This window comes from Gambusia affinis, linkage group LG18, assembly GCF_019740435.1.
Source record: "Gambusia affinis linkage group LG18, SWU_Gaff_1.0, whole genome shotgun sequence".
Taxonomy (NCBI): domain Eukaryota; kingdom Metazoa; phylum Chordata; class Actinopteri; order Cyprinodontiformes; family Poeciliidae; genus Gambusia; species Gambusia affinis.
In genome coordinates, this window is record NC_057885.1 from 6,151,333 (window position 1) to 6,288,163 (window position 136,831).

At 39.9% G+C, this 136,831-nt stretch overlaps 7 protein-coding genes across 17 annotated transcripts; all 7 read right to left on the reverse strand.

Annotated features, from left to right (window-relative positions):
• Positions 1-4,296: 4,296 nt before the first annotated feature.
• On the reverse strand, positions 4,297-14,589 carry LOC122820771 (E3 ubiquitin-protein ligase TRIM21-like). The gene is made up of 14 exons (XM_044098363.1): positions 14,255-14,589; positions 12,004-12,044; positions 11,690-11,929; positions 10,640-10,821; positions 10,346-10,528; positions 10,188-10,269; positions 10,029-10,117; positions 9,527-9,616; positions 8,665-8,760; positions 8,475-8,578; positions 7,900-8,008; positions 7,638-7,782; positions 7,011-7,037; positions 4,297-6,298 (listed from the first exon to the last, which is right to left on the reverse strand). Exons 3-14 carry the CDS (start codon positions 11,898-11,900, stop codon positions 5,763-5,765), a joined length of 1,854 nt encoding a protein of 617 aa, XP_043954298.1. The 5' UTR covers positions 11,901-11,929; positions 12,004-12,044; positions 14,255-14,589; the 3' UTR covers positions 4,297-5,762.
• A 707-nt stretch (positions 14,590-15,296) lies between these two features.
• Positions 15,297-40,970, reverse strand: LOC122820770 (titin-like). 9 transcript variants are annotated; one of them, XM_044098356.1, is made up of 23 exons: positions 27,553-28,785; positions 25,897-26,112; positions 25,580-25,803; positions 25,411-25,489; positions 25,244-25,311; positions 24,200-24,281; positions 24,017-24,099; positions 23,606-23,833; positions 23,413-23,485; positions 23,260-23,324; positions 22,572-22,733; positions 21,658-21,709; positions 21,522-21,577; positions 21,147-21,266; positions 20,969-21,061; positions 20,352-20,435; positions 19,184-19,256; positions 19,070-19,110; positions 18,899-18,985; positions 18,608-18,703; positions 17,490-17,574; positions 17,356-17,402; positions 15,297-17,228 (listed from the first exon to the last, which is right to left on the reverse strand). In XM_044098356.1, exons 2-23 carry the CDS (start codon positions 26,096-26,098, stop codon positions 17,187-17,189), a joined length of 2,142 nt encoding a protein of 713 aa, XP_043954291.1. In that variant the 5' UTR covers positions 26,099-26,112; positions 27,553-28,785; the 3' UTR covers positions 15,297-17,186. The 9 variants fall into 9 exon arrangements, with proteins under 9 accessions (XP_043954291.1, XP_043954290.1, XP_043954296.1 ...); XM_044098355.1 differs by having other exon boundaries at positions 25,897-26,133; XM_044098361.1 differs by having other exon boundaries at positions 22,578-22,733; positions 25,897-28,785.
• Positions 40,971-42,259: 1,289 nt separating this feature from the next.
• On the reverse strand, positions 42,260-49,049 carry LOC122820772 (E3 ubiquitin-protein ligase TRIM21-like). Of its 3 annotated transcripts, XM_044098365.1 has the most exons (8): positions 48,794-49,049; positions 46,225-46,793; positions 45,962-46,057; positions 44,975-45,208; positions 44,700-44,847; positions 44,591-44,617; positions 44,142-44,408; positions 42,260-43,870 (listed from the first exon to the last, which is right to left on the reverse strand). In XM_044098365.1, exons 2-8 carry the CDS (start codon positions 46,789-46,791, stop codon positions 43,578-43,580), a joined length of 1,632 nt encoding a protein of 543 aa, XP_043954300.1. In that variant the 5' UTR covers positions 46,792-46,793; positions 48,794-49,049; the 3' UTR covers positions 42,260-43,577. The 3 variants fall into 3 exon arrangements, with proteins under 3 accessions (XP_043954300.1, XP_043954299.1, XP_043954301.1); XM_044098364.1 differs by having other exon boundaries at positions 42,261-44,408; XM_044098366.1 differs by having other exon boundaries at positions 43,712-44,408; positions 46,225-46,672.
• Positions 49,050-50,462: 1,413 nt separating this feature from the next.
• LOC122820651 (E3 ubiquitin-protein ligase TRIM38-like) lies at positions 50,463-60,529 on the reverse strand. The gene is made up of 12 exons (XM_044098223.1): positions 60,441-60,529; positions 58,243-58,784; positions 56,960-57,175; positions 56,851-56,866; positions 56,353-56,441; positions 56,163-56,214; positions 54,036-54,610; positions 53,765-53,860; positions 52,132-52,365; positions 51,830-51,977; positions 51,729-51,755; positions 50,463-51,637 (listed from the first exon to the last, which is right to left on the reverse strand). Exons 2-12 carry the CDS (start codon positions 58,747-58,749, stop codon positions 51,078-51,080), a joined length of 2,520 nt encoding a protein of 839 aa, XP_043954158.1. The 5' UTR covers positions 58,750-58,784; positions 60,441-60,529; the 3' UTR covers positions 50,463-51,077.
• A 4,124-nt stretch (positions 60,530-64,653) lies between these two features.
• Positions 64,654-68,051, reverse strand: LOC122820652 (E3 ubiquitin-protein ligase TRIM41-like). The gene is made up of 6 exons (XM_044098224.1): positions 67,316-68,051; positions 66,195-66,290; positions 65,880-66,113; positions 65,431-65,578; positions 65,310-65,336; positions 64,654-65,207 (listed from the first exon to the last, which is right to left on the reverse strand). The coding sequence occupies exons 1-6, from the start codon at positions 67,892-67,894 to the stop codon at positions 64,654-64,656; spliced, it is 1,638 nt and encodes a 545-aa protein (XP_043954159.1). The 5' UTR covers positions 67,895-68,051.
• A 3,253-nt stretch (positions 68,052-71,304) lies between these two features.
• LOC122820653 (E3 ubiquitin-protein ligase TRIM41-like) lies at positions 71,305-75,059 on the reverse strand. Its single transcript, XM_044098225.1, has 8 exons — positions 74,903-75,059; positions 73,775-74,361; positions 73,586-73,681; positions 73,286-73,513; positions 72,111-72,258; positions 71,997-72,023; positions 71,511-71,894; positions 71,305-71,372 (listed from the first exon to the last, which is right to left on the reverse strand). Exons 2-8 carry the CDS (start codon positions 74,351-74,353, stop codon positions 71,305-71,307), a joined length of 1,530 nt encoding a protein of 509 aa, XP_043954160.1. The 5' UTR covers positions 74,354-74,361; positions 74,903-75,059.
• Positions 75,060-77,181: 2,122 nt separating this feature from the next.
• Positions 77,182-97,521, reverse strand: LOC122820654. The gene is made up of 15 exons (XM_044098226.1): positions 97,309-97,521; positions 94,625-95,079; positions 94,344-94,535; positions 94,015-94,110; positions 90,915-91,148; positions 89,449-89,596; positions 88,351-88,377; positions 86,428-86,963; positions 84,253-84,335; positions 81,542-82,517; positions 80,562-80,657; positions 80,121-80,351; positions 78,752-78,899; positions 78,622-78,648; positions 77,182-78,228 (listed from the first exon to the last, which is right to left on the reverse strand). The coding sequence occupies exons 1-15, from the start codon at positions 97,310-97,312 to the stop codon at positions 77,684-77,686; spliced, it is 3,798 nt and encodes a 1,265-aa protein (XP_043954161.1). The 5' UTR covers positions 97,313-97,521; the 3' UTR covers positions 77,182-77,683.
• Positions 97,522-136,831: the final 39,310 nt, after the last annotated feature.

Consider the following 136,831-nt stretch of genomic DNA (forward strand, 5'->3'; position numbering starts at 1 on the left):
AGCTTGGGGGACTTTAACAGTCCCTTACACCAGTTAGTTTTTGGTGTACATTGTGAAACTTTTATGTTACAAAAAATTCAGTAAACCATGTTACAAGTTTGCTGACCCTCTAAAATACACTAAGTTAAAACACACCTTCTACTTGGTGTAAAAACTCTTAACATTTGTTCGGTGTGACCAGGTGTTGCTCACCTTCTCTGTGAATGAATCTGTGTCGTCTGAAAGTGGAGTCGTCTACAAGACACGTGGAAACATTGCTGCTCCTTAAAACTTCAGCTTGGGCGGAACCAACAGCCAGTTGAATAATTCATGCATCACCTCTTTCCTGTGTGCGTGTTGGTGTGCGTGGCTGTGTGTGTGTGACACAGGAAATGCTGAAAGTGCTAAAAATGCTTCCTAATGGTGCTACTTCTGTAAATTGGTTCTCTGCCATGTGTGTGTACGTGGTGTTGGGAAATAATGTGGCAAAAAGCATCAGTTGTGTGAGAAAAAAGTTCCTTTACTGGCTGTTAAAGTTTGGGAAACATGTTACAAAGTATATTTGAGCTGCTAATATCTGGCTTTACTGCTGTTCTTTATGTGCCTGCATTGATGTAACTCTGCAGCAGCTGCACATTGTAGTCAAAGCATTAACAGCCAGGTGATGCTTTGAATAATGCTGTAAAATATAAATGTCGAGTCTGCTCAGAGATCCAGTGGATTGGACTTCATATTGTGCGCTGCATGAGCCGTTGTTTTACATTGAGTCAGGAATATCTGTGGTCGAGGAAATGACACAATCAAGCAAAGAGTCTGAGAAGAGGATGCAAAGTTTTGATATTAATTGTCAATACTACTATAGCAGAACAAAGTCCAAAGGAATCACATTTCACAGGTCGGTAAAAAGCTTTAATTAAAAAATATAGAACGTGGAGAGTAGGTTAGTTATGCTAGCTTAACTTTTATCACCTTAGCTTGTACTCTTGCTGTGCAGTTCGGCTCCTACTGTAGAGTTTAGATCAGGCCTAAAACATTCAACCTGACCAATCCTATAGGCATTTTGTCCAAGCCCAACTAAATAACTTGAATTTTAGGCCCAAGCCCAAAATAAACCTATCATTATTTTAATTACAATTTTACTGCTTTCAGTTTTTGACCACCATTTATATAAGCAATGTAGCTTCTATTATTAGCTTTTGTATAGCATCTTCCAGCTCCATCTTGCCTCTTGTTGTAACTGCAGGGTTCCTCAACCTCCTACTCAAGCTCTACTCTTTTTCATGCTACCACTGCTCCAAAACCACTATATAGTTTCATTAATAAAAATCCTAAACTGTTTAAGTATGAATATCAATTCTCAGGTGTTGGAGGTCAAGTCCAGCAATTGAAAACATGACACAAACCCCAGTACACTGGCAAAGTCCATCTTCTGATAAAAACTTAAATGGACTTTCCTCGATTCTTCTATTGAGGTCAGTTTACATTTGTCATAAACAATAATCCTGACAAGACAAACAGATCCAGGTCATAGTTAATATAATATCTTGTGGCTCATTGTAGCTGATAAACTCAATAATTCAGAGATGACGTTGTGTCTGCATCTCTGTTTCCTCTTTTGACTGTAGAACAACAAATGTACAACTGTAACTTCACATATGTTGGCACGCCAGATATTACATCCCTCTACCAAGAGCTACTGAGTTTTTCTTGCCTTGATATTCCAGTCTTATAACTCTAGATCTAGAGGTTTAACATCAAACTATCATATAGATTTAACCCCTTTGAGCTTTTTTTTATCTATAAATCAGTCTGCAGCCAAGTTGTTCTAGAGGTTAAATAAATATTATTAGGACTTAATTAGTAAAATGGCAGCAAATATGCTTATTTCATAACTTCATAACCTTTGACCTTCTCTCCTCTGGTCTGTTTAACAGCTACAGTCTCAGATCAACTCAGCCCTCCAGGACTGTCAGCAGCAGAAACAGAAACTTTTTATCTGTTGGGGAAAATATAAACTAGATTTGCTTTGCATTTCCCCCCATGATGACAATGAAATAATAGGAACCAATTAAATTCTTGATTAATATGGGTTGTTAAAATGTTGTTGTACGGAGTTTTAAGATCTTGTTCAATGTGCCCTTTTATAACTTTGAGCCCCTGCCCCTCCAAAGGTCTCTGGACGGCCCTGTGAGTAATACTGTTGGTGCTTGACCTCAGTTTTTTTAAATGCCTAGGACTAGTGATGGGTCTTATTGGGTGTGTGGCACATTTCCCAAGCTGTCTCCACTTTGTGTTGAAACTGCACTGACATCTTCTGGATTTAAAAAGTCATTGCAGGTTTATTTATCTCTGTAGAAACCAAACACAAACTCGCATGTTTTCCCCCACTGGCACTGAGATATTTGTACGGAGAAACATCAGTGCCTAATTATCAACAGTGACATAAATGTCATTGCCAGTTAAAGACAGAGATTATTGGTAACTAATGACACCAACGTGGGAAGAACCTGATATGGATCTAAAGGTTCACCTATTGATATCGTAGTTGGTTCAGGTTTGCTTGATAAAGTTTTTCCATCAATAAATAAAAATCACATGAAAAGTAAATTTTTTTTGGACTATGTTTGTGATTTCTGTTCAGATCAATTCAAGCTTTATTGACAGGCTTAAATTCATTTACACACAGATTAAAACACATCATGGAAATCATAATGTCCCCTCAGAGATTTATATTTATAATTGTAAAATTCTGAAAAATCTGAAATTGCATCAATTCAAACATCATCAATTATGCTTTTTCTCTGAATGACTTGTTGCATGAACATACATTTTCTTTTCTACTTTTTACACCACTGATGCTTTTTGTTAGTAAAACAATATGTCCTTGGAATTCATGCGACATAATTGAATAGTGTTAGCCTTTCTTACGGTGCACATGGTGCTTTCTGCTATAACGTAAGGCCTTCGCAAGGTTTTTCTACGTATAGCCTACTATATCTTGTGAAATATCTGCAGTGTTACATATTTTTCTTTAGGACAGAAAAGCACCATGGACCTATGATATACAGTGAACCTTCGCTATAACTATTGCGGTTCACCTTTAAAGGCCTCGCTGCTTCGCTGAGTTTTGGCGCAGTTTTGTTTTTGGGGTTTTTTCACAGTGCATTGTGTTCTGCGTCCTGATTGGCTAGACAGTCTTCGCGCTTCTTCTCTACCTGTGTGCCAGTAACATTACGGTATTTAGATATACGTAATACAGCTTGGCAAATATTTTTGCCCAGAAGAAAAAAGAGCGACAACAACTACTGCTAACTCTGTTCTTCTCTCAAAAAACCACACCTGCACCACAGGCTTCAGGAGAAAAAGCCACTAGAGAGCGGAGTGAGGCCGCGGCGTCACAGTCAGAGCAACAGTGAAATACATGAGTCATAATTTGTCCTACTGTACTTCGTATTGATGATTAAAATGATTATTTTACTGTAGATATTTGTAAGAAAGAATTAAAAAAATACTTAGGCCTGGAAACAGTTTTTATGCTTTGGTTTCAGTGTAGAGTATTTAATTATGCTGTATAAAATAAAGGTAACTACTTCACGGATTTTGCCTACCACGGGTTCTTTTCGGTACCTGTAAACAGTAAACAGAAGCTTTCCGTTAGTAGGAAAGAAAAAAAACCGGCCTCCAAATTATTTGGACTCTTTCTGAGTTATTATGGCGCAGCTTTGATTGTGTCTCTTTTGTGTTGGTTTTCTGAATGGTGTAGGATTGTTTTCATGTGCAGTTTCATCTCAGCCTTACACAGACAGGCATAAACATGCAGTGTCATCCATTTCCTGGTCACCCTTGTCCCTAATGGGGTCAGGAGGGTTGCTGGTTCCTCTCCAGCTATGTTCCAGGCGAGAGGCGGGGTTCACCCTGGACAGGTCGCCAGTCTGTCGCAGGGCAACACAGAGACATACAGGACAAACAACCATTCACACACACACTCACACCTAGGGAGAATTTAGAGAAACCAATTAACCTGACAGTCATGTTTTTGGACTGTGGGAGGAAGCCGGAGAACCCGGAGAGAACCCACCATGCACAGGGAGAACATGCAAACTCCATGCAGAAAGAAACCGGACCGGGAATCGAACCCAGGACCTTCTTGCTGCAAGGCAACAGCTCTATTACAAAATTAATGTGCTTAATTCACAGATTATTCTGCGCTCTCAGTTTAAAACATGGGTTGTTTGTCAGTTCTTTGTTGTTTTTTTAGCGTGTGTGTCTTGTTTTTTTGTGATTTATATTTATTAGACCCAAATAATAGTCAATGAAAGTTTCACTAAACAGATTTATTACATTATTTATTTAAGTAATGAAAAATATTGTCCAAAATATACCTTCCTTTTTATTGTAACAATTTTACAGTTGAAGAAAAACTTTTTTTTTTTTTTTTTTTTTAGCTCAGTTTGCATTTCTTTGAACAATGACGTTTCATTTCCACTTCCACCATCACATCTGATCGACAGAAAGCAAAAAAAACCCAACACGTTATCAACGAATGGGTGACCAAAATTGTACAGAGGAAAAACAAGGAAAAAGTGAATTGGGTTATATTCTGCAACATAGGCAATCAAAAAAAAGTAACAAAACAGAACATTTTTAATTGACTCCAAAATAAAACAGTGCAGTTATATTATGTTTTCCCTTTTTATCTACATCACAATCACATTCCACAACCCAGAATAGGATTACAAGAAGAAATTCCCAATTACAATACTCATCTTTAAAGAAAAATATACAGATTAAGACATTCTTATGTTGATATTGTTTCAAGTATTCCAGTTAAGATGTTGCATGTTTTTTTTAAGTTGCTGTTTAAATGTTTTTGACAATAGTGAAGCGCCAGTATTAATAAAAAAAAAAAAAGTTTGTTAAAATAAGTAGCCAGTGGTGCCTCTCATAGTTGTGTTTCTTTATGCAAAATGCCTTTTTGCTGTTCTGCTTTTTCTAAAGTTAGAGTATAACAGGGGAATATTGGCTGGCTAATTACCTTAGCTCTCTGCTTAGGCCTGCAGCTGGGTGTTTTATTTTTGGACAATGTTTCCAACTTTAACTTTTAAAAGATGCTACTTTACCTTCCACACCTTGACTATAACTCTTTTTCATAACTGGACATATTTGAATCCGGAAAAACGGGTCTTGATTGTATCTTGTGAATGAGAGAAATGTTTAGTAGCCTTCTATTAGTTGTGTATGTTGTTCAGTTGGTGCTTTAAGCAACCAGAGAAAACGTTAAGTCAGTCTGACACTTTCAAAGGAAACCGATCGAACATTTTTGCCTTATGTTAAGAGTTGCATAAGGGGAAATGTTGCCTAGTTGCCAGTAATCGGCCTTCACCTAGTCTTTCTTGAACCTTGTTTGCCACATTTGGGGTTTGAAAATTGTTCCAGCTGTTAGGTCAGTAGTTAAGCTCTTGTAGCCGTTTCCTGACGTATAAAGATCAACGCTTGTCTGCCTTACATGAATTGCATGTTTCAAATTTTGAAGAATGTCTGAGCCACTGAGCTTAGCATGATTCTTACCTGGTGAAACAGAATGCCATGGATGTTTATTTGAAAAAATCGACATATAGATCAACTTAAAAAAATAAAGAATACAATATATTAAGATACATTGGTTCAATTTATTGCCTACAAATTGTTACCACACGTGTGACACCAGTGATTATTACATGGTATTTTTTCCAAAGGTTTTTATGGTGAGAATATCCTACAACTCCAGATAATGACATCTGCTTTTATACAGCAGATATAATCAGTGGATCAACATTTTTATCATTCATTTTTGGGTGCGGACTGAAATAAGGGAAAATGTCGTCATTGAACAGACACTCGGTGAACGAGAAAATGTGCGACTTGTTCGTCACGTCGTAAAACGACACGACGGCTTCCTCATAGTCGACGAACACTCCGACTTTTTGGGGTTTCTCGTTCAACGGGAGGCTTGTGGGGGGTACCGTCAGGGCTGCGTACTTCCTGCCTTCAAAATGCACGGCCACCCAGTAACCGTTGTCCGTGTTGACCTTGAGCACCCCCTTGCGGTTTGCGCTCCGCCGTGCCACACCCAGATCCCAACCGCTTTTGTTTTTCACCTCTACTTCCCAGTATGACCTGCCGCGGTTCAGGCGATTGATCCCGAGGACGCTGCCGAACGTGTCGAACCTCTCCGGACTGTCAGGAGCTTTCGGCTTCTCTCCTCCGTCTCTCACTCTCTTCCCGTCGTTGGACAGGACGAGGCACTGGTGGGCCGTGGCTGAGTCCAGCTTTACGTCCGCTGTGGTCAGACAGAAAACAGCGGAAGAGGTAAGGGTTTGACAAGACTCACGATGTGGTTAAGAACCAAAATAAGACAAGGACAGGAGAAGCATGATGAACAGCATGTAAAGGTAAAATGTGGTCAATAAACAACAAGATTGGCAACAAGAAGAATAATGGGCACAGACTGAGAAATAACAGAATTATTTATGCTTAGTACTTGAATGCTTTACAGTTGAGCCAATTAGCTCAATGCACCAGAGACGTGAAGGGAATATGACTGAGAAACTGATTGGGTCTGAGTAACAGATACAGAACGAAGAAAACACAATGAGGCCTGAATTTGGTTTTCACTTTTCTCTGATTTTCTCTCCACCAAAGGGCTGTGGTTAATCACATGTAACTTATGATATGGCCATTAAATCTCCACTCTGTGTCAGGTTGCCTTACATAATCCTTTTTTTTTCTGTGTATGCTTCTGAACAAGTAGCACAGTGCAAAGTTAGCACGTGAGAAAAACGTGATTTAGCATTTTTCTAATTGTAATACTGTAATACAGCAGCATGTTGAGTCATTGATAGATGGTTGATATCAACATGGCTAAAGTTAGTTCTTTAGCATTAGCCTCTGCTACATCCCATATTAGCATAGGATGTTAGTGGAGCTAACAAAAGCACATTATCGAAGCAGCATATGTTACAATTTACATATAGTTTTTTGGGTATACACACCTGCAAAGGTTGCAATCCTTTTGAGCTCTGTGGAAAAAGAACAGAATGTGGGTAAAACACAGATCCTTAGTAAAGAAAATTATATTTTGGGTTTATTCACAGCAGCTCTGTTTAGTGAGCTATAATCGAACTCCCGTTGTTTGCCTAGACAGTCCTGTTTGTTTAGAGAGCTGTAAATGTTTAATCAAACTCTGATGCTAACCAATAAAACAAAGTCTGATGTGGTTCCAGTACAAATGTGAATGCTAAGCGGACTATAGCACAAGGCATCCTAGTTACAGCCAAATGAAATGCAGCAGTATGGCCCCGGTGGTTTTTTCCAAACGACAAAAGAGAAATCCTACAACGGCTAAAATCTATTCCATTTTGTTTGCGTTTCCTGAAAAAGAAAATTGTGCTCAGTGTCTTTTTCAGAGGTTTTCATATAATTTCCTTCAGTACTTCTTGGTGCAGCGCCACCACAGGCGAGGAGGTAACAGGTTTTTCAAAGGGTTTGATACAATTCAGTGTGAAAGAGAACCGCACCAGTTGGAAACGTAAGAAATGCTGTTTTTACACCTGATACTCTGGTAGACTTGCTTAGACGGACGACCAAAATTGCGTCATTTGTGAAAAACAAAGATTTACCGAGGGAAGAGAGGTTTTCCAGATGCCCCTGGATGTCTTTCATCATGGTTGTTGTTGTTGCTTTCAGGGTACCAAAGGAGAAGGAAGTGTCAACTTTTAGATTTTTAATCTCTTTGGAGTCATCCAGGTTTGAAAGTGGAACCGCCTGTGTGTTTCAAAGGAAGGAGCAAAGAAGGACAAGAGTTATAGAAACTGAAACTCTTTTATTGTTTTGCTAAAATAATACTAAAAGAAAGGCAGTGAAGGCAGAGAGACTCCTTACCTGCAAGTCTTGGCTTCTGTCCAGTTCATCGATGGAGTCTCTGAATCTATCAATTTCTCCTTGCAGCTTCTGCAGGAGATTCTGTTCATCCCTTTTTACCTTTCGTCTCCTAAGAGCAGAACACACAAGGCTTTTAGTTTGAGCAGAACATAGTGTGCTCCATCAACTCAATAAAATTGGTCTGCTGTCATCTCCAGTATGCACAACGTTTGATCAAATCCCCATTAAGTTTGTTTGTATGCATTTCAGTGGCAAAGGAAGATACAATGGCTTAGGAAAATAAAGCTCCAGCATCGATGCACATGTTGTTAGATATGTCCATGCACTCGTCTCAATGGGAAACTTTGAAAAGCCTCTCTAAGGATGTTTTAAAACCAATGGTTCCCAAAGTGTGGGGCGCGCCCCCTAGATAGGGCGCAGTGCGATTGCAGGGGGGGCGCAGGAAGCAGTATGGATGAATAAAGAAATTAAAAAAAACAGTTACACAAAAGTATTTTATTGTAATCCATAGGGGGGCCCAGAAAACCTTTGGAAACCACTGGTTGAAAACTGTTACTGAGATAAACATGGCGAACCTCTTCTCGATTGGCTCCAGAGCTTTCTTCCGAGCATCTTCCACAACTTTCATCACCTCTGAGAAGACACTGTAGATCTGCAGCCATTCAGCATCCAAACTACCCTGAAAACAGGGATGGGGATTAACACTGGGTACAGCTGAGAAAATCCAAAATCATGTCCAACACGGCAGCAGCGTCTGCAGCCTACCTTGCAGCTTTTCACAGCTGATCTGACTTCAGTCATCTTCTTCTCTCGGATGTGAATTTTCTGCTGCAACAGAACCTTCATCTTGTCTTGCTGCGCCTTGAAAGAAGGTGAAAGTAGATGTAGAAATTTCTTAAGGGGTTATGATGATAGAAACGGGGGGGATTCACAAAGCAGAGCAAATTACTTTACTACGTGAACTGGGTTTGCTCCTGCTTTACAAAGCAGTTTGCACTGAACACACACAAGTGGGAAATTTCCTGCAGTCAAAATAACTGCCAATTGTGGCCAAAATAAGTACAAATATTCCCAAATATTCATCTACAATTTGCATGCTGAATATGAATTCCAGCTTTTAATGAAAATTTACAGTTTTAGGAAAACCATATTCTGGCCCCTCTGGTTACCGTGGACACGTTGTCTTATTTAGAGGGACTTGATGCGTCTCATTGAGAGCTGATCTTACTGTGACCAAAATTGTTTTAAAATTCCAACTAAGTAAAGTCTGGCAACTGGAGCTTGGGCCATTTTTTTACACCATTAGTCCACTGACTTGCATGTGTCATTGAGGTACATCCCATTCACTAAAGTCAGTTTTGCAGCATAACTTATTTTATCACTCGGTGATAAACAGAAGTATTACGCTGACAACATGCTGCTACAAAGGCTTAGGAAACGGGAACAAAGGAGTGAATTTCCAAAGTTAAACCACTGGCCACTATTAAAACAACAACATAAAGGAAGGTAACCATGACAACCAGTTACCCACCAATATCTTGTTAGGCTAACAAATCACATCAAAATGTTTTCAAAAACTTGTGATAATTCAGGTCTGGTCATAGATAGCATATTAAAAATGTTCTACCTGCAGCAGCCTTTCAGCCTCTCTTTCTTTCTTCTTTTCACTAACAGCATCCTTATGTGGGTTTGTCACAATCTGCAAGTCTTCATCAGCCTATAAAAGGGTTGTTATTAATAAAAATAATCAGTATAATAACTTTAACATTATTTTTCAATGTGTGGATCACTTGGGCTTTTAAACTTAAAGCTTAATCACTCTCATTTGGGTCAATGTGTGTTATAGTCATGTTAAAAATAAAACCAAAACAGCACCATCTAGTGGTGGTAATATGACGTAGATTTTGGGTCATTCTGTGTTATGACCCAACATAAGGGCCATTACCTCAGGTTATTTCATGGTTAAAAGGCATCGTGTCAAAGAAACAGCTTTAAGATTTAAATGTAAATGCATTCTTTTGTTTTGATGGGTTTTTTTTTTGGTCAATATATTTTAGGAGTAGTACACCACATTCAGAACCAATGAGACTTCAAACAATACTCTTAACTTCATAAGAACGTTACCGTACCATAAGAATAACAGTAGAGAAGTCAAGCCCTCTGCGGGCGTTGTCCGAGGATAGAGAACCACGACGGGACGGTTGTGGAGTCTGAAAAACTACAGAGGGCAAACCTTACTCACACTAAATGTCGCTACACATATTAAATGTGTTGTTTATAAAACTTACGCGAGGAGTCGGACTCGGTTAGCAGGACCCGTGACGGTGGAGTGCTCACCAGATCTGTTGACGGGGATGATGCATCTCTCTGCTGGAAAAAAGTATTCAGGATACATTGTTCAGGACACAGTTTCATCCACAAAACTCAAACTGAAAACTTGTCGTACCTCGGAACCAAATGAATTTGCGGTAGTATTCAAGGTTGGAACCATTTGCTGAGAATTTTTTCCATCTGGTGACATGTTATGATCGTGCCAGTCCTCCATACTTCGTTGGTTCATGGCCTGTGTTAGTGTTTGAGTCAGCCCATAACTCAGTTGAGTGGGGAAGTTTGGAGACATGAACAGTTTCTGTCAGAGAGAAGTAAAAGATGCTTTGGCTTCTTAACTCACATTTACCAGTCAGTGATTGGTAGAACTCAATTTACATGTTTGTGTATCAATATCTGGAATTAGCTCTACCTCCTCCTTTACTGGAGTGTTCACATTTGACCAGTTGTTCATTTGATTAGGTTGCTCCAAAATGTTGCTCCGGAAGTTCTGGATACTCTCTGGGACCCTTACATCTTTTGGCGTGGGTCCCATCATCCCCTGATGAGTTCCCAGGTCATGGAAAGCTTCCAGGTTCCCAAATTTTGAAGGTTCTTATTGAGACACAGCAAAAAAAAAAAACAACAAACCATAATTTATTTTAATCAACAAATAATTAGTCGACCAGATCCTTTCAGAAACAGACTTTTAGAAGATGCAGCAGAGAATTATTTGGTGATTAGTTGACAACAGAGAAAATTTGTAAACATCAAGAGTTATTGTAAGCATCCATGATAGGACAACCTAAACGTCTGATGCGTTACAGGAAGTTATGGAAACAGTTTGTCCACCATTTTCTGCTAGCAAGCTAAAAATACTGACTGTTGTGCATTGACATGATAACTGGGTGAAAACTATGAGCTGGTAAGTTTCTCTAGGATTAAACACTTTAGGATCACAGTGATATGATGGGTTATTTTTATCTTGACACATGTTCAACATGTTGGCACTTTAGCCATTGGGGTTTTCTTGACACCCTCGCATGATTTTTCTTTAAACTTTAGAGGGCTGAGTTAGGTCGTTGCGTTGCCAAGCGACATAATGGTCAGACGAGGTACAAAATGACGGTTGCTAAAGTATTAGCAACAGAAAACAACTAAATAAGATGACTCTGAAATAGTAATTTGATTTAAACACCTAAGTAAAGGTTTTGTCTTTAATTATTCCCACTTAAAATGTGAAATACCAAAATCATAAAAAAAAAAAAACTGGACTGAATTTTTCTATGCTAAACATACCGCCTTTGGTTTTTGCCAAACATAAAGTGAGAAAATACATTTTTGAATAAATGCATCTTGGCTACAACTAAACCCACAAACACTCACTCCAGGAATCAAGCTGAGGCAGACAAAATGATCATTGCCTATTTAAAATAATAATAGATAATTAAACAGCTAAACAATTAATGTGTGACACACTTACCAAACCTGAAAGGAGTCTTTAAAATATCCAAAGAGAGGTCAAATGAACTGATTATTCTTGGTTGGTTGTAACTTCGGGGAAAGAAAGCTAACTGGTTGCTCTCTGGGATGTGCATTCCTTTGGGTGTGCATCCCTTCTTCCCCTGGTGAGTTCTCAGGCCCTGGTAAGTGGTAACTTTGGACCAACCGCAGTGGCAAACCTGGAGACTCATGTCAGACAGGGTGGGATCTGAGATCCAGCCTGAGGGAAACACAGGAACAACATCAGCTCTTTTCAGTCACTCGTGAGACCAGCTGCTCTGAACCATTATTTACCTTCTCTGTTTTGCCCTTTGATCAAGTCTCTCCTGAAGTTCCTGTTAAAGTGGAATCAGTAAATGCATCATTAAACAGAATTTTCTATAAAAATAGAAATGATCTGTGAGAGAACTTAATTATTTCATGGAACATTTAATTATTTAATTGCATATTTTATAATTCCAAAACATTTAACTATTTATTGATGTATTTAATAATTTTATAATGCACTTCACTAATTAATGGGAGATTTACACATATGTATTTTATGGTATATTTATGTAATTTTGCTACCTCTCACCCTCCATACTCCAGAGTTGAGTTTACTATATAAAAACGTGGAAGTGTGTGATTTGTCTCCCTCTAGTGGTACTGATTGAGTTGCACAGCTCAAAACTTGTTGCAGATAGTATTCATTTAAACACAAACTGTAAGAATAAAAAAAACTACTTTAAAGAGCTACTGATAAAAACAAAGTGTAAGAAGACTAAACCTTATTAGGATCATTGAGGTGAATTAGAAAGTAACATCAGACAAATCTGTTTCCCTTTGAAATTTGCTTATCAAATGTAAATGTTTATTTACATTTAGAAATAAAATTTTGCATCCAAGCTGAAATTCTTTGTATGCCGGGTAACCCAGATTACAACTTTACAAAACATTTTGAAGGAGCACATGTAGAATGTTTTCTCATGGCCAATATTTGAGCTTGCACAATGAACTGGATCATCGTTACGAAAAGACAAACCGCTTACAGCTGCTTCATGTTTGTCAAGGGACTGGACCACACAAGTGTTTGCATATCTAGGCAAATAAATAGGCCAACCAACTGCTGGATACGTTTCAATAAATATTCCGGCTCTGACCAGATGAGGGCGCTGTGTTTGGATGTTTTCATTTCATGTGGGCTGTGACTGGCGGCCCATTTCCTTCAAAAGTCGTCGTGATACAGTTTGTTATTGAACAGTAGCAGGGGGATGCATGCATATGCACGCCAGACTTTTCATATTTTAGTGCATGAAATGTATTGAAAGTGATGTACCACTTTCCTTGCACGGAAAGTTCTGCAAAATTATAACTTGAGGGAATAAAACATACGTTAAATCAGTGGTTCCCAAAGTGTGGGGCGCGCCCCCTATGGGGGGCGCCGTGCCATTGAAGAGAGGGGGGGGGGGGGGGGCGCAGGAAGCGGTATGGATGAAAGAAAATAATAATAATAAAAAAAAACAGTTACACAAAATGCTTTACTGTAAAGATGGTTTGTAGTGAGTTTTGTTGCAACCTGAAGTGTGAAATAAACTTCAGTGGAGTTTGAAAACAAAATATGTGTGTATAGGTTTACATCTGGTTGAACGATGTGTGTGACCAGTGGATTTTTTTATCTTTATTTTTTGGGGGGAATTTTCTTGTAATCCATAAAATGGGGGGCCCAGAACATCTTTGGGAACCACTGCGTTAAGTAAACAGAGACTCAATAGCCGAAACGCACCTGTAGGTTCTGATTTTATTTTGGTCAAGACAGATGAACGAGTTCTGAAATATGTTTTATGTAGTGTAAAATTTAGCTGATCAGCAAATCAGATGATTTGTGAGAACGGACTCACACAAACTCCTAAAAAAAAGTTATTCACAGTTTGTTCCCTGGAAAAATGCGCTTTTTAACTGATTTCTGTGTATAAAATAATGTTCATTGTCTTTAGGGGGGCGCGTGGTTAAAACAAATGTCCATCACGTCTCGTCCTAATACCACAATGTTTAAATTATAACTCATTTTCTCTTCTATTTGTTGTTTTTAAAGCGCTAAATGTTAAATGTTAACACGAAGCACATAAACACTCCCTGACCGGACTTTGAAACGGCCACAGAGAGATTTATTGTTTCTGCTCTCTGCATCTGATTTGTTTAAGTCGGAAAGCAGAAACTGTGCGACTGACGTTTCCCAACCTGCAGACACGCCTCATGCGCTAAATTGGAGTTTTGTTTTCCACCTAAGCACAGACGCGTTTTACCCCGCTTTTTTTTTTACAGTCATATTTCTTTTCTCCCCCCTGATAACATGAGAACACCACTGACACTTTCCCTTTGCTATTACGCAGGATGTTATCATCATTTAAATACTTGCCATTATTTGTTGTTGTCGATATTTTTACTCTTCGCTGCCTGTAAATCAATCTTACAGTTCAACAAGCGTAATGCTAAACGACTAACTTACATTTTGTTCACTCTGACAGACTTTCAGTGAAAGTCAATTGAAAGCGCAGACACTCACCTGACGCTGCTTCACGTCGCTGCGCCTCCGTCTGATCTGATGCTCATTCCTCCTGTCTCTGCCTCTCCTCCCCTGATTTGACTGCTGAAACCTTTCGGTTTCATTTCAGCCAACAGAAAGCAGGAAGTATCAGAAAGGGAGTGAGCAGCATCTGTTGTTTTTACAAGGCTGTCGGGATTTTAAGAGTTTTATCCGCCAGACTGAATGCATTCCAATACTTTTGCTAAAAATGTGGCGCTGGTATTGTAGGGGGGAAAAGGGCTGTCAATCGATTAAAAAATGTAAGTAGATTAATCACATCCTAGCGCAGTGTTTAATCACGATTAATCACTAAGTTTCAACCATAAACATGCAAGCACGTTTCTGAGAAAAAAAAATAAGGAAATGTTTTATCTCAAACCAAACATTGTCGGAAAGACTGTACTGTACTGTAGTTGGGAAGACTGTACTTCATGTGAGGCAAACCTCACATTAAGAAAGAATTGCACCAAAGCATTGATTGTCAGTGGGTTTATTGTTCTGTTGCACAACCCAGGCGTTCTTGAGTTTAACGCCAGAAACAAGAACCTGCTAGAGAGCAAAAGTTATGTTTTTATCAGCTACAGTAACTCATCCAGTTACTGCAGGATTTATGACCTTCATTTCCAAACCAAATGCAGTTTTGCTATAATGTCAAACAAGGAGGTCGGACCAAAAGGCAGTCCTAGCCTGTCTGGCGCCCTGGGCGAACCACTTTCACAACACTAATTTGTCTGGTTGTGCATCTTAGATATTTATTGAGATGCACCTGTATTAATCATTTGTTGTTTTAAAAAAATAAAATAAAATTTAGTGGCCCCTTCTTGGGAAAAATGTTTTCAGTAATAATATCAAATTTTTCTGGAATTGCCACTGGAAGGATACAAAGAAGCCATTTAAACATTGAGCACAAATATATTTTCAAGCCCATATGAGGTAAAAACAACAACAACCAAAAAACAACAAAACAAAACAAATAAACTAAAGATACATCAACTACTAAAATAAAAACACTGGACAAGAGTTAGTTTTACAAATTTAAATATAAAACAAAATTTTTAATCTGTCATATATAAAAGCATACATGTGATTTTAAAGCCTTCAAATGTGCAACAACAGGAAGTCAGGTTATGTTTGGGAAAACTGCAAAGAAACAAGGGGAAGCAAACAAGCAACATTTCTATAGGAGCAAATAAGTAACATTTTAATAATGTGACAAAACGAGGAGCAGGTCATGGAATAGGAATACCTTTCATAAGACATACAACCTTCAGCACAGTAATGAAAAAAAGTTTCAACAATCAAAATGTTCCAAACATTCATACAATAATGTTCTTCAGCTTTCACCCTAAAGACAGCTTAACTCAAAAGACACATTAAGTTGTAACGATTATTAAATTGTATCTTATTAGCAGCCCCCTTGATAGACAGAAGGTGTTTATGATGTAAATAATTTCATGTTTTAAACATTGCGTGACTTAAAACGGCATTTTTTAACTGTGTGATAAACTAAAGGTATTTGAAGTCGTAAAACGTGATTTTAATTGAAGATGTTATCTCCAATATACTTAGAACCGCCATATTTAGAAACACAGTCGAACCGTAACAATGCCTTGATGGATAATTATAAAACCGATAAAGGTGCAGGTGACCATGATAATGTAGGACTTGAAAGCCAAGACGAATCAGTGGTATTTTCATACAGGCAGACTCTAGAAAAAAAACTGACACAAAAATGACAGAACACGGACAAAACTCATTGGTTTCTAATCGGCGTGACCGCTGACTGAACAGATAACGAGTCAGGATTAGCTAAGCCCGGCTGTTAGCCTGGCTAAGCAGGCTAGCTCCACAAGATACATCACCATGGTAACTGACACGCTACAACTTTCGTGAAACTGAATCGAGGCTTAATTCAGCCAGGACGTCCAGAAAATTTCAACTTCCTTCGTCTTCCTGGTTTTGTGAAGCAGGCCTCTGATATTTGTCCAGAAATGTTGTGTTTCTGTGCAGAGAGTGAAACTCTTCTGTAACACCAAGAAAACCAGTAGACATAAGAAAGAAAAGAAACCACACCACTCCCGCTGTCTGTGGTTTCACTTTCAAGGGAAATGGAAACCTAAGAACTCAGGCTGGTGCAGGTTTGCGCTGACGAATGACGAATTACACGGAAAGCTGCTTTTGTTGTTGTTTCCTAAGCATTCCCTTTGCGGTCTGATACGCTCAGACAACAACCCGTCTGGTTGCTAGCAACTCCCACTCTCACTTGGAACAGGAAGCAGCTCAACCTGAGTGTCGGTGTTTCGGTTCAACTCCTAAAGTCAGACCATTCCTGCATGTGTGTACACGCTGACGCCTCTCAACTCCTGATCTCTGCTGAGCCGCTGTATAAAGACCTAAAACCCACACAACCCATTTGTTTGCTTATTTTATTGAATCAAAAACATCAGAAGTTGCACGAACCTCCATTCAAACCTGGGAAGCTGTCAAATACCTACACAGTGATGATCTCTGCACTGTTTTCACACAGGGTGTACCTTGATCACAGAAAGCAGCTGAAACACTCTTCATTCAATTTTACGATGTTCAAAGGAGTCTTTTAAATGTACAAGACAGAACATTTTCAGTAACCTTTGTTACTGAAAACCAACCGCAGGCTGTTAGCTTTGAGCTAACATCAGTATAGAAACATGACCAGAACGCTTTGATGTAATTTTCTTGATGTGTCTTTTTACATTTGGATATGGATTTTTAAAAATAATGATTTGATTCTTATGTTCATTTTAAAAATAGCTGATATTGGATGCATACATGGAGCGATACTCTTGGAAATGCTTACTTCTCTACTTCAAAACTTTTTACAGCAATGACTTTTATTTTAATTTCTCTCTTTTAGTTGGACTAAAATTTCTCCCTACATGGTCCTAGTTGAAAACATCCGAGCCAGGTCCTTCACCTGAAACACATAAAACAATAACTCAACCTTCTGATGGCACCATAAACCTAGCCATACGCAGGACAGGTGGAAAAGTATGGCACCAGAGTCTAAAGTGTGGTTAAAGTAGGCTGAAGTTATGTCTTACCTTTGACCTAGAGGACAAACCTGCGACCTGAGTCGCTTCATCTGCTGCTGCCAGAAATCAGAAGGTTATCGTGATAAACCTGAGAGTAACAGCATTTTTGAAAATCTGGGATTATTTAGCAAAGGTTTTCATACAGGGCTTGTGTTCCTGATGCATGGTGGGCTTTTGTGCTGCAGTTTTCATTTTGGACGAGTTACATGTTGCGTCTGGTAACTTCTGCTGGAAAACACAGATTTGACCACATTAAGCCTTGGAATAAAACATTATTCATGTAACAAATATGAAAAAAAGTTCTCCCATTAAAAATTAAACTACTGATAATCAGATGACCTGTATGGAACCACCGTATTTAAGATGCACCCAATCAGAGGGCGAGTAGAAAAACGTTTCTCTTTCAAGGAAACTTAAACACTCCGGGAGCTGCATGTTGTTTCCAGGAAAAGTCGTTGTTTTTTTGACTCAATCTTTCCTGTTGTGGTTTAACACACCCAGACACCAGCTGGGTCAGATGTAAGACTTCAATATTATCATATTCACTATTACATTTTTCAAAGCGGCACATGGACTGAAAAACCATGTTTCTGCAACGTTGGACCTCAGCATGTTTGTACACTCCTTGTCTTAACTTAGTAAAGGCCTTTAAGGCCACAAGACAATATGTTCATGAAAATGTTTCAACTCTACATTAATATTTAGTGAACCTGAGTTAGTAGAAGTAATTTTTGGTGTGTATGTAATATGTTTATAGCTTGGTATGTTGTTTTATAATGTAATTGTTCTTTAAACTTCTTAACAGCTTTCTCCCTGACCTGTCTAATGAATTATTAATTCAGCTAATGCTAAAGCACTAATCAAACATGACTTTATATTTATGTTTATATCTTGTACTCTCCGGCTGTTTTTATTTTTGTTCCAGTATGTTTCTTGTTTAAATTTGACTGTAAAAATTAATTTAGGGAAGCTAAATGTGTTAAACGTTTTCAAAGATGGCAAAAGCACTTTATCATAAAAATTTGCTCAGCAATTAACACATAAGTGCCCATCACACACCAAGTGCTTTCTTCTTATCTATAAGCATCTTAATTGTTTGCAAAGTCAGTAATTTAAATCAGGAGGCTGATAACAAAGACTCACCCCTGGGCCACAGATGTAATAAATTTATATAAAAAATTACACAGAAGCAAAGTTAATGCATCTTACTATTAAGTTTATAGACTGAGGTCATAAAATACGAAAAGTACAGGTGGCGTACCTGTGGTCGTGGTACGCTGTCATGATCCTTCTTCTTTAGCTGACCTGCTGCATCCGTGGATGTGGGTTGTAAAAATCTTTGAGCCATCAGTTTTACCTGTAAGATATGAAACCTCTCAGTAGATACAGCAACAAAAAAAAAAATGGAGAAAGAGGTACCAAATCTACATCGTAAACAATGCAAACTACAATGCAGTAACACGTATAAGCACAAAAATCCTTATTCAAATAAAAGAGCAAACTAACAAATCTCTGTCTCATCTGGCAGTGGATACAGCTTTAAATGAAACACCTGTGAGGATCTGTGTCCTGGGCCACGTTTCTCCTTCGGCCCGGCCGCCGTTTCCTGCGTCGAAAACATCTGAGCCAGTTCCTTCACCTGGAATGTGTTCCACGTTAAGCAAAATATCAACGTGGAAGTTTGTTTCCCTTTACAAAGCATTCAGCAAGGAACCCGCCGTACCGTCATGTTGGTGGGAACGTCAGGATTTGCTGCCTCACACACTGCAGAGAACAGCAAAAAAACGCTAGCTAGCTTCTAGAACAATCAGAAACCATTCTGAGGAAAGATACTTACACGACGATGGAGCCTCCTTCTGTGGCACTTCTGCCGCTGTTGGAGTTATCTCAGGTTTTATGTCTGTTGCACGCTGCGATACATAAAACGAAACATTTATTGTGGTAAATTATTTTTAACATCTAGCCTACAGGTGGGTATTATGTAGAGGACTTAAATCAGGGCTAATTGTTCCTTTAGAAGACACATTTGTGTCAAACTTTAACTTTAAAGATGTTGCTTTAGTATTCTCAAATACTGTTCTTTCATAATGATGTTTATCTCATGTAGTGCACCAGTTCCTCCTAAAGCAAAACAACTCCACAAGCAACTTCCTCATATGTTAAAGTTGTATTGTAAAACAGTTAGAATTTTTTTAGCCATTATTCTAGAAGCTTTGTTTTTAAAAAGACTTTCTTACTTCCACATAAAAAACTTTTAGACTACTATTTAAATACAAAATTGATCATATGTATTTTTGTAAAACCAAAATGAATAGGATTAGATAACTGACATTCTTATTATTGCTTGTTTAGTTGAAAGACAGCTGCTTACTTTGGAAAACATGTTCAGAAAAATAAAAAGGTACAAATTTAAATTGATTTATTGATCCATGCTAACCATTTAGTCAGTGATCAAGCTAACTTGGAATAGCAACCCACTGTTATGCATTCAGTTATGCATGTAGTCAGTTTTACACTATGTAGCCACTTATCTTGTATGTGTGTACTGTGGTTATCACACTGTCTCTCTTTATCTTTTTATAATGTGTATTTATGATATGTGTGACAACTATAGATGCCACGGGAAACCTTAAATTCCCATGGAAATAGTGCGGTACTATCTTATCGTGCCTAGTCATAAACATGTTTAGTAATTGAACATGAAGAGTAAAACTTTTGGCAGCCATGTTGGATTGAGTCCAAGTCAGGCGTGTCCTAATATTTTTTATTTTTTTAAGGCTCGGAATTGAGAATGTTATTGAGAACTGAGAACTTATGAGCTCTTGCTTTATCAAGCACATTCCATCAAATCAACATTTGAAACAGAAAAAAGAAAGTCAAAGTACAGCTGATATTCAAAATCGGCACCTGCCATTAAAATTAAAATCCTCCCCAAAGGGACATTGATATGGATAATAACATAATGCCATAACTCATTCCAGCTCACAGAAGCCTGGTGTATTCACCTTCTCCTGCTTCTCTTCCACCTCTGGTTGGATTCTAGATTCCTGGGCTGGCATGGCAGAATGTCTTTGAGCGAGAAGCTTCACCTGAAAGATTCAATGCCGCCAAGTACAATCCATTACAAATGGGCACAAATGTTCAGCAAACGTCAGAAAAAACACAATCTCACAACTGCGGCATTTCCATTAAATAATGAAATTAAGATCACACATGAACAGGCTTGTTCACACAATAAAGTTGTACGTAATTCAAGAATTATGTATTCATAATTCAGCCATCAGAGGAGACGTCGACATCTTATTCAGGCATTGGAGCAACAAGCCCCGCCTACTTGGGATAAGCTATGTATTCAGCGTTTTGAGGAAATTGCAGTCAGTGATTTTTACAGATTAGAAAAGCTGTGGAGTCAACACTTTTGAACTGAGCGATGCAGAGAGAGGTCTGGTGGGGAAATGAAATTATCCTCTACCACTTCCTGTCGTCTTCTTTGTCATTTCCACCAGTAGTAACATCTGGCTGTTGATTATGTGACGTTTCCATTGCAGTTTTGTGAAATACACTAATTATAATACCACTTAAAGGACCCACACTCAAATGGTAATGAATAAAATAAAAGTACTACTCGTGGCTGTTCTGATCCGAGTTTCTCCTCCGTTCCTACTGCGTTCTCCTGGGCTGCCGAGACGGAAAACATCCGCACCAGTTCTTTCACCTGAAATAAGTAGAACGTTTAGATCCGGGGCAACTTTAACTCAAGAAACCCAACAGGTTTCCAGTAGAAGTTTAAAGGTCTGTACCTTCATTTCCCTGTTGGCTCTTTCCAAGTCGTTAGTAAAGTCTCTCCCACTCAGCTGCCTCACTTGGAATGAACGCAACTTCCTTTTTGGTGGCACCACAGGGGGCGCTGCTCGGCTCACCTGAAAACATGTCAAATCAGTCACTAAAAATAGATACTGTGACAACACCTGGCATGGAAGTAGTGGTATGGATTTTGTGAATTAATTCAACTTTTGGTTGAAAATGGGTTGAAATTGGATCAGTTATTAATTAAATATGTAATTTTATTTTTGAGCAGTATGACCCACCCTTAGGTAAATATAAAAAACAAACACAGATATGAAGGGTTGAAAAAATTTAGAAAAGATAAGACTTTATAGAAGGTTGTTGCTGACCTGCTCAGGAGACGTTACTTTTGTGTCTGTGAGGTTTCGTAATGAGGAGGGAGGGGCTGTGAAACAGGAGAGTCACAATGAATTTGATTTTCTAAGCCGCTGACTTTGTTCTGATGCCTGATCATTTTCTACATACGTGAGTTTTTCTCCTCTAGAGATGAGCTGAGTTTTGTTGTTTGTCTCACATTCTGCCACATGCAAGATACACAGAAGATGCTAAATGTTGTGGGAAAAACAGTGATGAAGACACATAAAAACTGTATGAAGTAGAAAATCCAACCTACTCGGCAATAGAGTGAAGGAGTGAGACTTTCTGCTGTCTTATTATGTAAGGTAATATTCAAAAACTTTGCATGACATGACTTCACTTAAGTGTATTTGGTTGCCAGCCCAGTTTGGCATTTTGCAGTGAATTTATTTTACGAGCTTCAACGTTCTGGTTGGGATTTTATGTGACTGACCAACACAACGGGGCACATAATTAAAAAAAAAACAAAACAAATCAAACTCTGACAAGTGTAGCATGTGCTATAGGTACAGAATACTCTGTTATCGCAACATCAGTGTGCGCAATATTTATACCACAAGGATTTTTTTAGAGTGCAATAATTGCTTGTTAGCATATTTCAAATGTTATGAACTAGCATTTTGCATGCTAATGCTATCTTTAGCCAACTGGTTGATAAATGCTAACAACAGAATGATAAGAGGCACAGATGCTTTCATAGCCTAGTTCTGCCTCGACGTTTTCTACGTCTTTAGTCTCGATGTATCTACAGTGTTCCTAGTTATTCTTTATGCTGTTTGTTTTCTTTAAAAGCTATAAAGTCTTTGAGATTTGAGTTATTTTAACATGGAAAATGTTCACTTTCCTCCTTGGCTGTTACATGAGAGCAAAGACAGAGAGTTTTAACTTCTACAGGTGGAATGGAACAGCATTACAAAAAAATCCTAACTATCCTTTGGAGTTTTGCAAACCTTATTGCACAGTAATCTAGCAAAGGTTGTTTAGTTTGCTTATGATGTTACGTCAATCATCAAATACTGAACCTGCACCGGTTCTTCTTTCTTGTTATCGTTCTTCATTTCTCCATTGGCGCTGGCTGAAGATCCTTCAGCTTTCTCTGGTGTCCCAGTGAGTAAGACTAAACTCTTCCTCTTAGCTGGAACCGGAGGTTTATTTGCTGAGCATTTGCTGACAGATTCATTTCTCTAAAAAAAATAGACGGATCAATGCAGTTTCATTGTAAATGATTCAGCCATGGATCACTCAAAAAATATTGCTCCATTTCTCTTTCAGTCAAATGCGTTTGTTTTTTTCTTTTTCTTCTATTTTGGGGAGAAGGAGAACGGGGGAATGCAACCTCATCATATGATTCTTTTTTTCATGATGTGATTTTTTTTTGAGGGGTTCTTACTTCATTTTCTAAATTCCCAATCAGCTCTCCAGTCATCTTTACACTGAATTATGTCATTATTCTGAATACAATTAACAGCATTCTAGACTAAAAACTTCAAGAAGCCATGTTTTTTTCACAGAATGCTTCACGTAACTTATTCAAACTTGCCCCTTTAATTATGTTCTGGTATCTGGGTAATGTTGGGTTTTCTGTTGCTTTACTAAACCCACTAGTAAATCACCTGTCATGTAGATGTATAACTACACCTGGTTAGTGAAAACCTGTGTATAACACAAACCTGTAAGAAGAGATGAATTGGTAAGGAGGTCATTGTTTACCTGCTCAGCAGCTGCTGTTTTTGTTTCAGTGGGTTTCTTGACTGGGTGTTGTTGGGTTGCAACACCTGGAGGTAAAAATGTCAGGTAGTTAGTTTCAACTTCGTTTGGTTCGTTTGGTTCTCTCTGCTGTTGTACAAATCATTTTATACACACATGATTGGTTCTTCTCCAAAGATTCAGCTTTTATTACTGAGTTGGTTGAGATCCTTGGTGATTCATCCACAGTCTGACTCAGACATACAAGCACAGTTAGATAATACATACAGCGTTTGCGGTTGTACCTATTTGCTGTTGGTTTTGGGTTAAATTATTGCAACACATAAAAAAATTTAAAAAGTGGTTTCACCTCGTGAGCAGAGTTCATCGTTTTTTCATCCCTCCTCTTTTCATATTTCTCCAAGCAGTTGTGAATTTCTTTCAGCAGCTGAGATCTTGGCGTTTCTTGTCCCGATGTCGGTAGCAGTGAATCCTTCTTTCCGTGGAGGACTTCAGTTGGAGCGCTTGGCAGTTCGCTAAAAAATCTGTACATGTCCTCTGGTTCGACGGCTGGAATTTCGCCCGGCCAATGGTTCATCTAGAAGGTTGGAAATTATTTAAATGTTAAAAGGTATTACCAAAGTAAGAACAGTGCATTTTAGGAATTTGCTAAATGTAACAGAAATACAGGAAGAATTTGTCTTAAATATAAAAAAAGAGAGAGAAAAAAATGTAACTGAATAAATTGTGTCAAAGTGGATAACAGATTTTCCAGCTCTACCTTCAAATGAAGCGAGGACTGGTTCCTCTCTGCTGAGGTTGTACTGCGGCCTTCTGGGTATCTTGGAATACAAACTTCCAGAGCTGCAAAGAAAACGATAAAAGAAGAGTTTGATTTTACTTTCAAGCTTAATTTGGTTTTCTATTCTCCAAAATCATGGAGCAGAATGCTCTTGAGGCGTACGTGACACGGGCTCCGCCTTGATTCTAGATGCTGCTGTTGCGTGGTTGTTGGAGCTGCCGGCGCTCCAGTACTCCTCAGTACTCTGAAGAAAGAAAACATACAAAACGTGGTTAAAATAATAGTGACCTTAATTGTAATGACAACTTTCACCACCTCCTCCTTGACTTAAAATGTATGTAATACGTGTTTTCTTTGGCTAACAGCAAACACAGTTTGGAAGTATTTTACGTGTCCGCGCTCACTGAATCTCGTTAACTCCAGGTATGGGGTAAACCCATTAAAAAACCTGAATATATGTACGCATACATGCGTTATAAATTTGGTGTGCTTGTCTGGTCGACACCGTATGTGTTTTGCTTAGTTTTTTTGTCCCAGTACGCCACTGGGTAGTAACTCAGCACCCTGAACAATTCAAAGAATAAAGCACAAAACTTCACGGTATTGTTTAGTTGTAATTAGATGCAATACTGGTGGTGAAATAAATCAATAAATTAGATGATTACCCTTTTAAACACACAAGGCAGTTTGTTTAAAAGGTCTCTTTAAAAGTGCACAAGCATCCAGCTAATGTTTACATACTTAGCTTTAGCTATGTATGTAAACTTAGCTACATACTTAGCTAAGTAGTACTTACCTACATACTTAGAGCCACCCTACGTAGTGGTGACAAAATATCTTCAAAAAGACTTACTTGTGCAGTTATAAGTTATAATCAGTCAGCTTTATTCAACAAGTGTCTGTCTTTAATCATATAAATGTCCTTCTGCTCACTTTTCATCACGTCTGATACGGTTTATTTCACTGACAATTCAAAAACTTTTCTCCTAAAAGCCTGGTGATTAAATAATAGTTAATAATAAGTTTATTTTCAACTTGCTACGACAATACTTTATTACAACCCAGATACTTACTAAAACCAGCAACTATTTCATCCCAGATAAATAAAAGTTAAGCAACAAGGTTGGTACAACATTGATCAATTGTCTTTAATAATTGAAGTATCTTTGACAGCCAAATAATCAAAGCTTAGTGCTTCGTCTTTACCTTTAAAGGTGTGAAGCGTTCCTCCAACTGATGGCGTGACTTTGACCTTGTTGCTTTTTGAGAAGAGGCTACAGGAAATGCAGGAGTTACGAGGAAAAAGTTAACGCTGAGGTTAAACAGGAATTTGGCTAATTGCTGTGTGAGCCAGATTTGACCATCTCGTATACCTGACTTGTTCTCTTTTTTGACCTTTCCTGCTGATGTGGGGTTACTGAAGTCGCTCATCCTTGGTATTTCTGGGGAATTCTGCCAATTCAACAGGAGAAGCTTCATTTAGGAGGTAGAGATTTTTCTCACTAAACTGACACTATTACTGTTCAATTTTCATTTGTATACCTCCTCCTTCGTATTAACTTTCTTTGCGACCGGAAGCGTTTTGTTATCTAGTTGTGGTTTCCAGTGGTCCCTCCAGGCACTCTGCTCTTCCTTGGGAATCCTCAGCCCCTTCGCTGTGCAGCCCATCATTCCTTGGTGGGTCCTCAAGCCGTGGTAATTGGTAATTTTCTTCCAGCCGCAGTGACACGTCTGGAGGCTCATGTCTGAGTAATAATTTGAACTTTCTGCCCATGACATAATTTCAAGAGTCATTTATCAGTTTTTGAGTCACCTCTCTGTTCAAAAAATAATCTTGAGACACAATTTGGACAGCCCACCGATTTTGACAGTGTTCTGGATATCCAGCTTGTAACTGAAGTTAATGTTTGTCTGTCCGCCGTGATTCCAGGCGTACTGCTGCTGAGGCTCTGCGACCCTCGTACCCTTTGGTGTGCAGCCCATCCTGCCCTGGTGGACCCTCAGGCCGTGATGGGTCGTCACTTTGGTCCAACCACAGCAGTGGCAAACCTGAAGGCTCATTTCTGCAATCTCGGCTATTGACAAACAATTTCTTCCTGGATGGATGGACCAATCGTTAACATTTACCCTTGATGTATATCAAGGGTAAATGATATACCCTTGATGATATAATGATATAATGCTCCAGTTGCTATGAAGCTTACCGAAAATCGACTGCACAATAAAAAACAAACAAACAAAAAAACAGTCCTCCACTACAAGAAGAGACATCTGCTGAGCTGAGCGAGGCAGCTGTTGATGATAGTTCGATATTTGGAGACGTGGCCAACACAGAACGAGAGGGCTTCGTTCACTTCCTCCGCTATCATTGCTAAAACTAGGACAGGCAGGCTACAAAATCTAAAACATCGCAGAAAATCAACGTCATCATTCACTGCTTGTCTTTCTGTTGGCCCACTAGAAAATCTACCAGAGAAATCCATCTCAATAGGAGAAAATCAAGACGGAGCAGGGAAGGGAGATGAAGATCTAGCGGCGTTGATTAGGAAAGCAAGAAGAGACAGGAATGGTCAAATGTTGCCATAAATTAATGTAGCTTTGATTCCTTTGACAAACCTTTTTAACTATTAAGGACTGATGGCGTTTCTGAAAGTGAAATGTTTTACATTCTAACAAAACAGATTGTTATCCATTTGCTGATTGCCCAATAAATGGCCACATTCAGACAAAATAGATATTGTAGGAAATATGTATTTTTTTTAACTTGATATGTATATTCTAATGACATGATATATTGGTCAACTATGCTGGACTAACATTAAACGTATGAGCGATGAAAATACCACATCGATATTAACGAATCAGATCACAACATACAGATAACTACACAGTTCTGCTACCGGTAGTAAACACAGATCATGATCCAGTGAGTTTGAGGAAAAAAGAACCATAAATTGTACAGTGTACACCTCAGATCACCATAAGAGATGCATAAAAAGTTAGTGAAGAACAAAGAAAAACGAAATGGCTGCCCAGTTCGAGGTAGTTGCATTTACAAACAGAGCATCAATTCCTTTATAGGGCGATTTAAAAATGTAAAGTCACTGATCCCATTATCTGCCTCTTACCAAGTAAAAATGGCTTGCGAATTATTTGAGGGAAAAATAAGTGAAAATCCCTTCAACGACCACATTTCTGTTGCACAAGTCTGCAAAACAGAAACACGTGACTTCCTACAAGCCGTCCTGATAGCTGATAACGGTTTCACGCTTTAATGAGCAAATATAAAAATAGATAATGCTGCGTTTTAATCTACTTGGAGTAAAACGCACACACACACACACAGTCACGCAGGCGCACGCACACAGACAAAAATGCAGAGTTAATGTTAAAAATGTTCCCGCAAGCTAAAGTTCCAGTCAAGCTTGACTGATAACCTGCTGTCTGCATGTGTTGAGTTCATTAAACGGCTTCAAAATATGACGCAATTTTCAGAAATATTAAAAACTTCTTACCTCAGACTTCCTCTCTGAGCTGTTTCCGCTCGAACAATAAAACGCTATTTCTTCTCAGTGCATCGTGATGCTGACGGCTCGTTGTGCTTTCAGTTTCACTTCTGCCTAAACGATATTAAGAGCGAACCCCGCCATTCGTACCCTGGTCCCGCGTCTGTCTGGGCCACAAGAACCACACCATGACACGTTCAAAGATACTGGGAAAACTCCTAAACTTAAAACAAAAGTCAAAAGGTTTATTTAAGAAAGCAAACTTTATTTGCGAGAATAGGCGATTTTACACAAAAATAAATAATTAGGTTATGTGTATTGCAGAACAGCTGGATTAAAAAAACAAAAAACAAAACACAACTTTTTAGTTAACAATCAAGATGATGCTAATATGTTGTAGCAAAAGTGCTCAAACAAAAACTGAATATTCTTTTTACCACCATCAAATATTACTGTAACATATCTTCCCTTTCCTAAAACAATAGCCTAAGTATTTTTTGGCCAAAACAGTTTTTTTTCTCCTTTGGTCAGAATCACCTTTGGTAAAAAAATAAAATAAAATAAAAAATAATGAGTAGGGCATTATCTTAGGAAGATGACAATATGTCAGGATACTAAGATATACATACATACATTCATACATACATATGTTTTTATTAAAACATTTTTTTTTTTCAGCATTATTTTTCTGCAACATTACATCCATCCATTGTTAACTGAATACACTACAAACAGTGATTAATGAAAATGGGGGGAACATTTGAAATTATGCGTCATAAGTTAAATTTTTATTCTTTACTTCAATTTTACATTTCAAGGTAAGATAAGATTTATTTATCATTGTCATCAACAGATTACTACGAGATTGAGACCGTGCTTGACTCGAGTTAAAGTGCAGGTTATATACACATACACAATACACGATATAAATATACATACATAAAAAGATGAAGAAACAAACAGCACAAAACGAGAAATAAATAGACATCAGAAGATGGTTGCAACGGTGGAGGTGTGGCAGAGTATATATGATTTACATTTTTAACAGAGTGGTGTCAAGAGCAGAAGTTCTTTATGCCTTTGAATTTAGTGCCATGACTTCCACCAGTAAATGAGGGGAAAGTACTTGTGTTGAAGTGGTCTGTGAAAGGTAATACATTGCTGTATTAGTGAATACCTCAGTGAAAAATGCCCATATTGATGATTGAGAATTGACCTGAATTAAGGTGATGTGAAAGGAAGTTAACAATTGAGTCCATTAATCCATTTCTGAATGGTGACCGGAAGAAATAACCAGAGCTTCAGAGTTCATCTCACCCTGTTTATAGTGTGGGCTGAAATACGGGTAGATCTCATCTCTGAATGAACACTCAGTGAAAGAGTAAATATGGGACCGGGCTGTCACATCGTAAAAAGAGACCAAACCTTCCTCTTGGTCCACAAACACCCCGACCTTACTGGGTTTCCCATCCAGGGAGACACGGCTGGGTGGTGTTGTCATGGCGGCGTAGTTCTTTGCTTCATAATGTACCAGAACCCAGTAACCATTATCTGGACTCAGCGTCAGTTTCCCTTTACGGTCGGCGCTGCCTCTGGTTACACCTAGATCCCATCCGCTCTTGTTGTTGACCTCCACCTCCCAGTAAGCCTTCCCAGTAGTCAAGCTGTTGAGTCCCAGTACACTACCTAACACATCAAACCTCTTCGGTGAGTCAGCTACTTCCTGGTTTTCTCCTCCGTCTTGCACTTCCTTTCCATCAGGTGAAACTACGAGACGTCGGTTTGCAGTCTCTGGGTCCAGCTTTATGTCCACTGTTGAAACATTACAAACAAGGATGCAAACCACAGCTTTCTCGTGAAAACGTTAAGTAGGTTATATAACACACCTGTGAACTTCTGGAGTCTCTTCAGTTCTGTAAACATAAGAGGACGGTTTTTACTCATCAGTACTCTAACAGTTTCCACTTCCACCAACAAAAAGACACCTCTTACCAGTGGTGACCAGCTTCTCCAGCTCCTGCTGAACTTCTTTAATCATAGTGGTTGTGATTCCTCTCATGGAACCAAAAGCCAGTGAAGTGTCAAGTTTTACATCATTCCAGTTTTTCATATCATCCCTTATGGAAATCGACGGGTACCTCTGTGGAGGGTTGGATGAAAACATGGAAAGAAAACACAGTCAAGATGAAAATGACTGTGTTGTAGACCACACTAACTCAAAGACAATATTTCCAGACACTAGACCTGCAGGAAATGGATGTGATCCTCAAGCGCAGATATGTTGTCCAGTTCAGCGATTGTCATCTCAAGTCTGTTGATTTCAGCTTCCAATTCATCTTTGAGGTCTTTCGCTTCTTTTTCAAGCGCCTGCCTCCTGTCTTGTAGAGGTTTCACTACTTTTGTATTGGCTGCCTCCACAATGGCAATCACAGCAGTGAACACTGCCTCAATGTCCCACCACTCAAGCTGCTCCTGAAAATGAGTAGAGCCAGTCATCGTGTTGAAGACGTGAACTCATTGCAAAAGCCAATTTTCCCTCAACTTGAAAACCCTGAAGATTCAAAAGGTGCAGCAAAATATAGTTTCAGGTAGTCAGAGCATTGGGTACTAAGTCATTAAAAAATCTGCTGCTCCATCATCCTCATACCACTTCCTGCTGTAATTTTCTTATTTTCTGGCAGTAGTACCATCCAGTTGTTGATAACATGACTTGTGTGGTGTGAAGAAAAAAAGTGTTTCCATTGCAGATTTGGCAAATACCAAAACACTTCAGTTTTTTTTTTTTTTTAATTGGGGTATTTCACTTAAAAAAATTTATTTTCGTAATTCCAATTTGCTCAATTTTAAGATGAATGGAAACACAACCAGCGCCTCTGTAATTGCATATTTTAATGAACTGGTGTGATTGGGTGTCCCATCAAGGATCACAGACGTTGGCCTGTTTTTAGTACCTTGCAGCTCTTCAGAGCCCCGTTGATCTCCACCATCTTGGTTTTTCTCATCATAACTCTTTGTTGTAATGTCGTCTTGGTCCACTCAAGTTCATCCTACAGGTACAGAGAGAAAACATTTTTTAAAAGATTAACATTTCTTTTCATTCATAAAATGGTGATAGGCTTAGCAGATAAGACAAATAGAACCAGGAAGTTATGGTACCTTCTTCTTGTGCCATTCTTCTTCCGTCGACACAACTTCCTCTTGATCTCCTTCGATACAACGAACACAGATGCACTTCTGCTGCTTCCTGCTGTACAGCTCAAGTGAGCGTCCATGAGTCAGGCAGGCCCTTGCGTCCAAGTTCTTCACCGGTTCCACCAGCTTGTGGCCCTTGAGTCTTTTAGCCGAATAATGATTCTCCAAGTGGGGTGCACAATATGAGGCGAGACACACAAGGCAGGACTTCTCAGCCTTCAGCTTCGGTTCAGTGCAGATATTACAAGCAACTTCCCCAAACACGGTTGGGGAAGTTGCAGGGTGTGCACTTTTTATGCTCTTCATCTTTCGGGCGAAATCTTCCAGCAGAATATTGACATCAGGGATTTTCTCTCAGTTCTTCGGGCAACGAACGTGTATAGTTTTAATCTAAACCGACCAGATGTGACGTTCTAGGCTCGTTCTGCAGGACTCACGGGTTTTGTGTCCTTAAGAGGTGGGCACCATGTCTGTTCAATAAAAGGTCCCATAGTTAAAATAAACTCTGTTCACTTTTGGAATCAAATAGAAAGTTGCACCAGAAAACAATTGTTTCTTTGATAATTCATTGGGTCTTGGAGTTTATGCTTCACCAGCAGCTTCTACTACATTTCTGAATCCAACAAGCAATTATTAAAAAGACATCAAGTTGTCTTAGTTCAAAAGTGAACATTAATATCTTTGCTTTCATTCCTTCCCACAAAGTGTTTTTGAGAAAGAAATAATAATAATAATTAAAGCTGCAAGCAGCCTCGTGCGGCCCTCGCAGCAAGCGCTGCTCCGGCTCACCGGCCACCGCGGAGTTCCAGCCGCCGCGGAAGCTCTCGCACCGTTTCTAGAGCCGGCGCCCGCTCGCCGCAGCGGGAGCCGTCGCGAACCTTCCCCGCCCTATCGCCCCCCAGAAGACACGTGAATGCGTTCGGCAGCGCTCCCCGACGACTCACAAAAAATCTGGTGCAGATCGGTCCATTTACGGCGGAGATATAGCTGATGGATTCACTTAGGGGGCGCAGTGGAGTCAAATTACATTTTAAAACATTTGAGCTCTTTAAAGGCTACCACATTCATGTGTGGAGTAACAGTGACACCAAGAGGCCTTAAAGGGAATTACTCATATTTTTTTCTAAACAGTGAAATTAAATCAAAATTAACAGAAAACCTGTTGAATTTAGAACATGGCTCCAAGAGACTTTTTTGTTCGTCCTGAAAGAATACACATATGTACCAAGTTTCATAATTCTAGGTTAAAGCATGGCTTGGGGCTGATCATTTAAAATTTTCTAGGGGGCGCCATAAATACATCAGGCCACGCCCACCAAATTTTATTATGGATTTCTTTCAGGGGGTGGATAAGGATCCATCCTAGTGAGTTTGGAACAGCTCGGCCCAAAACTGTGGAAATCAGAGCCAAACGAATGACAGCGGCGTTAGAGGTCACTTTGGGGACGCCGCCACGCCCACCTGCTCCATCCAAGCCGGTCGGGCTGGAATCTTCAATACAGCAACATGTTTTCTGTCTATGGAAAAAGTTTCAAGTTGATTAGTTCAAAGGTGTAAGATAGTGACCGTTCCCAGTAAAACATGACACTTCCTGTTCTGAGGGGGCGTGGCCTTAGTGATGTCATCATTTGACCACAGGGTCTTTTAGGTCAACCCATGATGATCAATCACTGAAAGTTTGCTTCCTCTGACAGTTTTAGTGTAGGAGTTATAAGAGTTTTATGTTTCACGGCAAATAGTCAAAGTTTGACACATAGCCACGCCCACATACTTTGACGTACGAGAATTCCTTTGATAACTTTTCACCTTTGATGCCTCAAGTGTGTGCTGAGCGATTTTGAAGTCTGTATCTGAAAAACTGTAGGAGGAGTTCGATCAAATACGAAGGCTGTAAACATCAAAAATGGGGTCAATTTTGGAACTTCATTCCAAAATGGCCGACTTCCTGTTGGGTTGAGACCATGGCTCCAAGACACTTTTTTGTACATCAGGACAATATACAGATGTGTAAGAAGTTTCGTAATTATAGGTTATAGCATGGCTTGGGGCTGATCATTTTAAATTTTCTAGGGGGCGCCATAAAGAAATTAAGCCACGCCCACCAAATTTTATTATGGATTCCTGTGTTGGGGTGTATAAAGATCCATCCTAGTGAGTTTGGAGAAGCTTTGCCCAAAACTGTGGAATTCAGAGCCAAACGAATTAGAGGTCACTTCGCCACGCCGCCACGCCCACCTGAGCCATCGAAGCCGGTCGGGGCTGGAATCCAAAATACACCCACATGTCTTCTTTCTCTGGAAAAAGTTTCCAGTTGATTAGTTCAAAGGTGTAAGATAGCGACCGATCAGAGTAAAACATGACACTTCCTGTTCTCAGGGGGCGTGGCCTTAGTAATGTCATCATTTCACCACAGGGTCTTTTAGGTCAACCCACGATGATCAATCACTGAAAGTTTGGTTCCTCTGAGAGTTTTAGTGTAGGAGTTATAACTGTTTTGAGTTTCGTGGCGAGTCGGTGAACTTTGACCCCTGCTATCCCCCCTTCAGCATGCTCAAAAACTCACCATTTTGATAACTTTGAATCGCCCATGCCTTCTGATCAGACTCACCAAGTTTGAAGCCGATCAATCAAAATCCCTAGGAGGAGTTCGATCAAATACCAATGCTGTAAATGGCCAAAATGGGGTCAAAACGTGACCTTCAATCACAAATGGCCGACTTCCTGTGATACTTGCAGTATGACATTAATTGTAAATTCTGAGCATCTTGGGGAGCTCTACAACTGTACCAAATTTCAAGTCTCTACGACAAAGTAAGTGAATAGCAAAGGGTCCTTTGAAAATTGCTAGTTGGCGCTGTTGAGCCATTTTTTTTTAGATTTTTGCGTCGACCTTAAAATACGTAAATTTTAAACAGTCTCTATGTGTCTGCCAAATTTGGTGAGTTTTTGAATATGATAAAGTCTCCAAAAAGGCAATTCATTTGGAGGGAAAATAATAATAATAATAATTAAAGCTGCAAGCAGCCTGCGGCGGCCCTCGCAGCAAGCGCTGCTTCGCTCACCGCCACCGCTGGAGTTCCAGCCGCCGCGAAGCTCTCGCACCGTTCCAGAGCCGGCGACGCTTCGCCAGCGGGAGCCGTCGCGAACCTTCCCCGCCCGATCGCCCGGCAGACGACACACGTGGATGCGTTCGGCAGCGCTCCCCGACGACTCACAAAAAATCTGGCGCAGATCGGTCCATTTACGGCGGAGATATAGCTGATGGATTAACCTAGGGGGCGCAGTGGAGTCAAATTACATTTTAAAACATTTGAGCTCTTTAGAGGTTACCACAGGTCTTACATTTCAAGTTTGGTGCCAATCGGATCATCCATGTGTGATTTAAAGACAATCGTATGAATATGGCGTGGGTCTGATATTCGCCATTTTGCCCACCCACCACTGTACAGCCAGCATTGACAGCTGTCATCAAGTTCTAATTTTAAGTCAGTTTGCACTGGATTAAATAAAGCATGGCTTGGGGCTGATCATTTAAAATTTTCTAGGGGGCGCCATAAATACATTAGGCCACGCCCACCAAATTTTATTATGGATTTCTTTCAGGAGTTGGATATGGATCCATCCTAGTGAGTTTGGAGAAGCTTGGCCCAAAACTGTGCAAATCAGAGCCAAACGTATGACAGCGGCGTTAGAGGTCACTTCGGCACGCCACGCCCACCTGCTCCATCAAAGCCGGTCGGGCTGGAATCCAAAATACACCAGCATGTCTTCTGTTTCTGGAAAAACTTTCAAGTTGATTAGGTCAAAGGTGTAAGATAGCAACCGTTCCCAGTAAAACATGACACTTCCTGTTCTCAGGGGGCGTGGCCTGAGTGATGTCATCATTTGACCACAGGGTCTTTTATGTCAACCTATGATGATCAATCACTGAAAGTTTGGTTCCTCTGAGAGTTTTACTGTAGGAGTTATAACTGTTTTGAGTTTCACGGCGAATAGTCAAAGTTTGACACATAGCCACGCCCACATACTTTGAAGTACGAGAATTCCTTTGATAACTTTTGACCTTTGATGCCTCAAGTGTGTGCTGAGCGATTTTGAAGTCTGTATCTGAAAAACTGTAGGAGGAGTTCGATCAAATACGAAGGCTGTAAACATCAAAAATGGGGTCAATTTTGGAACTTCATTCCAAAATGGCCGACTTCCTGTTGGGTTGAGACCATGGCTCCAAGAGACTTTTTTGTACATCAGGACAATATACAGATGTATAAGAAGTTTCGTAATTATAGGTTATAGCATGGCTCAGGGCTGATCATTTTAAATATTCTAGGGGGCGCCATAAAGAACTTAGGCCACGCCCACCAAATTTTATTATGGATTCCTGTGTTGGGGTGGATAAAGATCCATCCTAGTGAGTTTGGAGAAGTTTGGCCCAAAACTGTGGAATTCAGAGCCAAACGTATGACAGCGGCGTTAGAGGTCACTTCGCCACGCCGCCACGCCCACCTGCTCCATCAAAGCCGGTCGGGGCTGGAATCCCTTATAGAGCCACATGTTTCCTGTCTGTTAACACAGTTTCATGTTGATTAGGTCAAAGGTGTAATATAGGGACCGTTCCCAGTAAAATATGACACTTCCTGTTCTCAGGGGGCGTGGCCTTAGTGATGTCATCATTTGACCTCAGGGTATTTTAGGTGAACCCATGATGCTCAATCACTGAAAGTTTGGTTCCCCTGAGAGTTTTAGTGTAGGAGTTATAACTGTTTTGAGTTTTGTGGCGAGTCGGTGAACTTTGACCCCTGCTAACGCCCCTTCAACATGCTCAAAAAGTCACCATTTTGATAACTTTTAATCGCCCATGCCCTCTGATCAGACTCACCAAGTTTGAAGCCGATCAATCGAAATCCCTAGGAGGAGTTCGATCAAATACCAATGCTGTAAACGGCCAAAATGGGGTCAAAATGTGACCTTCCATCCAAAATGGCCGACTTCCTGTGATAGTTGGACTATAACAATAATTGTAAATTCTGAGCATCTTGGGGAGCTCTACAACTGTACCAAATTTCAAGTCTCTACGACAAAGTAAGTGAATAGCAAAGGGTCCTTTGAAAATTGCTAGTTGGCGCTGTTGAGCCATTTTTTTTTAGATTTTTGCGTCGACTTTAAAATACGTAAATTTTAAACAGTCTCTATGCGCCCGCCAAATTTGGTGAGTTTTTGAATATGATAAAGCCTCCAAAAAGGCAATTCATTTGGGTGGAAGAATAATAATAATAATTAAAGCTGCAAGCAGCCTCGTGCGGCCCTCGCAGCAAGCGCTGCTCCGGCTCACCGGCCACCGCGGAGTTCCAGCCGCCGCGGAAGCTCTCGCGCCGTTTCCAGAGCCGGCGCCCGCTCGCCGCAGCGGGAGCCGTCGCGAACCTTCCCCGCCCGATCGCCCGCCAGACGACACACGTGAATGCGTTGCTCCAGCGCTCTGACGACTCACAAAAAATCTGACGCAGATCGGTCCATTTACGGCGGAGATGTAGCTGATGGATTAACCTAGGGGGCGCAGTGGAGTCAAATTACATTTCAAAACATTTGAGCTCTTTAAAGGTTACCACAGGTCTTACATTTCAAGTTTGGTGCCAATCGGATCATCCATGTGTGATTTAAAGACAATCGTATGAATATGGCGAGGGTCTGACATTTGCAATTTGGCCACGCCCACACTGTTCAGCCAGCATTGACAGATGTCATCTAAAAGTTGCAGGACAGCGGCCCTTGAGGACTGGAGTTTGACACCCCTGCTGTAAGAAGATGGTTGGATAAATAATTTTAATATTAAATAATATGATTTCTACAATAGCTTCCAAATCGTGTGGCCCATTAACTCAAAATCAAGGTGAAATTGTTCTACTAGAGAGTATAGATGAAGCACATTCATCTTTATTACATTTGACCCCTTTTTTATTTAACTAATTTTGTATTTAAAAAATATACTCTATATAAAAAAAAATTCATAAAATGTATTACCTCACATTATCATCACATTTGTTAGCTGTAATGTTCAATTACATAAAATTGGAGGACAGGATCAATTTCATTACATGTTCACTTCTTACCTGAAATATGTTAAATACAACAAATATTTACTTTAAGTGTGACAGTTTAACCTTAGTGATGTCATCATTTGACCACATGACGATTAATCACTGAAAGTTTGGTTCCTCTGAGCTCCGTCTACTGTGAAAATCACATTGAGCTTTGCCAATTCTTAATTGTAAGCTATTTTATAATGGTAACATCAACAATGTGTATCCACTGATAAGGTTGAACTGAAGAGGAGATTGTCCAAAAAATAAAAACGTGAGTAATTTATGTGGTCCACTGCTGTGTGGAAAACTCTAAGAATTACTTTAAAGCCCACACCCCACCCCCGCCTCCAGGTTCTGCGTTCTGACCCCTGCGTTTAATATCATAGCTCAGCGCTCCTGCTCATATTTGTGACACTTATCTCAATATTAATAATTATAGTGCAGTTAAGTTTCCATTATGATTCTTAGCAACTACGGACACGTTCATTCGTGGCTGTTTTCACCTTTTTTGGACCAGTTTATTTTATTGTCTAATAAATAAAATTCACTTCCTGTCAACACCTTTGAGGTAATATCGTTTAATAGGTTTGCCAGGCAAACTTTTAACTGTAAGGATATTTTGAAAGTACTAAACTCCACAGCTTTGAGTGTGCAGCCCAATGTGTTCAAACAAAATAATGTGGCTTCCATTAAATGAGCAAGAAATTGTTTAGCATATCAGACTCACCAGAATCCACATCTCTGCAGCAAACACGTTGATAAGTTGGAATGCAACAACAGGACATCTCACCGCTAATACCCATGACATCTGTCTCCTATTCGTTATGTCCGACAGCTTAGCTACGTTAGCTTGACTGTCAACCGTCATATTTAAAGCCCCCCACCCCACCCACCGCCTCCAGGTTCTGCGTTACGGCCCTGCGTTTAATATCAAAGCTCAGCGATCCTCCTGCAATTCCACAGCTCAGATTGCTGCACAGATTTGTGACACTTATCTCAATATTAATTATTACAGTGGCGTTAAGTTGCCATGATAATTCTTGGCAACTACGGACACGTTCATTCGTGGCTGTTTTCACGTTTTTTGGACCAGTTTATTTTATTGTCTAATAAATAAAATTCACTTCCTGTCAACACCTTTGAGGTAATATCGTTTAATAGGTTTGCCAGGCAAACTTTTAACTGTAAGGATATTTTGAAAGTACTAAACTCCACAGCTTTGAGTGTGCAGCCCATGTACGGTTCAAACAAAATAATGTGGCTTCCATTAAATGAGCAAGAAATTGTTTAGCATATCAGACTCACCAGAATCCACATCTCTGCAGCAAACACGTTGATAAGTTGGAATGCAACAACAGGACATCTCACCGCTAATACCCATGACATCTGTCTCCTATTCGTTAGGTCCGACAGCTTAGCTACGTTAGCTTGACTGTCAACCGTCATATTCACCCCTTCGGGGGGGAGCGGGGGGGGGGGGGGTGCGCGTGCGTGCGTGCGTTATAAAGATCGAACTGCACACATATCATGACGGCTTGATTGATCGTGAATGTTATCCGTGGAGGCTATTTTTATCCCAACGAGCCAGCCATTGCTACGTATATGTGGGCGGCGGAGGGGGAGGAGAGGTGGGCGCGTGCGAAAACCGAACTGAGAAATAAGATTTAAGCTTTGGCATGCGCTACGTACAAGATGTTTTGAAACAATGTTTCCACAATTTTCTTAATTATAAAGATGATTCAAAAATAAAAATATCAGAAATTCTTCTTTTCTTTTTTTACTTCAGGGAAAATTAATAAGCAGCCGTACAGCTGCAGGCGCTGCTCTCTCCGTTAAATCATGCATGCTTCGGTGCACTTCGATAGCTTAGCTGCGTTAGCTTGACTGTCAACCGTCATATTCAGTTCTCTAGTGCTAATAAGTGATATAAACGCAAATATAGGAGATGGAAATGTATACTTACATAATAAAAAAGCACATGCAGACGGGATTACGGAAGGCTTGATCGTTAATGTTATCCGTGGAGGCTATTTTTATCCCAACGAGCCAGCAGAAGTATCGAAAACAACGTAACTGTGGAACTACAAAATACACAGATGCATCTTTGGGAATTGCAGTGGTAAAAATGTACACATAGTCATGTATGGCGTGATAGTGACACCAAGTGGTTAATATCGCCATTACAGCACCTCTCTCATACTGTGTAATTCTCGCCTTATTCATGTGTGGAGTAACAGTGACACCAAGAGGACTTAATGGGAATAACATATTTTTTTTTCTAAAAAATCTAAAATTACAGAAAATCCGTTGAATTTAGAATATGGCTCCAAGAGTCTTTTTTGTTCGTCCTGAAAAGATACACATATGTACCAAGTTTGGTAATTCTAGGTTAAAGCATGGCTTCGGGCTGATCATTTAAAATTTTCTAGCCGGCGCCATAAATACATTAGGCCACGCCCACCAAATTTTATTATGGATTTCTTTCGGGGAGTGGATAAGGATCCATCCTAGTGAGTTTGGAACAGCTATGCCCAAAACTGTGGGATTCAGAGCCAAACGAATGACAGCGGCGTTAGAGGTCACTTCGGCACGCCGCCACGCCCACCTGCTCCATCAAAGCCGGTCGGGGCTGGAATCCAAAATACACCAGCATGTCTTCTGTTTCTGGAAAAACTTTCAAGTTGATTAGGTCAAAGGTGTAATATAGGGACCGTTCCCAGTAAAATATGACACTTCCTGTTCTCAGGGGGCGTGGCCTTAGTGATGTCATCATTTGACCACAGGGTATTTTAGGTCAACCCATGATGCTCAATCACTGAAAGTTTGGTTCCTCTGAGAGTTTTAGAGTAGGAGTTATAACTGTTTAGAGTTTCGTGGCGAGTCGGTGAACTTTGACCCCTGCTAACCCCCCTTCAACATGCTCAAAAACTCACCATTTTGATAACTTTGAATCGCCCATGCCTTCTGATCAGACTCACCAAGTTTGAAGCCAATCAATCAAAATCCCTAGGAGGAGTTCGATCAAATACCAATGCTATAAATGGCCAAAATGGGGTCAAAATGTGACCTTCAATACAAAATGGCTGACTTCCTGTGATAGTTGGACTATAACAATAATTGTAAATTCTGAGCATCTTGGTGAGCTCTACAACTGTACCAAATTTCATGTCTCTACGATGAAGTTAAGTGAATGGTTTGGGTCCTTTGAAAATTGCTAGTTGGCGCTGTTGAGCCATTTTTTCTGCGATTTTTGCGTCGACCTTAAAATTCAAAATTTTTAAACAGGCTGGACGCGTCCGCCAAATTTGGTGAGTTTTTGAATATGATAAAGCCCCCAAAAAGGCACCCAAAGAGGGGGGCAGAATAATAATAATAATAATAAACAGTACAGATACAATAGGCCTTCGCAGCGCTTTGCTGCTCGGGCCTAATAAACAGTACAAAAACAATAGGCCTTCGCAGCGCTTTGCTGCTCGGGCCTAATAAACAGTACAAAAACAATAGGCCTTCGCAGCGCTTTGCTGCTCGGGCCTAATAATAATAATAATAATAATAATAATAATAATAATAATAATAATAATAATAATAATAATAATAGGAGTACTCACACACACAGCATTAAGTTCAGGTTTCACTGTAATTCTACATTTTCAAATCATTTGACTCGATCATCTTTCATGTGCAGATTCAGTTGTTTATTCATTGCATATGAATTTTTCTCAGACTTCTAAATTCACTTTTTAAATGCAAAAACAGTCATTTCCTAAAAATAACAATTCTCTGTAAAACTGCAAGCAATAAGTTTACGCACTTCGATCTTAACCTGGAGTCCTAAACCTCATGACAGTTTACCATGTTAAGCCTATCTCTGTGGTAAACCTGTTGTGTGAATTGCCCTCTATGGAGGGAGAACAATGATAGAGTTTCTAGTTCATGATTGAAAATAATTGCCCAACTACTGACACATTGCCTTGCACTGTAAAATCAACACTCACTGCTAAAAATGTGGAACAGGGTGTCAGTGTTAATCATATCCTTACAAGAAGCAAACACAATGACTGATGTGTGCATAAAGACTGCAGATCCACAGACTTTTACCTTTGGGATGCAACTTTTGGACTCCCTTCCTTCCTGCGTGGGTTTCATTTCTGACCAAAACTCCAGCCGGACTCTTTTATTGAGAGAGCAAGCCTGGCACAAAAATAAATACTAGAGTTATCTGTTTGCACGTGGTGGGGCGTGTTGCGTGTTGAGCCACAGATAAGACTCTGTGGGAGGCATTGATGGGCTCCAGAATGAGGGTTTGTGTTTACAGAGTGTGTGCTGCTTAATAGTGACGCCTGTTTGACTTTAATACTTGGTGTAAAGTTTTATTCATCATGTTAGAGCCAAAAGAAGGTGAAGGTATATTTACAAAAACAGCATCATGGTTTTATTTTTTATGTCTCACTGAGCTATGCAGCAGATTGTTTACTTGTTCTGCTGGGTAATTAACTTCTTGCACTTATTTTTGAATTTTAAAGGAAATAGTCATGAAAAATAAGTGTAAAAAATAAAATAAAAAATCCTTTCAAAAATGTTTATGTGCTACGTTTAGCACAGAAAGCTAAAGGTAGCCGTAGGTCTCTGCACCTTTGTCGTAATGTTTAAAAAAAAAAAAGTAGTTTTTTCTTTTTTCTTTTAGCCCAAACTGCGTCTTCATAAAACATGGGTCAGTGTGGATCAAATATTAGTTGTACTGCACACTGATCAGATCTGGATGTAAGACTTCTCCAACTGCTTTTCAAAGCAACTGGCAATCACTCCAGCTTACTGTTTCTGATTTCATTTTTAAATAGTGCTAGACAGCTTGGCCGTGTTTTCTAAAAACCCCAAGCGATACACATTTCTCTCTTATTTCCTGTGCAAATGTTATAAGAAATGAGAATTCCCGTGACTGCTCCCGATCTGGGAAAATCCCTCTCAGACCACAGAATAAAACATCAACTTTGTTTTCTTGCTATTTGTAAAGCAAGCCACACTTTGAATAGCACCGATAATTGTCCGGGTTTCTAAAATGTAATAGAACTTGATGAAATTCTGCAGTCAGCTGGACCTGCACTGCTGTGTGTTTCTCCTTTTTTATCTCTTTGAATTTTATTTCTGTTTGCTTGGCCTGTCGGTCACTGCAGTAGTTTCTGCCTAAGACTTTAAGTAGTCGTATTTATCTTCTTTAAACATGAACATATTTAATTTGAAATGCATCTAAACACAATGCTTAAAAATACAGGTTTCACTAGTTATTTTAAAAAGAACAATTATGCAAAAAAAATACTAAGCAATTAGTTATATTAATAAATGTAATTTATTAAATCCACACAAATGGGTATGAACTTCCAAACCATAATATTGGATGGCTTGGAGAACTTGTTGAAGAAAACTAGTTTTATGATAAACCAATTAAACCGCATGTCATGTAAACACAGCAATATTGAAGGAAAATGTAGAGCTACCAACTTACCAAGGTGGAGTGAAAACGGAAAAGATATGGATTCCATGAATTTTACACTGTATTAGAAATACAGATTCAAATTAAACGTTTGCTGACAATAACCTGCAGGAGACGATCTAACGGCAATTACCACCACATGACTCCAAGCTTTATTTGACTCAAAAAATGCCAGATATATAACTTGTATGACTAGATTCACTTACAGAGCAGTCAGAGCTTGATGCTGGTCGTTTCCTTTCTACAACAACGTGTAGATTGGGAGTTGTAGAAAGGGAAAAACAGAGGAGTACATTTCTGTTTTTCTAGACATGTTGTAGAAAAACATAAAAATGGTTGACATTCAACATTCAGAAATGTGCTTTATTTCTGTTTTTTCTAGAAAATTTCTGAGATTGATCTCAATATTTCTGAGTCTTTTGGTGGAAATTGGCAAGGATATGCAGTATGAGGTACTGCATATTAGATATCGATCTCATGCCAAGTACATACAAGGTCAGTATCACCAATATTGATACATTTTAATATTTAAGTTTCATTTATCATCAGACAATAAAGAAACCAAAAATGAAACAAATTTCAAAGAGGAATCTGAAGCTAAAGTATCGATTGCTAGTGTCGATACGATACTGATACTGACTTGATATCGATAATATCAAAAATTTGGGGCGAGCCGCCCAGCTCTACTGTAAAGATACAGTGTTTTAAATCGAAATGAAATGCAGGAAGGGATTTTACTTTTATTAGTGATTACAATCTGTTATTACATCATTACAACTATTTAACTTGCATAATATCACAACCAAGTTTCAGCAAATGTCCTTTAAAGCTGTATTGAATCTGTTAGTTTTAATACATTTATTTTTGTATTTTTCAGATTAAAAACGTTTAGTTACAAAACAACAAAACAAAAGTACATCCAATTACTCCCAGTGGTTTACACACAAGAGCTAACAATGGTTTGTGTTGAGTAGGAAAGGATGAAAGTAGGCGTGGTTTAGCATAAGCTAGTTACCATCTGGCTAGTTAGCATGTCTGTCCTCATTTAAAAATTGTTTTAGTGGCTAGCCGGTTTTATTGAAAACTTGAAACATGTAAGTGGTTTTAAGTGTAAGGGTAAATAATTCTTGCTTAATTTGAAAGAAAAAAAATCCCCATTGCTTTCTTTGTGGCAATTTATTATGCTTTCTTCCTCCAGTTTTCTGCTGAACAAATCCAAGTTTTGAAGTCATTCTCATCCACTGGAATTGTTAAACACAAATGGAAGCCCAACGCTTTTATTCTTCATCAAATTGAAAGTAATTTCCAGTGGAAATAACCATAGCCTCAGAGTTCATCCCTTCCTGTTTCACATGTGGGCTGAAATACGGGTGGAGCTCGCCGTTGAACAAACACTCGGTGAACGAGTAGATGTGAGTCTTCATTGTAACATCATAGAAGGACAGGAGACCTTCTTCGTAGTCCACAAACACTCCGACTTTATCAGGTTTCCCATAAAGGGAGACACGGCTGGGTGGTGTTGTCATGGCGGCGTAGTTCTCCGCTTCATAATGTACCAGAACCCAGTAACCAATTTCCAGTGGAAATAACCAGAGCTTCAGAGTTCATCTCACCCTGTTTATAGTGTGGGCTGAAATACGGGTAGATCTCATCTCTGAATGAACACTCAGTGAAAGAGTAAATATGGGACCGGGCTGTCACATCGTAAAAAGAGACCAAACCTTCCTCTTGGTCCACAAACACCCCGACCTTACTGGGTTTCTCATCCAGGGAGACACGGCTGGGTGGTGTTGTCATGGCGGCGTAGTTCTCCGCTTCATAATGTACCAGAACCCAGTAACCATTATCTGGACTCAGCGTCAGTCTCCCTCTACGGTTGGCGCTGCCTCTGGTTACACCTAGATCCCATCCGCTCTTGTTGTTGACCTCCACCTCCCAGTAAGCCTTCCCAGTACTCAAGCTGTTGAATCCCAGTACACTACCTAACACGTCAAACCTCTCCGGTGAGTCAGCTACTTCCTGGTTTTCTCCTCCGTCTTGTACTTTCTTCCCATCAGGTGAAACTACGAGGCGTTGGTGTGCGGTCTCTGGGTCCAGCTTCACGTTCACTGTTGAGAACAAATTGAAAATATGTTATGAGCTCAGTAGTTGCATTTCCATTCAAGATCTGCACAAAACTGTAATATTCCACTAAATGTATTTTTGAAACGTCAAATCACACAATGAAAACTCAGATATTATCATTATTTCCAAGACACTTTTAGGGAAAAAAAAGTCAAATGTTACGCACCAGAAAACGTTGGAAGTCTTTTGAGTTCTGCAAAGAGAAAATTAAGTTTTTCATCAATGATAGCAAATTTCTGTTCTTATTACTGTCCCACAATAAAGTCAACTCTTACCAGTGGAGTCCAGCTTCTCCAGCTCCTGCTGAATCTTTTTAACCATAGCTGTTGTAGTTTCTCTCATGGAGCCAAAAGAGAGGGTGGTGTCAAGTTCAACATCCGTCCAGTCAGTCATGTCATCCTGAACCGACAGAGACGGGTATTTCTGAACAGACACAAAAAAGACAGATTACCTGACAGACTTTGAAGCATCAAACCTTCCTAGACGTAACATGAATCATTGATAATGACTTTGGAAACCAGTTTACAATCTAAAGTGATTTTCCTCTGACCTGTAAGAAAAGTATGTGATCTTCCAGTGATGAGATATCGTCTAGTTCTGAGATGGTTTTCTTAATTTTGTTGATTTCGTCTTCCAGCTCATCTTTCAGTTTTTTTGCTTCGTTTTCCATCGCCTCCCTTCTGCTCTGTAGTGGCATAAGAGCATTCTTCTGGGCTGCCTCCACAATGGCAATCAGCGCTGTGAAAACCGCTTCGATATCCCACCACTCGTTTTCAATCAGGTCCTGGAATTGAGAAAAATGATCTCAGAAGCTGCTTTTAACTCATCCATAGTAAAATGTATGTAAGCCCAAAAGCCAAAAGTGGTTCATTACAAAAAGTGGTTGAATGCGGGCGGGCAGAGGGTGTGCAAACATTGAGGTGAAGCTGTGATTTATAAAGGGGAAATTGCTTTTTAGTGAGCGTGCGCATGGTTTTATAAATCTCTATTTTTACATTTTTCTTTTAGCATATGCTATTTGTTGGCTTTTAGTGCAAAATGAGAAATTTGACCTAATCTGTATGAAAACTTCAGGTTTCTGCTCCGACCTGCTTTGTCCACATCTAATACAAAATTAGCCTAAATGCCTTATTTAATGGCCGAAGTGCCTTATTTAGCATTTAGGCTAATGCTAAATCTCAGTATGTTCAGACTGAGGAAGAACTTACTGAGAAAGTTTGGTTTTATCTTTTATCCCGAACTCAATTCGAGTTTCAACAAAATGGCAGAGGAAAGATGAAATATTTGCTTGCATTGACTTTTTATGGTTTCTGTTTTCTGACCTTTATTATCAGCTAAAATGCCTCTTGTGGTAAACTTAAATAAATATGACAGTCTAAAATAAAATGAATTTTGTCTGACATTTCAGCTGTGAAGAAAGGTTAGTATTAGTATTGTTTTTGCTCCAACAAGCTGTAGATTTTTGGTAATTTTTTCTTGAATGGGTTTTACTTTGGTACTGGTCCTTAGTTATAGGAGTTATAGTTGACTCTGATACCTTGCAATCCCTGAAAGCTTCGTTTATCTCATCCATCTTCATTCTTCTTATTCCAATTCTGTCTTCTAAGTCCTTCTTGGTGTTCTCAAGTTCAGTCTGTAAAAGACAACAAGCAGGCACATTTTAAATGTTTCAGCCTATATTTGCTGAATTTGGCTACTGTTTAAGAGTAGCTCCTGTCTCTTAAACCTTCTTTAGAAAAATGCAGAAAGGTTTAAATAGGTAAAAGGTGGCAGATGAACGAGTCAGGAAGTTTAGATCACCTTCTTCTTGAGCCATTCTTCTTCCGTGGAGACCACTTCATCCTGACCTCCTTCCATACATCGAACACAGATGCTCCTCCGTTGATTCCTGCTGTACAGCTCAAGCGGGCGTCCGTGGACTAGGCAGGCCCTTTCATCCAAGTTCTCCACTGGTTCCACCAGCTTGTGGCCCTTCAGCCTTGGGTTTGAATGGTTCTCCAAGTGGTCTGGGCAATACGAGGCGAGACACACAAGGCAGGACTTTGTCGCCTTCTGCTTCGGTTCCTTGCAGACGTCGCACGGTACCTCCCCGGGCGCCCCCGAACTCCTGTTGCTGATCGTGTTTTTTATCTGCGTGGCGATGTCTCTTAGCACAATGTTAACGCCTGGAGGTTTGTTGAGATGTTTTTTGCAAAGTGGACACATGTCGTTGACCCGATACGGGGAGATGCTGAGCTCTAGGCACTTCCTGCAGAAAGAGTGACCACAAGGCGTCGTGACCGGATCGGTAAATATATCCATGCAGATGGAGCAGGCTAGATTCCTCTCCAGCGTGGAGTCACTGTTTGGAACAGAGACGGCGGCCATGTCTGCTTAAAGAAAATATCTCAGTTAAGTTAAAGCTTCCTAACATTTGAAATCTTTTTAAAAGACATCCTTTGCTTTTGCTAATGAAAAAAACCCAACTAATATCTACAGAAGAGTTTAGCCGCTAAAGTTAGGAAAAAAATATAGAAGCAGCATCTTGTTCCTCGTTATGAGAAACTCACGAGATGTAAAACTCCTAAGTTTAATATTTCGGTATAACGACACTTATGTCTCAACAAAACCAAAATGTGTTCTCGTCTTAAATGAAAACATTGATGAAGATGTTTGATCAACGGTGGTGGGTACGCTTCAGCTAATGCATTAATTTTTTTTCCCTTTGTTTAGCGTGTTAGGCTTTTTGCTAGCTTTGAAAATCTTTGGCAAACATTGCATTCCCTAAATGATTTTTTCTGGTAGGTGTGTAATAACCAGTTTGAACCTGTTGAGGGCGACATGCCACGCTGTAACACACGTCATTGGTACGTTGTTGATATCTACATAGTTCATTTTAGCACGTTAGCATTAGCTTCCATTAAATACCATGTTGTCGTGGTGTTTTAGCTATGGTCAAACTAATGCCTGTGATTATAAGAGTTAGCACATCTACCTATTTAGTTAGCGCTGCCAACCACTATTGGTCATCATTTTGTTATTTATTTTTAAGCCCTGTATTGGCCATTTTTGGTGTTCACATTTATTTCTGAAGAGGACCCCAAACTTTCATATCCCAACCCAGATGTTGCGTAATAAACTCTTATTGAATATTGTCTTAAACAAATTTATATTCATGTTTTTAAGCCCTCCCCTTAAGAAAGCTCACACTTTCCCATCTGAAATTTAACTAAATTAAAGCTAAAATAACACACAGCTGTAGCTGGAAAATATAAGCAGGGTTGCCATATTTCAAAGTCTTGCCACAGACTGGACACTGGGACTTTGACTAGACCAATTTAACTGGATGTATGTTTAGAGTGGTAATAATAATATAAAGGAAACTTCCAGCCCAGCTTCAGGTCTACTACCTCAAGCAGGTGTTGCTGCTGAAGAAAATCATCCCCACAGTATGATGCTGCCACCACCAAGTTCAGGGAAAGTTTTCTTCCAATATGTTTCAGTGTCCTCAATAAAGTTCGATGGAAAACTGGGTTTGGGTTAGAAAATGTATAGAAAATGTCATTTGTAACAGATCAAAATGTAGAAAAATTTGACTGGTGTGTCAATCTAATTTTACTTCACTCATTATTATTATTGTTAGCATTTTGATTAACACACTGACTCACCTGCAATGTTTACTAATCAAGATGGAATTGGAATACATGCATTTACATCCGATTGGATTTTATTAACATACATGTCTGTGTACGAGTCATACATCAACTGAATTAAATTTCTCCTTTATTAAAGCTTTCATGGTTTAAATAACTAATAATTACCAACACGCTGCATGAAAGCATAGTTTGTGTGTGAGCAGACGGCGGCTGGAAGAGCTGTGGAACTGTCAGGAAGCGTAAACACATGAGGTTCAAAGGTCACTGAAAAAAACACTGCAGTTGTGCAACTTTTTAGGATATTTCGAGCACTTAGTTTGTGATGTATGCGCAGCCGTCTGCCGGCGCGTAGAGGACATGTTGTTATGCACCTGCACGCGTCCAAACAGTAAGGGACACGAATGTCACAAATAAACTGTTCCTGGATTTTTTTTGTATTTGGAATTCACGATTCATTTTTTCAACTTTGTATAAGAGACAAATTACTTAATTTTTGACAAATTACAAAAAAAAAAAAATAATAATTACAATTTACCATTATTTCCTACAAGCTGATGAAAGTGACTGTGCAAACTAACACACCTCACGCTTTCATGCATTAAGGTTTTACAGCTCGTCACTGTGTGTCACTCCCATTGTGTGATCATAACACAGAGTTATAAAAGCATGCAGAATTTTCTGCTTTGAATCAAAGGTCTATGATGAAAAATGTTGCATTTAGAGTAGAACTTTACCTTCAGGTTGCGGAGCGTTCCCTCTGCTCACAGGTTCCTATGCCGACTCTCTCCTAGTGAGAGTCGGTGTTCTTCCCTGTGGACTTCCTCCCTGTGCTAAGTTTCATTTCTGATCAAAAGTACAAACAGGCACCTCCTTTATTCACAGGAGGGAGGCTGGCATGCAGCAGAGCAACCACATCATTTATTTGCATGTGGCTGGGGCGTGTTGGATGTTGTGCAACAGATCGAATCCCTTCATTTGCCCAGAGGTTTTTCACTGGCTGTAGAAGGAAGTTTTATGTTTGAAGTCATCTCTGTTGCTCAGTGTGAATGAAGCCCGTTTGACAGGAAAATCCAAAGAGTTCAGAGTTTTTTTTTTTTTGTAAAGTTTCATCTTTCATTTCTGTTCCAAAAGAGAAAAAAGGGAGAGGGAAAAACAATTGTTTGTATGTTTTCTATGGAACCTCTTTACTGTTGAAGTTGTGTGTCGGTCTAGTTTTTGAAAGAATATAAAATATGTACACGTATAACATATACAAATGTACGGCAAATAAATAAACTTCCAATACCTACATTGCTGGAAAACAGACAACTGATCGCAAACATGTTATCGTATAAAGCCAACTAGCACCGTTTTATATTATAAATATGTAATATAATATATTAGTGTATTGAAATGGTGACATTAATTTACATACAGCAATGTTCAGCAGGCCAGATGGAAGTGACTGATATCCAACACTGATACCACAGCGTTAAGTTAACGGTATAATCAGTCAGCATGTTGTTCCAGCAGCCATGAAGCAAAGACTTCTTAATAAATGCAAAAATGGATGGTAATCAACCTCACAGATAATACACAATGCACATTACCCTTAGGCAAAATAAAAAATATAAATAAAAAAATGGTTGTGATAGTAACATTTACAATGTGTATAACTTGCTACTGCGCTAATAGTGGAGTTAATCTTTCATTTACCCCATTAGCATTTTTGCTAACTTTGAAAACATTTCATGCCTTTCTTCCCCCAACTTAATTTTTTATAGATAAATTCCAAAGAAGTAATTTACTTATCATATTTACAGACTTTACGTTGAATAAAGTTTGATGTCTTTGTTGAAGTTTTGGCTATTGACTATTAACAGAATTGTGTTACATTTACATGAGTAACTTTTTGGAAAAAATGTACTTTTAAAGTATTTTTTACTATGCTGCGTTTTGCACTGTCACTTGAGGAATCCGAAGTGTCGCTACTCTTACTTTTGTAAAGTTTTAGGATACTTTACCCACTGTGAGTAACTTCTCTGAAAAACCTGCAGTTTTTGTTAAAGTTTCATTTGCTTTATATTAAAAACCTTTTAGAAGCAACTTGTTGAACATGAAAATCAAATTACTGATGGCTTCATTGGTGATGCGGACTAATATTTAATAGCGTATTTAAAGTGCTGATCTGAGTACAACTAATAATTTTAGGCTACCTAGAAGTAAAAGTTTGTATTTATTATATTTCAACTGAAGTGCGTCCTTTCGGCCATTTGTGGGACTTTGAATAAATTTGGCCCCCAACTGCAGTTCAGGAATGGTGCAAATTTGTCTCAAGCAGATGGACACTTTTTAAAATGTATTACTATTTATTATTTTTGCCATAATAGCATATCATCGTCACCAAAATGTCAGGTACAACACAAAATATATAGTTTTTTTTAACCATGTTTTTATGTCACAAACTTGGAGAAAAAGTATTTCAAGAATTCAAAACAGTTTTTATTTTAATGATAGAAAAACCAAAGTTCCTGTTGCTTTGTCTATCAAGGTGTCAAGGAAGCAAAGACGTCAAATTGCGGCAAATGAAATAAAACATTCAGCATGATTATGCAAACATTACCAAAAATCTGTCAAACTGATAAACAATATTACGTTCAAAAAAAGACTGCATTTATACACTTCTTTCCTTATTTCTCTAATCCTAAAAGTCTCACCATGTCGTAAAACTAATTGCCTGTTAGGGATAGAAAAGATACCTTGACCCTTGACCCTAGTTTGCAACTCTCTTTCGTCTATTCACACACAGATTTACTCAAACGAATTTCCTGGAATTAAATTGTTTCCAAATGACGACTCTTCCTCGTAAAGCTACGGTAACTAGAAATAAAAACAGTTTTGTTAGCTTGATTTTTAAGCTTTTTAAAATGATCTTCTCTGATGCATCAAATCATTGAATACTTCTCTTCTACCGCTCAAAATTAGGTCTGCATACTCTGACTGAGCAAATATGGAAGACCAAATACTTCCATTCCTAATTCATTGCTTTATTTTTGAAATAATCAAAGGCTCAAAGTTGATCTCATATTTCATATGCAGACTGAAATACGGATGAAGCTCGTCCTGGAATGAGCACTTGGAGAACGTGTAGATATGAGACCGGGCAGTCGCGTCGTAGAAGGACACAATGCCTTCTTCATAGTCCACAAACACCCCAATCTTCTTTGGTTTGTCTTTAAAAGAAAGTGAAACAGGTGGAGCTGTCATGACTGCGTACGCTGTAAATGGCTCAGGTACGTCACACTCTTCAAAATGTACCAGAACCCAGTAGCCGTTATCTGGGTTTAAAGCTGGTCGTCCCCTGCGGTTGGCGCTGCCTCTGGCTACACCTAGATCCCACCCGGTTGTGTTGCCAACCTCCACCTCCCAGTACGACTTCCCAGTTGCCAAGGCGTCGAGTCCCAGGACGCTGCCAAGCACATCATATCTCTTCGGAGAGTCTGCCACTTCCTGGTTTTCTCCTCCGTCTTTCACTTTGCTGCCATCATCAGAGAAAACCAGGCGCCTGTGTGCGGTATCTGGGTCCAGCCTCACGTTCACTGGAAACCCAAAGTCAGAAAAGGAACAAGCATCTTTCAGACACAAATCCATTGTTTTTGAGACAGCATGAGAGAAGAAAGTGAAATGTACCTTCAAACTTTGGGAATCTCGTAAGTTCTGCGAAGAGAAAATTTGGTTTTGATCCGTCATTTTAATGATTTGGGTTTCATCACTATAAAGTCAGGTCTTACCAATGGTGGCCAGCTTCTCCAGCTGCTGCTGAACATTTTCAATCATTGTTGTCGCGGTTTCTCTCATGGAGCCAAAAGACAGAGTGGTGTCAAGTTCAATGTACGTCCAGTCTTTCATGACATCCTGGACTGAAAGAGATGGGTACCTCTGGAATAACAGGTAAAAGAAAATAACAGAGTTACATTAATGATCATAACCTCTCTACACAACCAAGAAGAAATGATCGTTTATATGCATTTTTCGATGAGGATTTTGAAAAGCGATGCAAGCTTCAAAGGTAAAGCTTGCATTTATCTCTGACCTGTAGGAACAGGATATGATCTTCAAGGACCGATATGTCGTCTAGCTTTGAGATTGTTGTCTCGAGTTTGTTGATTTCATCTTCCAACTCATCTTTGAGGTTTTTTGACTCCTTATTTAATAACCACAGCTTGTCTTCAAGTGGGTTTAGTGCCTCTGCCTTAGCTGCCTTCACAACGTCAAGCACAGCTGTGAACAGAGCTTCAATATCCCACCACTCTTTCCCAACATGCTCCTAAAAAATTAGAAAAATTATGTTTTAAAAATGTCCTTTTCCCCCCAAATTAACCTGTTTTTATGATGTCACACAAAAGTTTGCTTGAATATCTTTCTTGAGACAATACTTCCTGGCGAATAATCACATGCCATTAGGCAGCCTGATACACTAACACATACAATCCAAATGACTGAAGACTGGACGATGCCGAGTGCAGTCTGGATTTAATGGTTTAATTAGGATACCATCTTTAGATATTTCTTTTGTAGAGCAAATCTGCTCCGGCACAGAGCAGGCACCAATCTTCTCAGTATCGTATGCTTGAAATTGTGGAGACGGGACGCAGACTGTTCATTCCCCTTTCAGATTTGGCCATGTTTAAGGAAGTTGTGTTGGCGAGTTGAGTAGCAGAATTGAGTGTGGGTTGTGTCTCAAATTCTCTTTGCCAATCCTATTGACTCTTGAATTGTGTTTGAATCAATGAGACGTACTGGGAATTTAACAACTCCAACAGCATGGCACTAGAGCCTCATTCTGATCACCAGAATGAGGCTCTAGTGCCAGACCCTTACCTGTAGCTCCAGGTTCCTTCAAGGCAGAGGACTCCGACTCGGATCAAGTCCTCTCAGGTTTCATCCTGCGATCCACAGAGTGCGAACGGCGAAGCAGCTAAACCACAAGTGTCAAATATGAAAAGCTTGGGACTAGTGTATGTATTACACTTACACCTTCTTCTTTTGCCATTCCACTGTTGTAGGATGGCATCCCATCCGACACTTGTCACTGGCATTAAAACCACTACCAAGCAGATTCAAAAGGTGCTCAATGAAGTTATATTCAGAACTGCAGACAGACCATTCCTTCATCCTCTCTCCCAAATTCTGAAGGTGAGCATTGATACTTGATGGGCAGTGGATTTTGAATTTTCTCTCTAGCTATCTAGGTGCTCTAATCTCCAGTGCTTGGGATTTTTCCAGGGAGGTGAATGCAGGGTAACTTGATTAGCATTGGGGAGAAGATATTTTAAGGTTTTTATGGGAGTAGCCCACGTACTCAACTCTGCCACTCAACATGTACAGTACAGACCAAAAGTTTGGACACAAAAGGTGCGCAATGATGCACCTTTTTGAATCTAATTGAGGATTCTGTACTGTAGATGCGTTTTGCTTATAGTCATCACACTATTTCAGTGGTTATAGACGGGCTTTCCAACTGTATGATTTACTGTAAAGAAGCATTGTTACCTGGATCTGACAAGATAAATGTTCAGCAGGCCTGAAACTTCAGAATTTGCCCAGGAGGTATGCAATTTATCTTTTTCTTTTTTTTTGTGACTGGCATCTCAGACTTCAACCAAGTGGTTACCTTTTGACCTCTTTTGTAATACTTGCAACTCCTTCCTTATGCTTTTTTGTACCTTACAACTCTTCAGAGCTTCATCGATCTCGTCAATCTTTGCTTTTCTTGTCATGATTCTCTCTTGTAACTCCGCCTTGGTGTTCTCGATTTGATCCTGTCGAAAACAAGAGCAAATCTTGCCAAACATCATCTCCGTAATGCTTGATAAATGTTCCTCTGTAACTTTGACCTCAACTGTTGTTCACCTACACACTTTCTATTTGTTCAGCATATTGCAGAAACTTATAATCAATACTCATATGTCTTTAATTGAATCAAGACGTTCACACCTTCTTCTTTTGCCATTCCTCTTCAGCAGAGACAACTTCCCAGTGGCCTCCATCCAAACACTGAGCGCAAACGCATGTTTGCCGCTTCCTGCAGTAAAGCTCGAGTGGGCATCCATGAGTGGGGCAGGCCCTTGTATCCAGGTTCTCCACAGGTTCCACCAGTTTGTGGCCCTTCAGTCTTTTAGCTGAATAATGATTCTCCAAGTGAGTTGAACAATATGAAGCCAGGCACACGAGGCAGGACTTTTCAGCCTTCTTCTTGGGCACCGTGCAGGCATCACAGGGCACCTCGCCGGCGGCCCCAGTAAACGTCTGACTCAATGTGTTTTTCACCTCTTCGACAATGTCTCTCAGGACATTATTCACCTTAGGGGCTTTCCTCAGATGCTTTTTGCAAAGAGGACAAGCATCATCAACCTGAAATGAGGAGATGCTGAGCTCCAGGCACCTCATGCAGAATGAGTGACCGCAAGATGTGGTCACAGGATCGTTAAATGTTTCCATGCAGATGGGGCATGTTAGGTGTTTTTCCAGAAAGCAGTCATCTTTGACGAACTTGGCCGTGGCAGTCATGTCTGCCAAAATACACCGAAACAAGATCACCCAATTAGAAAATGTTGGAAGAAACTATTTCTACTTTTGGAATGCTATAAACAATAACACACACTGGGACCATTAATAATGACTTTAATACAAAGTGATGAACGGTTACAAGAAAATAAGACAAAAATGTACCAGCACAGATTAAAAACAGATAAAACACCAAGAAAGTAAGACAGAAAGTAGAGTTTAAAACGATGGCAGAAATTAACAAGTAAATTTTTAAGCTAGCTTCCCTGCCTGATGTCCTGAGGGAGGTTGTGCTACAAAAATGGGGCACGAAAGGAGAAAGCATGCTTGCCATCAGTTTTTCCTCTCACTGGAGGGATTTTTAAAAGGCTAGTGCCTTGTGACTTGAGAGCAAAAGGTCAGAGAGGTAAGAGGGTGACAATCCATTTAAAGCCGAGATCAACTAGATCTTGAAGTCTGCTCGAGCCCAACAAGGCAGCCAATGAAAGGATGTGCGCATATTTTTTTGGTTTTAGTCAGAAAGCCAGCAGCTGCATTCAGAACTGTCTGCAACCCTCTAAAATATTTTTGTAACCCAGAGTAAAGGGCATTGCAATAATCAATAATGATCAGTCATTATTATAGTGTATGTATTGCACTTACATTGGCCGATGTCTTTCAGACCAACAATCGTATTAGAAGTATTTTGCCACCGTTCAGTGGTCGGAATAAGATCTGGGTTGTGAAAGTTGGGCAATAATAAGCTTGATATATTGACTCATTTTGAGTTAAGTTGTGCAACAACAATAAATTTACGAAATTTTAAAGGTGTTCTGTTACAGATTTACCAGAATAGGCGACACGTGGCTGGGTGTACCCCATGACTGCTGAGAGCTCCCATCCACCTGCCTCTAATGGATAGGTGGATGTTTCAAATATCTAACAGCTCCTCTTATATTTGGTTTGTAGATGTAAGAAGTAACGGAATGCAAATGAGTAATATTTCAATTTAGGTGAAATGGAAAAATCTGTATGTGGTTCAAGTATGCAACATTGAATTAAAATTAAGACTAAATACAGAATAGTTAATAAATAGGAAATAACTGGTTATTTAAAGATCTCTTTATGTTATTTAAAAAGCTCTTCAACCCAATTATTGGGAAAATAGTACTTTTTCACTTTTCTGGCATTTTGCTTTTTTTTTTCCAAGAGTGGGAAAATGTTGCTAGCTCCTAATTATGGCTGTTAGCAGTAAAGGTTTTCTGTTTTTTACTTTTTTAAAAGATCCCAAAGGTGAACTGTGTGGTCCCTGAGTGTGGTGGTTTGGCTAGTTGTCATGCTGAGAGACTGAACAAAAACGAAGTATTCAAAACAGCACAGATTTTTATGCCACAACTCTCTTGATTCTTTGAGAAACAGAAGAGAATTTCTTTTTGAACTACACGCAAAAAGATTAACTATATGCAAGTCTCAAATAAAATAAAGCACACTCCTACGTGTTCCAAAACGAGGGTTAGAAATGATTGAACACAAGAAGGTTACAAAAGCAGAAGTATGAGATCTGGAGCAAAGGTTTACCTTCAGGTTGCTGAGCCGTTAGCAGTGTCCGCCCTGTTCCCTCTGCTCCCACCTAGTGAATGATCCCGTTCTTCCCTTCCGACTTCCTACTTGTGTTAAGTTTCATTTCTATGTAAAAGGTAAATTCAAGCACCTCCTGTATTTTAGAGACAGAAGCTGGTATACAGCTGAGCCGTCGTCACTTATTTGCATGCTGCTGGGTGTTGCCTGGAGGCATACAGTCCTGTGAGTTGCTCTTTATGAAGCCCGTTCCACGGAAAGCCGAAGAGTTAATGAGGTCTGTACAGTTTCGGTTGTGGAAAGTAACCACAAAGGACTAAAAACATTTCGATCTTTTGATTGGTAGGATTATTTGGAGAGCACAATTTATGCATAAATACATAAATAGAAGCAACAAAAATTGTCTCATTAGTGCAAATCTGAAGAGTAATATTTTCTTGAGGGAATTTTTCATTTTTTAAAGAGGATTAAAGGAGATTTGTATGCTATGAAATTGCTATTTTCAAAATGACTAATGAAGGCCTTCTGCAGAAGTCTGGTCAGAGTGTGGAGGTGTGCATAGAAATACAAGAGGAGGCAGATTTCTGATAGTTCATATCTTTATAGAACAAAATATATATTTTTATATGTCACAATTTTATTTTTTTGGTCCACGGATGTCGAGCATCTTGTCGTTCCGCTCATGAACCAGAGTGTAGGAATTGCTGTGGAGAAGCAAAAAGATCCATTTACTCAAACGACCATTTCAATTTTTCTTTCTTTTTTCCAGTGAGTCGACCTGTGGCAACATGTCAGACCTGCAGAAAGTGGAGGTCGTCTTCGGTCTGTAAGAGCTGCTCCAGCTCCGCGTTCCTCTCCTGCAGCTCGCTGATCTCCAGCTTCCTGGTTCGCGGCCAAAGTTCTGCTGGACGTTCTCCTCCATGGAGGCCCGCGGTCCGCTCCGCGTCCTCAGCCACGCTCAGCTTCTCCTGGATCTCTTGCTGAAGCTTCAGTCGTCTGCGCTTCAGTTTAGTCTGCGGCGAGAACAACTGTATCAAAGACGGTGCCTTTTTTTTCTAAAGTTATAGTTTGTTATTATAATAGGATCTGTGTGTTTTCCTGAAAACTGTCGCAAAAACCAAAGAATCTGCTTTTGCCCTCGGTTTAGCTAAATAAAACTCTTTTAGAGCCACAATTCTTGCATAAACATTTGTAATGTCTGCTATAGAAATGTTGTGGTCCTCTTTTTTTTTGTTTTGTTTTTAGGTTTAAAAACATAAAACATTTTACAAAATGGAGGATTGATACATTTCTTTTTCTTTCAATGGAATGGTGATGTCTGTGGGAAATGATGTAAACAACAGCAAAACACCCACTTACATTTCAATGTAAAGAGAAAATAATAAATATTATGGATACTTATTCTGGTGTAGAAATTTAACAGAAGCTCTCATGCAAAAGAACCGTGAAAAAAACAAACAAACAAAAAAAACAGCTGGAATCTGGGCATTTTTTTAATTTCTATATTCTAAAAAAATTGTTACTTGTGCACAAATATTTTTGAAACTATCAAGAACCTCTGTTGTTGAACCAAAGAGCCATTTGCAATAGACCACTGAGTAACAGAAATTGCACCCAATTAGACTTGCTAAAAGTTTAATTGGTTCTTCAATAAATCATGGAGAAAAAGTGCATTGAAAGCCACAAAACTCACACATAACAAAAAATATTGCTGAAATATTTAAACACAGTTTTTTTTTTGTTTTTTTTTTAAGAATTTAATTTGTCAAGCTTGCTTTATAAACTTAAGTTTAACCAAGTAAATGTATTCATTTGATTATCTGTAACATTATTTTTTCTTGTAAGTTGGATCACCTGTTATTTTTTCAGTGCTGCTTGACGGTTAAGTAGCTCATAAAATCTTTTGGTTGGCTAACATGATGCTAAACCTTCAGGCGATGCTGGTTATCTCAGTATAATGTTTTTAGCTCAACTTTTCAGGTGGAAAAAAATAAAAGTTCAAACGTTGTTAAACTTCACAAAAAACAATTTGCTAGAAAATCCCATTTTTGTTCAAACAAAACCAAAAATCCCTCTTTACCTTGTTCTTAGCAGCTTCCTTGCTGACGGAAACAACATGGTGGCATCTGTGCTCCGTCTTGGCGCAGGTGGCGCAAATGCAGGTTCGGTCACTCCGGCAGAACTTGTCCAACTTCCTCCCATGCAGCCGACACACAGAGACCTCCAGGTTCTTCGCCACACTGACCAGCAGATGGCGTCCGAGGTCCTCCCTCTGATAATGTGGCTCCAGATGAGCGGAACAGTACGAGGCCAGGCACGCCAGGCAGGACCGGACCGCGGCCCGCCGAGCCGGACAGACGTCACACGGGACCTCTCCCGCTTTGAGCGGCTCGGCTTCGTTTTCAGTTCGCTCGGTCTTTAGCTGCGGCCGTTTGGGGAAGACCGCCATGCAGAGGGGGCACTGGCAGCTCTCGCCGGTCCTCCAGTACTCTCCTATGCACTCCAGGCAGAAGCGGTGTCCGCAGGGGAGGGACGCTGGGCTGGTGAACTCATCCAGGCAGATGCAGCAGTCAGCAGGCGTTGACATCGGGTTCGGGCTCGCCGTTTGATTCAGCGCGCGGCCTGTACAGAACGGATTCACATTTAACTGGATACAGTTTGCAGGAGTGGAGTCAAGTTTATTTGTGTAGCACATTTCAGCAACAAGGCAATTCAAAGCGTTTTACTCCATAAAAACTCCATACATTAACCAATTATGAAATAAACAATAACCGTTACATTTTGTCCAATACCATATACATAAAGTATCTCGGTCAATATTGCATTTACTACTAATCAAAAGCAACTCTAAACAGGTGGGTTTCAAAAAGGAACTCAGTGTTTTGGCTGTTTTGTTGTTTTCCAGATGTTTGTTCCAGATTTGTGATGCATAGAAGCTGAATGCTGCGGAGACCAGAAGCAGGAGACCTGAGATTTCTGGAAGGTTTACACAACAACAACAACAAATGTTGCTTGTCTTGGTTGTGACTCAGCGGTTACCTTTTTACAAGTCATAATTGTTTTCCTGTTTGTTGGTTGCACGTAAATCCATCAATCTGGGGAATTAATTGTTCAGTTTTATTCCTACGTCTACAGTGGATGAAAATGGATGTCCTGACCTGCATTGATGCGAGGCGAATGATTGATGATGCGGCGTCGATAAGAGTTTGTTCAAAAGTCAAGTTAATCCCAAGGTGTCTGACAAATTTTAAACTTCAAATCTTTTGGGCCTCCCCCCCCAAAATTGGGCTCCTGGGAAACTGCCCACGTAAGTTTTCTAAAGTCTGTAAAAGACGATACCTTTCACGGGTCGGGTTTGTTTTCTGGTTTTCCAGTTGCGTGAAAATTGATCAAATCCACCTGCCCGTACAATCCTGCATTGCCAAGACGATTTGAAACAGCAAAAAACAATCCAGGAACCCAATCGCCCTCCGACTCTCTGTTTTCTTTTCTGTTTGTTTCCCCATCAACTCGTGTCATCAGAATCAAAGAAAACTTAAGAGAACTGAAACATGCAGGCAAAGTTCATTTTCTGAGTTTTCTGAGTTAATAATAATAATAATAATAATTCAAAAAAATAATGGAGGAAGTGGGTTGCGTAAGAGAAAAATTCAAATGATTTGACTTTTAAAAAGCCTTCAGTAGCAAAGGGATGACCTTTGACACCGTCGAGTCACGTGATCCGTTTTTACTGCAGTTTGTTGTTTGTGCCGCCGTTTTGGTTCAAAGGTAATTCGGTTCAACCCAGCTGATTTATAAAGGGACAAATGCCACCTCAACACGCTTTAAACGACAAACGGGTCCATAAATATTGAGGAATTTAATTTCCATAAAATTAAACAGAATAAAGCATTAAAAATGTTAAGTCACATATATTCCAGTTTTGTTCTAATTGTACCCACTGTAGTCAAGTTGAGTCCCATTAATGGATGTGGACTTATGTATTTTGACACAAATGTCAGTTCTCCCTGACTTAATCCCTGACTGTGATAGGTCAGAGCATTAATGATATTAAAAATGTGACTCATCATTCAGTAAATCAGAGGTGAAGAGGCTGTAATAATAATAAAAAATAATAAATCAAGATGAGCTGCTGATTGTCTCGCTCGCTGCTGTTTATTTGCAGGAAAATCTTTTTTCTGGTCATAGATTTAGAAATCATAAGTGAAAATTAAACATACCCACTGAAAAGTTGCTAAAAACACAACAAATGTCATAACAGCGTACATAATTACTTACCTCTGACAAAAATCTAAAAGAAATTATTTAAAAGTACATTCCCTTCTTTAAAAAAAAAAAAATACTGCCAACTTGGCGCTTTGGCAGAGTTACGTTTGCTTCTTATCTGCTGTTTTGTTGTTGTTCCTGTATAGATATAGACGCACCTTTATGCGGGAAAAGACAAGGCGGGGCTTGAGAACTGTAATTTCCTGGATGCTCTTGAACTCATATTCCCGTCCATAAAGCTGCTCTTCACAAGCGCATAAAAAGAGAGCTCCTCTTGATTTATACACACAATGTTTATTTATTTATTTATTTATTTATTTACTTATTTACTTATTTATTTTCGTTAATCTCCGAAATATGCGGAACAGATAGGATCCGTGACTACCCGTCACTTCTGCCTGAGGGGTTACGGTGGAAAAATGACTACGTCGGAATTGGTTCCTGTGAATGAGAGGAGCTTCACGTGCCGCCGGCTGGCGATAAACAGATGTGGTCACCGCGTAGCAGTGACGTCACAATTATCAGGGAATTGCAACATTTGGCGGAAACGTCTCGTTGTCGTCACAGAGCCTGAGAAGCAAAGTTATATCGAAAACACTCGAGGTGTATGGCAAGACGATTTATTATTTAATGCATACTCGCCAATGGGAAAGAAATCATGTCTGTGGCGGTGAGAGTCCTTACTCTGAGTGGACAACCTCTCCCTTTCTCCCTTTACAACTGCCACAGGACCCTTTACTGTTCAGTTACAAATGTTGAAGATTATTCCTGAAATAGCAACAATTCCTTCAAAATTAGCATGCCTAAATATGACTTCAGTAAATTTGGGACCACTAGAAGATATTACTAAACCAAAGGAATCCCACCAACCCCCCCATTTCCCGCCCAGGGAATCTAAAATCTGATCAATCAAAAGTAGAAGCAAAAATCTGAAAATACAATATCCATACACGTACGTATGAAAACATTATTTTCACTGCTAAAATAGGATTTATGACATTTTTTTCCTCCTTAGCATCATACACACATTATGAGAATATTCTTCATAGTCTACAAGTACCAAAGATCTTTTTGGCTTTTTCTGTTTACTAAAAGTGGAGTTAAAATTGGTTATTTCGTCAGCTAAAGGTGTAGCTAGCATGGATCATTTTTAGTACATATTGTGGTAAGAAAGGAGGAATGATTTGGCTGGTAAAAACACGGATGAATAAAACAACAGGCCACATCCATGCTTCAATGTATCCATCTTGTCATATTTGGTGGTTCTTGAGGAGGAGCCAAAAGCAGGAGACGTCGGCGCCTGGCGGAGCTAGAATTTAATGATGAATTGATAAACTTACATCTCTCAGGGAAACCACACAGTACTCAGGCTGACAGCAACAATATAACAGTAGACTGCAGCAGTGATTAAGTGAAAGAAACCAAAGAGCTTAAATACTCTGGAGATGTGACTGTGGCACGAAAAGCAGGTGAGTACGAAGGCAGTGAGAATTAGAGGGAGGAAGTACTAAAGAAATGTGCTTAAATACAAAGGGGGAAAAAAAATTAACATTAATGTCTACAGAGAAATACACAAAGTCAAGATGAATGTGGGAAAACTAATACTGAACAGGAAACTCAGAGCCTGGACACATGTAGTCAGGTCTTTATCAAAACAAATATCTCCATCACATTGTTAAAAATACAACAACAACAAAAAAAAGACAACAGGATACACGGGATTGGTTTGAGAAAAGTTTTCACCCACACATATCCGTCCCTGAACGCTGTTTTAAGTGTTTCAAACCCATAGGGGGCAGTATAGAGCGAAGCTAAAACACATCCCTGCCGATCAGACTGCTTCAATACCACTTCCTGTTACCAATTAAACATGGCGCCAGAAGGTGCGTTTGTGTGGACAGGTGTAGACAGACAGACAGAGAAGTTGAGCAACTTTTACATCGAGTATTTTAATACGAAGTTGATCAAATACAAGACGAAGTCGTTTAGGAATCCTGTCACAGTAAGTATGTGGATGTATTGGCGCATAATTTGTTGCAGATTCTTCGTTTTCCCATCTCGACACTCAAGCACAAAAATTTAGTTTTCTCAAATCTCCACTTTGATGCGAGTTTTCATAAATAATTTTCTTATAAAATTGAGTTTTATATAAATAAAAAAAGGACAGAAGACAAATATTGTAAACATTTTCCCAGAGTAGTAAAAAATAAAATGAGTTAAGACCACAAAATGAAACACCCAAAGCTTGTGACGCATATCTTAGGGAGCTTTAGGCAGACAATTATTTTTCTTTAACCACAAAGTTGTTCTTTTGCTAGGACTGAAATGGGCATTTCTCAAATTATTCAGCAATATAAGTATTTTCACAGATATATTAAAAAGGTGGCAGAAAAATATAATTAAAGTTTTTTTTTTTTAATGAGATTTAAAGGCCTCCTTGCCATCACCCTTGGCTTTACTCTATTCACAATAGAGTACTCTATACTGTACTCTATACTATACTCTATACTGTACTCTATACAGTCACATTTAAGTGACTGTATTTCCAGTGAGAAGAAACATGTTGGTAAAATTAAAAGATTATTTCAGGGATATAAAAAATCTTGAGTTTAACTGCAACTGAAAAGCCGTATTTTTAAGAAGTCAATAAATTTGTGTTGCAATTTCACATTTTCTCTACATTAGAAACATTATCTACATTTTAGTTTAAAGAATGTGTTTAATTTTGTAAAAAAAAATAAGAGAATGGATTTTGGATTTTTTTGTAAAGCTGTTTTTTCCCCTCAATATATCCTGTCTCTGGTATTTCTAATTTCTTTGGTGTTACAATATTTCATTACATTCTTAATAAAATAAAGATTTACTGTCAAGAATTAGAGCAAATTATGGTTTCAAACATTTCTAGTCTGTCTAAACTGACTTTTCGTTTGCTTGTAAATTGAAAGCAGATGTGATAAAAAGGGGGCTGCACAGTGGTGCAGTTGGTAGAGCTGTTGCCTTGCAGCAAGAAGGTCCTGGGTTCGATTCCCGGCCGGGGATCTTTCTGCATGGAGTTTGCATGGTGGGTTCTCTCCGGGTTCTCCGGCTTCCTCCCACAGTCCAAAAACATGAATGTCAGGTTAATTGGTCTCTCTAAATTCTCCCTAGGTGTGAGTGTGTGTGTGCATGTTTGTTTGTCTTGTTTGTCTCTGTGTTGCCCTGTGACAGACTGGCGACCTGTCCAGGGTGAACCCCGCCTCTCGCCCGGAACCAGCAACCCTCCTGACCCCATTAGGGAAGAAGGGTGTTCAGAAAATAGATGGATGGATGTGATAAAAAGGTGTTTGCTCAGTACACAGAGTTCAAGACCTTCGACCTGATCTGGAAATCACATTTGGACCTTTGACCTTAAAGTTTGAGAATCATTGAATTCCACACCAACATACCTGACATAAGTGGCAGTAAACCAGCTTCCAAGGCTATATAAAAGCTTCCTATTTGCAAAAAAGAAGCACTTTTATCTCGGTATGTTTCTTATCAAGAGTGTTAAAACTACAATTGACATTCAGTGACATGTTTCACCAGTTTTAGATCAGAGCTGTACAGAAAGGATAATTTCAAATGACAACTTGGAATCAATATTTAGTAGCATGTCTTTTGTCCAGATAAATGGTTTCTACTGCTCCCCTACTCCAGACCAGTTGTATGTCCTTACAATGATAACCAAAGAAAAGTGTCCTGAAACTGATGACTAACAGCAATAAAATCAAAATATTTTCCAAAAATTGTGAACCCCTACTTTAGATAAACATATCTTTTAAGGAATAAATCATAATTTCATTAGAGTTAACCTAACATTGTATGAGGACCCAAGCAGAACAAAAAATAAAAATTAGCCTACCATTTACTTCCCAACAGCAGAAAATAAGTTTGATGCTACGTGGAAGCATCAAATGAAAAAAAAAAGGCTATTTGTTTATTTACAAACAATTTGTGCATAAAATGTTTTCCAAGTTTATACAAAGGCAGAAAAAGATAATTGGTGCAGATTTACATTTTAGGACATTTGTCAACATGTATGAACTCTACTGTTACTTGTCTGATGGAGCCGCAGAAAAGTCAATTCAACAGCTGAAGGGACATGAATGTAGGACAAAAAGAAAATGGGCTAGGAGGTGAATTTAACAGCAGGAATGATGGAGATATTTTGGTTTCAGCGATCTAGTCTCACCATGCGGTAGCCTTTTCAACTGGATCGTGAAAGACTGAATGAGGACAAGTAGGGATTAGTAACTAACGCCTCAGATTTCTTTGATTTGCTGTGCAGGTAGAAGTAAGGGAAAACCTTCCCTGTGAAGCTTTCTCCCACGTAAGAGTGAATGTGGAACCTCTCGTCAAGGTCGTAGAAGGACACCCGTCCTTCCTCGTAGTCCAGATAAATCCCCATGTTCCTCGGCCGGGTGCTGAGATGAAGAACTCTCTGTGGTGAGCAGTGAACATAGTAATCAAAGCCAGACTTCCCCACGGAAAAGAACCCATTTTCTTTTTTCACGATTACATCGTCTGATCTGTCCACCATTTCCAGGGCGACACCGACATGCCAGTTGTTTCTCAGGCCCACCTGGACCTCCCAGTAGTGCCGACCGGAGGTGAAGCCAATCTTCCCAAAAGCCATGGGTAAGTCAAACCTTTCGAACTCATAAGATGGTGACCGGGCTTCTTTGTAGAACTTTAGACGTTCCCCGTACTCTAACACTCTAAGACCGGGACCGGCTGTGGAGTCATCAAAAATGACAGATTCTTAAAAAAAAAGAAAAGAAGAGAGAGTCAAAGTTCAGGAAGGGTTAGTATCTTTCGAAGATGGGATGAAGTAAATAAAACCAGCAGAATTCAGACACTGACCTTTGTATTGTCTGATTCTGGTCAGTTCTATAAAAGGAAAATAACAAGGACATTGTTATTGTCAGGGTCAATCATAACCAATCATTAAGCAAGAGAAATTTATGAATCTGTGAATAATTACCGATGGTTGTCAGCGTTTTCAGTTCGGTCTGAAAACTGGTCATAAGGTGATCCATGGCTCTCCTCACTGTTTGGACGCAGACGTCTGGGTAAACCTTGGTCTTGGACCAGTCCTTCATCTCAGACATGCTGTTCAGAGTCTGCAAAGTCTGAACAGATTAATATTAATAAATCTGTTCAGAAATGAACTTTTGGCATTTCTGCACAATTTCCAGACTTCAGTGAAACTGATGTGTTTTTTAAGCAAAAGTTTGAGCGGTCAAACTTCTTTACTTGAAAATGTTTCTCCTTTCTTGTGTCGTGTCACAAAGCCTGTAAAGGCACACGTAGGCCTTTACATATTGAAAATATTGACACACGACTGATTCAGTTTATGTCCTTGAAGCTTTCTTAAAGAACGTGAGCAGTTTCCTGTTTCAACGTGACTTAAAGCTCAGTTGACTGACTAACCTGTAGAAGTTGAAAGTGGTCTTCGCTTTGTAACAGTTCCTCTAGTTGCAAGTGTTTCCTTTGCAGAGCTGCCACCTCTTCTTCCAGCTCCTCAATCATCAACTGGACTTTTTCCTTGGATTTTTCCAATTTTTTCTCGATGTTTGACTGCAGTTTGCTTCGAATCTCTTGCACTCTGCCCATCAGGTTACTGAATAGCTTCTCAGCGTCCTCAGTTTGTTTGTCTGCTTTCACCTATTCGAAATGCACAAACGTCGTTGAATGTAGCGTCACTTTAAGCCGTCCTGTAAATATAAATATAATTAAGATACTCACGTTTCTCATTTCTGATGACAAGGTAAATTCCTCTATCTTTTTCATTCTCTCGTCGATCATAAGTTTGATTTTTGCTCGTTTGGATTCAAGGTTTTCCTAAAAGAAGGTTAATTGCTGTCAGTAAAACCACTGAGAATGTTTTTACTCCCTCACTGAGTTTTTGACTTTTTTGCTTTTTTGCCACCTTTTCTAATTACGGGAATAAAGTCCTAAAATTACAAGAAGTCCTAATAAATATTCCCAGAATAAACTCGTATGAGAATAGTTGAAATAGTATGAAAATAGTCATAACACTAAGGCTTTATTGCTGCATTACTTTGACTTTATTATCGAAATGTGTCTTCATTTTTAATATATTGACCTTTTTCATGGAATACTATGACTTTATGTTTTTCGTTATTTTGACTTTTTTATCGTATTTTGAATTTCTTCTCAACTTTATTCTTAGTTGTGACTTTTTTCTCATATTGTGACTTCTTTCTCATTTTTGACTTTTTTTTTGTTTTATTTTCATTATTTTGACATTATTCTGATATTTAGTCATTTTTCCCATATTATTTCATTTTTATTCTTGTATTATTTCATCTTTAATCGTGTAATATGTCAACTTTTTCCGTTTTTCCTTTATAACTATTTTATTTAATTTTATTGTTTTAAAGATTTTGTTGGCTCTAGTGGCCTTTATTTGAAAGTAGTTTGACAGGAAACAGAGAAATGAGAGAGAGGAAAGACATGCGGCAAATATCGGCAGGCCAGGAATCGAACCTGCGACCTCTGTCACGAGGACTAAGGCCTCAGTACGTGGGTCGTGCTTTTCCCCTGCGCCACCACAGCACCTCCCTGTATAACTATTTTTATAATATTCCTACATTAATTTTGCATTTGTCCTTTATTATTACGACTGTATTCTCATAATTTTTCTACTTTACTCTTGAACAATTTTATTCTCGTATCATTTTTCGTGTTTTAAAAAATGTTTTTCTCAGTATGGCAGTAATACTTCATCTATTAAATATTCAGTGGTTAATGTACTCAAATTATCTTTGATGTTAAAATTATCTGAAGTATCTTGGAGTACTTCAGATAAAGCACTGCAAGTGCAAACAAGTGTGAGGTCTCACTTTCTGCAGAGCCCCCTCCTCTTCAACAGGTACCGTCTCGTGGTCTCTGTGTTCTGCTTCGCAGCACAGCAGACAGACACACGCTTGTTCCCGCCGGCAGAAAAACTCCAGGATCCTGGCGTGCTTCTCACAAACCTTCCCCTCCAGGTTCTCCAGCGGATCCACCAGCTTGTGTCTCATCAGGGCGGGGACCCTCCGGTGAGGCTCCAGGTGTCCGTCACAGTACGACGCCAGACACACCAGGCACGACTTGGACGCCTTGAACCTCAAATCCGCGCACACGTCGCACTTCACCTGCCACGGAGCGTTTTCGCTTTCGAGTGCCTCGGTTTTCCGTCTCTTTAGTTGGACCGACATTTCCTCCATGACTTCGTTTGTGGAGAACTCTGGCTTCACGGGGAATCTTTTGTTACACTTTGGACACTGGTGACAGTCGCCGTCGCTCCATCGCTGGCTGAGGCAGGTTCTGCAGAAGTTATGACCGCATGGTGTGGTGACGGGTTCAGTGAAGAGGTCCAGACAGAGCGAACAGCGGAAATGTTCCTCTGGCAGTGAAGTGAGGATGCTGCATGCTGACATCTCTGTATAAGGAGCTAAAAAAAAAAAAGATGTAGAATACAGCAAACTAATGACACTTCCTGCACTACCAGGTTTTCCTATACTGTTTTCAAACTCAATAGTCCGGTAGGCTTTGTTCAATTTGATAATAAAATTGCAACATGTGTTAAATTTTCAGCTGGTATGGTTCACTTTCATGCTGCTCTATGTCAAACTAACTAAACCCTTTGGTATACTTGTTCAGCTCCTCGCCTGTGGTGGCGCTGCACCAAGAACCACTGAAGGAAACAACACAAAAACCTCTGATGAAGACACTAAGTGAAACTTCCTTCTTTAAGTGAAAAACAATAGAGTGGCATCAGATTTTAGTAGTTAAAGGATTTCTGTTTTGTCTTTGGTAAAAAAAAACAAGCCATTTCTCCTGCTATGAAGACTTGTGCGTTTGTTTTGGTCCTATTTACCCAGAATTCCCTGCGCTATAGTCCTCTTCCTGCTCTTGGAGCAGTCTCTGATCCCCGTGGCATTCCCATATGCATTTGAACCGCACCACAGTTCACTTCAACCGAACCAACATCTGGGTCTGGAGGCGGTTCTTTGGTCCACATCGGAGTTTGATTACATATCTGCACCTCCCTAAATAAACCAGAGTTTCTAGACAAACAAACAAACTAAAGTTTAAATAAAGCAGATAAACCAGGTCTGGTGTGAATGATGCAACCTAAAACAGGATGTGGAATAATGGTAATGTGTTGCACTGTGGAAAATTTGACAAAAATGAGTAGAGAAAAAAGCCTATGTCTTGGTTTAGGCTCGTCAGCCGTACAACTGGTGGCTCTGAATCACTTTTCTAAATATACCAGAACAGGCCTGACTAATATTACCTCTTTTTCTGGTGTGGCTGTTTTCTACAGCAACGATCTGCAGCATTTACACACCAAACAGATGTTTTTGCTTTCAGTCCAGATAAATAAAACTCATTTAGAGCTGCAAATGTTAAATACACATTTATGAAAAGGCAACTTGAGAATCTACTATACATCATGTAAAAAGACACAGAGGATTGATTTATTTGGAATGTGTGGAAATGTGAGCAAAAAACGTTTGTTTCCAACATTTTGATGAGGAAAAAATAAATATTACAGGTCTGGAAGAAAAATTTAATGAATACATATTTCTGTTTAATTTGCTAAATCGTCATTAATTTCTCAAGGAAACAAAGCGTAGTCGTTACTACCGGAGTTGTGACTGAAACCTGCGGCATGTTTTAGGACATTTTGTTGGGTTTTAAGCTGAGAATGGGTTTTATTTAGAAGAATAGATCCAAGAGAGAGATAGTTGGTTGTTTGCTGTCACTTTACCAAACGGCAAACTGCAGCGCCATGCCAGACACGCCCAGTGAGTCACCTTCACATGAATGTGTTAGCACATTAAAATAATGATCGGCATCTGAAATAATGCCACTGCAGATGAAATGACTGATTGAGAGCAACAACTCACCTCAGCTACCTAGTTCATCTGTAGATGGTAAATCCAGAGGTGTAGGCAGACTCAAGATGAAAGCTGCAAACAAGGAGCTACAAACACTTTAGAGCTCATCTCTGCCAAGGAAGCAGATCTACCAAAAAGTGAGTGGCAGAGCCAACTTCTGGTGCACAGTGGGTGTGGTCTGGTCACATCAGTTCACTGAAACGAAACTTAAGGCTGTCGATTTCTCAGTTAGAAAAATAGAAAAGCTATCTGGGCATTTTTGGCATATGCTTTTTTTTGTTGTTATTCTCTTTCGTAATTTTGACAAGCAAATCCAAGTAAATTCCACATTTTATTCTAAACATGCCAGAAATAGATTACATCCACAAGGAAAATAGTCAAATTCTTCCAAAACTCTTAAATATAAACTGCATAAGGCCTGGAAACATGCAGATCGATCAGTTAGCCTAACGTCTGCTTTTAGCATTAGCTTGACTAATTTAAGCTCTGTTCTTTTTATTTTAGTTAGCATTCTTAGCAACACAGTCTTCTGAGTTACCTTGGTGTAGATATTATTCTCCTTCCTATTGTAGCCAAGAGCTGAAGTCTCTTCGTTTCCAGAACCAGGTTATCAGGCTGGACTGCATGAAGCCATGTCTGCTTCATTTCCCAGCAGACATTGCTATTAAAACGAGTAGGAGAGAAACAGGTGTAGTAATGAGACCTGCATTTTATTTAGATCGGCTTCAGATTTTGTCCATGTACATTTTCTGACTGGGAAGAAGCCAGAGTACCCAAAATTCAGTTTTAAGGAGACTGGAATATTGTGTACAAAAAATAGATTAATACAGAAGTGCTATGTTACAAATGATGCTACAAACTCATTGACAAGGTAAGCCACAAATGTTTATTGTTAAAAAAAGGAAGCTTACTGTTTTCATGGTGCTGTATCCAAGTGTTTTAATAGAAAGTTGGGTGGAAGGAAAATGTGTGACAGAGAACAATGCACAATATGAGAAATATAATGTTGTCTTTTTATAAATTTGATGATGTACAATATGATGAATTGCTAATATCAGGCTATTTTCAATTGCAGAGCAAATTAAATGATACACTTCGTGGTTGAGGATTTTTGCAGCTTTCTTTCTTCAACTGATTTCTGGTCACCATTTAGCAACTTTGATGTGATGGGATTGCGGAGGAGATGACATCTAACATACACTGTGTGGAACATCTTGTATTTTATTGTTTTTACTGTAAAAGACCAGGCTGGTTACTTTCCTCTACGACACAGGTGTCAAACTCGAGGCCCCAGGGCCAAATCTGGCACACCATAAAGAATCAATGCAAGTCTGTCTGAAATCTTTCTTGAACAATTCTGTACTAGACCTAAAAAAAAAAGAAATTGGATATGAAACAAACAAAACTGACCAGAACCCAAAACATTAAAGGCTATAAGGGTAGCCTTGAATTATAGACATTAAAGAGAAAAAACTAGTTTACTCTTTGTTATAATGTAAATTGGCAAGCACATTCAAAATAGCAGGATCATTGGTACAAAATTGATTTTTGCTTCAGATAGGAAAAAAAACATAAGATTTTTAGCTACATTTGCTAACATCCAGCCAAGGGTTTTTGCTTGAAGTGAATGTGGCCTTGAAGATTGAGCTGAAGTTCTGGTTCTGAATGTTCTCAAGTTTCATTCCTCAGGCAGTAAATTTTTTAAAATTTCCACCAAGTGAAACATTTTGTTTCATTACATATTTACTGTCAAGGAAGTTACAAACGTGTTTGATACGAAATGACCTAATCCCCAGCTATACAACTCTTTACATTAACACGTCTTCCCTGAAACCAAACAGTGAGAACGGTTGTAGGTAAAAAATCTTTGTCAGTATTTACCAGTGGTCATTTAATTCTGTAGGACATCTGGATTTCAAGGATCTTTGACCCTACAATCGATTCTATTCAGCTGGTTTTTTAGCTTGGTTAGGACGGCGAATGAGACGAAGGTAGTATCCTGGATCAGGGACTGAAAGGAGACGCAAAGGCTCAGACCTCTTTGCGCCGCTGTGCAGATAGAAATATGGGAAAAGTTTGCCCGTGAAATGCTCCTGTAGAAAAGAATAAATATGCAACTTTTGGGTCACGTCAAAGAATGACACTCTACCTGCGTCGTAGTCTAAGTACACCCCCACGTGTGTTGGCCTGGGACTGAGATGGAGAACTTTACAGGCTGCATTCCTAACTTCATAATCAAAACCAGACTTTCCTAGAAAATAGAATCCACTCTCTTTGTTCACAGTATCTTGTGATCTATCAACCGTTTCCAGGGCGACACCGACATCCCAGTTGTTTCTCAGGCCCACCTGAACCTCCCAGTAGTGCCGACCAGAGACGAAGCCATTCGTTCCAAACACCATGGGTAGAGCAAACCTTTGTGATTTGGAAGACGGTGTTGGTGACCTTGCGGTTTTTGAGTACTTAAGACGTTTCCCAGAATCCGTTATTATAAGACCAGCCCCAGCAGTGGATTCATCGAAGGTCACTGATTCTACAAAAAAAAAAAAAAAGACAGACTTCATTAATTATGAAATAATTAGCATCACTTTAAACATAACATTGAAGAGTAAATATAACAAGAAAATGCTCTAACCTTTGTATTCTCTCATTTTGGTCAATTCTACAAATTGATAAAACAAAATGCCGTTTTATGATAACTTATTTCTAATGAAAAGAATAAATCAAATGTACACAGCATATATTTTACCCATGTTTGTCAGTGTTTTTAGTGTTGATTGAAAACCACTGACGAGATGTTCCATGACTGTCCTCGTTGTGTGAACAAACAGATCTGGGTAAACCTTGGTCTCGGACCAGTCCTTGGTTTTTGACATGGTGTTCAGAGTCTGCAAAGTCTGAAAAGATTCACAGGTCCAAGCAAAGTACACATGGCATGAGTAATTGAAAGAAGCAATAAAATGGAGCTAAGGCTGAGACGAATAACTTTGTTGACGCTGGTGGTGATGTTTTCTCAAGCCCAGTAAACATGTCAAGTTCATCTTTCACATTTGTGGAGAAGAATCTCTTGCTGTCTTTTTTGGTTGCCCATAGTTAGTGAAAGACATCTTAAGTGATTGTGGAAGGCTCTACAAGAAAAAAAACTTCTGGTTTGGTAAAACTTATGAGCATATTTCAGATTTGTACATAAAGAATTCACAGAATGTCAGTAAACCCTTCTATATAGTATTTATTTTGTATTATATTTAGGATTAGACTGGGCCACATTCTTTTATTGGGTTTGGCTGTAGGAGTGTTTTCTAGTAATGGAAAATTGATTTACTAAACTGGATCAATGGAAATAATTTCAACCTGTGTTCTTATAGTGACTTGAGATGACATTTGGTGTATAAATAAGTAAACTGAACTGAACCAAAAGGATTGTTGTCTGGAATTGAATGTCTAATTTAAGACCTGCTGTTCTCTTTGATCCACAAGCCTGCTTCGGCTTTCCGTTAAATTTTCAATAGTGATTTAGGAAGTCTATCACCTGTCTGTATCCAGTTATACTATAGGGTCACGGAGAAGACTGTCTCCATCTCCAGTGGTCTTTGGGCAAGAGGCAGGGTCCACCCTGGACATGTTGACAGCCCATTGCAGGGCAGCACAGAGACAAGCAACCACACAATTAAGGAAACCTTAGAGAGACCAACTAATCTAACAGTTATGTTTGCAAATTTTGAGAGGAAATACCTGGTGAGAACCCTTTCATGCACAAGAAGAACATGTGAACTCCATATTGAAAACCCACAGCCCAGATTTATGTTCCAGGACCTTCATGCAGCAAGGTAACAGTGCTATCAACTGCATTACTGTGCAATGTTGTACAAAACATTCCTTAAGAACGGTCAGTTTTAAGATGTAAGACTTTGTTGACTGACTAACCTGTAGAAGTCTAAGGTTGTCCTCCTTTTGTTCATCTAGTTGAGAGTGTTTCATCTGCAGAGCTGCAACCTCCTCTTTCAGCTCCTGAATCATCGCCTGGACATTTTCCTTGGATTTTCTCAATTCTTTCTCAATGTTTGACTGCAGTTTGCTTTGAATCTCTTGAACTCCATCCATTAGAATACTGACCAGCTTATCACCGTCCTCAACTATGTTGTCTGCTTTTACCTATTTAAAAATAAATTTATTGTTACTATAGATGTGGGGCAATTTGGGATTTTTTTGTTTGCAGAAACTCACTTTGCTCATTTCTGAGGTTTTTTGAAATTCTTCAATCTTTTCCATTCTTTCATCAATCATGAGTTTGATCTTTGTTTGGTGGGAATCAATGGTTTCCTAAAATGAGCAATCACAAGAAAGCTGATGTGGTTAAGTCAGATATTTTGTTTTTACACTTGGACAGCTGTGCACCATTTAACCAAGCCTCACTTTCTGCAGAGCCCCCTCCTCTTCAACAGGTACCGTCTCGTGGTCTCTGTGTTCTGCTTCGCAGCACAGCAGACAGACACACGCTTGTTCCCGCCGGCAGAAAAACTCCAGGATCCTGGCGTGCTTCTCACAAACCCTCTCCTCCAGGTTCTCCAGCGGATCCACCAGCTTGTGTCTCATCAGGGCGGGGACCCTCCGGTGAGGCTCCAGGTGTCCGTCACAGTACGACGCCAGACACACCAGGCACGACTTGGACGCCTTGAACCTCAAATCCGCGCACACGTCGCAATTCACCTGCCACGGAGCGTTTTCGCTTTCGAGTGCCTCGGTTTTCCGTCTCTTTAGTTGGACCGACATTTCCTCCATGACTTCGTTTGTGGAGAACTCTGGCTTCACGGGGAATCTTTTGTTACACTTTGGACACTGGTGACAATCGCCGTCGCTCCATCGCTGGCTGAGGCAGGTCCTGCAGAAGTTATGACCGCATGGTGTGGTGACGGGTTCAGTGAAGAGGTCCAGACAGAGCGAACAGCGGAAATGTTCCTCTGGCAGTGAAGTGAGGATGCAGTTTGTTGACATTATACAATCTGTTAAAGAACAACAAAGTTCTTTATAGCCCCCTTTGTCAGAAACTTCATATTCAAACACTGGAAGGAAAATCGGTTGAAATTGTGTAGAAGAAATTAACTACGACTGTACTAGATTTGGGGATTTTATACTTGCACAAATTTTATATAATGATTTAGAATGTAGTTGATAAAAGTCATAGTAATTAGAAACATTGCCTTGCATAGTATTTTAGGGCCACTGTCATCGGTGAATAAGAGCAGTGACAAATAAGTTGCATCTTTAAACAGCTTTTCTGAAAAATTGTAGGCTTGTACAGATTCAGACTAGGAACCACTAAGCACAGCAACAATAACAAAACTGATAGAGTGGGACATCAAAAATTATTTTGATGTTTGTAATATAATCTGCCCAGAGATGGAGGAAAACAAAAAATCAACTCTGGCACACCCGGTGAGTCATGCCCGCATGAATCTAGTAGCAAATTATAGTGCTTTGTAACACAGTCGGTAATTACTTTAAAGCAACTGAAATACATCAATCAGTCAAGTAGTAACTCACCCGAGTATCGCTTTGGCAATCGATTCCACAAGTTTTAACAGTATTTTATGTGCAATTTGTAAGTTTCAATAATAGAATACCTCCAGGGTTCACGTCTTCCAAGGAAACGGAGGAGCAGATCCAGCTTCTGACACTTAGTGGGCGTGGCCGGGTCACGTCATTTCTCGAAAACAAAACTTAAAAGCTGTTTTTCTTTTTTGTTTTCTTAAGTCCTGATATACAAATAAAAATATCTGATGATGTTCTGGAGAGCATTTATTGTTTTACATCTTTCTCTTACATCCTACAGATTTTAAAGTTACGACCAAACAAGTCAAGACAGAACTTTTCTTTCCATGTCACTCTTGCAATAACTGAATTGAATCCAAAAGGAAAAACGACAAAGTTAACAAAATATAATCTCTAGATGCCTGTTAGCTTAGCACAAGGCATGGCATCATGTAAAAAATAAATTTCTATCATTGCATCATCTGGAACGTACATCTTATTTCCCGTTCATTGAACCAAACATGACTCAAATTTGTCCATGGTTTGTGCCAGACATTAGTAACAACATTGCATCACCTCAGAACACGTAAATTTTGCTTCACAATTTCTAGCATGTAGAATTTGTTTAGCTGATTTGAGCTAGTTTTTTTTTTTAATGGTTCTATGGAACTTTATATTGATTGGGAATTCATCTCTTTCCATCCATCCATCTATTTTCTTCTGCTTTATCCGGGGTCGGGTCGTGGGGGTAGCAGCTTCAGAAGGGAGGCCCAGACTTCCCTCTCCCCAGCCACTTGTTCCAGCTCCTCCGGGAAAATCCCAAGGCCAGCTGAGAAACATAGTCCCTCCAGCGTGTTCTGGGTATTTCCTGAGGCCTCCTCTTGTTGGGACGTGCCCGGAACACCTCACTCTAAGGGAGAGCCCAGACACCCTGAGGAGAAAACCTATTTCGGCCGCTTGTATCCATCTTGTACCTCTTTCCTGTATCTTTCCAAATGTTTTGCCCAGGAAATGGTAATTGTTATGCCCCAGAGCCAGTTCATCAAGCTGTGTCATGTAGTAACAGGGCTGCACTTCACAGCAAACCTTTTGACTTGAGTGAGTAGGACACCAACAGGTTTAGGAAAAAACCCCGCCGCCTTCCACTTAAAGGGGGGTTTGGTTTTGCACTAGCTATAAATAATGACTTTCAGTCCAACATTACATGATCATATCGTTGTTGCAGACCTGTTGGCTGTTCACCCATAATACGAATCTCCATTTCTCACATCCAGAAGGTACTCTAATGCAGTGGTCCCCAACCAGCAGTGGACCAATTGGTACCGGGCCGCGCAAGAAATAATTAAATATGTCCGTTCTATGTATTGAGTCTGGAGGAGCTTTTATTTTGAAAATCCTAAACAACCGGATGCTGTCGGTTACGTCTTGCGCGCCAACATGCAGCAGAATGAATAACAAATGTTTTTTCGGATCGGTCTCGCACCCCCAGTCCGCAGAAAATTTACGAAGGGTTGACCGGTCCACTGTACTAAAGGTTGGGGACCACTGCTCTAATGGATTGGGCCATTAGGGAACCGTAACTCCTCATTCTGTTCACTAAACCAGAGAACATTTGAGTTTTTTTGACATGAGGAATTATCCTGCTAGCCATCAAAAATGTTCAGCTGGTACTAAGGGAACCAAAGTGTGCTGAGAAAACAGCCACCACACCATTAACTCCACCATCAGCAGTTTTAACGTTTTATAAAATGAATCCTTGCTTTCATGTTAACTGCTACCACTTGAAAGTCGCAGCTAAAATTTAGTCAGTGGGCAACTCAACGTTCTTTTCTATTCCTTTCCCATTGTGTGAATTACAGCCTCCTAGCTTACAGGAGCATCATGAAGTGATGTTTTCTGCTGCTGGGGCTTATCTGCCTTTAGGTTAATCAAAGACGGCTTTCTCCCAGCCTTAGTTGCAGCTAATGCTTATTTAGGCTATTGCTTTTCTGTCAGCAGCTGAAATCAAACCTCTGTCTTCAGACCATTGTTTCCAAGCACTTTAAATAGTTTGAGTAACAGTCCTTGTATGTGAGTAGTTTCTGAAATACTCCTACCAACCTGTCTGGCAACAACAATAAGTTTGATTTGAATCCATTTTCTTCAGCCTATGTAGATGCCCAAAATCCGTGTGATTGGCTGGTTTGACATGTTCTGTTAAACAACTGAGCAGGTGTATCTAAAAACAAGTGGCTGGTAGATATATTTTTCAAAATTTTATTTTTCATAAGCAGTTTCTGAAAACAACGTAAAAACGAAAGTAGTGGCAAAAGTGTGTTCTTCCAACTTTCTACACAACTATTTTGCACAGCATGTTAAACTCTTGCAAACAAACAAGCTTTTGATAAATCGACAAGCCTTTTAGAAAGTAACTTTTGCGTCATTTCCTTTGAGTGCTACAACTTGGGCCTGTGCGAACAAGCGACTCGTACCACACCATTCCTGGGCTCCCTTCAGTTGTAAGTCCATAGAATAATGGTATATTATAGTTAGTTTGGATCTAATCACTTCACACAACACAGTGGGATGATTGAGGGACAGAAAAATGTCGCCTCTCGCCATAAACACGAGACATACCAGTGTGTCAGATTTGTCATAACACGATACACCCCAATTGTCCGTTTACGTCCAACCCTTAGTATTACATCCAGCATTTATACATGAAACTGCAATTTTAATAAAATTAGGTGTGTGTCTGAAATCCAGTCTACACCAGGATATTCATTTACATAATGAAGTGTGTCCTGAGTTTTACTAGATGAGGCTTTTCTCCTGCGCCGGACAGACGGCCATTGTGTCGGAGGCTTTGTCGCAGCAGTACAGGTAAAAAAACGGCAGGATCCTCTCCGTGAAGGCATCCTCGATCGTGTAAATATGGATCCGAGCTCTCACGTCGTAAAAAGAGATTTGTCCTTCCTCATAGTCCACGTACACACCTACTCTCTTTGGCTTCTGGTCGAGTGAAAGCAGCAGTGGCGGCGACATTGACACCCGATAGCCCTGGCCTTTCTTCATAGCCAGAGCCCAATAACCCTGGGCAGTGCTCACAGAGATCCTGCCTTTTCTTTTGACCGAAGACTTGGCCACGCCTAGGTACCAGTCATCTTTGTCTCCCACCTGCACCTCCCAGTAGTGTCTGCCTGAAGTGAAGCCATCTCTTCCTAGTACTATGACCACGGTGTCAAAGCGGTCAGGGTGGTCCGGGAGTTCCTGCCAGGCCCCCAGGTGCCTCACCTGGCGCCTGTCCTGAGAGAGCTGGAGCCAAGGATTGGCCGTGTCTGGGTCCAGCGTGACGTCCTCTGCAGGCACACAACATAGGACTCAAGTACAGAACGGTTTTCAACATCGCCGTGTTTGGGCTGTTATACATAAAACATTTTTTTTTTTAAATTTACATTTCTGCCAAAACGATTAAAATTTTGAGATTCATCACAGAAATCTTCTAGAAAAATCTCAGAAATTTCTGAGTTTCAAAAGTCAAAATTGTCAACCATTATAAAATTTCAAATTGAAAACTTTCAACTTTTTAAGCTCTGAAATTTCTGTTTGTAGATAGAAAGTAAATGTTTGCCAAAAATATCTCGCATAGTGGAAAAAAAACAAACAAAAAAAGCAAAACAATGGCTCTAATGCGCTGTAGTTCACAACGCAAAATGACAAATATTAAACAGAAAAAAAGAGTTATTAATTACCTGAATATTTCAGAATTTTCTTAATCTCTGTAAGAGTCAAAAAATATTTTTTGTTAGCTAAACACCATCTTTAGGGCGTGTTTTTACTTTTCTTCTAAACTCGTTTAAAGGAAAATGTAAGAGTTCCTACCACTTGCGGACAACTTGTCAATCATTTCACTTAATGTCGTCTCCAGTTTAGACACAGATCTCCTGATCATCCCAACGCATGTGTCTGTGGGAACACTGGTTTCAGACCAGTCTTTAACAGATGGGGTGGCGCTTAAGGCCGGAAAACTCTGCAGACAAATGACATCATAGATAATTAGCATTTCCAATATGAATTGATGTACATTTAAGATATTTTAACAAATTTTTCATTGTTTTTCACTCCATTTTGACAAAGTGCTACATAAATAATTTGACATTGACAAAGCCCTTAAGTAATTTTAAATAATCAAGGCACACGAAGAACAAAGCGCAGCATTATGGACCGCCATCATTTTTAATTAATCGAAACTGTGTGATCGTCAAAAGTACTGCAATTTGTTTTCTATACGTTTATTTCAGTTCTACCTGAGGTTTTAAGGGCAATCTTGAAACTTCTGTTGATATTTAGTTATCAGGCTTAATTTATGAGAACAGATGAGTGTGATCAGCAAAGTGTTGAAAGTATGTAAAGGAAGATTGTATTGATTAAATAGAATTGGACCAAATTTTGTGCCCTGAGGAACTCCATAATTCCTCCTAGTAATCCATGAGAGTGCATTACATGCTACTACAGACAAGAGTCATTCACAAAGACATGAATTAACCAACGTCCTGGGCCTCACACTGTTTATAAATCATCATAAACAGTCTGGTTTGGTACCCCGCTGTGGAGCAGTGAACATGATGTATGATCCATCAGCTATTGCATTAAAACAGACATTGTCCGAGGCAATGGCCATATAATTTACTTGGTCAATGATGATTTGGTTTGGCCTAAATCTGAACTTAAACTTATCAAATGACTACACTCCCAGGTGGTTTAGAGTGGTTTTCTAACAGTTTTCTAAAGGAAAATGTTTGGTTATGGCAAATCCCCCCACTCCCCTCAGAATGTTATATTGTTTCCCACCAAATTGGAATTAAGAGGAATTGTTGATTTTGCTGTTATGGGCAGGAAGTACACAGCAAAACATCTAATTAACTCGCCTTGCAGCCTACTGATTCTGACAGCTCACCTGCTCACCTTTCCTGTTCATTCAGATTCCCAGTCAGTTTGTCATAAGAGCTAATTTGATCTGTTGTGACTGATATGATAAGACTGGAGAGGAGAGCATGTCTGACGCACGCCACCGTGAGTTACATCACAGATTATTTTGCGGCTTGATTTGTTTTGACCGTAAAAGGCCAGGCGAGTTGTTTTCCTCTTAAACTATAATGGAGGTGACAGCATTGACCTTTACAAGACAATCGCAATAACAACAGAAGGAATGACAAACAACGAACTTGCATTTCAGTAAACTGTTCCTTGCCTTCAGGAAGTGAATGTGGTCAGTTCTGTTCACATTTTCCAAATCCGTGTGCCGCGTCTTGAGCGCCGAGATTTCCTGCTCCAGCTCGGTGATGAGACCCTCGGCCCGCCTCTCCGTCTGCCTCTGCTTCTCCTCGATGACCAGAACCAGCTCGGCCTGAGCCTTCTGGATGGAGCGCACCAGCTCCGAGAAGACCTGCATGCTCTCCTCAATTTCTCTCTGAGCGCTGACCTAAAAGTGCAAATCAGACACAAACAATGAAAGAGTGTTGTGTGCATATTTGTAAAAACACACCATCAACTCTAAAATTATTGAAACAATATAGATTGAAACTAAATACAATAGCCAGGATGATGGCTGTTGTATCATACTGTCATACACCTCTTGATCCGTGGTTGAAGCTAACAAGAGTTCAGTTGAATGTCTGTTGCTGCGACTCGCCTTGTTGAGCTCCACAGAATGCTTGATCTCCTCCACTTTCTTCACTCTGTCTTGGATCATCTCCCGGACGTCTATCTCTGTCTTTTTCAGCAGCGCCTGCATAACAAAAGTTCCCACAAACGTAGATGGCAGATGTAGAATTAATACTATTACTAATACTTTATCTGTTTAACTCCAGTCCTTGAGATGTACCACCCTGCCACTTTTCGGTGCACCTTTTCTCTAAAAAACCCGAGTCAATGGCTCTTTACCAGCTGTCTACAGATTTGAGTGAATGCCGTTGAGGCAATTTAGCTATATGATTGAGGTGTGTTGGAGCAGGGATGTATCTGAAAGTTGCAGGGTGCTAGCTCTCAAGGACTGGATTTGACATCTCCAATGTGACCTACCAAATAGTTTGGTAGTGGCCCTATAATCCTTCCCAGATTGATAGACGGCAACATTTATCTCTGTATTGTCGCCAACTTGGGTCCCCTTAGCACACAGGAGAATTTTGATACAATAGAGTATAAATGATCATAAACAGTCTGGTTTTGTACCAGAACGGTGGGCACCTAAAACGACCGGCTAAAAGGTTCTTGGAAGTTAGGTTTTAGAATAAAAGACTCCAGAACTAGGGTCAGAGTGAAAGACTGGTTAACATTTTGATGTGTAATGACAGCACCTGGCGAAATGTAATGTTTACCAGTTTTCTCAATTGACTGTGTATAAATGTGATTGATGTATTGTAGCCTTGCAGTAAGATGATTGTAGGTTTTAATTCAGCCTTTAGGATTTTTAGGCTTTTTCTCCCCATGCATGAGTAGGTTCTTTCGGCTTCCTGCCACAGTCTAAAAACATAATCGTTAGCTATGAGTGTGTATGCGTGTGTGTTTGCATAGTTGTTGCCTCTGTGTCTTTGTGTAGGCTTGTGATAGACTGATAAGCAGGTACAGACTATTGACGCAGAGACATTTTTGGGTCAGTCGGTTTTTTCTCACCTTCTTCTCAGTCCATTCTCTCTCCACCGGGACGGTGTAATGTGCCCTGTGGTCTGTCTCTGTGCAGAGGACACACACACAGGTCTGGTCTTTCTTGCAGAAGAGCTCCAGCAGCCGCTCGTGCTTGGGGCACATCCTGTCCTCCATGTTGGCCACCGGTTCTATCAGCTTGTGCTTGGTGAACCTGGTGGAGTGAGACTTGAGGTGCTCGTCGCAGTAAGAGGTCAGGCACACGAGGCAGGATTTGACGGCTTTGGGGCGGCCCTCGCCCAAGCAAACATCGCAGAGGACTTCCTCCCACAGTAGAGGAGGAGTCAGGGATATTGGGGAAGTTTGAGGAGGTCCAGGGGAAGTTGGTTCAGGTGAAGGTGGAGGTGATGTTTCTCGTGGCAGAGCTTGAGCTGAGTCTTGAGGTGATGGCGGAGGAGAGGTTTTAGATGGCAAAACTGGAGGGATTAATGGAGGTAGCTCCTCCCCTTGATTCTCCTTCACTTCCTGCTGCTTTTTCTTCTCTTCTTGCTTTTGTTTCAGCTCCTCCACAAGGTTCTGCATCTGACCTTTCTCCAGAAGCCTCTCCTCGTCCTCCTTCACCTTTCTCTCCATTGTCCACTTCTTGGTCTTGCCTGTGCCTTCTTCCCCACTTCCCTTCACTTCAGTGGTCTTGACTCTTATCTGCTTGAACTGCTCTGCAATCTCCCTCAGCACCGTGTTCACGCTGATATCGGGCCTTTTGTGGAAGGACTTCTTGCACATGGGACACTGATAGAGAGGGCTGGTTTTCCAGTATCCCAGGATACAAGTCTGGCAGAAGTTGTGCCCGCAGGGGATGGACACGGGGTTGGTGAAGACGTCCAGACAGATGGAGCAGTGGACCTGCTCTTCAGACAGGTTCCCAGTGGCAGCCATTCCTACACGGCGGAGAGGCAGGGTCATTTTCAGCGAAAGCAACCAGCCTTTGAATGGGGCACCAGACCTGCTGTGATATTGAGGTTTCTAGAGTTAGACGGCTTTTAATTTCTTCGGCGTCACATGCATGCACAGTAATGGAAGAAAATGTCAAGTTCTTAAAGTTCTTAAAACAGACTTAAGAATGGTGATTATATAGTTTTGTTGATTTCCTCTTAATTTGAGGTCATCTTTTTTTTTTTTTTACTTTGAATTTTCTTACCTGATTTTGATGATCGCCCCTCTAAATGTCAGTACAACCAAATAGAAAAAAGAAAGAAAGCGTACATTAAACTAAACTAAACTGATACAACTAAAATGCATAGTTGTATCAAATTTCCTGGACAAAAAAATACAAATTGGAACAAAAATCTGAAATTAAGCTGTACGACATGAAATCAGATTTTTATTCATTAATACATTTGTCAGTTTCAAGTTATTTCACTAACCATTGAGGGTTTTTCCGTCATTAGTGGGAGGTACCAATAGTTTTGTCCATGTGTAATTTGGAACCCCTATTTGTGTCCATATGTTGTTTCATCCTTTCCCACTTCAATTTCATGCCTTTGAAAGTTTATTTACTTTGAATTTCTAAATGTAGACTTTCTATTTGCACGATATTGGGTTCTACATCGTATGGACTGGTTGACTCATGAAATGCCAAACTAATGCAGTTACATAACCCCATTTTCCCAAAGCGGATTATTATAATATATATTTTTTAATGATCAACTTCCAAAGCAGCCACATTATGCATTTAAGAAAGAACAGGTAGGAAATGTCCCATGGAAGACGGCTCATACCTGATATCGAGAAGATAAAAAGACTGCAAGAGTATGAAATGACAAAATCACCAGAACTCTGTAAAGGTCTAACTTGAAAAATGTAAATATTAGGGTTTTTTTAAATAACGGAGAAAAACAGCAAAACCTGTAACTGTGAAAACAACCAAACATGTTAAAACACAAAGTGTGTTTGGAAGTTGCTAAAACAATTTTGACTTCCAAAGAAGCTTAAAAAAAGTCTGTATCTTTTGTTTAAATTTTGGCAGACCGATCCAGTTAGCCTTTTTTCAACCGATAACTTTCATGGTCAGGCATTTTGAAGGAGAGAAGGAAACTTATAAAAGTGAGGATTGCTTGTACTTAGCAATATAAAACTCCATCCTCCTCAGTTGGACTATGGTTTCTGTAACATTGTATATCTTATATGCAATAATTTATCATCATTGTCAATGCAGACTAAAAACTCCTGTGCTCTTTGCAGGTTTTCTTTGCAGTGATAGTTTTGTACTTTCTTTCTTATTTCCGGTTTTATTGAATTTTAACTGTAACACCCGGTTCTTTGAGGTCTGGTAAACTGTCCTACTTATGTCTGAGAGTCCTGAGTAAGTGTGTTTGCCTTTCAGATGCTAATGGCTCCTGGCTAAAGGCCTAGACATTCATGACAGGACAGACATTTTTCCAAAAATATTCTCTCAGCATATGAACTTGGCTTGCATGACCGACATTCTACATCTGTAATTTTGTAATTACCCACTGTTTTCCTGCGGTCGGATCACTTCCATGGATTTTACGAGTCAGCAGTAAAACGGATTAAAAGACAAACCGAAAGTAATTTTGCCATGCCACAGCTTTTCAGACGCCACTCACTAGTTTGCTAAAATAACTTAATCCAGCAACAGCCCTCTGAAAAATAGGCGCTAAATATGTTTAATTTCAGAAAATCTGAAAACTAAACACTGAATTTGTACCACAGACACTTACCAAGGAGCAGCTGCCTTAAGTCTCCTCTGTGCGCTGATATCTGAGACCAGCTTTGACCACTGCCACCTCCAGCTCCCCCAGCACTGACCCGCGACACAGACCCGAAAATAACCCCACCTCCCACCGCTTTCTTTCACCCTAGATCCAGATTTAAGCCTCCTGGCAATGGCCTGGCCTCGGGAGGAACTAGCTGTCCTGTATACAACTCTAACCTGACTCAGACACAGAGGCTACATAATAATGTTGATTAAAAAAATATTCATTCATATTCATTTGAAGTATTCTTTTGGACCAGTTTGACTGAAACCACATAAAAACTTGCACGCTGAAGCTTGTTTTATTAAAATTACTTTGTAAAACTTGTTTAATTGAATTAGATTCAGGTTTTAATTGTTGAAAATACATGAGAACAGGTTAACCAGCTTAGCATATTTAGAGATGTTAGCATAGAATGGTGTCTGTCATAAGCCAAAGATAGTTTTTGTCATTTAAACTAATATAAAGTACCTTATAATTTCCATTTTATGAATTTAGGACTCTTACTAGAGAAAAAAAAAACAATCCAAACCTGTTATTATGCCTCTTCCTAAGCCAATTTAACATGGGGCGCAATTATAGGGTATAACACAATTTCAACTTTAAAACTTCATTTTGTATGTACCTACGTTATGTCTGAGGATAAAATCTCATCACTGTCAAAATCTCAAAAGAGCAAAAAAAAACCAAAAAAACTGTACAAATAAACCTTCACTGGAGCTGAATTTGTAAAGTTTTAAGTCATGACCCCAGTGCAAACACGTTCTTTTCATTTTTCCATTTCGTAGTCATTAGGGCACGCAGAGATGATCTGTGAACACGGATGTTTGGATAAAAATCTAAACATGGGAGTGAATGGATGAAGAAAGCCAAGATCCTCATGACTCATGTCAAGAATGTCCTTAATCAAAGCATTGATCTACTGCGCCATCTACTGGTGATATACTGAACCGCATCGGGGTGGACATTGAGGAATTTCATCGTCTTTCCATTGTAAGCTGGATGAGTTTGCTCTTGTACTAATCTCAGAATAAGGAACACGTTTCCCTTTTTAGTTCAGAAGTAATCTTTATTTGAAAACTACAGAAAGAAGGTACAAAAAGAATCCAACATAAAATTACAGAACACCCAAATCCCATAAAACAACCACAGCCCAACAATTCTCTCAAATATTGGCAATAATATATTTGGTTCCTTCACTAAGCCACTGAAAGGATTTAATATACAGAGCCTCTCATAATGATGCATAGCTATGTTACATGAAGATGGGGCTGGGGGTGTAATTATATAACCCCAGAGCATGTGTGACGTTGTTTTAATGATGATTGATGAGGATTGTTTTAGTGTTGATACTCCTTTTGGGATTATGGTCAAAATGTTGAAGTTTTTCACTAAGCAATAATACATTCTTTCAAAAAGTTGTAGGAGGTTTTAATAAGACCTGGATGTCTTTCTTTGTAAAACAAAACCAAATAAACTTCACCTTACAGCCCTGCTCTTTGGTCCAGACATGCAGGCAATAGGAGATGCTTGTTTCTCATGGACAATGACTTTCAGTTGTCAGAAATTACTCCAGCTCCTTACTAATACAATCTTTTAGCCTACTTTTATTTCTACTCATCCTTTCATTGGTGGCCCTTCAGTTACTGAACTTTTCATTGATTGTAGTATCATTTTTTTAAATTTTTGCTGTTTTTGGTGTGCCAATGAAATCCTCTGACAAACTCTGATTTTAGCTAAAGGATGCAGATAAACGTTCAGCTGAACTTTAGGTGCGTCGGAACAGTAGCCCCAGATTTTTTCTAATGGATATTTTAAAATTATTATTATTATTTTTTATCTGAACAGAATAAATGTCACATTAAAGATGCAGTTGTTTGTTAATATATATATATATAAAAAAAAAATCTGTTAGTTTAAAGTGTCTGAACAAATTTTTTCCTTCAGCAGAGTAGCGACGACTCATTAGACTCCATGGTGGCAGGAGCTCGATTTGCTTTTGTCCACCGAGTTGGACGTGAAGGGCTTTGCAAACAAGTGACATCATCGTGACATCATCATAAACTCCTCAGAGATGAGACGACTCGTTCCAACAAAAACACCAAGCTCTCGGTCTACGATCCACTCTCTGACCAGTTAGGTGTACTTAACTTGTGTTAGGATCAGAGGAGAGTTGTTCTTCCCGTCCTGGCTTAGGCAGGGGCTGAAGATCGGGTACACGCTGTCGTTGAACTTATCCGTGAAAGTGTAGAGGTGCTGACGTGCCTTCACGTCGTAGAAAGAAAGCTGGCCGGCCTCGTAATCCAAGAAAAGTCCTACTTTGCTGGGAAGGGACGTCAGCGGCAGCGGCAGGCGAGTCTCAGCGAGCGCCTTCATCTCCCCGTTCTTCAGCCACAGGCACCAGTAGCCGCCCTCAGGGTTCAGCTTGATTTCGCCCTTGCGGCGAGCCGTAGCGCGCGCCACGCCGAGCGTCCAGGCCGTCTTGCGGCCAACTTCCACCTCCCAGTAGTGGCGGCCGGAGTGGATGCCCTCTCGGGCCAGGACGAAGAGGGCCGGGTTGAAGCGCTTCGGACCCTCTGAGTGGGAAATCTTGTGCTCTTCGTATTTCACCTGCTGACCTTCATGACTTACGACCAGGTTCTTTTGGGCTGTGGATAGGTCCAAAATAACTTCACCTAAAAAGGAAAGGACAAAACAGGGTAAGACAGTGACTGAGCATTGTTTTTCCCACAGGTTTCATTTCCATTAACCCTAAAATTGAGCAAATTGAAATTACGATAATAAATTTGCTTAACATGGCAATTTTGAAAAGAACTCCCAGTTTTTGCGCTAGTAGGAGGTGATTTTTTTTATTTTGGCCAAAGGAAGATAAATGTATTTCACAAAAGTACAATGGAAACACTTTTTGCATCACACAAGTCACATGATCAACAGCTGGACATTACAACTAGCAAAAACTACGTAGGTGACAGGAAGTAGTTGTAGGATGACGATTTGTTTTTTTCAGATAATGTGCAGCTGTCTCCACCATAACTCTCACAGCATCGAACAGTTCATGAAAAATTGTGTCAGTCCAACGTGTTTAATCAATTTCTCTTATGTAAAATCACAGACTACAATTACCCCAAAATGTTGCCACTCCTAAGTATAGGTGGCTTGTCGCTCCAATGCTCAGGCATTGGACGCCGCAGTTTCCTCTGATCGCTAATAGATGACGAGTTCTAGCTCACGTAACTGCAGATATATGAGAGAAACGTTCACATCCATCACAGACAGGATTTTTAATGACTCTTCCCACAAACTTATTATAAGCTTATTCACGTGTGATTTTAATTTAATTTAATTTAATGGAAACGCTGCAATTGTGAGTTTTTTTTTTTTTTTTTTTTTTTTACATTAGCAGAACATAGACAAATATTTGTGGATATTTGTAATGGAAATGCAGATACAGATGTACTCAAACGTTGTATTCAAATATATTCAATTCATATCTGTTCTCTCAAAAGGGAACCCTTGTAAAAATCAAACCTTTGCTTTGCACTGTTTGCTTCATCAGGGAATCTCATCTATTGAGAGACAATTGCTTCCTAGAGGCATGGACTCAGTTGAGGTTTTAAATTTTACCCGATCACAAACGTTTGTGACGTACGAACTGTGGCAGTTTGACGCTATCACCGACCGAATGGCTTTGTTCACTTCATCCACTGCCTTTGCTAAAATTACAGGCAGTATTCAATTCTAAAATAGTGGGGAAAATCAGTCGTTGTTCACAACTTCTTCTGTAAACTGATTGGCCTGGTTGAAATTCTACCGGAGAAATCCACTTCAATGGGAGAAATCCCAGACGGAGCAAAGAAGGGAGATAAAAACTGAGCAGAACTGAGTAGGAAGGCAATGGCCAGTCAATCAAATGGGCTACATTAGCTGGATTGAGGTCACATGTAATAGAAAGTGGCTCCATCTTGTGGGCATTCAGGAGAACTGAACATCACAGGAGTTAAGAACCTCAAGACACATTTTCTGCACTAATATGTTAAATCATGCAGAAAGAAAATTACTCACTTGCATAGTTCTGCACCTTCCGGAACTCTGAAAGGAATTAAAAAACAGAAAAGACAAAGTATGAGAGGGAAAATAAGTCAATATGTCCTCAAGCAAAACAAGTCGAAGCTAAAGCAGATGGGTTGTGCTCATGTTAACCATGATGCTCTTATTAACCATGATGCTCCTGTTAACCATGATGCTCGTATTAACCATCATGCTCGTGTTAACCATCATGCTCTTATTAACCATGATGCTCCTGTTAACCATGATGCTCCTGTTAACTATGATGCTCCTGTTAACCATCATGCTCTTATTAACCATGATGCTCCTGTTAACCATCATGCTCTTATTAACCATGATGCTCCTGTTAACCATCATGCTCTTATTAACCATGATGCTCCTGTTAACTATGATGCTCCTGTTAACTATGATGCTCCTGTTAACCATCATGCTCCTGTTAACCATGATGCTCCTGTTAACCATGATGCTCCTGTTAACTATGATGCTCCTGTTAACTATGATGCTCCTGTTAACCATGATGCTCGTGTCTGGAGCTGGAAACGCTCCAGCCATGTGCTGTTGTCACGGCTCCGCTGCAGCATCGACGCACTCTCCATCTGTCCAGTCATCTTGGATGTGTAAAACGCAACGATGAATCACTCTCCTATTCTGGAAAGCGCATTCACTGACCTACATATGCCTGATTTCACATTTGCATAGACCAAGTTGTCTGTATCAGACAAGGGATTATGAGATTTCTGGGATATTTGCATAGAAACCAGGATGGGAGCATGGCAAAATATGTAAAATCTAAGAGATTTAATGTTGATTCTTTTTTTTTTATCAGGTTTTTTCTAACCTTTTGAATGCATTCATATCTACTTTAACTTGTTCACATTTTGTCACATTACAGTTAAACACTTTTGGGGATTTCATGTGGCAGAATATATTTGAATGGAAATGAATTGGTGTTTGAGTTTGCGAAACACCAATGATGAAAAACAATCTAAATCATTGCTAAAAATAGAACAAATTTTTTTTTCCTTTTTTTCTCCATATGTCCAGTAGTTTGTATTCATATTTCAAACTCAGTCGACTTGACGGTGGCTCTCTCACCTTTTCCATAAAGTCTCTTAAGCTCGTCCTGGAACTTCTCGATGAGGCCGCTGACAGAGGAGCGGAGCGTCCCCAGGTAGATGTCGGTGTTTATGCTGACCCCTGACCAATCGGTGGGCTCGGGCGAGTGGGACAGCGTGGCCAGGTTCTGTGGAAAATAGAACGGCGAGATGAAATAAAAATTTAATGAGCCTCTGGGGCAAGGTAGGAAGGAGAGTAAAAAAAAAATAGAACAAGCTGCACTAAAAACGATGATATGGAGCTTATTTACCGTCCTCTTGATCTTAGGAGCTTAACGGAGGGAAGGAGGCTTGTTTTTAGTGAATTTTACGCTTCACACCTTTGCTTTCCCAGTGTGTACAATATTCCAGGCTGCTAACTTCAAAGACACCTTTTATGTCCAATACAATCCCTGTTTTATTCACATGAAAAGTCTGGGAATAAAAAGGCGAGGGGAGGGCTAACGCTCTGTCGGTTCATAGAGGTTTTTGATGTTGTGTGTCTGAACTCCTAAAGCTACCACACTGATTGTCCTCCAGGCAGCTGGCTCTGACGGTAGATTTCCTGGCTGGATAATTTGCACTTGACAAACAGTTTTCTTTTTCAATATTTCCAGGGTGTCGGTGCGTCCTTAAAAAGTGTTAAATTCATCTGTCTAAAATTGAGGCCTTAATGTCTAAAATTCATTTAAAGAAATTTAAGTTGGTCCTAAATACGTTAACATCGTAAACATTGTCTTTACAGGACTATTTAATGTCATATTCTTTGTACTTTTTTTTCTGATTGGACTTTCCTGTCAGACAAAACTTTGAGTTGCCTACAGAAATCTTCATTGAGTGGCTCTAGATGGTAGAGGCTACCGTTAACTCACTGTTAACATCCCCTTTCCTGGGGATGTTAACTAGCTAGCACCCCTTGCTAGCTAGCTAGCTTTGCTAGCATCCCCTAGCTAGCAAAGGGATGCTAGCTAGCTAGGTATCTATTTAGATAGTTAGCTACCTAGGTAGATGGTCCTGGTAACTCGCTGGTAGATGGAAAAAATGGCTAATTATAGTTATCTAGCTAAATATCCTTAGGCAGATAAGACAGCTATTGATAGGCATCTAGTTAGTTAACTAGAGCCTAGTTAGCTAACTAACTGCTAAGGACTGGTAACTTGCTGCTAACATACTAGACTGAAAGGATAGCTAGTTATAGTTATCTAGCTAAATAACCTTGCTAGCTAGTTAGGCATTTAAGACAGTTATTGATGGTTATCTAGACACTTGTTTGTGTCATCATGGGTAATTAAAGTTTATTGCCTATTGACTGGATGAAATTTGTTCATTTCTGTGAAGACAGGTCTTAAATTCCATTCACAATGGTCTTCAAAGTTCTTAAATTTGACCTGGTGAAACCTGCAGAAACTCCGAGTTCATCAAAGGAGGCTCCAGTTATTTTGTGATTTCCTGGGAAGTCTTGACTACCTGAAGGAAGACCACTTTGTCCTTGGTGTGTGCGTGGGCCTCCAGCTCGTTGCTCCTCCTCCTCAGCTGCCTCAGCTCGTTCTCCAGACTCCTGGCCAGCTCCTGGGCGTGGCGCTCCTCCTCCCGCTGCCTGGTGGTGATCAGCTCCACCATCTCAGCCTGACTCTGCTCCACCAGCTTCTGCAGCGCTGCGTACACCTGCCAGCTGTCCTCGAGCTCCTTCTGAGAGCTGGCCTGCAAAAACCATAAATGTTGTTTTGTAAGAGATGAAAAAGACCCAGAGGGTGTCAAAATGATGTTGGTGTTTTGGAGGTATGACCTGGGTCTTGGCAGACTTTAGTAGTGGGATATATATTGGTATTGGCCCAAAGTTAGCCATTTTTCAACATGTCAGTCTCAACTGGGCCAATTAATCAATGTTTTTCTATCTTGATGGTTTTGTTGGGTGTCTTGTTATTCATGATACCCGAGTTGGGGTATCTTGGGAGTTGGTATTAGATTGGTTATGTGACAGGTATAGTGCTATGGTAGGATTACTAGAGAAACTATTTGCTTTTGTTTGATATTTTTCTTACCAAAAATAATTCTAAAAATAATTTTAGTTTCTCTTACAGTGAAACCGAAAAGAGAATTTATTTTATGTATCTTTGGATTTAGAAAAATGCTTTTTCTTTCCACTTTTTAACCAGACGTAACTTTTTCTATGAAAAAAATGGAAATGAAGCTCTTAATCTTTGTCATTTTTATGTTAAGTTCCTTAATTTTATTTGTCAACCAAGCAACCAATTTAACAACCAGGCTTGAGAAGCTTCCAAATATTTTGTTTTTTTTTTATTATTATTATTAGTAGTAGTACTGTCATTTAAAATGTTGTCTTCTCAAAAACCCAGTTCATTTCTGGTTTCTCCTGATACATGACATGAGAAAAACGTAAGTCTTCAAAAAAAAAAAAAAAAAAAAAAAAAAAAAATAGCAGGAAATGTATAGAATTTAAACTAAAACTTAAAAGATACCCAGAACATTTTATCTTTTCTGCAATTTTTTTTTCTGCACAATAAATTTGAATCTGCTGTATCCCTCAGGTTGAAATAAAACCATGTAATCTTGGGACATGAAATGTCGGTCGTATTTCCTGAGTCAGTCACTGAGAGTCTGTCTGTCAGTCACCGTTCAACCGGACAGACGGGTTCTGTTTTCCCCGAGCCCTGACTGAAATCCCAAACTTCTCTCTGTATCGGTGGGAATTTCTTGATCCCAGAAACATTTTAATCCAAACAACAGGTAGGGAATATAAGCAAAATCCATATTATGCTTTTATTAAGCATTACACAAGTGTTTTTAGCTATCCTATTCAGAAAGACCACAAAAAGCAGTTTTTGCCTCCATAAGATCCATTCGTCTGGTTAATGTACCAGAAAACGTTCCAGACATCAACGGATACAGTCACTCACAGCAGGGTGCGTACAGTAAACATGAAGACATTGAGGCTACATTGACCTGTAGTAACTTAACACTAACTGTATTTGACAAAGTAAAACATGAAGCAAAGAGTTTCAATAAACCTGCTACATGTTCGCGTTCACCTAATCAAGACACGCAGCTGAAATAAAAAATTAAAAATATCATCCTGATAAACCGCTTCCTCTAGTAACATTTGAAAACGGGACACTGAATACATTTTAATGTTTGGGCCAATTACACTTTTATCCACGGTTTGGCTTATATGACCGTCGTGTAAAACCGTTGGGCCGTGTGATCCTCCACACCTTTATTTCTTCTCCTAAACAACTGATTATTCACAGGTAAAAGCAGCGTGTGAGAATACGAATGGTAAAACCTTTACACCGGTCTCACCGGTTGGACGGCGTCGGACAGGGACCCGAGTCCATGTGAGGGAGAAAAACAAACAAAGCGGAGAGAAAGCGCGGACAACGTCGTGAACCGGAATGTCTTTCCTATTCTCTGCCAAAGTGAAGTAAAGCCACAGAATGAAGGCGTCAAACGGGAACTGTAGGGTTTTTATCAGCTTGTGGTTAATAATCCAGCCTTGAACAGGGAAGCTTTGGAAGATTAAAAGAGCTTCATTATAGACGGGGTAAATATTTAACAGCCACTGGGAACAGGTTGAGGATTGAATCTGATTGGCTGTAAAAAAAACAAAACAAACAAACACAGGTTTATATTAGGCGTGGGCCGGCATGAGATTCTCACGTTGGGATAAAAAGAAATAACAGGTTAAAAAAAAAGGTTGAATGAAAACATGACATGATTTTACTGCATTTTTAAAATCAACAAAAAGTCAAAAATGTTATCCAATGCTCATAGTGTAACAAAAATATGGGACAAAGAACTAAATTCAGAATTAGTTTTCAAGTGTTGGACTAGTATACATTTTTATTGTAAATTTTACCAAAACGTAACCTTTGGAAGAAACATTGTTCTTTTCTGTGTCACCAAATATATTTCCAAAGTGTGAAGCTTGTCTTTCTATGAAGTGATGGAAAACTCTAGCTGTCTGTACCCAGCTAACTAATAGTATCTGCAACGGGTGGGGGAGGGGCAGCCCTACATTCCTCTGTTTCATACTGCAGGTTAAAAGAGAAACTCCAGTGAGCGTGGGCTGTTCTCTGGCATATTATTAGGAAGACTTTAAGCTGTCGGAACGGTGTGACGGAAAAATTTTAGCCGTATTGAAACTTTAATTTATTAAAGCCTTGGTTCAGTTCACACAATCCTCCATTGTGGAAATGCTACTCCAGTTATACAGAAATCCCAGTTCTGGTTACTCTTTACCAGTGGGCACACTTCTGCTGTTTGTGGAGAAAAATTTTTGTTTAGCGTTTTTGCTAACTTTGAAAACATTTAGCACGATTTACTCCCCTTAAATAAATTTTTGCCAATAAATTCTAAAGCGCAAATCTTTTTTGCAAGCTTTACATTCAATACAATTAAACAGCCGCATTGAAAATTTGCTTATTGAAAACTTGAATTCCTATTGTCCTCTACCATAGAAATCCAAGATCTTCTATGTTCCAATGGTGAGATGTTGGCTTTTATTACATAGTAATCCACAAACGTATTCATTGTGCAGTGGACTCACCTTGATGACCTTGATGGATTGCTTGATCTCTTCCAGTTTCTTGGCTCGTTCTTTGATTAGGTTTTTCAACTCTGACCTCTTCTTTCCCAGATTGGTCTGAGAGAGGGAAAACGGAGGATTTTGGTTGTTAAAATCAGTTGTCAACCTGCTAATTGACGGTCGGTCTTTAATGTTGATCTGAGTAAGACGTTTATATCAGCAGCAATAAGTCGCCACTATCTTATCTTGTCAAGTTGCCGTCCTCAGCACTTAGACTGCATTGCCTTCTGTAACCTCAAGATTACATAATACACCTTCACCTAGAATAGGAGAAAATGGCTACTGCTCACCGTTTTTTTCTTAAACTCGTGGTCGACGGAAATGATGTCGTGGGATTTGTGCGTGACCTCGGCGCAAGCCTTGCAGATGCATGTGTGGTCGGTGCGGCAGAACACTTCCAGGAGGCGTTCGTGTTTCTTGCAGATCTTTTCCTCCAGGTGAAAGGTGGGTTCAATCAGAAAATGTGAAGTAAGAGACTTGACCTACATCGCAGAGTTGTGGAAGGAAATGCCTGTTAATGAGTTGGCAAAGGTAGTCGTGACTACAGGTAGAGGTAGATGTAAAGACGGACCTTCTTGTGATGCCTCAAATGGGCCTCGCAGTAGGATCCAAGGCAGTTCACGCAAGACTTCAGAGCCTTCAGCTTCCTTCCAATGCAGGAATCGCAGGGAACGTCGCCGGGCTGGGCGAACTCTCCGGTGTCCTGCGCTGGAGGGCCGCTGTGGCCCGGGTCTGAGCTTACAGTCTCTGAGCCCCCTCGCGAGGGGCTTCCAGAGACCACCAGACCCTGGAACTGGGAGGATATTTCGGCCAGGACCCGGTTGATGCTCATCTCTGGTCTTCTGGAGTAGCTCTTCTTGCACATGGGGCACAGGAACTTCTTGCTGTGGTTCCAGTAGCCCTGTAGGCAGGCCTTGCAGAAGCTGTGACCGCAGGGTGTCGATACGGGCTCCACAAATATTTCCAGGCATATGGAGCAGGTGAACTGGTCCTCGGTGAGCGCCCGGCTACAGGGAGAGTTGATACCTGGGAACCAGACAGAAGAAATGGAAAGGTTTCAATATTTTCGGGAAATTGCTCTTAGCTGAGTAAAGGTCTTTTAAGGGAAAGTGAGAAATATCCCCAATTTGTCTAGAAGTTGGGGTGTTATGTCGTTTATTCCAGATGATTTTTGGAATCTACCAATTAAGGGTGTTTCAAAACAAAGCTTAATGTATTAAAATTTGTTCCTTACTAAAAATTCCCAAATTTGATCCCGAAGAATGAATGTTGTTTTTGATTTGTCAAAATGAGCCTGTATAGACGCTGGTGAAGATGTTTTATGCAAAAACATCAACGTTAACGTTGAGTTGACAAAGGTTGCCCATAGAAATTGTGCTGTTTGTACACCTGCAGTTATGATGACTGATAAACACGTCTGGGAACTTCGCTGAAAGTGCCCATTGAAAATAACAAAGCCAAAAGGGTGAGCCGTCAGTCATGTGGTTATTTTTGTGAATAATCTCTCATCGTTGTAACATTTTTTCATTTATTTTGACTGTCAAGAGTTTTGTAAATAGTTATCTCATGAATAGGTTTGTCTCTCTGCTCTATGCTGGAAACAAGGTGAGGTGGACATCCTGTTCTTGGAGAAACCGGTTCCAGCTAGTTGAGAGAGATCCCTCTACCCCTTAACTTTAAGTGTCTGTTTTATGACCGACCCCCACCCCGCTTTGAATGAAACCAGGGGGACAAGTTGGACTTGTCCTGAGGCCCCACTGAGATACTACTCTCTGTGTGGTTCTTTATATGTACAGGTTAAAATACCCAACATTGAACACTAGAAATTTCATTTAAGAAATTATAAATTTGTTTTTACTTTTACTATTTTCTCCCATTTAGGTTCCATGCAAGCATCAATAAAATAAGGATACATTTTGAAAATATGGTTAAATCCTATCTGTGTGTACAGCACAGTGATTTCAGAATCGCTCTTCTTTATATTATTTGTATCCTAAGGAGGCCTATTTAAAAAATATGCATGTTTGTATTGGCTTTGACTGCAAATTGTCAAATTGCCTTGAAAAGTCAGCAAAGAATTTAGAAATACTTTTTGTCTTCAACTTTAGTATCACAATAAATTCCACAAAAATACAGCAGAGTAAACGGCTAAAAATGTCCTACATCGTTTCACTTAAAACCTGAAACTTATTTTGTGGTGCAAAACCAATTCATGGCCTCATTTCCTAGAACAGATTGCTTCTTCCCTTAGCTGAATATTTTTGGTGAATTAAAAAGAAATAAATTAAGAAATGCTGAAATCTGATGCACAATTTAATTTACGTGTACGTGACTTTGTACACTCATGTTTTGTTGACTGTGGTTTCAATCTTTACATTCACATGTCGACTCTTCTGGAGTATGACAGCAGTGTCTCTTGTTGAAACCAAAATACCAGTCTGGTAAAATTAATTAAAATAATTTATGGAATTCATATTTCTTCATAGTTGACAACAAGTAGATTATTTTAAATCTTTGTAAAAACAAATGAATAATGCTTAAAGTGAAGAACTATTGACTTCTCTTTCATCTTCTAACAAACTCATGTTCTGCTTTCATGTGAAACTTTAACCACATCGGCCCTCCAGCGGCGGATTAAACTGATTGTTCACACGCCGTTGAAAATCCTTTCTGAATGTAAGTTGCTCCAACCATCCACATCGCACTAGAAATGGGTCGTTTTACCTGAACGACCGTCCTGATTTCTGTAGCTGCGAGTCTAAAACACGAACATCAAACGTCTAATGTGAGATAAAGGAAAGACAAGGAAAGGCCTGGACTGAGTTTCACAACAGATTTTGTGACGTGACTTGAATGACGTGTAACGGAGAATTCATCCTCCCCTGTAGTTTTTTTTAAAATCACTCTGTACCGTGGAGGGTGAGAGACTATCTAAGGAATGCAGACAATCTGGACCTTCTACCCCGACGGCTCCTGCTTTGGCTTCAGGAGAAACACACACTTACAGACAAAACATGTACTGCCGCATAAACCACATTATCAAACTGCAAGTCAAATCCAGACACTTCTCAGTCAGAATCTTTTGATTTCGGGCAAAATAAACAAATACTTATTATTTGGCTACCAATAAAATACTTATAAATAATTTTAAAAAAAGTTTAGTCAAGGTTTGTGTAATAACTGTTGTCTCAAATTTCACATGAAACATAAAAACGATGAGAACTAAGAAAACATGTATGTCAAAATAGAACTTACTCATGTTGTTTATTTTATTTAGCCTCTGCCGTGGAGCGCTGCCGTCCTTCACTTCCACCAGCCTCCCCTGAATCTGAGAGCAGCAGGTGCAGTCGCTTCCTGAAACCTGACGTGGCCCCTCCCACTTTCTGTGTGGCACACCCAAACTTGTCCGTCTTTTGTTATTATGGCAGAGTAAACACTCAAAGCCCTAAAACCAGACGAGTGGTTTGTGCATTGTTTGACTAGGGCTTAATCTGTGAAGAACCGTGACTCTGGAGCATTTCTTTTTACGTCTGCTCAGTGTCTGGTGGGTTCATTGTTTCCCCCTGCTGATTTGTCAAGAAGTAGCGGTAAATCTCCACTGAATTTGAAAAATTTAAGATTGCATTTGACATGGCAGCCAGGATAACTGACACAGAGAGGAGAGGAGCTAGAAATAAAACTGGGAACAACATTACAACTAACGTCGTGGTGTTTTCACACCTGGTAGACTCGGTTCGATTTGGAACCAAAGTTGCTAAATTAGTTAAATTTTAAGCAGCTGTGCTTTGCTTTCACACTGCTCTGTGTCAAACCATCCGAACCCTTTGGAAAACCTGTTCCCCCTCCCTCACCTGTGGTGGCGCTGCACCAAGAACCACTGAAGACACAAAAACCTCTGAAGAAGACATTGAGCGCAACTTTCCTCCTCCATGAAATGTGAAGAGAAATGGAGTGACATCAGATTTCAGTGGTTGTAGGATTTCTCTTTTGTCTTTGGTTAAAAACCCACGAGCCGTTTCTCCCGCCAGCGTTTGTTTTGGTTGTATTTACCCAGAATGCCCTGCGCGACAGTCCACTTCCTGTTTTTGGAGCGGTCTCCAGTTCTCTTGGTGTTCACATTTGCCCTTGAACCGCACCCTGGGTTTGTAGGCCGACCCGAGTTAGCTTTTTTCATGCACATAGGAGTCCGATTGCACATTCACACTTCCCCAAACCAATCAGACTTTCTAGGCAAACGAACTAGAGTTCAATAAAACTGGACTAAACAAGACTGGTGTGAATGATGCAGCCTTAAAGTGCACATTTAAGGCACTTTAAGGCTGCCTTAAATGGTAGCCTTAAAGTGCTACCATTTGTTGGTAGCACTTTAAGGCTACGTTTATTGACTCCCCTCATAAAGATGTGCAACAAAAACCTGAAACAAATTCATCTTTTAAGGCAGCAGGATCATTTTATGTAGAAAACCCGTTAATTTGAATCATGGTAGAAATAATTACATTAACCACAATCACTGGCACCTTTAAACATCCCTGTTAAATAAACTGAAGCTTTTTTAAAAATCTACTTCACTTTTTAAATCAGTTTTTGTCCCAATGAAGGAAAGGAAATTATAATTCCCAGTTACAGTTGCAGAACCTCAGATATTAAACATGCCAGGCGACTTCTGGAGTCGTAATGTGATCAGTTTTTTCTTTTTTTTTCCTTGTTTTGTAATCATTTCAGAAGATTTTCATTTTGAACTCATATGTGTGGTAAATCTTGTCTGAAATTTTTACATTTTTTGTGAAGGTGCAGAAGCAAATCTTGGCCTCTCTTGAAAAGAGAAACATCTGTCCCTTTTAATAATTCACAAACACGCCAAACCCTCGGAGGACGACATGAAAGCGTAAAGGGGAACCTGTCTGAACTGCGGCGAAGCACATCTTCCCGTCCCTGTGACTCGGAGACCGCATGTCGTTCTTATAGGTTTAAGAACCAAATGTGATGAGTCTGTTCCCAACTTTTAATGCATAAACTATAAAACTATAAATCTGCTCCGCAAGTGAAACCATCAGAACACCAGAGACCCTTGCAATCCGGTGTTTTTTTTTCTTTTTTCCCCCCCCAATTGTTTATTTTTCTAAAAAAAAAAAATCAAGCAGCACTTAGCATGGCGGGCTGCCAGGCTTATAATCCACTGGGGGAAACCTTGCCTTCTTACCTTGGTCGCTGATGAGTTTGTTTTACAAAAACTCGTCATCTAAACTACAGTGGTTCTCATTTATTTGTAAAACCAAATAAATAAAATGCATGTCAAATTAAGCCTCCGATAATTATATAGGATAGGCAGTATCAGCCGAGTTGCCCACGTTGTGGTTGGTTACCTTGGCAACCAATACAACTATGTGAAAACTTAAGGTGTGTTGAGCTGGCACGTTTTGTTTTCACACACCGAAGTCTCGGCCCCCTCATCTGTTGATGAAACCAGGCTGTGAAAATTGATGTAGCAGTACCCTCTTTGAAATATTTTAACAGTTTAAATAAAATGTAAAACTTTTAATTCAGGTTGAATTATTTTTGATTCGTCTGTTCACATCTTTTCTTTAGATGAAGCATAAAGGTCAAAACAAATCTGTTTAAACGTCCGACTTAAGAGTTTGCGTCCCATTTGAGAATCGTGTAAAGCTCAGTCACATTAGGGGCGAGAATCTTAAACATGGACTATAATTATTGTTCATGGATTATAGTTTCCTCCTAGGGAGCCCTAGAAGAAGAAGAAGCCGGATTAGAGGTTATGGCTTTGAGGCAAGGATTTGTGGAGAGTATGACAGATAAAAATTGTTACTGGGCTGGAGACGGAAACATGTATGAACACAGGTTAGTTTGTTACCGTTTCATAATTTATTCAATTCTATATGATATACATATTTTTTATATATAGAAAATGTGATTTTTTTTCCCCCCACTTTATTCCATCTTAGAAGGGTGTAAAGTACTGCAGGTTTCAGGGAACCAAAAACCATTTTCACCGTCAAACATCCAAATTGCATGACGGAGAGCAAAGGGCCTTTTAAAGATAAAAAAGGGTAAATTTACGACAAAAAAACTAAGGAAGAGAATTTAGGGCCACCGAAAAAAAAAAACTTTCAGGCTGCCATTCTGAATTTCTACCACTAGTGGGCAGCCTAGCGCTGACAATGGTACAAACTCCATGTTGTGCCAATGCACTTTACATTCATGAAGCATATTTTAGCCTATATGGGAACTGAAGCTGTTGCCCATGGCAGCAATTTAGCACAACAAAGCAAAACTGAGAAATCCTCCTGTTATTTGCAGACAGTTTACACCAAGGAACAACGCTTTCAAGGCACAAACAACAGAAACACGTTTTTTTTTTTTTTTCTTTAATGCAACTGCAGCAAACTGTGGGGCGCTGAGTCCTCACCTAAGTTTTGTGATTTAACAGATAGCTCTCTTTGTTGCACTGCTCCATCAATAATACAGAAGGGTTATCCTCACATCACCGGCTGATTGATGCTTTTTACTGTGAACATACAGTATATCTCCCCAGTTCTGTTTATATGTTTCCAATAATTTTTAGTGTACTTTATGCTTTATAATTCAGGTTATTTTTGTGATCACTGTGAGGTCTTGAATGCACATTTTCCCCTATATTTATCTGGGGAGTTCCTGATTTTCAGGGTAGCCCCTAAAGCAAACCTACTGCAGAGATTATGTCGCATCAGCTCCAGTTTCTTGGAGTGTGTGTGTGTGTGTGTGTGCGTGTGTGTTGGTGGGGGGGATTCTGCTTTCTCTCCCTGCGTCACTCAAGGTAAATATATTCCTCCCCTCATTTCCTTCCTCTCTCTTTCTCTCCAGCAGTTCTCCTTTGTAGCCGGCAACCTTATCTGCCTTGTGCGCCTGTCTTTGCTTTCCCCTCCTCTCCTTTCCCCCCTTTTTTGTTTTATTTTTCCACAACCTCGTCCAAAATTTTCAAAAATAGAAGTTAGCCGTCCTTCCCCTCCAGCTCACATCTGCTCTGAATGTCTCTCTCCCCCCCTCCCTCCCTTACCGTCCCAGCTACCCCTTTCCCCGTTTTTCGCTCTCCGGTTTCCTGAGACGGGGAGCACGAGAGTCGCCCTCTCCTCCTTCGGGAGGACACGGTTGAACTAGCGAGCGTCAGTGAGTCAGCGCAGATAGTGTCGCCCCGTGTTACTGATAACCTCATTGTGCCGCAGGAACCGGAGGACAGAAGCCCCTCCGGTGAAACGAAAACCCACACCGATCATGTGACCTCGCACGCACGCGCTGCATGCGGGTGGGAAAGGCAATTAAGCCACTCGAGCTCTGAGGCCCAGTGTGACATTTCTGGTTGCTCCCAGGTGGGATATTTCTTGGAGGACCAAGAAGTGGATCCCGTCTCACAGTCATGCAGGAAGACAGATTATTAGAAAGCTGGGTCTAAACCTCCAGCTGAGTGTTTGCGTAACTGATGAAATGACACACCAGCGTAACCCGGCAGCTACATCGTTAGCAGTCTGTTCTGTGAACAAGTGTCTCACCAGCACATACTGTAGAAGGAAAATCTGGGCAGCTCATTCATGCTGAGTCGAGGTTCTAGCGTAAAATTACTATCCGTTGCATAATGTGCCTAATTTACAGCTCTGTCGGAGCCCGAACAGGGGGAGCTTTTTTCCCCTTAAGAAACCTTTTAAAAATACTCATCTTTTGAACTTTTCTGCATGACATCACTGTATTTTATTGGGATTTTATGCGACAGATCTTGATTGTCAGGCTAAATATAGAGTTTCAGTATTTAGCTCAAAGTGCTTTGCACCATGAAAACATAATACGGTAACCAATAACAATCATCAAGCAAATATACATCAAATATATCGATAGATGTTTGACTTACTACTAACCAAAGGAAACTCTTAATGAGTGGGTTTCTAGCCTTGAGTTAAAGGAAATTTGTGTTTCACAGTTTCTGGAAGTTTGTTCCAGATTTGTGGTGCGTAGAAGCTGAATGCTGCTTCTTCGTGTTTGGTTCTGGGGATGCGCAGACCAGAACCAGATCCAGAAGACTTCAGTGGTTTGGAAGGTTACAACAATAGCTCTTTAATGTAGCTATCTTGATTCTAAGCATTGATTTATGGACTAATAGAAGTATTTTTAATTATTTTCTCTCTCCCTTCAGTGAATCCCATTGAGCTTGATTTCCCAGTATGAATTTCATCCTGGCCAATCAGTGAACAGGAAGAGTTGTTGCGAACAAAGATACAAATTTTCACAGTGAATTTGAAGCCAAATTCATTGGGGGAATAAAATGAAGTCCAGATGTTTTATTTCTCCTTATTCTGTCCAGTTAAGGGCTGGAATACACTTAAATTCCCAATTTGTTTCAGATTCCATGAGAACTGGTCCTGAAATAAATGAGTACCAGGGAAATGCCAAAACCTTTAATGGTATCGGACGCTGTAAGTTACAATTGTGGCTTTGGGGTTAGAGGTTTTACTGGGGAAAACTGCATCCATCCTTAACTTAAACACTTGTCCCTGTTGGGGTCACGAGAGCTGCTGGTGCCTATCTCAAGCAGTCAATGGGAACAGTATTTTCAGTCATTGGGCAAGTTCATCCTGAAAATGCCAATCCATGACAGGGCAAACAGGACAAATAACCGTGCATGCACACACTCACACCTAAAGAGAATTTAGAGAGACCAATCTAACCTGGACTGTGGGAGGAAGCTGGATTTCCCAGAGAGAACCCAATTGGGAGAACATGCAACCTCCGTGCAGAAAGACCCGGGGCCTGGAATCGAATCCAGGACCTTCTTGCCGCAAGACAATAGAGCTACCAACAGTGCCACCGTGCAGTCCGTAAATGGTTTATGTGCACATTTCCATCTGTTTGCTGTTTGAACCAAAGACCGAAGCGCTTCTGTGTGACATTATGTGTTTTGTAACGTGAAGCTTCACCATCCCTCCAGTTTTTCTTCACCACGTTTACAGGCAACACTCAATTTGCAATCTGCTCTTTTCTTGCCTGTTGCTGCACGTTTCCCCTCCAGCCTCTCCTCTCTGTTTGTGTGTATGTTGTGTGTATGTGTGTGTGTACATTGACTGGAGGTTGTGAATCACCTCCACTCAATCCTTTCACCCTAATATGTGTATCATACCCGTATCAGGTAAAACCTTTTCATGCATCCCTTGGCTTTTGTCCCTTTGATGACTTGTGCCTTTTTTTTTTATTCCAATGTGAAACGAGAGCATGCATATTCAGGCCAATGTGGGATTTTCTTAAAGCCACATCCTGCATAAACAGCCGAGTGCAGAAAGGTTGACAGCGGCATCATCTCCTCTGCCCTCGGATTGCGATCTGATCTCATTCTGTCCAACCTAATCTTCTATCGTATAATCATGTGCAATTTGGCATATTATCTTCGTATGTCATAATGCGCCACAATTTGTGATTGAGAGAGGCATCCGAGGCTAAAGATCACAGGCTCCAATGGAAATGAAAACTTCAAGGCTTAAATTAAAAAGTCCAAAAATAGAACTATTGAGTAAAGATGCTTTAAGCTGCCAGTTTAAGAATATAAAGAGGATCAAAGACGGGATATAAGCCGATGATCTTCAAGTCTTGTTTCATTTCGAGATTTCTTGACTTTTTATCTTGACTGAAATAGCGCACAGCATCCATAACTCAGTTTATCCTAAAGCATTTATTCTGTGTACTGAGAAAATACAGTGCATTTGTCAGGATCTGCTCCTGTTCTGTGTTTATTTTGAGTCTCTGTGTTGTCATGTCTCCCCTTGATTGTTCCCAGGTGTTTCTTGATTACCCTCTGTGTATTTAACTCCCACTGTATTCTGTCTTCCTCGTCGTGTTTGTCCAGTTACCATTTTGAGAGCTTTTGCCTCCGCTCTCTGTGCTGTCTGGATTACTTTTCATCATTAAACATCATTTCATCTCCCTCCTACCTGGATCTCAGCTTCTGCCTCTGCCACTCTCACCGCAGCTCATGACAACATTTACTTCAGTATGGCATTTTCACACAGGACCATTCTTTAGTAACTTTCAGTTTACGTTTAAAACGCAATCATACATTCAAACATTAATCCAAACCCTTAAGTTGTTAAGCTTCATGTTGCTTACGATCAAGATTTTTTATTTTTTTTTACACATTAGCAGTTTAAGGAAAACAATGACAGCTTAGAAATAACCCTGAAAATCAACAAATCTGACCTGTAGTTCATTTCAATTTCACATTATTTGACATTGTAACATTTTATAGCACACCTTTTTTTAAATTATTGTAGATTCGATGTCAGTCAAGTCTTATGATATATGAATATTTAACCCCTGATCAAACTGTAATAGCTATGAAGTTTTTAAGATTATCAAGGAGTGTTATGTGAAGAGTGCTACATACTTTGGCCCTTTCTATTTCCTACTTTTTCAAATTTGGTCATATTTTTTACTCAACTTTGGGCCACAGAAAGGAAGACTTCAACTGCATGTTTTGACACATCCATCCATCACAGTGTGACACATCACCTTGGAGACGTGTCACACCTGCTTCGAAAAAGGACGATCTAAAGTTAGCTGTGAAAGCAAGTATGAAACATTTTTTAGTCTTGCCAAAAATAAACGTAACTGGTAGTTGGGGGTACTTGTGCTGGTGTTTGAAACCTTATAAACCAACGTAGGAATCAGTTTTCTTCCGATTTTTCATCTCTCTCTATTCACCATTTCAGTTTTGTAACTCCTTATCTTTGCAACGATGCCATCATGTCGTATTTAGAGCAAATACAAACGTGTCTTACAATGTGTAATTTTGGACAAACTGGTCAAGGTGATATGCAAAGACTCAACGTCCCATTTACCTTGTGGATAATTGAGTGCTCCAAATTCCTCAATTCCAGCTCAGTAATGAGCAAAGCAAGTTACGTGCTGCCGCTCATAAACGTGCTTCAACTGGAGCAGCACCCAGAGGAGACCAAATTGAAAGTAGCTCCTCTTGGGGTTGGGATGAGGGTGACTCAGACCAGCATCCTCTTCAGGGGTCCAGTCCAAAAGATCTCTCCTTTAGGCAAGTGAATTAGTTTCGAAGATCTACCACTGCAGTTTGCATGTTTTACGTCTTTCCAGGTGAAAACAAAAGAAACGGATTCAAAGTAAATAGAGTAAGTAATATCTTTTATGACTATTGTAGGGCTGCATTCGCACCAGCCCTGGTTAGTCCCCTTTAATCAAATTAGTTTGTTTGTCTAGAGCAGGATTGTCAACATGTATCTCTTATGGATCAAAACCTTTCTGTAAAGTCCCAACAATGTACTCGAGATCAGAATGTCAGTATACGGAAGGGAAATTTATTGTCTTAAACATACAAATATGGATTGTACATGCCTTCACGTCAGAACACAACAGTTGGAGAAGATCACAACAACACAGGTATCCACATAAGTTACAGAAAAGCAGTAATAAATAATTCATCGATTATGTTAGAAGAACTAATGATGCAGTAAGAATTTTAGTGGGTTAAGAGAAGGGGGTGGAGGGAGTCTGTCGAGCTTCCTGATTGCTGGATGCCTCCCTGAAAGAACACAGATCGCCGACTCGCCACACTTTGTGTGCTTACAATCATCTCCGACGCGATTTGGATCCCCACTCGTGCTCTTGTTGTGTTTAAGGTCCAGCAGCCTACAATTTACAGGAAAGATCCATATTTTTGTAGCATTTGGTAGAGGGAGACGACCTGTTCGGTTGGAGAAGGGGGGTGGGGGAGGTTTGCATCACAGCTGCTTGGCAGACAACATAAAAGAAGGAATGTGCAAGAAGAGATTATCTAAATATATGCTTTTGTTCTCTAAAGTATGGCTTAGATGTCATCTCTAGGCTGTAAAGCTGAGCCCCAAAAATCCACTTTGTGCATACCACAACAATTACTTCTCCCTATCACTAAGACTCTTCTCAAGCAGAATAAGAAGTGGATGGAGATGAGCGTATGCAAACGGAGGAGAATAACACGGCAGCAAGCGTGGATCTTAGGGAGACGGCGTCCAAACATTAGGGGAGTGTGAACATTATGTACAAAAAGCCTCGGCCGCCTTTCGTTGAGATCCGATCTGCCGCGGCGTCTGGAGTGTTTTGGGGGTGTCGGGGATCTTACTTAAGCCGTTTCGGATGAAGCGCACGCATGGCTGCACCGTTCATGATCGCGGCCATGAGACGGGCTTTTAATTCCACCCCAGCCTTTCCTCATTCGCGGTGAGCAAGCTGTGCTCAGCGAACCCCGCGTTTGGCTGCCTTCGGGGGGGAAAAGTGGAATGAGGTCAAGCTAACAAAGCAAAGCAAAAAAAATTAAAAACAAAAACAACACAGCTTTGAAAAAAGAAAAATGTAAAGAGGGGTGGGGGGGGAGCAAAAACAACTGACCTAACATGCTCTGGGGTGGAAAGCAGGAGCTAAAAGTCTTAAGAAAACAGCTAAAAATACTGGAATGGATATACGTTTAAAAAACTGTAAATAAAAATATATATATGAGTTCTTGGCAGATCTGACCTGAAACATCTTGTTAATGCTCATAGTTACACTTTAAACATGCTGAAATGCAGGAGCATCTATCTTGTGATTACCACAGTAGCTAAGTAAGCAAAGTGCACCCATACAAATGGCTTATTAACAATTCATAAGTCTAACACACAGTAAGGTATGAGAGTACTGGCTATTATATCGCAGAGAAAACGAGAAACTCTCTGCTTGATTGTTGCAGAACTCAGGTCTCAAACTCCAGACCTCAGGAGCCGCTGTCCTGCAGGTTTTAGATGAGCCACAGGTACAAAACACTGGAATGAAATGTCTTGATTACCTCCTCCTTGTGCAGATCAGGTCTCCAGAGTCTTGCTAATGACCTAATTATTCTATTCAGGTGATGCAACAGAGGCACATCTAAAAGTTGCAGGACAGCGGCCCTTGATGACTGTAGTTTGACACCCCTGTTGCAGAACGTAGACAGACTTCATTGTACTTTAAGATTTGACTGCATGCAGACTCGATAATGAAGAGGTGAAACACTAATGGCTTTATGCTTATTTATTATTATTCTTTTCTTTTATGGTTAATTTGATCCAAACTCCTCTCTCCCCTCTTGGAGTTCCAGATGAACTGGAAACCTCTCGCTGCCAGGTCCGCTCTCTGTGCTGATCTCACTGGCTCGGCTTTCTGCGGGCTTATCACAAGTCACATTTCACATTGAAATGACCGGCTTGGCGTTACTTCTTCAGCTGACTCAGTTGCCAAGCAACATTAAGGTCCTTTAAATTCTACCAGGTAGCTATTTACAGCCTCTCCCGACAGAGAGTCTGAACAGTGACAGAACATGTCTGCGTTAACAACAGAGCAGGCATGTTTCACATGAAAGTTACTCCTTTTGAGGTTTTCTTTAGTGCTGATGTGAACATGCATCTTCCAGCTACGTTTGGGTCTCACTGTAAGAACTTCAAGTCTGGAACTTCTTCATGATATAAACCTCAAAATTCTTTTTAGCTCTTCCTAAACAAACAAACAAATAAAAGTGCTGTATTGATCCCAAAGGGAAATTAAATTTATTTGATTTTGGGATTTAAGTTGTGGCCTGGTCAGAGTTATAGTTATAAGTTGAATAATCATTGCAGAAATATGTAGTGTAATTTATTTTGTATGCTCAGCTCAGAATAGTTAGGAAAAGAATCAGAAAAAACAATTTGTAGGAAGAAAATCAGGCTAAGCTAACCTATTAGCCTATTATTCTAATGTTAAAACCTATCGGCCATCATCAGCTTTCCCTCTGTACTACATGGACTAAGTTTAGCTATGTCTTTATAGGAGAGTTATGATCATATTTACGTAGTTTTCAAAAGAAATTATACTAAATTTTTTAGGACAGCTCCGTCTAAAACTTGAGTAAACTTGTGATGCTAGCAGCTAATTCTCGACGTCTCCAGATGTTTCCATCAGTCCACTGACGAACTAACAGATCATGAATGAATCACAATAATGTGTCAGAAAACCCCCCCCAAAACATCAATTATGATAACTGGTAAAAAAAAAAAAATTAAGAGTTTTTGAGATTTCACACAAATTTATGAGTTTTTAGCTTCACAAGGTTTTGGGTGCTAAACCCTGAGCAAATTTCCTGCTAAGACTTGGAAAAGACATCTTTGACAAAGAACATGTGAAAGCAGCTGAAAAGTGAGGAGATATCTAAATCTGACAGACAAGTTGTTGGGATTGAGCAAACAAACTCACCGAGCTTGAATTTCATCAATTATCTGTTGGGTAATTTCAGACCAGACCTACAAACTGAAAAAGGTTAAATTTGAGCCAATGTTTTGAGGCTAAACTTTGACAGCTGGCAATAGCACCCTGAACTATTGTGCTTGGAAGGTAAGGTAATTAATTTCTCCTAATTTCTGTTTATGTACATAGTTTATAACTTCAGCCTTGGGTACTTTCTGACAAGGGCAAAGATTTCCAGGTCAGTTCCATGTAGAGGAGAAAAGAGCTTGATATCAAACTCGGATGACGTCTCCAACAAATCGTCTTCATGTAGAAAATGAAACTGGGGGGAATAGTGAGGGAGAAGTGTGGCCATTTTCTGTCCTCAATATAGAAAAGAGGTTAGATTCCAATAATAATTCCTGTAATTAGTAAGAGTATTATTATAGCAGTGTAGAGAAATCTGGCTTTTAGAAGCAGTTCAGTGTGCTACATATATTGAAAGGGTTGTAGCGGTGCAGGAAGAGTATTTATTGTATATATGTTTTATATGCATATACAGTACATGTGCAATGTAAGAATAATGTGCTTCTATTTTTTGTGCTGTATGTTTGAATAACACTAAACAAAAGCTGTAGCGTTTTCTGTTTCCTTTACTCTCCAATCAACCACTGCAGTATGACTGACCTTATAGTGACGGGACTTTGGGTCACGGCCGCCCGCTGTCTACTCTGTCATTATAAAGAGCTTATTTACGGATGCAGAGGTTTAAGTTACCTGCTGTGGCTCCGAGTAACCTGAAACTAAGTGAGGTTGAGAGTTCTCCACTGTGGGCGATTTTTGTTTAAGTGTTTTGGGTCTTGGAGAATTAGCGAAGGGCCCAACTCATCAATGCACCAACCTACAAAAACGAACAGATTTATAGTTTTCATCCAGTTACTTTTTAAATGTTGTTTTTCTCAGTCATTCACAAATATTTTTTTTCTCAAACATTCCGTTACATTTCATTTTAATTTGCAGTTGCCCATAAAAGATTTTGGAAAGTTGAGCTCGTTCTAGGTGTTGTTTGAAATTTCCCCGATTTTAAATCTGAATTATATCTGAATTATAGAAACTCAAACGTGCAAAGTATTTGCACAAACTTGGGTCCTGAAGGACACATTAAGGGAAAGGTAGAAGACTTTATGATGATTTTGGGAAATATCTACATGTTAGGTTACATGCTGGATAACATGTGAACGCGCGTTGGCATTCTCCAGTTAAGAAATATCCAAATCATAAAGCTAAAAATACAGTATGTAGCAAGCTGGTTGAGAAAGAAGTTTATAGTATTTTACCATTTTACCACCCAGGGAAAGCAATGTTTGAGCAATATTGATGAGTTTAGATTTGGTAAACGACAATTAGCTAAAAATGGAATGTAAGTTGCTAAAACAGTTTGACGGCACAAATCCAGCATACCAGAGGAGAAGGGTTAAATTTAACTTCAAGACTACAGCCCACGTTTTCTGAACCAAACTAGTTCAAAAGCAAGCATATTGTTTTGGTCGAAAGAAGTTAGAGGTGTTAGGGGGCTAACACCAAGCCTCGTTACACCCCTCTAGATATTTGTAGATAACTTTTTTCCCTCCATCTAAAAAAAACAAAACAACTAGTTAACATGAAAATGTTGACATTACAAACACAAAAAAGCTCCGGGGCATGGCTAAAGCAGTCCTAGGCTACAGATTCTCTCAAAACAATTTAGCTTTCAAAGTAGATTCAACATGCAATCGCTTCTAATAACCTCTGGATAAAACCTGTGTAAATATTGAATAAACCGTCGAACCGAACGTGTCACCAGCACCTCGTGCTCCTGAAAGGCTGTTTAAAGTTGCAGTAGTTGTTGATACACGAACGCTTGATCGCTAATGTGTCAGTCATTTGTTGCACTGTGTGGGATTAATGACTTGAGTAAGCATGAAGTCCCTGAACTTCCCATCACTCATTAAGCACCTCCTGCAGGAAACTGCCTCCAACTGAGGGAGTTAGCAGCCAGTTTCCATGACCACCACCTTCGTCACCTGTGAGATCAGACTGGCATGCAGCGGATATCCAATATCTGGCCAGCTTTAGTGGTGATTTTTCTTTTTTCGTTTCTTTTTTTTTACACCTGAGAACGGTTACTTGCTGATATTTTTGTCCTGACAGAGGCAGACAGAGAGTAACGGAACAAGCCTAGAAACCGGAGGGTGTGCTTCTCTTCTTTCATTGTCTTGTTGTCGTTTCATTAACTGACTGTGCTTGTTGTGTCAAGTCATAATGGAGATGTTTGTTGCTATGCAGACCGTGTGTGGTTGTGTGTGCTGGGCTGGGTGTTGTGTGTGGGGAAGGAGCGGAGGGAAAAGGGCTCGGATGCGCGGCGGGAGATGATACGTGGGGACATTTGCAAAGGTTAATGAGGTGACGGGAGGTTACAGTATTTCGTCATGCTAGATTATAAATTCCAAATTATTTTGCTTTTTTTTTCTCCTTTTGAAGCCTCTCTCTTGCGCCTACAAAAACGTCCTCATCGTTTAGCTGATTCGTCATGCAAAAAGGCATTTCCTGACACTTTGCATAATGTGACAATAAATCCTGAACAATTGAAATCCTTTCGTCATCGCTCCCAAACCACTAGCAGTCGTTGATTGAATATCTGTACATCAGCTGAAATAAATATATCTTTTTTTTTTTCTTTTTCTTCTTTTTTTTATGTTTTTGTTTGAATCAGTCAGTCTACTTCTTTTTTTTCTGGAAGCGCCTGAACTGGTTCTGGATGGCGAGCGCTGCCTTCTCCGTCTCCGGCGCCTCCAAGTCGATGTCGACCTCCTCCTCTTGTTCCTGAGGCTTTGCTCCTGATGCCTTCTCTGGAAAAAACAGAAGTCAAAAAAGACAAACATTTGAACACGGGCGACACATTTTGGCTTGTTGGGGCCTGCTATAGCAATGCATGGGAGAGCATTGCAAAGCCCTATTACTCTACATCTCAAAAATAACTGCTGCTGTCTTTCACTGTGGGGGTGCAGGCAACCCGTACCGCTGCCTAAACCCCCACAATATGTATATCAAAATATGTGGCTGGATCCTGACCTGCAGGTTATTACTTCTGTTGGCATTTCAAGTAACTATGTTGACATAATTGGCGTAAAACGAGCCAAATTCAAATCAAGACAAATTCTGACACTGTTTTGTGTCAGTCAGGCTGCGTTCACACTGCAGCCTGAAGTGACCCAATGCCAACTTTTGTGAAGTAATGCGACCCGATCTTTTCATGACAGTCTGAATAACACAAGTCGGATTCTTTTCAAATGCGACCCAGGCCATTTAGGAATCCGATACGTATCCGGTTCAAATGCAACCTAATGTGTGAAATGTCACTATTCTGCGGGAAGAATAACAACAATTATGATGGACTATACTGAGGATTAAGTTACTCATATGCTGGGTCCGGTTGGACAACAACTTCAAACGTGTAAGCTGTGCAAACACTGAGCACTTCTTTTTGTGGCGGTTGGCAAAACATTGATAACGCTGACATTAATGCGCCCTCTACAGCACATGAAGGACACTTTCAGGTCGTTTGCCTGTTCAGACTGCAGAACACAGGCAGGTCGCATTTATTTGGAAGTGTGAACGGCCACCGCAGAAAAATCCTATTTGAAAAAAGAAATATGAATCGGGCCACTTCAGGCTGCAGTGTGAACGCAGCCTTAGACTCAGAACCCTGTTTACACGACAACAATTTCTGGTAAAATGGAAGAGTTTTGTTGTGTTTGTACTGTACATTTACTTGAAACCACCGAATGTTTTCTCTGACAACGGCACAGATTGAAAACGTTCCGTTGTCTTGTAAACAGAATCTTTTCTGTCAGGGAATCCCTAGCTCAAGCATAGTCTGACGTAAAACATAGCTGCTTCCTACAATCCACAGAAGAAGAAACTACTGACATTCCTGGTGTTACTACAATTCGTGTTTCCCCATTAGATACGGTTCCCTCAGTGTCTCTTCACTGCTCTGCACCGCCCAGGTGCCAAAATACACGTGTGCTTGTTCAACGATTATAACAATCGCTTGTTAAGTGCTCTTACCTAGACAACTACAGACACCGTGAAAGCTCAAACAATGTTTCAGCAAAGTTATGCCACGTTTTTTACAAACTGCGCCCTAATCAGATGCACAAAGTGCGTGTTTTCCCCCAGTATCTGGGGCAACGGTATCAGATGGGGAAACGCAAATCGATATGTAGAACTATTAATAACTTTGCAGGGTGACATCAACCAACAATGGCAATCAAAAAGCAACATGCTGAGAAATTTTTACTTGAGTGATTTTGTTTAAAACCTATAAAGTGAACAGTTTTTTTAAAAAATTTATACTTAAAGGGCCTCCATGGTGAATATGCTGACATCTGCTGGGCAAATTCCAAAATTTCAACACAGTGGAAAAACCACAGTGTTCTCCGTTTCAGAGTGACTTGAAACTCAATCGAGAGATGGTGTAGCTGTTATCCAAAGATTATAATAATACAAATGATGCAATAAGACAAAACACATATGAGGATTAAGTCATAATATGTGAGAACAAAGTCATATTAAAAAGAATAAAGTTGTAATAATACAAGGTGTCATATGACAGTCATATTATGAGAATAAAGTTATAAAAATATGAGAAACGTCATGTGATAAAGTAAAAAAAAAATACTATAAATAACTAATAATATTACCTGAAAAAGGTCACAATACTGATGGAATGAAGTAATAATTTTATGCCAAAAATGCGATCTTTGCTATTTTCTAGAAGATGCTACAAAAACAGCAAAATTTAGTTGAAGCCTGAATAACAATAAAAAGATTTTGGTTGGATTTTGTTGCAGCATGAAAACAGGGATTTTAGAGAGGATTAAACTTTCACCTGCACACAGCAAAAAACAATGACTAAGAACACTATAAATAGTCCCACCACTCCCGTACAGCCCCTGATAGCTGCTAAGCACTGCAGCAATGTTCTCCAGGTGCACCTTGCCCTACAGACAGAGATTCTAATTCACTCTTCATTTTCAGCAAGAAAGAAAAATGAGACTTTTCACTGACGGACTCATTGTGGCAAAACTTTTAATATTCTGTATTCTGCAACCGACTTGGCACAAACAAACGGAAGAGTCAAGGATGGTCTCATTAAGGTCCATCACTGTGGCATATGTTGGTGCTGCATTGATAGAAGGACAGTTTCCCCATCCTGGAATTGCTTATTGATGAGCAACGCTACACATTGCCAAACTTCTCCTGGCTAGCGCACGGCTGATTCCTGCCAAAACGCTGCTTAGCTGCTTAGCTCATGGAAAAACAGGAGTTTGATCCTTCGGTTGAACACACTGTAAGCACTTCGGGTGTTATTGAAGGTCAAACGGGGTGAACGGGGCAATATAAAAAGAAAAAAAAAACATTTGGATTAGTAGGTTGCAGAAAAGCATTTGCAAATACGCCTATCGGGCACTTTTCCAACATCGCTGACACGTTTTTAAAGTTTTCTGAAAGTTGTTTGACGGCGGGAGCAATGTACGGGTGGACAGTTTGAATTGGTGCTGCACAGATTGAACATTTATTTCTGCTACTACCAGAGTTCTCGAACGTTCTAGTGAAGAACTGGTAAAGCCTGGCAAGAAATTATATTTAGTCTTTTTAAAACAAATCTGAACATCCATCCATCCATTTTCTGTTCACCCTTCGTCCCTAATGGGGTCGGGAGGGTTGCTGGTTCCAATCCCCAGCTGCGTCCCGGGCGAGAGGCGGGGTTCTCCCTGGACAGGTCGCCAGTCTGTCGCAGGGCAACACAGAGACACACAAGACAAACAACACACTCACACCTAGGGAGAATTTAGAGAGACCAATTAACCTGACAGTCATGTTTTTGGACTGTGGGAGGAAGCCGGAGAACCCGGAGAGAACCCACCATGCACAGGGAGAACATGCAAACTCCATGCAGAAAGATCCCCGGCCGGGAATCGAACCCAGGACCTTCTTGCTGCAAGGCAACAGCTCTACCAACTGCGCCACTGTGCAGCCCCAAATCTGAACAGCTTTACCAAATAAACTTGTATCAGGTATTATTGAGATTTTTGAAAACTCAAAGGGCCAAAGTGAGCTGTTTTTCCTATATAGAGCAAAAAGCACTTCAAAGCTACCTTGACATTTAGCAGGTGTTGATGCTTTATCTTATTTTGTATGCATCACAATCAAACAGCTGACATAAACACACACAAAAAAAACAACTAACAAGGTGTTGGTATAAAAGTTTTTTGCTGTGATAATACAATCTTTTTGAAAAGATTATTTGGATTATGTTTGACATTTTTATTATCAATTTTTTGCAAAAAGCTATCAGTAATTATTATTATTATTATTGTATTATTTCTACAAATTTTTATAGCTAATACAAGACTCTGTTTAAAATCAGTGGTAATGGCGTTTATGTCCTCAGAACCTTAAAATCAGCTTCTGCTATAAATATTTTACAAAGCTGGAGGTTGAAACTCACCTTCTGTGTCAAGTAGTGAGACTAAATTTAAAGTCGGGGTCGGCTAAAACGGCAATGACTCAATTGGGAAGATGCCGTTGTTTCAGACTCAGATACTTGTTTGTGTCCCAATGGACGTAAACAGACAAGATGTATGCTGATAAAATCTATATTTTTTGTGTGTCTGCAACATCTCTGGTCAAATGTTTCCTATTTGACCAGAGAAAACCGTCACCACTCCGGCGCTCTCTGTAGCATCTCATTAAAATGAAGTCAAACAGCCGGAACAGCACGACGGAAACTTCTTATGGTTTTTAAACAGACACATTTTCAAACCGTATTATACTTTAATAGTTAAAGTCAGGCCAGAACTTATTTAATCACTAAATCAGTCGTAACTTTTTACAGCAACTACACATGTAGCAAAATGACCGAAATAATTCTAACCATTAAACTATCAAATCTTCTATATACATTCTTATCCATTCTTGCTTGAAAATTATAGATGCCGTATAGAGAGCTTGAATTATATTTTAAATATGCCGGTTGACATTATAATGGAAGCTTTTATGCGACTGAGAAGAAAGCTGAAGAGCAGACATAAATCCATCTCGACCTTTTTGTGTCTCTTGCCCCAACGATTCATCACACGCTGAGAGCAAAGACCCGGCAGTGCCCCAAGATCCAAAAGGGGAGGAAACGGCAAGTACAATAGAATAAGTCTTTATTCAGTTTAGGTCTTTGAATGAAATCATACCTTTGTTGTCAGCTGCAGTCGTCTGGCTGCTGTTGTCCGAGTTATTGGATGCCAGCTGTGGAGGAAAAGAACACGTTTAGCCCACTGCACCGCAAACTGCAAGAAATCACCCCAGTGATACATGTAGCGTAAGCATATTTCTGACTTTTCAGTCAATTTTAACAGTCCCCATGTTAGACAGCTACCGGGGCTCGCACAAGCGGTGTGAACATATCAGCGTAGCACGTTGTGGAACACCTCTGGGTGTTACACTGTGACGGTTTCTTCAGAAAGACTTCCTGTCAGGCTGAGACGGGAAGCAAGAGACTCGAGGCGTCCTCTCAGAGCTGCTCCTCTGTGTTCCTGTAAACCTTGTCATATGCCACATTTCTGTTGCGCTAAGTCGCCATTGAAGACTGTAGAACACGCCTTCTCTGACCTCCTTTCTGTTTTACTGGAGTTCGGTTTGTTTCAAGCGTGTTTGTGGTGGACAGAAATGTGTTTTTATATTCGTTAGAGGTAAATTTACCATTCCTGGTTATAGCTGCATATTGTGTGCATTACAGATTTCAATATTATAGTTTACATTTACAATGCGTTTGCCAGCAGTTTGGCTTAAATATATGTCAATGTGTGATTTGATTTAGTAGATGTAGTAACCACGTGCAACCAGCAGGGGGAGTGTAGCGCTAGTGATCCGTAATAAAGAGCACGGAACTTCATCCTCACTGGAGGAGAGGGAAAAACGTGTCCATGACTCTTTTATTCAATTATTCCTCTTTTCAGGTATTACACTGAAGCTCATCTGTACTATTGTGAATATTTTTTTATGCCAGCTGTATTCTTATTTTGGTAGGTTTAGCCAAAGTTAGCTGGTAGCTCATAACAGACAATGCTAATCCATGTATGAATGTAGCATAATATTGTGCAGTAAAGCTATGAAACGGCCTTTGCACCTGACAATTTGTTTATTTTGTATCTGTTACTGTTATATTAGTCTGCTTCATAGGTTCGTGGGAAAACAATACTGTTTAAAATTTGGAATCATCGTTTTTGTATATATGTTAGTTACAATAAGTCAGTCAATACATGCTGGAGAAGAGGAAAGAAAGTGTCTGTGGCTCATTTATTCAATTATTACCCTTTTCAGGGGTCTTACATATTCCAGTTCTCAGTCCCTTTATCTTGGTGTATTTTTCACTCATGCCATTCTTGAATTTTGACTCTGAGATGCATTTTCAATAAACCCTTTCTTGCTTTAATCAAACTTTAGTTCATTTGCCTCGAAAGTCTGGTTTGTCTAGGGAGATGTGAATGCACAATCAAACCTTGATGTGGATCAGAAAAGAAAAAAACAAAAACAAACAAACTCTGGCCAAACTAAAATCCCAGGTCTCGGTTTGATAGAAATTAACTCTAATGTGTATGTGAATGCCAAGTGGACCTCAGCCTGCTCCAAAAGCAGGAAGTGGAATATAGTACGGGGAATTCTGGGTACCAAACAAACAAACATATGTGCCACCATAACTGAGGGGGTGAGAAGTTTTTGTGTGAGACTTTTTCTTCCTTACACTTCCTTCTTCAACTCAAAAGAAATGAAGGGTCTGATCTTAACCAAGTGTCTGGGACTCAACTATTTTTTGTGTAAACTTCAGTTAAAGCTTCAACAAACGTTTGTCTGAATTGTTTTAATTCCCCTACTTAGCGCCTTGAGCAATTTGACATAATGGAAAAGCACTCTGAGCATGTAACGGAGTCAGGAGGTGAGGAACGCTGAAGAGAAGAAACAGGGACATAAGTGGGAAAGAGGAGAAATTTTGACATTATGCAACATGGCATTTTATGGTAAACCAAAAAAAAAAAAAATGGAAGTCAACATGTGTCCGAACATGTGAGTGTATGTGTGTGTGATGAATGCGTTTCAGCTTAATTTCGACCCTGTCGCCCTGTAAATGCATGTGGCAAACGGCCCATGCGTAACGAATTCTCCAGCAGAGCGCAAATGAGTTGGTGAAGAGAGGCTTCGTGTCACTTCACCCCTGCCAATAGTTCGCTCCACGCAACGCCGTGTGCTGCGACTTCAAGCATGCATGAGCGCACGTGTGCTGACATGTTGATTTGTGTGGAAGGTTGTCTGCACTCATATGAACTGTGAGCATGCGATGTGCGCGAACAGGCCATCGGGTCAGCAGCCAACCCAGGGTCAAAGTTCAATCAGGAGAGAAGCTAATGTCCGGAGACATGGAGTGTGAACAGTATGTGTCAGATGGCAGGAAGGCAATGGCTGGAGGAAGATATGAACGGTTGGAAAAGAGGCTTGAGACTCCAATTAAACCCAGAAGAAGATGATTTAACAAAAGAAAATAGAGTTTATGTGAGTGGTACGATTCAGCATGAGGTAGATAATGAGAATGCAATCGCTGAACAGTCACTGGAGATTAGTGGAGAACAATGTGTATACATTGATGTGATTTAGTGGTACCTAGCTAGTATGGTGCTGTAGTTGTTGGCAGTGTTCTCCCACCAAGAATATCACTGGCTGCTTTGAGAAAACATCAAAGCGGTTTATCATCTATTTACAAATGTTTCCATGTAAAGACGTTGCCCTTAGGTTAGAGTGAGTGTGTTGCATGGTTGTTTTGTCTTGGGTGTTTCTGTGTTGCTCTGGGATGGACTGGCCACCTGTCCAGAGTGTTCTCCCATCTCACTCAATGGCCAGTACCCAGGCAACCTTGCTAGCACAAGCAGCTATAATCTCCGAGAGCAGAGATAAGGAAGGCTGTAGTAGTGCCAAGACTGTTTCCACTTTTTATTAGTGCATAGTGAATTACAGCCGAACAACTGGAATAAGCAGTTATAGGTGTTTTAAACTAGGTTTCAAGTATTTGCAGATTTTAGCTATTTCCAGCTGTGAATCTTAATCTCTCCAAATTAAAATTGTGACCATTCCTAATCCTAACGGTCATGTCTTTATTTACAAAGCACTGTTTTAACTCTATTCTTCACGTTACGGTTTTATTCTGTAAAGCCTCGATTGCTATTCCTTGATTTCTACTTATCCAAGATCAGGTCGTAGAGTGGTACAAGGCCAAGAGGAAAACCTTGACCCCTCTGCACCGCGTCACTCTCAGAATAATTTGAGGTCCTACGGCCTCGGGATCTGAAGACTTTCCCCGCGCCTGAAGGAATATATGGTCCCTTCAGGCCTGGGGTTTGGTGGAAGGTCATCGAATGAGAGCCTTGAGTCACAGGGCGAGCAAAACGAGAGGGAGCCTGGATGTGCTAATTCCTCATGGCTTACACTGGCTTTGGGGTGAAAGCATAGAGCTGAAAAATCCTTGAGAACCATTTTTGTACTCACTATAGTATGACAATATAGATTGCCATCATGTTCTTGCAACTGCTTTAGCATCTTCACCCACTAAAAGTACACATCCACTCTGGGCATTTTGGGGAAGGCAATTTATCCAACAGTTCAAATACATCATTGGGAGGCAGAAAGCATGTTACTTGATATATGACGCCCTTCCAAATATCTTATTCAAGCAGTTCCCTGCAATTAAAAAACTGCACACAGTGATATTGCGACAACACTTGTGATTCTTTATGTGGTCCTAAGCACAGATACTTCCAGCACCTTACGTCTTTTGTGGTTTAAAAAGCTGGATTTAGCTATCATATGGCAATAATGGGTAAACATTCGCCGATCGACAAAATGAAAGATGAACAACAACCAGAGTAGCACGTGTGATGCTGAGAGATGGAGCGACTGACTGCAGAGGTATGAGTGAGGGTGTCTGCAGCAAGAGGGGGGGAAACACTGCAGAGAAGGAGAGACTGTATGTTCAGCATTAGCGCACATCACACAGTGAGGAGTGCAGATGCTTTCACTGAGGCTTTTTACTCACGAAGGACCCACTCTCCACAGCATTTGGTAGGCTCAAAGATGAGCACAGAAATCAAAGATAAAGGTTTAAAAGAGGAGTCACAAACCTTAAACCAGAAAAAAGCATCCAATGACACGACCACAGAGGGTGACTAAATGGTTTGAACCCTTTGAGCCAACTATTCTAGGGATTTTTTGTTTTTATTTTCTTTTTGTTTAATATCTTCCAGCGTACCCTGGCAAGACATTAATCCGGTTAAAACCTGACTCTGTGACTCGGAACGAAGCGTAAAGTGATGCATGTTATAAAATTAATTTCCTTCATCATCCTCGGTTTGAATTCTCTTCTCCATTATGTTCCAGGGGCTTGGTTTTCTTTCGTTGTACTCGATATGTGTATCTGGTGACCATCAAACACCGTAACCTGGTAATGACCGGTGAACTTGCAGGGTTAAAGAGGCGCATCTCATTGGAGGGCAGTGGCATTAAATGTCAGGTGAGTGGAAGAGAGACGGGAAAAGTGACAGGTCTGGTTCTACACCTGACCCGAAGTTTCCTTGAGGGCTCCTGTTTGCTGGTTACACTAGAAACTAATCAACCAAAGTTCACCAAAGGGTAAACAAACATCAATTGGGTTTCTGTCTTTAGTCTTTTTAAAGTAAATCTGAACAGTTAAGTATGGACAATATTAGAGGTAATGGCTCTTTTTTTGTTGCTGTTGTATGTGTTTTTTAACCATACAGAAATGAACTGTCTGATGTGCTTCAGATCATTGTCCTGCTGCAGAACTTAAGGATGTTTTCACATATTACAGTCTCATAGACTCGGTTCAATTGGGGACCAAAATTGCAACATTTGTTACATTTTTGTGTCAAACCAAAAAAACCTTTGAAAAACCTGTTCACCTCCTCGCCTCTGGGGGCACTGTGCCAAGAACTACTTAACGCAACCCACTCTCACTCCCAACTCGTCATATATTGACGCATGGGACTTCCGTCCTCGTCACATATTGACGCGAGGGGTACCCCTTTCGCGTCAATATGTGACGCGAAGGGTTTTACCTGATGCCTTACCGTAATTTTTGCCCTAAACCTAACCAATTTTTGGGTTTTGAAGTGTCGGCAGTGTTTGCGAGGACCATTCGCGTAAATAATCCATGTAAAACATGCGACCTTCCAAAATCGTCAAAATTTTACGGTGAAGGAACCTGCCCAAGTCGTCACATATTGACGCGAAGGGTATACCCTTCGCGTCAATATGTGACGCATGGTCAGACGGCGTCCCAACTCGTCAATATATGACGAGTCGGGTGTGAGAATGTGTTGCTTAATCTGTTATTTTTCATTTATGTGAAATGAAATGAATTATTAAATTGCAGCAAATAGCTTTTTTTATTTGGATGATATTTGAACAGGTCACTATTGTAAATTAAACCTGGTGTCTCAATGGACCTGACAAATATCAGTTAAAATTTATGAATGAATGAATAAATGAAACAATCCTTCATTTTTTTTCTGTTCTTTTTGAAATATTTATTTGAATGTAAAACTTTCAGAAACAGATGTGTTCCCTTTAGATAAACCAAACAAGTAATGTAAAAAGTTAAAATGCAACTTACTTTTAATCTCCAGTCTTATTGTTATTCTGTGCGTGAAGGAGCTCAGAGCCAGCTGTTCTATTGGTGGAGTGCATTGTTATGGCTCATCACTTTAAGCTTTTCTTGCTCACATCTGGACTCAGGTTTGTTCATGATAATTCAAGATGGTCCATCTGCCTGCGGCTTCAACAGTAGATTGATTGTGTCTGTGGGTAAAGCTGACGCAGGGGCTTTCATGCTGCGTGTGGCAGCAGCTCTGCTGCTCCCTGACATTTCTACAGCTTCTTCACACACACGCGCACACACACACACACACACACACACACACACACACACACACACACACACACACAGTTTTGCATTGCACTGAGTGAAACACAAGTGGAGCGCAGCAGGCGTTGATAGACTATCTCTGTTTACTATAGGTCATGTTTACCTAAAAAAAAATGTCCCTTTGGTATTCATTCTTTCTTGTTTGTAAGCAGAAGCATGTGGAACATTTCCAATGAAATCTGTGACCATGTGTGGAAAAGAAAAAGTCAGCTAACCAGTATAAAGCTTTATGAAATAATCAAGGAACTAAATTTTACTCTGGGGATTTTATTGAATTTGATCCTGTGATGTTTTCCAGAAATAACTGCATTTACTCAGGTTATGTTTGGTATCAAAATGTGTCTGATGGAACATTGTGTAACAGAAATACGAGTGAAAATATCAGTAGAAAAATAAAGTTTTCTTCAAAAATGTATTTTTTACTCTTTACTCATACAGTACTTCACATAATCTTGGCTATGTTCAGAAAATAAGAGTTTATAACTCGGGGCAGAGAGCCAAATACAAAATATTCAGAAAGATTTGCAAAATAGGATTGGAAATGGAAAACAGAATTGTCCAAAACTGGTAACAGCATTTCAAAGATTTAAAATGGGGGACAAAACTCGAATTGTTGGATCTCTTATTTTCATTTTATTGCCTGATTGTTTGTTAGTTAGATTTCTTATTAATGGATAGAAATTGATATAAAGTGGTGTACCTCAAGGACTAATAATTGGCCCACTGGCCTTTTTCAGAACAGTTTCCTCAATCTTCCTCTGGTTGTGGTTGGTAACATGGCCTGTTTCACTAACGCAACACTGTGGTAGTTCTGAAAGGTTACAATGGGAATATTCACATTTCAATTACACAGATGTCATAATAACACTGATCTTTAAATCCTCTTTTTGTTTGTCCATTATCTTCCCCCACAGGGCCGTTCATTGTCTTGACCAAAGACTGCTCAGATAAGCCGCTTATTATAACCCACAGATGGGGTTTCCATTTGACAGCATGCTGTAACAGTCGTAATGAGTCAGATTAGAGTAAATTAAAAAGTGAGACGGCAAAGAGAACCCCCATCGAAAAGAAATTGTGAAAATACATACGGCTTGACAAAACTAAGTATTAAAAAAAATGCCAAGTCATGTCCACAACCCATTGGGAAATCCTGAAATGTTTTTCCCCTACACTACAACCATTAGCTTGAAAAGGCACTTAACCCCCTTTTGCTCCAGTGAAGCTCGCGGTGATCGACAGAAGAGTGATGTTACTGTGCAGAGCAACTTCCTGTGAGAAAACTATCTGTATCAACACAAATTACTGCAAGCACAGCCACTTAAGTTTTGAACCACTTTCTCTTAAGGAAAAAAAAAAAAACTTCTTGCACTTTGCCAGTGATGTCACACACGACGTATGTGAGGGGGCTGAAATCGCTAATTAAATATTAACCTCTGCCCTTCACGTCCTTAGATAATAACTCTTGTGTCATCTGTCCAGCCCTTTATTCCAGCTATTATTCTTCCTCTCTTGTCCCTTCTGCCCCCCTCGATGACTGGTCGGGCTTTAACACCCCCCTCGAGATACGTCCTTATCAGCAACCCCTTCCTACCGCTTGCAGGGATTTCCCTTCTTTCCATGTAGTAGTTGCTGCTATGATTCATGAGACGAGCCTCGGAGAAAGGCTCGGAGACGGAAAGGAAGGGATAGGAAGCGGGGAGGGAGGGGGCGAAACGGTGGACAAAGACAGATTGCAGCATTTAACAGGCTGCCCTGGGGAGCTGCTGAAGGTGATAGAGAGGGAGAAAGACACATATGGAGGAAGAGAGACGCAAGATAGAAAGAGACGTGAAATGTGGCAAGGAGGATGGTTAAAGGAAGTCGCGCGCTAGCTCTGGGGAGGAAGAATTGGAACCTACGCCGTCTACTCGGAGATAAGTCGTCTGGCACAAACACTCCAGATGGACGCACACATGTAGACGCTCGTGCTCCACACAAAACACAGAAGTAAAAAAAAAAAGACACACACACACGCTTCTCTCCTTCCTCTACCGGCTCTCACACAGCACGACGCACTTCATTTACAGCAAGGTTTTCCTTTGGGGAATACACCTCTCAGAGCTGTTTTCCTAACTCTTCTGTCACGTTTCTTTTAGTCTGTCCCTAGCTGGCCCCTTGCCATCCCTCCACTGATCTCCAAGCCATGCCTTCATGGAATAAACACAATAAATATTAAGTTACTTATATAAGGTCCAAGAGAGACGGCTACAATTGTCAGAGATGATTACAATCTGAAGTCCGCCCACAGTTTCTCTCTTATGTTTGGATGCCCTGACCCAAAGCTTGAAGGCTTGATGCGTTTGTCGTAGGATCTGGGTCACTCTTGGAGTAGCACGGATCGTCTGGGTGCTCGTTTGCTTCGGGTGCTTGGTTAGCACATTCTTTAAGCACTTCTTTTTTTTTGTGCAACCTTTTTTTTGTGCACTTTTGTGCAAGTGTTTCATTTACGAATGAAACACTTGAAATGAACTCCAAAATCTTTAACTGTTTTCATTCTGTTTCGTACAAAAAGCTCACCCACAAAAAAATAAATAAATAAATAAATAAATAGGGTAAATGAAATATTCAGGCAAAACTTTCTGGGTCCCAGAGTGGAAACACACTCAAATTCAGGGGCTGGATCCTACAAAGGGACCCTACGTTCACCGGGTAAGATGGCAGTGAGCGTCTGTGAAATTAGACAGTCCAGCATTCAGATATATTCCTGCCTTCAACCTGACAATCCTCCACGTAGCAACTTTGATATTTAAAACAAGCTAGTAAAACTGAGCTTGAAATCTTGCAGTTTTTTTTTTTTCAATTAATTTAATCCTTTTAAATTAAAGGTTTTAATTAGGGGTGGGCATTTATCTCATTGTACTGAGTACTACTCAAGTACTGAGTAGTTTAATTGATTTAATATTCAAATTGTGTCCTCAGACAACCAAAAGTATAAAAGTTATGTGCAAATTCCGGTATTGTAAAGAGTTGGCCCCCCGTCTGGATCCGGCCCTGGGCTGCAGGTCTGTGTCTGGTGCATAAATGAACACTGAATTCATCAAATATATCAACATTTCAAAATAAAACATACAGAAAGTCCTAGCACACCTTTTAAAGTAAGAAATATCGATGTATTTACTGTTAATCTATTTGTACGATTTGTTCCTTAAATGGCCATTTATATTAGTTTGACTGATTGTACTATACATTTAAAAAGCAAATATTCAAACCATAACAGGCTACCGAAAGCACAATGAGAAACTTTATCAGAGCTAAACTTTCTGAACCAAATCAGCCTGAGGAGATGAGTGGGGGATGAAGAGACTCTGATGTCTGGTTCTTTAGGTTCTTTAGGTTCTGCAGTGTTCCTCTCCTGATCCATTCTGTCTCATAGCACACCACGCCAGGATGGACACATTTGTTTTAATTGCCTGTATTTATCCTCACTAACATTGTTCAGCCTGGGATTTCCCTCTCATCTCTGTATCTATACGAGACGTTTTGCTTCTAAGAACATGGAATCGGGTCGAGGAAGTTTTAAAAAGACGCGGGTTGATAGCAGCTCACCGCGGCTGCGTAGTGTCCGTCTCTAGGCAACCACAACACCATCGGTCCGTAGCGTGCTGGATGTCCTTTAGCTCCCGCCACGACAATTTAGCTGACCTTAATATTTTCCGTGTTTTATTTTCGTCATTATTGTTACACCAAGTGTTGATATGTGTGTGATAGACATGTTTTCTATCCGACATTTATAGAAATACGGAACAAATCGCTTCCCGTATCGACGCAACATTTAGCAGCCAAATACGAGACGATTCAGAATTTTATGGGACGGGTGGCAACCCTAAATGGTAAAGAAAAAAATAAAATTGACAGCATTATTGGAAGTGACATAAAAAATAAGTAATAGCTGTTTTACATCACAATCTTCATCATTATCACAAAGTAGCGATTTTTCTAATTCTAGGTTCCTTATTGCCCACCCGTAGTTTAAAATAAAAAAGTTTTTTGTGAAACATACTTTATACCATGTCTATAGAAATGACAAGCGATCAAAGCTTAGGTTTTAAAATCCTTTTTTAAAAGCTATTGTCCTCTAGCTCCTGCTTCGTCCGCCATTGTTACTAGAACAAAAATGGACTGAAGGATACGCCAGACAAATCCAATAAATCCGGGTAAAAGTAGAACGTATTTTTGGACTGCGGCCTTCATTGCAGCGCTGTGACTTAATAAAACTTTAAATATGGATTTTGAGGGATGCAGTCACTGAAACTTGGACATGTACACCTCTTTTAGCAAGTCCATAGCATATGTAAATCTATTTAAAGGAACTTCTGTTTACAGTTTTGGTATGTTTATCTTAGCGTGCCATTAGTTTGATGGCCCTCTAATAATAAGGAATACTATCTCAGCAGATAATCAGTTGCAGCTGCTGGACTAACGCTCAGCTAATTTATGCATTGTAGGATTTTGTTCCTTTTTTAGTGATTGTTGTTTTCAATCCCTAAACGAAAAGTCTCCCAAAATGAAGTGAAACTGTAGTATATTTGTGCATAGGTAATTAGAAAATTTTAGTACTTCGTCAATCTAGGGTGGAAAATTAAGGTTTTAAATGAAGACTCCATGTGGACTCGGCATTGAAATAGTTCTGTGGGTAAACGCTGTGAGTCAGACGCTCTCCACAAAGCTGTGTAGGTTCTGGGATGTTACCAAGGCCTCGTATGGAAAAGCATATTAAATATAGATGGAACGATGATATCTTTAGGGTCTGCAGAACCCGGCCAATTGATTACCTAATCTACTTTAGTGTAACGTCGGGAAGTTTAGAGTTCTCTACTGGTGAGGCAGTTCAGTCCTACGTTGCAGAAAACTGTATCTCTGTCTCTATATACCGATGAAATTAGAAGGCTGTCGGAATGTCGGCTTTAAAGATAAATGAACACTATTAAAGGTGTTAACCAGCCCGGGAGGGATGCAATAATTACATGTCAAAATAAGCTGACATGCCAGATTCATTACCACTGGCTCCAGAGGGACGACACATTTATTTAGAGAGGAGCAACTTTTTTTTTCATCATATTTATGCCAAGAAAACATGGAATCTGGGGCTTTCTCTGTGTAATTATGCATCTCTGAGCTCTGCCTCTTTCCCCCGTTCTCTTACATAACACATGCTGTTTGCTGGTCTTTTCTCGTCCACCTTAGCGTTCAGACCCCCTCCGGTTTGTAGCCTGGGCTACATTCACGCTCTTCTCCATTATTATCTCTTCTTGTCCTCTCCTGCACTCTACTCTTCAATTTTCCACCCACCCAGTTGCTGTTTTCCATTCCATCTCTGCTGCACTCTCCATCACTGTACTAATCCCTCCCCCCGTCCCCACATGTCCTGTGCTAGCAGCCTGTGTTTGACCGCGCGGCCAGATGTGTGGTGATGTGGAGTGTGTAATCTGAACATCTGCTCATACCTGCGCTTACTGTACATTAAACGGATCAGACTGCTCTTTCTCCGGCCCTCCCTCTGGACGTCTGTCCACCGCTTTTAGGGCACACTCGTGGTAATTCGAACTGATGCTCTGCATCTTCAAATGAAATTCAGAGTTGAGTATAATTCGAATTACAGGTGAGCTCTGAGATGTAATTTGGTTTGATGCTGGAAGCCTGTGGCAGAACACGGCTTTAAAAGGTTACATGCCTTATGCGTTGTGTCATGAAGGCTTTCACTGGATACGAAACTAAAAATTTTTATTTTGACTGAAGTTTCTGCAGTGTGGAAATTTTAGTCGGGTTGTACGCTGTGTGTTTACAAGCTGTCCTGTCCACACTCTGTATATCTACATATACAGAGTGTGGAAATGTTTCTCTTACTGTGTAAAACAGGGTTGCCATATTTGATTTGACAGTTCCCAGCCCAAACTCAATGTAAAACCTGCTCAACTCCAAAAAAAACCACATGTAGTTTTTAAATGCAAAACAGAATCAGCTGAAACTGGTATCAGCATATCCAGATATTGAAAACTGGATTCAGGTAAGAAAAGTGATGCATCGCTTATCTTCTTTTTTTGTTTATTAGTTTGATTGATGTTTTAACTACTAGACCAATTGGAAATTGATATAAAATGGTGTACTTCAAGGATTAGTATTTGGTCCACTGGCCTTTTTAAGAACACTTTTCTTAATCTTTGCTGATTTTGGTCAGTAACATGACCTGTTTCACTAACAACACCAGTAGATCTGACCGTATGTCCTTTTTATAATAATGTAGCCTGGGATTTCTGTTTTCTGCGACACTACTAAACAGTGATACTTGATTAACTAAACATTAATAATTGATGGTGTTTGACAGATTGTAGAGATTTAAAAATAAATGAATAAGATACGTGCAATAACATGACATTTTATTAGACGTTTTGTGCTTTTCTCCTGCACAATAACAATTTAGTAACAATTTTCCTTTAAACACTTTCTAAAAACCCACTAAATGTTGGGAAAAGCTGTTTTTTTTTCTAACCAAGTGTTCAAAAGCAGCCCAACTGGCAACAGAGTAATACATCAAAACAGAATATGATAAAAAAAAATAAAAAAAAGTGATGTAGGGCTAAAAAAACAAAAAACTTTCACCCTGATGAATTTAATCATCTCACCACATGTTACCTCCGACTGTGACCACTTTGGGTTTCAAGAGCAGAGCCTGTTAAAATCTACGGCTCAGCTCGCCATAACAATCTCATCTCATACTGAAACACGCTGTACCTGCCCACTAAAAATAGCCCAATGCCAGTTAATGGCTTTATATAAGTGAGCGGACGGGGGGTCTGCGTGGTGAGAGAGGGACTCAGGAATAGCTGGGTTCATGGAGGCTGATTGGAACTGGAGGTTGGCGCAACACGAAAATACTTTTGCTTTCTTTAAAATGCGGTTTTGTTTACTTAAAGAGTCTAAATGAACAGTTTCAGACTCACCGTGAGTAACCGTTACAGCCAAGAATAACAAAAATACTCATAAACTCACAGGAATCTCCTGAAGTAAGACCCTTCAAGTGAATGTTGGTGCTCTATGTGCTCAACCTGACAGGTCTAACGGCAGTTTGTGAAATGTCACCAAGTCTAAGATGTTGTTCCACAAATATGAACATGACCTTTCTGGTTCTACTTTTTGTGACATCTTGTTCATCTTTCGAGTTTATTTAAGTCATCTGGACACGTCCCTATCCGCGCTATAGGTGGTTTTCAGCCTTATGTGGCATATTAAGACAAATTGGTAAAGAGACGTTCTCAAGTGTTGAGGTAAGTAAAAATCCGTATTTTCTGTATTCTCCATATCACCCATATATTCATGACCCAATGTTTGAATTTCTATTTTTTAAACTTATTCCGGGTTAATATTTCGATGTAAAGTGACACAGCCTACATAGTTTTGCTTCTATTAGAGTTGATGTTGTTTTTTGGTTTGCAGGCTGGTAAACCGGTTAGTTAACTGATTAGTATGTTGCATAGTTTATGGACTGGTTGGTTGTTGTTAATAAGATGTTTGGTTGACCCATTAGTTAATGGGTTGATTGGTTGGTAGGTTTACTGGTTGGTTGTTAGCTGGTTGACTAATTGACTAAACAGCTATTGGTTGTTTATTTAATAGGTTGCTACCACATGTGTTGGTTGGTTGATTCCTTAGTTAATGAGCTTCTTATTTGTTAGCTAGCTGGTTTACAGGTTTGTTTGTTGATCTGTTGTTTAGTTGATGGCTTTGTGGACTGGTTGGTTAGATCTTTACTTGACTGGTTGACGAGTTACATAACTTTATGAGGGAAAGTAGAAATAAAATGTTCCCACGTGAACAGATTAATAATTAACACTGAGGGTAAAGTAAGGTGCCTTTACCTTGATCCAGTCAAATTTGTATTCTGTTACTCAGCCAGTTCTCTAAAAGATGCGTAGTCCAACAGATTGGGTAAGATGCGCAAACGAATGACGGCTAAAAAGCGGTGGTCTCTGTTTGTTTCCTTTATCTCCCCCAGAGCTCATCTCTGCTCTACTTTCAATGGTGTTTTCTTTGCGTTCGCACAGTACATGTCTTAAGCCAAACACACACAAGGCTTATTGCTGCAATGGCTGTCGGAGGAGGAGGGGAAGTGTAGTGGGGGGGGGAACGAAAAAGAGGCAGCAAAAAGCATCTAAAAGCTCAGCAGAAATGTATTTATAGACAGCAATAAAAGGATTATACCTCCATGAAGGAGTATGGGGGGGGAGCCAGTGATTTTCAAAATGCTGTGTAACCTCAGTTGGAGGGAAAACGGGGGTGGGAAGGAAAATACAGTGGAAAGCAGAGGGGTGGGGGGTGAACCCAAAACATGACAGATGGAGATGGAGGGAGGCTGATTGAGCGGGGGGGAGAAACAAGAAATGTCATTTTTATAGATTCAATTCACTAGCTTCAGATTGGCTTGTAAGCCACATCAGAGCCTGATAATTACCCCCTGCTGGCTCACAGGGAAACGGGGCGTGAGGGGGGGTCTGGTGAAGGATGGGGAGTCTGCTAAATGACGCTTCCAAAGCACGACGACACTCACTCCTACCTTTTCCCTTTACAGCATGCTCCCCGCTGTACTTAAAGCTGCTAATAGATTACAGACAGTATTTTTAAAAAGTTTTTCTTTTTTTTTATAAAAAAAATCCAGCATTTTTTCCCCCCTCTCTCCGTTCTAATGCGGTCCTGCTTTTCAGAGCAAAAGGGGATAAAAAGAAAATCCAGCGAACAGCTGTCAAAAGTGGAACTACTGCCAAACATGAATTACATAACATCCCTAAACTCATTTCCATCCCTGCATATTCTCTTCATATTCCTACAAAACACCCAACTCTCCTTCCCCTTCCCATCCACCGTCTCTTTTCAACTTCTTTGCGCTTCCGTCGGCTAGCGGATGCGCACAAGCTAGCGTTAATGCCCCGGCTTTGAGTCCTCTTGCTGTTGCTGAGGAGAATACAGTCAAGATTTTTAAAGAGTTGGGGGTGGGGGTGAAAGCAAAGACAGATGAATAGACGTTTGAGACAAGAAAGAGGAGGAAATGAGGCATTGGATGACTAGATTTCAGCTGGAGGAGGCAATTCTGTCAATTCAGCTTAAAGGTATATTCCCATCACTTCCTAAAAGAAACTGAGTGTGGCTCACAGATAGGTGCACTGCTGTTCTTTACACAAATTACAAGATAGCAGACATGTTTAGCTAACCTACGAGGAGATGTCCTCCTAACTGCTGTTAGGTGTTTTTAAAACTGTAAAAGAATAAAATATCTGACGCATTGTGCTGTTTTTGTCAGACATCGTGCACTAAACAGTTTGCCGTTTTTAACTCGGTGAGTAAATGTCAAAAGGTGAGGTTTTAAAGCTTTGAGGCAATAAAGGAGGCACTCTGCTACTTAGTGGCTTATCCAGGGGTTTATAAAATAACTCCAGCAGTTTAATGCACCAGGTTTTGGGTTTGGTTTGTATTTGTCCAAGCTGGGAACCAGAATGTACAAGCTGTTGGAGCACTAAGACGATTGGGAGACAACTAGGTGAAAATTTCTTTTTCTTATTTATGAAGGCAAAAGGTTTTATTTGGAAGAACACCAGATGGATGAGGGCTTACAGAAAGCTAACAGATGTGCACCTTTATGTATTTACAGGTTTCTGTCACTCAAAGTCATTGTTTTTAGCTCACTTGCGACAAAAGTAATAAGACATTTTTCCATGTTCTAAGTAAAAAATCTGCCAGTGGTACTACTTTTCATCAATATTGAAGAATGATTGACTTTAACACAAGCTCCCTTAACTTGCTGAAAAATTACTTATAAGTTAGGCTTGTCTTATTTCAAATGTTGTATTTTCACTAGAAAATAGACAAAAAATACTTTAAGATTTTGTGTTTTTTGCAGTGCACCCAAATCGTAAGGTCCAAGTAGAAGTGTGAAAGTCCCAAGTTGAGTTGAGCTCCCAAACTTCTAGTTCCGAGTCTTGATGGCTAGTTGTGTAATTTACTCACGGTAATAATAATTGTGAGATTTCTAAATAATTTTAAAAGCAATATAAAGTTTACCTGCTGTGTAGGCCCACATTGCACAGCAGAGGAAGCAGTAAGGTAAAATTAACTTTAAAATAATCTGAAAATTTGTTTTCTTTGTTGCTTTTTAAAGTAAATAATAACAACAAAAAAATTAGCAAATAAAAAAAATCCTGAACAAACTGATTAATAGAAAAATAAGGAGACTTTTATACAAATAAAAATGATTTCCATGTAAATCAATTGCACTAACATAAACCTGCTTGTGTGTAATAATTAAAAAATCAACTTAAATTTTAAATTTTTTCATTTTTAAAATGCACAATAATTGTGTTAATACATTATACTGGATTTTCAAATAGCACCCCAAGTTGTCAAATAAATATTAACTGATTTAATTTGGAAATTGGTCGGTCTGCTGTCGGTTACCTGATGCAGTGAATAAGTCTTCATGAACGCAGACGGAGTGTCTGCATAGCATAGCATTAAATTACATTTAATGTAATTTAATGCTACTTTAAATTACTTACTCTATTAAACTTCCCTTACCCTAAATGCTGTAGCAGAGACATATTTGTTGGTATATAAAGTGTCTCTGAATTTTGACGATCATTTTCTGACATGCACAAAAAAAATTATCAAAAATTAAACAATACTTTGATTGGGTTCTTACTTAAACTTCTTGGAATACGTAACCTTTAACTTAAACACTCATAGATCTGAAGAGATTAAAGACTTTGATGAGCTGATGTACTTCTTTTTTCTTTTTTTTTTTAAAGGTATCACTGATGAAGAAAACATGCCTACCTAAACCTTCTCAGCACACATGCAGGAAGCAAACTTTAAAACAAATTTTTCTTTGGAATGCACCACAGAGGTCACTAGCAAATGCCCCATCCATCATGGTGTTTACATTCCAAACATTCAACCATGTGCACTTTTGGCACCGTCTGCTACATGTCAAAGGGGAATGGCAAGACTATGCAGTGAGAGCCACAGTTTGCACATGGAGCGAGCGTTCCCACAGGAGCGCCGCTCTACTTCTGTGACGGAAGGAAATAATCACTCCACGGGGGCTGCTATTTTTATCTTGATCAATTTATCTCCGCACCTCCTGATATGACACACCACACCGTGCGAGTTAGTAAGTTACATAACACGACTATCTCTTTAATCAGCCTGATTATCATCTCCAGGCTCCCGACAGCGGAAAGCGTAGTCCGCCCTTTCGCATTTAGTTAAATAAGTGTCGGGTTTTACCTTCTCTGGAGAGGCTAATGTGAAAGAGCCTCGCAACTTATTTACATCCCGAAATTCATCCTTTTCTGCTTCCAAGTCGGAGTGGCGGTTAAAGCCGGGGGATTACATCCTCGTGCAAATGAGGCTCTGACCGAGACGAGAGCCTGAGCAGCCACATGCACATCATCCTCAAACTGTGTTCGTTTCTCACCGTACTTCCTTCTTCTCCCGACTGGAAAGCGTTGTGAGGAATCTCAACAGAAAACTCATTAGAGCAATGTAAAGCTTACCAGCTGCATAGTCCCATATTGCATAATAGAAAGTAGACATACTTTTGATGCCTGGAGTGATTCAAGCCTCACTAAGCACTTTATTATGCAAGGATAAAGAGATGCATAATAACAGCGTAGAGAGTTTGGGACTGATTTACATTGTGGCGAGACAAGAAATTAGAGGTTGTTATTATGCAGCATTTCTTAAAGAAAAAAACAAAAGACAGGATCTTGTGATTTTCTTTTACTAACAAATGTAATGTAACGGGCACTAAGAATCAAACCTGGCTACCAAGTTTGGTTTTCCATTGGAGAATTTCACAAAATCCATTTTTACACAACACTGAAGAACAAAAAATACTGCTGTATGTCTCGATTTCACAAGAGGAACAGGAATCAAACTGAGCAGCTGACATTAACATGCCAGATGATTGGTTTTGACATACGGTATATACTTAAGCTGTTTTGATCTTGTCATATTAAAATGTGTGAAGTAAGCGGTCTGGATGCAAAGATAAGTGCGTTAAGCTTGACACTCAGTTCTAAGTATTTTTAAGACTCTTGTTTTGAAGTAAGAAAGGAAATAGCTTTTATGTTTCCTTGACCGGATCAGTCCGGTAAACACGTCCACTGAGGCCAGCTGACAAAACTCACTTGCAAAAGCAAACAAGTTTCCTACACTTAAATTGTCTGTGGAGGACGTGTAGAAAACAGACAAGATACGAACTCCTAAAATGCATCGTGACAACGGCGTGACTAGCTAACTGTTAGCTGCTAACATGCTAAAGTTTCATCTAGAGTTTTCTGCGTGTAATACTGTCTAGTTTATTCTGAACTACTTTGATTGATGCTGTAAAGCTAGCATCATTACAAACACGCATGTTTTGGAAATCAAAGCACTTTCTTGTTATTGCTATTCATAAATTTGACATTGTATTTTATTCACTCACTGCAGTTCTCTTACCCTTAATTTTGTAAATGACAAAGTACAGTTTTAGAACACGGTTTCATGAGGATGTTGCAAATTCTTCAACTCAAAATACATAGAAGGAAAAGTCTTTAAAGGCTGAATGATCTACTGTATTCTACTGGGTCATGTTGAACACAAGGGATTAACTGATGCTCACTTCGTAATTACTAGAATACAGATAGTTCTCAAAAACAAAACCACTTTTTGATTTATCCAGAAATTTCATAGTAACTGGTGTTAACCATTTTCTACATTTTTTTCTGCAACTTCAATGCATATTCGTTTTTGTAATAGTAAAACGTACACCTGTTCACATAACATAAATTGTCATGCTATCCAATCCTGACGCTTCACTCCCTTCTGTATGCTGAATGCTTGAAACAGAAACTGACAACAGAATGGGAACACATTCAAAGCAATTGTTAGCTGCTTGTGGTACATTCCAACATGTTCCACAAAATTCTCTTAAGTTCCACACATTTAGATCCATGTAACAAGTGTTTTTTCAGTATGCCAGGATATTCTTATGTCTTTTGGTCTGGTACAGTCACTGTGTCAGTGAAGTATGGAAGTTAATCGCATCAGCTGAAAATGTGACAAACAATCCAAATTCTTTGAAAAACTCGTTTCCCTCCCCGACAAAAAAAGACACTGACTCCAACTTTCTACTTCACAAAATGCAAACAAAAATTGAGTGACGTCAGATTTTAGTGGTTGTACAATTTCTCTTTTGTCTTTGGCTAAAGACCACAAGCTATTTCGCTTGCTAGCGCTGGACTCGCAGGTTTGACTCAGTTGCATTTACCCAGAATGCTCTGCTTTTGGAGTGCTCCCTGGTCCGCTTGGCATTCACATATGGATTCGATTAAAAGTTCACTTCAACGAGACCTAGGTTTGTAGGTTCACTTTCTTGGTCTACATGAGAGTTTGATTTCGTGTTTGATTAAAACAGACTAAAACAAGGCCGGTGTGAATTCACCCTTAAAGACGTTTCTTGCAGAAATGTCTAATGAATGTTTAAGTCTTATGTCATGGCTTATTTGTGAGTGGATAGTTTTGTCCCAGTTACAGTTTACAACAATATGATGTGAAAAAAGTGTAATTCTCGTGGTGACTGACTACATCTAAAGTAGTTGATTGTACTGAAAACTTTAAAGAAAGATATCGGGAAAGAAAGATTCGACTCGTGCACAAATGCATAGCGCTTCGTTGAATTGTGTAAATGTCAATTTCGTCATAAAGATTGAATTCAAATGTCATGTCAGAAGCCTCTAAGACGCCGCTGTGGGAGGACCCACCAGATGTCCGCGGTGCCCACCGGCGCGTGGGGACCGGGAGGGGACGGGGGAGGGTGGGCTCGTGTCAGAGGCGGCTCTGCGTATTGCAGTGTTTCTGTCAGAGTCGGGACCAGAGCCAAGCAGGAGTCAGGAGCGCTGCGCTAAAACATTCTGTTCTGGATCTGGAGCCGCGCCTTCAGGTTGCGGAGAAGATGCGTGTAGAGGAGGTGGGAGGTGGAGCTCTGGACAGGTGCAGCTTTCTTTTTTTTTTTGACGCGGGACTTAACCGCGTGTTTAGACCCCATAACTGGACTGCGGGCACGCAGTCACATGGAACTCAGATTTACACTTGAATGAAGTACAACCCGCTCAAACACAGAGAAAAAAAAAAAAGAAAAGAAAGGAAGAAAATTTCCTTCTTTTTTTTTTTTTTTTAAACAACTTACCTCGCTCATGTTGGAAGCGTGTGCGCGGTGCGAGTTGTGCGGCAGAAGTGGACTTCGGTCGTGTCTCCCAGTCCTTCAGACTACCGGAACCGTAAGGGAAAAAGCGGCGGGTAAAACTGTTGTCATGCAGGAGGGGAAAAGCGCTGCGGACTCTCCGGGTCGGACTGAAGAAGATGCGGCTCTCTCTGAGGGACAGACGGATGCACTGCAGCTCTCCGGTGGCGATAAAGAGAGAGAAGGAGGATGCAGCGCGTGGAGCGGTGAGGTTTATGTGCAACAGCAGCGCTCTCTCTCTCTCTCTCTTTCCTCTCTCTCTCTCGCTCGCTCTCGCTCTGTCGGTCTCGCGGTGTCGCCCACTCAGTCTGAAGCAGTCACCGGGGAGCAGCCTGATGCGCTCCGACACGGATGTTTATGGGCACAAAAGCCCAGATCATTCAACCTAGTTTAACCTGCCTTCAAAGACCCGCTTTATTCTCGTGTTTACCTTTTACAGTTCAATAAACCAAGAACATATAGGGATTACTTTACGTTTTTTCACAATTTTTTTTCATCCAACTTTTAAAAAAAAAATATATTTTTAAACTTACTCGTTAAAACCGTTAGGGATACACAAGAATGGTTCTATTTTCAGTTTTGAATCCTCACAATTCAAACAGAACTTCTAGGACACTAAAGACCAAGCATTGTGTGCATAGCTATGCATTTTTTAAATAATTTTCTGATCAAAGTTATACATACCGGTACATTAAAAAAAATGGCAAAAGAGAAGTTGTTCATATTGTAAAAAATAAGTTTCCCTTTTCACGGGAAAAATGCTCCCGTGAAAAGGACATTTTTCCAGCTAAGACCACAAAACACGAAATGGTTGAAAAACTCCACCTGCTTTTTGAAATAAACATTTCCCCTCCCCCTGCTTTCACAGCTGAAACATCTTTTACTGCGGTTGAAGGAGCCATTTTGTAATTTCTGCTCTGAACTTTGAGAGGTAGGCTCAAAATCGGCCAGTTGAAACCACTAAGACATGAGCCATAATGTGTGTATTTCTAATTTTAAAAATAAAAATACTTAAGATTTTTATTCTTTTTTACACTCTCAGCAATTCATTAAACATACAATGCTTTTACTAAAACAAAGGAGAAAAAAGCTAATTATTGTAAGTGTGACAAGGGTTTCCAAATCGGTTTGCCTTAAATAAA

What these genes read in the sequence shown, in the direction of transcription:
- LOC122820772 (XM_044098364.1), bottom strand. Translation starts at nt 46,791, where the DNA reads ATGGCCGCCGTCTCTGTTCCAAACAGTGACTCCACGCTGGAGAGGAAT. An exon ending in AAGAATGGCTCAAGAAGAAG is followed by an intron (nt 46,058 to 46,224) that starts GTGATCTAAACT and finishes TGTCTTTTACAG; the next exon opens with ACTGAACTTGAGAACACCAA. An exon ending in ATCACATACTTTTCTTACAG is followed by an intron (nt 44,848 to 44,974) that starts GTCAGAGGAAAA and finishes GTGTCTGTTCAG; the next exon opens with AAATACCCGTCTCTGTCGGT.
- LOC122820651 (XM_044098223.1), bottom strand. Translation starts at nt 58,749, where the DNA reads ATGTCAACGCCTGCTGACTGCTGCATCTGCCTGGATGAGTTCACCAGC. An exon ending in AGGAATGGCAAAAGAAGAAG is followed by an intron (nt 53,861 to 54,035) that starts GTGTGAACGTCT and finishes TGTTTTCGACAG; the next exon opens with GATCAAATCGAGAACACCAA. An exon ending in GAGATTCCCAAAGTTTGAAG is followed by an intron (nt 51,638 to 51,728) that starts GTACATTTCACT and finishes TTGGGTTTCCAG; the next exon opens with TGAACGTGAGGCTGGACCCA.
- LOC122820654 (XM_044098226.1), bottom strand. An exon ending in TAAGAGACTTTATGGAAAAG is followed by an intron (nt 88,378 to 89,448) that starts GTGAGAGAGCCA and finishes AATTCCTTTCAG; the next exon opens with AGTTCCGGAAGGTGCAGAAC. An exon ending in GAAGGTGCAGAACTATGCAA is followed by an intron (nt 86,964 to 88,350) that starts GTGAGTAATTTT and finishes TTTCCTTTTTAG; the next exon opens with GTGAAGTTATTTTGGACCTA.
- LOC122820771 (XM_044098363.1), bottom strand. Translation starts at nt 11,900, where the DNA reads ATGAGTCTCCAGGTTTGCCACTGCGGTTGGTCCAAAGTTACCACTTAC. An exon ending in AAAGACTCCTTTCAGGTTTG is followed by an intron (nt 10,822 to 11,689) that starts GTAAGTGTGTCA and finishes TGTCTCAATAAG; the next exon opens with AACCTTCAAAATTTGGGAAC. An exon ending in ACAGAAGCCAAGACTTGCAG is followed by an intron (nt 7,783 to 7,899) that starts GTAAGGAGTCTC and finishes TGAAACACACAG; the next exon opens with GCGGTTCCACTTTCAAACCT.
- LOC122820770 (XM_044098356.1), bottom strand. Translation starts at nt 26,098, where the DNA reads ATGAGCCTTCAGGTTTGCCACTGCTGTGGTTGGACCAAAGTGACGACC. An exon ending in TTTGGAGAAGAACCAATCAT is followed by an intron (nt 23,325 to 23,412) that starts GTGTGTATAAAA and finishes TTTTACCTCCAG; the next exon opens with GTGTTGCAACCCAACAACAC. An exon ending in GAAGGAGGCTCCATCGTCGT is followed by an intron (nt 19,111 to 19,183) that starts GTAAGTATCTTT and finishes TGTTCTCTGCAG; the next exon opens with TGTGTGAGGCAGCAAATCCT.
- LOC122820652 (XM_044098224.1), bottom strand. Translation starts at nt 67,894, where the DNA reads ATGTCAGCATGCAGCATCCTCACTTCACTGCCAGAGGAACATTTCCGC. An exon ending in TGTCATCAGAAATGAGAAAC is followed by an intron (nt 66,114 to 66,194) that starts GTGAGTATCTTA and finishes CATTTCGAATAG; the next exon opens with GTGAAAGCAGACAAACAAAC. An exon ending in CAGAATCAGACAATACAAAG is followed by an intron (nt 65,208 to 65,309) that starts GTCAGTGTCTGA and finishes TTTTTTTTTAAG; the next exon opens with AATCTGTCATTTTTGATGAC.
- LOC122820653 (XM_044098225.1), bottom strand. Translation starts at nt 74,353, where the DNA reads ATGTCAACAAACTGCATCCTCACTTCACTGCCAGAGGAACATTTCCGC. An exon ending in AAAAACACTGACAAACATGG is followed by an intron (nt 72,024 to 72,110) that starts GTAAAATATATG and finishes ATCAATTTGTAG; the next exon opens with AATTGACCAAAATGAGAGAA. An exon ending in CAAAATGAGAGAATACAAAG is followed by an intron (nt 71,895 to 71,996) that starts GTTAGAGCATTT and finishes TTTTTTTTGTAG; the next exon opens with AATCAGTGACCTTCGATGAA.